A 136,017-nucleotide genomic window follows, 5' to 3' on the forward strand; every position below is an offset into this window, starting at 1 on the left:
AGAGGCACTTACCCCTGGAGGCGTCCCCAAAGTGTCACCACAGTGACGCAGCGTGAGTTCCCTCAAAAGTGAACTGTAACAATGTATCTTAAAAGGTAACACGATGTAGCCTTGCTCTCACTTGAAATGTGTCCCCACATTTAGTCCTTAAATTTGAGAGTATTGGACCTGGAAAGTCCTTGAAAGGTCCTTGAATTTGAAGTTAACTAAGGTGTGGGAACCCTGTGCTTAGCATATTAGAGCCTAACTTAAAAGCTTTCTAAATTTATATTGCAAACCTGGGTTCCCAACATTGTTTTCACTTGATATGGAGCAAAACATTCAGTATTTCCACATAGTGGTGTCCAGTGGAACATTGTAATACATGTCCAGATATTAAACCAAAATACAAGCTTAACAGTTTTAACCATTTGAATATCAAACAGGAGACTGTGTTGATTGTCACATTAAACGTCTCTCTTGTTTTGACTGTGATGAGTTAGCAGTGTGTATAGGTCATCTGTAAAGCATTTATGAATAATCTTCTAATGACCATCTGCTGCAAAACCAGATTTTCAGTTTTTCACACTGCTTGTTTTGTCTCCCCCTTTAGTAACTAAATGAGCTTTAATGACAGAAAAGACAATGCAAACAAACCTGAGGTGGCAAACAAACCCTTATAAGTACAAATAAATTGATTATAAAGGTGAAGTCTAAACCCTAAGGGCCAGATTTACTAAACAGGGCAAATTAGCGTGAGAACACAACTTCAAAAAAGCTCAGAATGGAGTGGTAATATAAGCGGGTTATTTACTAAAAGGCGCAAATTACAGTGCATTAAATAACAATACACTACAGACGACTTACATAATGACCAACACAATCTACTAAGAGCAGCACAAATTAGTTTAGGGTCACAAATAGGCAGAGCTGATGCTCAGGTGGGTGATCTACTAACACCTGATGTGCTTGAGTTCAGCACCATGGACATCACAGATGAAAATTTGGGGTGTGAAATCCCAGCTAATGAAGCCATAGTACAGTAAAAACAACCGGAGGACAAAAAATTTGCAAGTAGTTTAGAAACACCTGAGGCCTCATTCATAAAATGCTCAATGAAACCACCTAACAGATCATACGATCATTTATCAAAAATGCAGAAAACGCGTGTACCCCTTTCTTTCAGATGTGAAATCTATAAATCGCAAAAGATCTTGAACTTGTGCGCAGCTGAGCAGTTTCAGATCTCTGCCTTTAAACGATGTCTAATTAATGTCATAGACATAAAAAGAGCGCTTGTCAATGCTTAAACCCTTTCAAGCAGTTTGTGTAACAACTTCTCCTAGACTCAAAAAACATAACATGGCTTGGCAAACAATATTTTTGAATAAAATGTTTTGAATAATCTTAGTTAATCGCAGTGCATGAATCATTTGAATAATCTCATCCCATAAATTTGACTTCTGAAAGCGCTAATTATACATTGCGCGTCTTTAAGAAGTCCAGACAGTCGTTATTTAATGCCATAACGATGGTTTGAGCTGGTGCAAGCTTTTAGTAAATCTGGCCCTAGAGGTACATTCACATTATAAGCGACCTTTTTCGCTGTGTGTCGCTCGGCTCTTTCAAAAGTGATGTTTCTAAATCTGGTTGTCATAAACAAATGAGTAAAGTCCACTCCAGTAACTGACTAGAGACGGATGACGTGAACTCCACTGCTTCATTCTCATTGGTAGTCGCTCCCGAAAGTCACTTATAATTTGCATAAAGTTAAATATTTCCAAGTTAAATATAGCATGACCATCCATTTATCTGATAAATAAACTATGTATGAAATGTTTTACAAAAACATGGCACACTTCATGTGAACATGCGTTCTGGTGGACTTACAGTCGCGCTGCATATATGCATGTCCAGTAAGTCCACAGGACCGCAGGGTGTCACATTTGTCATTTTGGGTTTCAGAAGGATGCTCATGGACGCCCAATTTTCGGTTGGTATTTGCACTTTCCCTGAACGAAAGTGCAAATTTGGCAGCATACTTTTTCACAACAGTGAAGGTAGTGTTACATAACGAAAGTGTGGACTTTTAGGAAGACTATTTTTGGGATGGGGCATTATTTTTGCAACTTAGGTGAGGGAAGTGGCAGAGTTGAATTATGCACTTTACCTCAAATACCTTTTTATCTTTTTAAATGAGCAAAACGTCAGCATGGGCAACCCCCCAAGACTTTTACTGATAGCACTCATCTGACAGCTGTAGAGAGCAGATCTGTTTTGTTGACAGTGAGTAAAGGTGCTAGAAAAGAGAGATCTAATGGAGATGCTCTGGTTATGATGAAAGTGGGTGTAATAGGATTAGCACAGCTTAGCCGTCGAGTTGTGATGTGAATACTACAGCACATTGCAGTTTCACGACAGCTTCAGAGGTTTGCTTGACCTCCCCCCCACTAACAAATTAGAAACACAGGAAAATAAATGACACCACATAACAACGCACCTGGCACAACCTCAGACAAAATAGTGACAGCAGGATTTGTGAAATAAATGATAATCTAAATAGATGTTAAGAAACAGCATGAAAAATAGATGTCAGTCCTACAGTATCTGTATTATACAATTGCCTCTTTCTGTGTTCTATATTGAACACAGAGGGCAGAGAAAGTGTTTAAAAACAGCATAACCTGCCAATTAAATATGTCATTCAGTCGGGATGCATACAGTCATCAACCAATAATACTATAATCAATGTATTCAAATATTGCACACAATTTATTGGTGTACATTAGTGCAAAGAAAACATGACTGTATTTTATATTAACCTTTAAAACACATTTCCAGGGCGGCACAGGGGCTCATTGTGTAGCACTGTTGCCTCACAGCAAGAAGGCTCCCCGTTCAAGCCCCGGCTAGATCATGTGGCCTTTCTGTGTGGAGTTTGCATGTTTCTAGGAATGGCTCTAAGAATAAACAGAAAAACATAAAACACCTTTTCTATTTGCAAAAAGTCATCAAGCACTTTTATTTTTCAACCACTCTCCTCCAAACACTCTGGCATCTGTTCATTATCCAATAAATTACAGAATTCCAGATGGATGAAATCATTTCCAAATTCGTTATTGTCCCTTGATATTACGTTTTGTTCGGAAATGTGCCATATTAATGAAAATAAAAAGTCTGAGGAAGTTTGTGTTGACTGTTATCTAATCTGCAATCCGTGACCCAACATCAATTATATACTGAAATCCTCAAATATATAATCTAAATTATATGGACGTCACATGGCAGTCAGCTGTAAGGTCATGCTTTCTGTCAGGTCAGGGCTATTGTGTCCTATCCTATTTGTCTGATTTTGGTGTGCTTTTCTCTTCCTGTCGCGAAGCCTGCTAGTCACAGCTGGTTTATGTTGGTCTGATCGTACAATGTAAGGTATTTAGTAAAAACCACTACAAACGTAAACAAACAAATGTAAAAAATATGTACCCCAGCTGTTATTGGGGCAGTACCCTTTCCAAGCTTTGCAGTACCTCAGAGTTACCAAATGTATACATACATGTAACTTATGGTACATATTGGGACCTTTTTAAAAGGCACTGCCTGTCGACAACTGGGGTACATATTTTTGACCATTTTTTATAGCTGTGTATAATTTAGTGTCAGGCGATTGAATTTTTTAGTAATGAACAAAGTAATGAATTTGTGATGTATGCAGGTTAAGCCATTTAACAACAACTGTCCTTCATCTCTCAGTCTAATGTCAAACTTAAAACTGTTGTTGTTGAGCAACCCTACCTTCTTTAACCTTAAACAGATTCTGACTAACACTTTCCTGGCTCTGAAGAAACACCTCTCTGAAAGGACACATTCATGGATATGTCAGCGAGGGCTCATTTTCCATAAGTTACAGTTGGTTTACAGGAACGGTAGCAGGGGAACAGTCTTTCTTTGAGAGGGGCTCAAAAATAATGCGCTGGAGAACCGCAATTAAATATATTTTGTAATCTAAATCGAGAGTTCAGTGATGCATCACATCCATCTACTGCATTCAGCTTTTGTGGGGATGAAACTCAAGCCCACAGGCTGTGATAATGCCATCCCGGCTCTCGTACCCAAAAAAAAAGGGCCCTCCACGCACGGCAGAGAGGACGGGTGACGCAGACTTGGTGAAGAAGATACGATGTGATGTACATCATTGTACACCAGTGCGTAATCATGCTGTTATCTATGGATGAAACATCACAAGCCAATGCCTATTCTTATCCGAGAGAGAGAGAGAGAGGAACAGAGAGAGATGGTGAGGTTTGAGAAAGTGAGTCATGCTCATAGGATTTAGCGGATATTTTGGTTTGACTTGTTTTGTTGGGACGTCAAAATGCAGTGCGTAATGAATGTCACATCACGTACAAATGTTTTTTTTTTTTAACTTTAGCTGGGTTTTCACAGGCAGGGTCATGTGCAATACTTAACACAAAAAGTCCCATTTATTATTTATTAAATGTTGGCGGCCCAGTTCCTAATAAAGGGGTCTCTGACCTTGCTCAGAGTGAGCTACCGTCTTTTAGCTCCATCCCCAATCAAACAGAGCTGAAGTAGCTTATCAAGGGGCACATTCAAGTTTTGTTAAGTTATAAGGTAAGGTTAAATCGGGCAACATTAAGGTGAATGTCGTTGTGTCCATGATGTCCTTTTGTGTTTTTATTAAAGTTACCTACAGTATCTCAAAGAAGTTATGTTATGTGAAAGTCCCACCAGGGAAGTCACACCATGCAGACAATATGTTTTGTTCTGTTTTTTTTATATTAAAGGATTAGTCAATTTTCTTAAAAAAAATCAAGATAATTTACTCACCACCATGTCATCCAAAATGTTGATGTCTTTCTATGTTCAGTCGAGAAGAAATTATGTTTTCTGAGGAAAACATTCCAGGATTTTTCTCATTTTAATGGACTTTAATGGACCCCAACACTTAACAGTTTTAATGCAGTTTAAAACTGCAGTTTCAAAGGACTCTAAACGATCCCAAACGAGTCATAAGGGTCTTATCTAGAAAAATGATTGTCATTTTTGGCAATACAAATATCCACTTTTAAACCACAACTTCTCGTCTTCCTCTGGTCCTGTGACGCGCCAGCTCAACCTCACGTAATTGCATAATGCTGTGGAAAGGTCACGTGTTACATATTTGAAACGCACATTTGCGGACTATTTGAAACAATAAACTGACACAAAGACATTAATTAGTATCATTCCACATACAACAATGTCGGATTGGTCCTCTTTCTCCACACTTGTAAACACTGGGGCGTAGTTTCGCATACGTCAGCCGTGACCTCTTGACGTGAGGTTGCTCTGGCGCGTCACAGCACTGGAAGATGACGAGAAGTTGTCTTATAAAATTGCATATTTTTTATTTTTCTTGCCAAAAATGACAATCGTTTCACTAGATAAGACCCTTATGCCTCCTTTGGGAGTCCATTGAGCAATGTTAATCTGCATTAAAACTGTTAAGTGTTGGGGTCTATTAAAGTCCATCAAAATGAGAAAAATCCTGGAATGTTTCCCTCAAAAAACACAATTTCTGAACAAAGAAAGACATCAACATTTTGGATGAAATGGTGGTGAGTTAATTGTCAGGATTCTTTTTAAGAAAATGGACTAATCCTTTAAGAGTTGATACATGGACATGGTTGAAGTTCCCTTCTTAGAGCTGTTCATTGTGGATAGCATGGCAACCTCCACCATGAAGTGTTTGCTTATATGTGAAGTAGTGAAAAGTCTCACGTGCATGTTAAATACTGGCACCTTTAAAGAGAGAGCGAGAAAAAGAGAGTGAGGGAGAGAGAGATAGGAAGTAGAAAAAGCTCTTGACCCCTGGCTAACGTCAAAGAGGATTTCAACGTTTACATCTTTTGAACTTCTATTTCAAAGTGTTATTATGCAAAGACAGCACCAACCCCCTCTAAAAGCATGTATTTTTGGAAGAAGATGAAACTCCAATGATATGCCTAATATATACACGACATTTTCGGTCCTTCCAATGAAAACATTTCTGTTACTGAGATGAACAGGGACTGTCTATGTTAACAAGCTAAATCCACAATAACACTACCAGTTAAATCAGCCTCTTAAAACAAGAATGTTCTTAAACTCTCAAAAAACCACTGTACGGTTTTGCAGTATGACACATCACTACAGTCCAAAGCACTATTCGGACGGGATTAGTTTTCCAAACAACGTTTGAGTTTCAACGTGTCCCCCAGGACATCTGTGATTTTATGTACCGATTCGGACGGGATTAAAATAATGCAGGCTATTCCAGAGATGGGAGTGTCTGTTTCTTCATTTGGGCGTTGCAGAAGAGCACGTGCTCTGGATACGCGTGTTTGTAATGTTTAATATTTTGCTTTAAATGTAAAATTATGACAGAACATGTAATTTATCAATTCAATTTGAACAAATCAAAATAAAATATACAAATCCTACTAAAGTACGTTAGCCTACGTGTTTTATATAAATGTCTAATAAACCCAAAGAAATGAAGAAATAATGATTAATAACTATTTATTATCTTTATTAATTAACATTACCATTCCGGAGTTGAACAACTTTGAACGGAGTTTCTTATAACTTTAATGATATTACAGTGGCCAGTCTTAACAGTGTTTGATATTCAGCTCGTCTTGATTTAATTATTTTATTTTGCCGAATGCGTTAAAACATCCATATCTGAATGAAGAGGACTCAGGAAATACAATATACGCGCATAAGTAAGACCTTACGGCAGATCACGTTGGCCAAAACACGAAATAAACCGCGTTTTCAAAAGATATTGCGGGCAAACACAGACATTTGCATCCGGACGGGATTAAATTTCTCAGAGGACCTCTGAGTTCGGTGAAAAACAGGTAAATTGCTCTGGAATTCTTACGGAGGTCATCAGAGAAAAACACAGACATGGCCGATTCGGACGGGATTAAAAACACAGAGGACCTCTGAGAAGCACGATTTTCCCAGAGGTCCCCCTGTAAAACTAATCCCGTCCGAATAGGGCTCAAGTCAAAATAAAGTTGTTTTTATTATAAAAATCCTCTTTAGCAGTCAACGCTAAACCTTTATTGCTTACAGATGCCACTGGCCCTGTAAACTCATTCAAGTTGTGTAAAAGTTCTGGCGTTGGTTTTTAAATGGGCCTTACGTATCGTAACAAAACTGAGTTTAGTCTTTGAGAAACACTGAGCCGAAGAGTCTGCGTCTGGAGATCATAAAAGAGTTTGTATCTGGAGCCCCACATGAGACGTTTCCACTCCGCATGGGAAACACATACAGTATGAGCTAATGTATAATTAGATGTTACTATTTTGACCGTGTTCTGCCCTAGGAGCCTGGGTCCGCTGTTTGAACTCTGTGTGCCAGAAAATTTAAGGCCCGTATGCATGGCTTTGTATTTAAATTATTGTGTTTAGAACTGATGTGGTAAATGGTACAACAACAGGCTGGATAAACGTAGTAAAAGCGACTATTTGAATTAGTATGTCATGTAAGAGTTCCTAAAACACTAGGGTTACACGAATGGATTACATTTGAAATTTTCTCCGATTGAAAACAACTTAATTTCTCAAGGTTTCAAAACAAGTTTTTCATGCTATGTTTTAGGACCGGCCTGTCTTACTAGCAAATGGAACTAACAGCTTTTCTGTAGTGGGAGACATGAGAGGAACATTTATGTGTTTTCGTTCTTTTTATTTTCTTCCAAAACTCCCGTGCACCCATAGAGTCCAGAAACCCTTTGGCACAACATCAAAGTTGAGCACGTGTCTGATTCACTTCCTCTGTCTTTATCTCTCGGGGCGTTTGGCACATGGGCCAGCGATCTGAACCGTGTCCAGTAATCAGATATAGCCCCCTTTCACTTGTTGCTGTAAAACAAAACAATAAAAAGCGTGCAGATTTGGCTCGGATAAAGTGAATGAAATAAAAGCCATGATACTGTGAGACATTAGAGCGAGTGGAGCAAAAGAAAGATACAGGGCTAAAATATGCTGATGTAGGCAAAAACACAGACCCACCGTGAGGAGAACTGACCAGTGAATTATAATGACTTTACCAGATTCTTAAAAAGTCATTTTATAGAGACTTTTTACTTATGTATAAGCAACTTTTAGCTGATGCAATATTTTAGAGTTGAGGGTAACTAAAAACCATCTACATTTTCATTAATTTTTAATGACTTTTTAAGAGAATAGTTTCTCCAAAAATTCATAGATAATATGTTATAATTTACATATGAAGAGTTCAGATGCATATGTTTAGATTCAGTCATTTCATTTTATGGCAATGGAAAGGTTATAAGTCAGTAACTGAAGTGCCCTTACAAATGTCACTTTAGTCATTTCATTGGTATTTAACAAATTTGACTGTCTTTCGCTGCAAAACCCTCTTAGTGCATGCAAGCTTTTTTGTAAAAACTTTCACTTCTAAAAAAATGCCTTTGTACAAGACATAGTAAACAGTTGCAAAATCACTAAAGATGCAACTAGAAACATTGCAAATGATGAAAGTCAAAATTCAAAAGGTGAAAATAAAGAAACTGAACCACACATACATTAGGGGGCTTTGATGCATGTGAATGCCACTTTCGGGCTGTATTCAGCTCCAAGTACTCACAAGGAACCCAAGTTGAATGTGATCCACAATCGTTTCAAATTCATCTTCTGTGCACTTTATGGACTTTGCCAGTGCTTTAGTTTTTTTTTTTTTTTTGCTGACTCGACTCCTATATTGAAGGGGTTTTATATTCAGCAGTCAACAGACGACCTTGTAAAAAATAATAAATCCTTTTATAAATTTGTGGATTATCTGTGCGAAAGGTAGATATGTGAGTAAAATTTTCAGCATAGTTAAAGATAGAAAGAGCTTGAAAAAAACCTTAAAATGACACTAAGACCATGTCCATGGGTTCAAGAATAACAACATACTGGCCATTTGAAACTAGAAAGTCATCACTTTATTTTGTGCCATTGTTTTCCATTTTGCAGGTGTTAAAACTCCCGTTGTCGTTCAAATTAATTGAAATTTCGTTCACTTGTACTGTAGTTTAGCAATTAAACTAAATGTCTATTACAATTTCAAGAATGTTTTTCCTCTGCACATTGCCTGAGGAAATCCGAAGGTGCTTGAACCAAACTGACAGCCGTGACACAGCGGAGATTGTCACGTACCTACAAAAGGATATTGGATAAAGCTTGCGTCTGACCTGTAGCTGTCATTCTGGCTTGGTGGGATGTCAGCCAGCGAGTCTTCTGATTCTGACCTTGTTCTTTTACTACTCAGATTCTAATACAAGGAGGGCATATTAAGTGTTCATTGTATTTTCATTTTAACCGAGCAGCTATGGTTGCGCGTTTCAGACCACACTGACTGACAGTCAGCGGCAAAAGCGACGCATGCGCTATTAACTTGTAAACGCAAGGGTGTATGGGTAATGTAGTCTCTGCTCTCGGTGGGACGAATTAGGAAGTGTACATTGTGAAGCGCAGCCAAAGGATTAAATTAAACCTCTGATTTTTAAACAGATGTGCAAATGATCGTTCCGGTACGCTAAAAGCACGTTCTGGGCGCACGGAGAGGTGGTGGTACGCTCAAGAGCTATATTTAGAAGTGCCGGTACTGAGTACCGGCGCGTTCCGGCCCACTTAAAGCACTGGACTTTGCTGAAAAATGTCATGTTGTTTAGTGGATTCTGCTAACAAATGAGAATTTCTGATCCTGAGGCCGGGATTAAAGAACACCAATTATCTGATTCATAATTTTACATGTCCTTTGGTGTGTAAGTGTCTATAAGTACATGTTAACGATATGCAAAAGGTACAAACCCTATTTTTTTCCAATTATCGTTTCCAACGTAAATCTCTTTTCTTGGACCACAACAAACACATGGATTGTAGGCAACAGTTTACTTCCTTGGATTGGTGATATAGAGAAGACCGACATTATCATAATTCCTCCCGCTTCGGACTCACAGCCTGTAAGTTAACACCTGTTAGCATATGACCGAATCTTTCAAATGTGATGAAGAGCGTCACATTTCCGGCTGAAGTCAGAGGTATTCAGGCCAATCACAACGTACAGATTAGATGGCCAATCTTTAACACAGCGCTTTTCAAATCTATGAGTTTTGTACATGAACCAGTGCATCTCAGGAAGAGAGGGAAATCTGGGGCTGCAAAAATTTACGTTATGTGGAAAATAATATGTTTTTTTTACCATAAACCACGTGAACACATTGTATTATACCAAATACACAAAATAATGTTGTTTTTAAACAATGAAATAGGTGCACTTTAAGTGGATTTAACGTAAAAGTATTTGGTGCGTTTAGCGGCTTTTGCATCTGAGCTCTTCAAATGTTGGGTCATGTTTAACATCAATGACATCTGATCATGTGACAAGCAAAAATCATCTGTGTTTTGCGTTAAAATAAGTTTATCAGTAAATAATCAGTCATTTCAGTCTGTTTCCAGCTTTTAATGTTGTTTTTAGTAATTTGAAGCCCAACAGATATGATCACTATAAACATAATGCTGCATGGAAAAGAGCCACGCTACAGATTCTTGTCAATGTCTTCTCTTATGTTCTACAATACAGCGTAATGTTTGGAACAAAATGTGCCCGTTTTAGATTTAATAAAAGTTCAGAACATGTGTGTTTCATGACCATGAGAATTCAAGTTTTACATCCTTAGCTTGGGCTGTGTACAGTATATAAAAAGAATGTCTTGTGATATGTTATTTGACAGTGAATTGTGGTAAATGCTCTCTTTCAGGGCAAATGTGGTTTGTTTCTTCTACAAAGGCTTTGTTTTGTTGGTCCTATGGGAGGATCCTGCGGGACTGGTAAACATTTGCGACTGCGGGCAGTGTAAACTTTGAGACAGCAAATGTTCATGCGAGCGAAACACAGAAAGGAGGGTATGTGAAAGAACCACGGACAGTAGATCTTATAGACATTGTTTTATTTCAAGTGATATTTGACAAGCAATCATCGACTCAACATATAAAAACATCTGCACCATTTCTCATATCAAGCTTATGTCACGGCGCATTAAAATAAATACTTTCAAGAGGAAATAATACAGACATAATACGTAAAATCCAAACCAGATGAACGAAACGGTCGAGCAAATGCCACGGAGATAAAACATAAAAAGTTCCAGAAAATGTCAATGTACAGGCTCTCCGACTCATTTCCGAAAACGTTGTAGAAAACATCTGCAGTACTTTGCAAAATACAGAATCTCAGCAAAACAAAAACGCCTTTTTTCCAGGTTTTCTCAAAATCATTGCAAAATATTAGCTGGTATCGTAGCAGGATTAAACGTGAAGAATGTGCTTTTGCATTTTTTTTATTAGTATTATTCACATATAGAGTAAGTATCAACAAAGTCCTCCACTGGTCTGGTCTGGAGCAATGGCAGCCATATTGCACAAGGCTCATCTTCCTCAGGCACATGGAAGAACTCTCCTATCGTTCACATGCTGCTTTTGCAGGCACGGATGACCATGGTTACCAGACACCCTCGCACCTGAGGTAACGACGCGCTTCGGGGCGACCGTGGCGAGTGCCTGCATCTTTGTACAGTATCCGTCAGCTGCCAGTGATCGGCATCGTAAGATGAAGAACGGAAAGCGTACCGAGCACGCCAGTCCAGAGTTCACATTCAAAGCACCCTCCCCATTATGACAGTTTATGCTCACATTTTTTTCACATATTAAAAAAATTTGGTTCCTTTCATCCAACGTGGCGTAATGCGTTCTCAACACATGCTGGATAAAAATACAGAATATGGTAAAAAAAAGTGGTCCACGTTTTAGATTATGTGAATGCAATCCAATCTTGAATGTAAACAATCTCGCATGGCTTTCGATCCCGAGTGCACGAGTTGAGCTGAACAAGCTTTCGTTTTCGCAGAAACCCTGCAGTCGGTCCCAAATGGAAGGTGGGAGTCCTGTCTAGCTTACAACACAGAGTTAGCTACATTTACTTCACAGCCATTGTTAGTTTACTTAGAACAAGTTAAACAGGAAAGCTAGGTTCTGTTGACTCCCACCGTTGAGAGAACCAACAGCGGACAAAAATGTGTACACAAAAGGGTACAAACACTGTTTGTGTATGTATGCATGTTGAACACCGGCATAGATGTACCGCCTGCTGTTGTGTTTTAGACCTCGAATATTTAACATTCTCAAAGTGCAAAGGTTATGAATAGCCTTTCACAGTCCACTTCAATGTTTAAAATGAGTCACAATTGAAAAATAACATTTAAATTAAAATAAATGTTCTAGGCACTACTGAATGTCCAAAGGCGTTGTTGTAAATTGAGGAAGAGAGTGTTACAAAGCAAATTCAAACTGATGAGTTTGCAGGTCAAACACTTCCACGTTTAAATATAGGTCCCTAAAGCCAGTCAAATAACCAGACGGATGAGTCAGTACGGTTTTTGAAAGGAAAAATTAGGGTCCATAGGGAGACAAATATATTTGACGACCAATGCAAGCCTCATGCCATGATTTTTTGCGGGATCTCTATGGAAGCTTTGAGGAAGATGGCGTTGTCACGGATGTAGTTCCTCTTCTTGATTTCCTCATGCGAGATAAACTTCGGGTAGCCGAATCCCAACGTGCTCTCGTCCAGCGAGTTCCGGCTACTCGACGGTTTCTGAAAGTTCTTCCAGTTGGGATCCGGATTAAAGGTTTCCGTGATATGCTGAGGTTTAGACAGCGACGGGTCACTCTGGTCCATGATCGAGAAGGTCACCTTGTAGGAGAAGGGCCATTCCAGCAGGCTGTCGTACTCGCCGGGCAGCACGCGGATGTAGATGGAAAGATGCGATCCCTCGCCGCTGCCGTTTCCGTTTAAGAAAGCCGATACTTGCAGCTTGTAGCCGTAGCGGTGCGTGTAGAAGGGAGGGCTGAAGAATTCGTGGTTGTTGCGAAGTTTTGCCTCCTGGAGCTTGCGCGAGTAGTCGGTCAGCTTCCAGATGAGAACGCCGTCGTGACTGACCGACAGCTCCTCCATTTCCCGTCTCAACTCAACGATTTCTTGCCGCTGACGGCCTACCAGGCTGCACATCATTGTTAGGTGCGACTTTGTGCTGTCCTCGAGATGTCGACCAATGGCCATTTTCGGGCACTGTAAACCAGAACGCAGAACAGTGATGTAAGGATAAGCATTTATATATGAAATATTCAGTGTCAAAGTTGTTGTCTGTGCCATCTGCAAACTGTATAAAAGTTTTAAAACAAGCTGCTTTTATCCTAAAAGCTTAATGACATCAAAGCAGACAGCACACAGCTTCGCCCTCAAAAACTATATCAAAGTATATTTCTACTGACACAGACACAAATTTTACAGGTGTGGAGGAGGGAAAGTTGATCAAAGGAGCATGTATATGCTGTAAGTTTAATGAAAGTAACTCACTCTGTGTTTACAGCCGGCTTCTTTGAAGGGGCAGAGGATCAGAGCGCTGCCGCAGCTCTCCTTCACGTGATTGGCCAGATCTTCCCGGGCAATGTTCGGCGTCCCGCATTGATTGGGGCATTGCACGGGGAAGCGAGGGCAGTGGTACTGATGGTTCTGGGGGAGGAAATGAAACAGTCAGCATTGACGTGAATCTGTAGGTTGTGTTGTGATATTTCTGCTGCAGTTGTGGAGCGATGACAGCTTGCCGAAATGAGGCGTGAGAACATATTTATGAAATCATCATGACATGCAGCTCAGCTGGTGAAGTGTGACATTACACATATAGACTATAAAAAAAAGCATTACTGGTGTCTGGATTTTCAGTAAAATAGAAAGATGATACATTTTCTTTATAGTCTTACTTTATAATCTTAGTTGCATAGTCAATTAAGGTAATAAATCTATTTATTTATTTTTAACTCACCTCACCGGCAAATAGTTTTATAATTGTTTATTTGTTTGTCTAATGCATAAATATACGCACATCTTTATGCTTAAAAATTAATAAATAATAGGGATGCACCGATACCGATACTGGTATCGGGCTCGATACTACATTTTCTAAAGTACTCGTTAAAAGTCCCCCGATACCAGGGATCGATACCACGGTCTGAGAAATGTCTATGTTTGAGCGGCGTGTAAGGGGTTAATGCCTCTTGTGTTGTCCAAAGAGGCAGAGTTTACAACAAACTGGAAAACTAGTCCCTTGTTTTTTTGTTAAATTATATGACTAAAGCTGTTACCTGTCAATTTAAATCATGTTTTTTTATTAAGTACTCGTTATCGGTATCGGCAAGTACTGAAATGCAAGTACTCTTACTCGTACTCGTATTCCAAAAAAGTGGTATCGGTGCATCCCTAATAAATAAGTAAATAAATTCCTAATAGCGTGACAAAAATAAACTTGATTCATTTAGCTATTTTCTACGGAAGAGTATTAGGGACAAGCAACAAAAAACGAATTAAGTTTGAAATCAATATGATGCAAAGTACAACATGGTTTTTGAGGAAAAGTCGAAATCAGTAAAATGACGAAAATATTGTCGTTATATTATGAGAATAAAGTCAAAATAATGAAACAAAAGTATTGCAAATCAACATAACAATCCTAAATCTTCTGCCATTGTACTTAAGAACTAAACTATCTGATATAAAGGTGTTTAGATCTTTCTACTTGAAAATACCAATACTGGTTACCAGTGGTGGCCGGTGACTTCTTTGATCATGGGTGCTCGATGCGAAGTTTGTCACAACATCTATGTAGCCCGTCATGTGTATGGTTCGTCATTTCAAAATATGTGTTCTGCGCGTCAAGGGATCCTATGTTCATCATGTGTCTTGTCAAAATAATTGCCTGCTGCATTTACTGTTAAGCGAGTTTATTGCATGTATTTTGTGAACGTGAGCGTCTGTTTTATCATAAACAGTTTTTGACGTGTGTGCAGCAGGCACTTATTTTGACAAAACACGTGATCCACATGGTTCACATGTTACAACAAACACATATTTTGAATTTGCACCCCTCAGAAGAACAGTCACGAGCCACCACTGCTGGTTTACAATAGTCACTTTGTAATGCGTAGAATCAAATGTTTTTAATACATTTTTAAAACATGAAAGGCCTAAAATAAGAAATGATGTACAAAGGCGGCATACAAAATGTGAATACTCCCTTGTATGTAGCAGTGTGTGTGTTTCTAGCTAAGCATCAGTGTTTTCTGGTTATGTTACCTTTATGTGTTTAAAAACAGGTGTTATAAAAAGCTCGGCCAGGCCAAGCTGTGGCTGACTGGCCCAAACCCAGGATCTAGCATGAAAGGCAGAGTTTATATTCACAGTTCTTCTGCCATCCCACCATGTGCTGCCTCAAAACCCCTTTAATTCACCACTGAGCACCTCTGTTCCATTAACACCTGGCCACTGGAACATCCAACAAACAAACATTATCTATTTGTGCCATTACACAGACACAAGCATCAGTGTTGAAGGAAGTAACAGTGGTTAATGATTTAAAGGCTGCTGGGCAGTTACTCTATAGAGATCCCTTTCTATGAAATAAGTCCCTCTTTCAATTTAGTGATATTTAGTAGGGGTGCACAGGGCACAAACTAACGCAGGGTTAGTTGTAACATGGACCATTTTTGCACTGCCAAAAGACGATCTCCCGCGAATTTATGAAAAGGAATAATGTTTTACCATAGAGTTATTGACGAACGAAGGTTTTGGTGGCATGTATGTACATTTTTTCATCATATGTTTTTTTTTCGGTTACTGAGTTGGGTGTGTAAGACACCAAATCCAATGCTATGTCATCTTAATCAGTGTCTTGTTGACTAAAACATACAGGTAGCATAAATTTGAAATATGTCTGCAGCTCTTAGCAAGTTTTTTGGTGGGCTTGAAAATATATACGCTGTGTTACAACTAACCCCTCAGCACTTTTGATATGAAAACCGCTAACATTAGCGTAATTCTTGCCGTTGTTTTAAATAGGCTACACACGAATGATTGCTGGCTGCCAACAAAATAAATGTGCCTGTCTTATCATTGTAGTGTTACAACTACCCCCCTGCCCGTTACAATTAACCCCACCTATGGGGAAAGTTGTAACGTTTGCACTTCTTTCATGTTTGGTGTAATTGTCCAAGAACGGTAAGTACTAGAAACAAACTTCAAATGTTCATTTGTAGCAGAGATGTGTGTGTTGCTTATGATAAAATATAATTAATCAAACTTAAATATTTTTTGAATGATTGAGCCAAAACCAAAAAGTGTTTATAAAACAGTGATGAGAACTTTGCCAATAATTCCAGTTATGCTGCTCTGTTATGCTACTGACCTGGATGGTGTCATAGACGAACTCTTTGCCACAGTATTTGCAGGGTTGGGTGCGTTTGGGGCATTCGCTCATTGTGTGTTGGGACAGGAGTCTTCTCATCATTCTTGCTCCACACTTGTTCTCGCAGTAGACGCTCTCCTGTGGACAGATGCCCTGGTGGTTCTAAAGGAAACAAACAGACGTGAGGATGTTAAGATGAGGAAGTAAACAGCATCTGCATTTCCTAAAGAAAAACAAGTGCTTGCGAAGCAAAGACGTGTCAGTTTACGTTTTAAATAAAAATTTGCATTGGAGCCGCTATACTGCATTGGAGCCACTATACTGTTGTCATGACACCCAGCATCTTTTTACTTTCGGCATTTAATACACAATGTGACCATCTTTAATAGTTAAAAGGCAGCTAAAGGTCGTTTCATGAGTTCGCATTAACATGTAATCAAGAGGGAATGAGATAAAGCATATTTGGCGTGCTTTCCGAGGAGAGGGCTCCGAGCTCGGAATTTTAGCCCGAACCCAAAGTACTTCCCTCTCTTTAATTGTGATAAATGAATCTAGATAAGAGTGAGGTGATGGGGTGGAGGAGGGATGCTGCAAAAAATCTGTCACGGGACAGAGGTGAGGGACTGCTATTTATAGGCACCTCTTTGCACTGATTGGTTGGATCACATGACCATGCTCCTCCCGAACTTAGTTAAATAAACTTTATTAAATAGATTAAAGAAAGGACCAATCACATTTCAGTATGGAAATATATTTTGAAAAATTGAATGGAGTTTGAAGTGGTTCAGGATGAGTTAATTTCACAAGTTTAATATGTAGGATTGAGTGCCACAAAAACCCCAAACCAGACTGTCTGAAAAATATCAATACAACATGCAAGAACTGTTATAAAACATCAAACTTGCTTGCATTGCTGTTTAAATAAATAGTTCTTTAATTATAGACTTTAACAATTTCGTGCAATTTTGCAGTCCACCCATCAAACACAAAGAAAGAGTCCAATAAAAAACATTAAACAAGGCAAAATATTTCATTTATAGACTGCGGGTTTAATATTAGAAGTGTAAAAATAGGAGTCGCACTAACAACCGCGGCTCCAGTGATACTACAACATCTAGCTGCCAATTTGCTAAATACGAATTCTTGGAATTCACACATTGTGTGAATTACACCACAGTGAGAAACACACAAGCCTCTTCTGCTATGTGCAAAAAAAAATGCAAATGTCAAGCTAACAAACCGATATGCCCAAAAAGCTGAAATGCCAAAGGGGTCAGTGTACCTCAAAGGCCTCTCCTGTGAACTCGCTGCCACAGAACTCACACTTGACCTTGCGTTTGGGGCAGTCGTGCTGCAGATGCTCGGGCAGATCTCGGCGCGTCAGCTTGACGGCGCAGCGGTTCGGGCATGGGATGACGTTGAAGGCGCAGGTGGAGAAGTGGCTCTGGAAAGATACAGACGAAATAAGAGATTGTAGGATGTAGAGAATGCACAGATCAAATGTACGAATGCTGACTGCTTTGGATAACAGTAAATGTTGAAATATAAATTACCTGTAACTGTTTCATCTGGCCGGTCCAGCGGCAGCCTTCTTCACTGTGAATACAACGGATGGGCAGCGCCAGTATCTGCTGTTCAAGCTCAGGGTCAGGGTAGATCTACAACACACCATTACATCAAGGACACATTAATCAAACCTGTCTGCTCTCTTCAAACACACACACACACACACACACGCTCATACATTAACAGATGAAGGACAGGGCAGAGGCCTGGAATTAATCGGTCACTCATTAGGTATGACACAGCACACGCCTGTGGCTTGTGTCACGGTTAAAGGGATTGTTTGTTGATATAACAACTAACGTCACAATGCTCATAGGGATGGGCACAAGTACTCAGAAATGATACGATAACTGCGTGACTCGATTTTTCACAACCTGAAAAGATAATCAAGAATCAGCTGTGTCGTAATTTTTAGCACTACTTTATATTCTGACAGACAGCGATTTCGCAACTATTTGACTTTCAGCCCGGACGGGTCGGACAGAGCTCAAGGGTGGACACAGCTAGATGGGCGCAAGAGATAACAACGTAATCTCATGACAATTAGTGCATATTTTACGAGGTGGCTAATTCGTATTAATTCATACGACCACACCTGTACGTGTTAAACGATTTTCTTTCGCACGTGTGACATGGGTTAGGGGAGGGGTTTCATTATTGTTTTTATAATAACCAGATTTTTTGTATTATTCACTTTATTCAAATGTTTATAAAATTAGCCCAATGAGTTTAGGCTGGATGTTGTTCTACACTGTAAAAGGTAAAAAAAAAAATTGAATCGGTAACGCCTAAAATAAGAAAAATTTTAAATACCAATTGATATATATATATATATATATATATATATATATATATATATATATATATATATATATATATATATAATATAATATATATATATATACACGGTTTCATCGGACGAACTTTACTTCCGGTTTCAGTTTTTTATGGTCTGACTAGTTGCTAAACTGAACTCTTAAAAAAAAACTTGTTGAAAATAACAAATGTTTTGGTTTTCTAGGTAATCTACATGTTGTTTATTTTGCTTGTTATATAAATTAACTATGTTTAAAGTATTTTGTTGTTATATATTCTTAGTGGAGTTTACCGGAAGTTACGCGTTGACCACAAAAGCCGTTTGTTTATGTTGCTATTGCTGAAACCGTTTATACTGTACTGTATATGTTACCAATTGAAGTACGTTTTTTAAGCTTTCACTTTCGCATGATGAGTCATCAAAACCTTTTGTTTGTTTTCCTAGAAGGTAAAGATTGTAATAATTTTAAACGTGTGTATCTACTTACATTTTCAATATTTACAAACAGATAGGCATTTGCATGTATTCAAAGCGGTGTCTTTAATGTTTTAAACTGCGGTTATCAAACTACATAATGGTGATGCAACACCATGAAAAGCACACAGTGTGGAAAAAACTATTCTTAAAAGACGCAAAAAATAAAAGTTTGTCTTATAGATATCCAATCATATTTCTGTATGATTAAATTCATTTTCATTTAGATGGATGACCTCATCGTAACTCTGTAAATGTGTTTATGTGCCCATTGGTGTGCATGTGTGTATACGCTACACCAAGAGGCTATTGCATTTTTCCCTTCATCAAGTTGATGAGACCATGTCTCATCCAATCAGCCCAAATCCCTTGCCTTTAGGATTTACAAACACACACAGATCTGCTGTGTGTTAGGATGGCACGTCAGACAGCAATGTAGACGCTGCTGTTCGCCACCCATGTAGTCCCATATGGAGCCATCAACTACCCCCCAACCACACACACACACACACACACATTTATTTCATTTGCAAGCTCTCCCAACTGTGCATTACACAGCGACAGAATTTTGGAAAGATGTACATAAACATACGTACATAAAAAATAAAAAGCAAACAAGCAAGAAAACACTACTATTATTATTATAAGCTTACTGACAAAATAAATAAATCAAATCTTATTTGTTGGTCACTTTGCATAAATGAATATATGAAGAGTTCAGACGCAAAACCCTTTAAGTATGTCTGACATGTTTTCTAGTAAATAAGAATTTTGTATCAGGCTCTTATGTTAAGGTTATTTCACTTTAAAGGCCATGAAGAGGTTATAAGTCAGTAATTTAAATGCTTTATTTTCACAAATGTAATTTCATTCTGGTATTTCATTGGTAGTATTTTACTGCAAAACACTCTGAGGCATAAAACAATAGCACTGATATATGTTAAGATGTGCTGGTACAACATGTTTTTAAATTAAGTCAGCTCAAACATGCATTTTAGTCTGAGACTTGGATAAGCCCTGTCTGGGAAACCGCCCCTCTTAAGTGCGTGCAAAAATCTCCACTTCTTTGTGTGAAAATGCACAGGTTCTGGGTTTACCGTGTCTGATTATAGCTTCTGACATAAACTTTACATCACTTCACAGTTTTACAAGACCAAATTATGTGTAATGAACAACAGACGATGAAAGATGCGTAGTATGTGGGCAACTGTAAAGGTTTTTAAAATGACTACTTGTGTAATAATGTGTCTCATGTGCATCTGAACTCCAGTTTTCTAGGATGAGTAGAGTTATCCCCCCCGACTCCATGCAAATCACCGCTTCAGCGGATTACTGCGCTAAAGCTCTTTGCAACACACAACAGGTTTAACTTCCTCCACGTGCCCCTCTAGAAGTGCGTGTCAAGTGCGCCACATGAGAAGATGACTCAGGCGTTACAATGGTTTGGTTGAAAAACGCTCAGTAAGAGGGAATTTTATAGCAGCTTTTATATCACGCCTGCCGTCGTGGCTGTTGTTAAACTCAAGGTCTGTTCATCGCCGCTGGTGGATTCTGCGTTTCATAATCTCGCTCTCTAGGGAACAACATGAATAAAGCCTATATGATGAACGCCAACTCTGGCATTTCTCCAGCCCAACATGAATTATTATCCTAAATGCAAAAATAAAATTAGGCAATACTTAAACTAAAAAAGTCCACATTTCGGGTTATTTATTGCTTTAATAAGTTTCTTTAAAAAAGTACTCAGATAAGGAATTATGCTCTGAATCATCTTTGTCCTTCCCTTATTCCTCTTTAATTCCTTTCGACATTCCCGAGGACATTAGTGACCCGTAGTAGTTCATTAGCACGATTTCTGAAGTGGTTTGAGAAGCATGGATATGGGCTAAGTGCCTGCGGCAGTACCAGTCCCTTGACACACTCACGTGGGCCTGGGATTGTTGACACATTAGCATTTTGTACACTTGAGTAAAGTTGTAACCTCTCTGAGAATAAACCTAAAGAGCCTTCAACTCCACTCCACTGAATGTTATGGGAACGTCAACCACTGCAAGAGATTGAATTGTAATCCGTTTTTCAACAGAATGCATGAGAGATTAGCATTGACTGTATTACCTTGGCATAATCCAGTGGTAGCTGGTCCTCCGGGCACTTGAAGACCCCCTCACTGTAAACAAAAGTAAAAGAGGATACGTTGTTATCATTGCTAAACACAAAAATACTGGTGCAAACGCAATTGTAAACATTCAAAATCATCCCAATCCTCCAGAGTTGCCTACCGCAGCTTTAATGTTGTGTTTACACCAGCCGCGGTAGGGGCGGCAAAAACGCGCTATTCGCGCGTAGTTGGACGCTTGAACATTTGAGTTCACTCGCTTCATCCGCGCGTGAAAGCCGCGCATGAAATTCTAGTCATTCGAGAAATTCACGCGGAAATCTGCATCATGGGAGGGGCTTCTGCTACTCTGTGGAGACTCCGCCACTCTGCTCGGTTCCTGTAATCATGTCACTACTACAGCAAGGTCGTGATTGGTTAACGCGGCGAAGTTCAGATTTTTCAACTCGCGTGTTTCCTGCGGCAATGCCCAATTCATCCGTGCCTACCGCGCCGCAAGATAATAATCCGCGTGTAATCGCGTCTTTGAATTGACTTAACTTGTAAATCACCTGCGCTTGCCGCATCTACCGCGGCTGGTGTAAACGCAACATTACAAACAAATGTTATGGTACAATATAGTTTAGGGCTGTGTATCAGCAAGAATCTTGCAATATGATATGCATCACGGTCTATTGTGATATTTCATATTTTAGAAATATAATAGGATATAATTGTTGCATTACTTTGAAGCCTAAGGTGTTATGGGACAATTCACATTTAATTCCAGAAAGTTATCAGAGGTCTGAACGATGTTGGCGTGTGTAAATAATGAGAACATTTAAATTTTTGCACAAACTAACCCTTTAACCCTAAAGTATGAGCAACAGTGATTCATGCCTTTAGCATACAACACTAAATATGAACTTCCTGTCTTTTATTACTAGGATAAAGGTTAATTATGTACCACCACAATGTCTTTCTCTCTGCCTTGTTTAGCTTTGTGAGCGGTTCATAACCAAAGGCATTGTGGTGGTAAAAAAAAATATTCATTCGCGACTCATTAGAAGGACACTGGCAGAAACATGGGCTGTCCAGAGCCCCGGTGTCACCATAAAATATTCACTGTGGTAAATAATAGAAGTCACTGCAGTGACAGGAGTATGGGGGAGGTTTGTTGTGTGTGTGTGTCCTACTGTACACCAATGCTATTTACATAGAGAACCTTTCCAAAGAACCATCTGTAAAAGTGCACCCAAGAGACGTGTTAATACAGCCCATCTACTGGCAGATATACAGAAGCTCTCTGGACAACACAAAGTCTTGAATGTGACGAGTATAATGTGTACATACAATGATGGCATATCTATGAGGAATAAAGCAACAACGATAGCAGTTGTCATTATCTATGGTAAAAGGGTCATAAAAACGCACTTCTCACCAGAGGGCAAAGAGACGTTTCTCAGTATCACGAGAGCTTGTAATTGGAAAACAAGGCAATAACGGATGGACTTTCCCTCAACTCAAAATGCAAATAACCTGATGTTAACAGCGAAGCCACAAGTGAGTCCAAACTCCCCCTTGAAGGGGCCCTTAATGTAAAGAGACGAAAAACATCACATGACATGAGCCACCACAGGACACGGCAGACAAGCGTGGAAAAAGCCTCCGAGCCCCCGGGCACACAGGAGCCAGATGGAGATTTGGGGACTTTAACACCCGGGGAGGACCTCCAGCCATTGAGGTTACTGTGGCAGTGGGTCTGCAATTAACACAACAGGCTTTAACAAAAAAGTCAATGAATTACCCTTCAGAGACAGACCTATAGTAGTCAGCAGAGCCGCATCACATTATTAGTCCATCAATACAGTTCCTTCGGGACCAATCAGCTTTTAATATTGAGCTCTGATTTATAATCGAGTGATGCCCCCTTCAAACAAAAGTGAATTAAAGCAGAAAAACAGATAGAAAAGGACGATACATCTCAATCTCATATCTTACCATGTAAATATACAGTACAGTAAGTTTAACAAAGGGAGGCTTGTTAGAAACTGTCAGACCAATTGTTTTCATTTTTGTATTTATCCAAGTAGACTCATTTGTTGAGACTCATGCTTTAATGATGTATTAGCATTAACATGAGGTCAACATAAGCAAAGGCATTCCCCCTTTGAAAATGTCTTCGATGCTCAGACAAGAACGGCATGAAAGGGACACTTCAAAACCCTTCATGTTTGGACCCATCTCTATTCTATTTTGCTTGAAGAGGCTTGAAAAGCCTTGGATGAGAGAAGCTTTCCCTTTGCTTTTATGTAACATCAGTTCTGATTGGAGAAATCTGAACTAATTTGGACTAGTTCACCCCAAAATTAATCATTTACACCCAAAAATAATTATTTTACACTTTCTAAACCAATCCCAGTAATTCACACTTAATTGTACGTTTACAACGCCGACAGCAAGAGCGTCAAAGTGGCTGGAAGTCATTCATTTTCAATGAGAGCCAGCGGCGAGCTCTGGCGGCGTATCTTGGACGATGTGAGCGTAGAGGAGAGTTGAAATCAGGTCAACTTTATGGTAATGAGCTATGACGCCGTTAGGCGGTAACCAATCAGGAGGCGAAAACTAATGTAAGACCTCCCCTTGAGAGGATTCGAGAGAATGCATTCGAGCGTCAGAGCGTCACAAATCTTTTTCTCTAGCGTTTTGAGACGCTCTCGCGGGTGGCGGTGTGATCATACAGTAACGCCATGTTTGACAACAAAGACACCATTGGTTCTCTTTCTTGTTGACCTTACTGGAATTTGACAGTATCACTACATGCTTTCATTTGATTAAAAAGTACAGAGTGCTATTTGAAAAGGTTATTAGTCAGTAATTGAAATGCCAAATTTGACTGTCTTTTGCAGCAAAACCCTCTAAGTACATGCAGATATTCTCCACTTGTAAAAAAGTCTCACTTCACTGTTCTTTCTGAACAAAAGGATAAACATTCGGTCAACATACTAATATATTTGGTAAACCTCCTTTAACTTTGTATAAAAAATCTATAAGTCCCATGTCCACCGTATTATTTGTGCCGAAAGCATTTGGTAAATATCATTATCTTATTTTTGACAGAAGTGGCGTTTAGCAGCTTTTGCATCTAAACTCTACAAATAATAATTATGAAAATTATTCCATTTAAACTTTTGTGTAAACTATTCCTTTAAAAGTACTTATTTATTATTAAATAGACACCCCAAAATGTAAACACTTGACTGCCCAGCATACAATCTGTGTCCAATGACTGATCACACACAATCAACGGGTCAAACAAAAGTCCCATTAAAAGCAGAATCTCACTTTCCTCCAACAAGCAGACAAAAATGACAGCTGCGAGGGTCCATGTGCTGTAACAGCAGGACAGACAAGAATGCCCGCAGGCCAATTGCATACAGTATTAATGCCTATCCCCCTTCACCTAACACAAAGTCCTCTGATCTGATCCCCTGACATTCAATTTGGTCATCTTCGACCTCCTGTGGGCATTCTGAGGGCAGTTACGTAGTTTTAGAGTGTGACCAGGGAGCGTGTACACTTCTTTCCGCCTCATCGATGTCACTTGATTGCTTCCCAAGCTTCTTAAAATTCTCTGGCGTGACCTCGGGTCAGATTAGCGAGTCATCCGTTTGCAAAGTGAAATAGATGAGGACAGGCGTCACAACACTGCACTCGAAATATGCACGCGTCCTTTGACAAGCAGGCCAGCAGGGAAGCGGCCAATCAGTGTAGAGAAAGCTCAACAAATGGTCTGGGAGTAATGCTGAATGCCTTCTTTATGGATTTATGTATCAAATTTGTATGGGGGTGTACAGCTAATGATTCAAAAGACATGAAAAGTACGTGCTCTCGAGGACAGTGGCAGCTAAAAGAACATCTGCCCTTGAAAACGGCACTGCATTTTTTATTTGTGTATACTATAAAGAAATCCACAGCGCCTCTTGCGGGATACTTGTATTATATTATGAATCACATTTTTGAATAGATTATGTCTATCTAATAACTGCATGCATTCAGAAAACCCTCTGCATTAAAGCCTAATGGTTGGCACAGCTGTGTCGCCTGTGTAGGAGATATGGGTTCGACACCAGCCTGTGATGCATTCAGGCTAGATAACCGTAGATCAGATTGCCTCGCCCACCTAACAGTAAGGATCACAAACCTCCGCAGGGAGTCTCAGGTCAGCACAACACCGTGACTCTTGTTAGATTGTGAGGGCTTGACCGTCATAAATCTACCATGCCTGCTGGTTTAACACTGCAAGGGCAGAGCGCTTAACCTCAGCACTTAACTGTTCCTTACTCACCACTACCTACTTACACCCATCTGATTTATAACAGCCAAGTGATAAATCTCGACCTTAACATAAAAACATCTCAGATGTGTTTTAACATACACGCAGTGTAAATCCTGTGCAAGGTAATGCTGAATCGCTGCAAGTCAGATGTGTGTGGTGGTCCTTGGCAAGACCCTGGAATCACGATGGTGGGCAACGAACTGTTAAGATGTAATCATGCGCGTTTGGACTGCCACAAGATGCATCGTGGGTCACACGGGTTCATACTTATGCAAAAGCCTCTCTACGCTTTTCTTATCACTCTCTGCTGACATCACCAAGCAACCATCTGTGATCTTGTATACACACTCGAAGGTTAGAAAAAATATCAACATTTTTGGAGATGTCATAATTACTAGCATAGATAAAGTTATAATTATTGTTCATTCAATATAATTACATCATGTGGGTGGTGCTCATTTGTGCAAAATTCACAACCACAATACTAGGCTATAAAGGGTGGTAGCCAGGTTTTTTAGGTTGCTTTTTTGGCCACTGCTGTGTGGTTGCAAGGGTGCTGCTAGGGTGTTATAATGACTACACTGTAAAAAAAATGCTTAAAACTTGGTTAAGTCAATTAAACCTACTATTTTAAGTTTTGACTTGTGATAAATTTACATTATAAAAACAAGTTGAAATTAATTTGTTAAGTTAAAGTAACAAAAATATATCCAGGAGAAAATCTTGGTTCGCTTCTTGCTGAAAGGACCTCCGTTTAAGAGTCCTCTTTGGTTGGGTTCAAGCGTGTATCTAATAAATAAGGATCCAAAGGCACTTCTTTCGGTTCATCAGAGCATGTCAGTTATGTTGATTTGACCATTTTTTACGGTGTAGGTGGTTGCTTACTAGGGTCTGCTGGACAGAAGTCATAAATTCGATCATTTGGAAAGATATGGCTCGGAAAAGTACAAAATATTACATGAACGTCTTCAGAAAGACGTAATGTTCTACTATTTAAATTTAACCTAATGGTATGACTACTTTTCATCTGTGGTGAAAGTATGTGACAGAAAAGGCAGAGCAGGTCTGAATTTTTAATAAGAGTTTTTTGATGTCAAGAGCTTTGCAATATACGTCTTCATCCATCAGCATTTATGAGGAGGCCTAGAGGAGACACTCATCATTAAACAGTAAAGGTAAAAGACATTGGACATCACCTGTTATGAATCATCAAAGAGCGAAGAGAATTTCATAAAAGTAACCTAACAGAAAAACAACCACTCGTTCTCTACTGATACTGCAAGCACCAACATGTTGGGATCCGGTTTGTATCCATCGATAGAGGCCATCAGCATGTTTTTATCATGTCGGTACTAACAACAAGAGTAATTGAACCTAAGTGTAAATTCATTTAATCCTCGCACACCAGGCTAAGTGAGGTTTTCCACCTTGTTTAACCGAAACCACTGTCATTTTTATTTGGATCTACCTTAAATTACCATCCAAACTGTGTTTAAGGTTACTAAAGCATTATAAATGTAAATCAGTTAGCAGAAGCTTGCGTAATTTTTATTTAAATGTGAATTAACATTCTTTCACATCAAATTATCAAATGTGTTAGAAAGCACCCAGGTTTGGCAAAGAAACTGAGAGGCTGTTTACACTTGGCATTAACATGCGTTTTCGTCGATCGGATCACAAGTGTTCAAAATGTTTTGAGCTCGTCCACTTTTGACCACTTTCAACCACATTCAGAGGTAGTCGAAACCACTTTTGATCGGATCGCTTTGGAGTTGCGGAACGTACATGTGGTTGAATGTGTTCGAACAGCCACACGCGACCGCCTTCTCTCCGCCCATTTATCTAATCTGAGGTTTTAAACACAAGTTTTACGTCTTTTTTTGACTTCTGGCGTGAACATACGGTGAACAGTGCTATTTTTAGCCTTTCATTGATAAAACTGATCAATGGCTGATCTCCGTTTTGTTTTGAAAGCGTGTGAAAGTTGTGCGATCCTATTTCATCATTTGCGCAGAAAATTCAGAGAACGCTCTTACATAAACACGTACAAAACTCTGTGCAGCATGTTTACTTGCTAAACAAGCAGCGGACTCCGACATAATATTAGTTTGCGTCCATATAAACTCATAATTACTCCCGCTCGCGTTTGAATGACAGCATAGAGACTCGCCCACCGTCTGAACAGACCACCCCCTCACAGTATTCAGGAAAGAAGCGGTCGAAAGTGGACAAAAGAGACGGATTTAAATACCAGGTGTAAACGTAATGTGTCTCTCTCGTCCACTTGTGATCCGATCGATGATACCAAGTGTAAACAGCCCCTGAGGCCACTCCTATAGTTTCTTAACCTTAAAAGGGGGTTTCCAGTGCAGTAGCTCACCCCATTTTTGGTTGAGTACAGATGCTTGTGGGAGGCAAAGGGAAATCAATTCCATTTCATTAACTCATCTGTACCGAACTGAGAGCCTACCATTACTCTTGATGGAGAAGGCACATGTTCAACCCCCCTGCCGCCATCACACTGAAACCTAGCCCACTAGATGTATTCAGTTCAGACCAGGCCCACCATCAACACCTACACCTGGTATAACCATCTATCTCACCCATCCAATATGGCTATCATAGTAATATTGTCAATGTTATATTAATTACATCATACATTTAAGCTGCAGTCTGGAACAGACAATTTTTTACTTCAAAATGACCTAAACGATACCTAAACTTCTATTTTCAATTTTAAAATGACTTAACCTAACCCTTACCTTTACCTTAACTTCATTAGTCCACACATATGCATTAAAAACACACACATACATGGTGGTAAGGCAGTGGTTATCAAACTGGGGTTGCGGGATGGTGCACCAGTTTTATGACATTTTATAAAAAATTTATTTCATTTAACATGTTTTGTTTAATTCAAATTTTAAGTTTGAGATATTTTTATGTCATACATTTTCTTTGGGGGGCACAAAGGGTTGCACCCTACATAAGGATGGGCACACGGCAAAAAGTTTGAGAACCACTGTGGTAAAGAAACTAAGGGATGGCGCAGGCTGCAAAACGTGTTTATAAACTGAGAAGAACTGGATACAGAATCAATGTACAGTATAATGCAAGTATAATGGTTCCTGGTGAGCTTCGATGGCGCCTTGAAATCAAATCAGTATTGGAATGATTTCAAATATGAATGCTCTAAGTGGTTAAAATGAGTTTCTACATTGGATTTGGCACACATGTGAGGAGGAGACGCTGGTCTGCGTGGAGGTGCTAAAAGCTGCAGTAAAATGCATATGTGAACGCCTTCTCTTTGACTGAATGTCATCCTTTCTTTAGCTCGCCTACATATGCACACAAAACTGGCATGAATGGAAAAGCAAGTCGTCCTTTGACAGGCCGATTTTGAAGTTTAATTACAGACAGCAGGTCTAAATTTGTGCGCCTATGTAAAGGGCAGTTATTTGCAGAATGGTTACGTTCATCCATGTGAAGGCACATGAGGGGCGGCACCATCGCCATAGGAATCCTGAGGAATGTAGGCGCACGACGGAGCTGATCTGCATGCTCTTGGTGCTGACAGCTTTATTAAAAGCGACGCTGTCCATGCGCACCAGGGCGCTTTGATCTGTCTTGGTGATCCCACTCTTTAATGTTGATAAAGGGCATCACAGTGCTAACTATCACGATGAGGCAAGACGGCCCACCGAGAATCTGAAAGGGGTCAGAAAATTCTGACACTTAAAATAAGAGAAGATATTAAAGACATTTTAAATGTGCTACACTAATCCAGGGTATTCAGAGGATGAACAGATAGCACATTTGATCCATCTCAAAGATAGTTTTAAACTATCCCATGATTTTAAGGGATAGGTGAGCCAAAAATGTTTTACTCACCCTGTCATTTGAACCCTCAATGTCTTTCATTTTTCTTCACAACCCAAATGCAGATTATTTTAATTTTGCCTCTCTTTCAGCGCACATACTTTTCATGGATGAACGTTTTTTTTAGGATGTTTACTTTAAATAATGTGAAACAACTGAAAATGTGATATTCACAACAAGACAGGATATAAATCGATTGCAGTTATTTTTAACACTCTGGGTCATTTTGAAGCTGAAGAGTTTTCTGGTTAATATAGGAGTGTATGGTGACCAAGGTGTTCACCATCCACTTCTATAGTAACCAGAAAACCCACCAACACTTTAAAAAAATCTGTGTTTGGGTTCTGAAGAACAAAGAAAGACATTGGGGGTTCAAACAACATGACAGGGAGTAAATAATGATAAGGTTTACATTTTTAGGTGAACTATCCCTTTAAGATAGTAGAGGACACATGACTATGCCTGTGTCCGAAATCGCATACTATGACGGTAGGTACTAAATTACTTGAAGTCATCAACTGTTAAAACCGTATGTACTATATAGTATGAATATGGATAGTATAAATGAATTCGGGTGTACTACAAGCTCCATGTTGATACAAGTTAGTCGTTAACTGGAATGATGTCAAACAAGCTCAATTTAACCACAAGGGACAACGGTTTAATAAAAGTATTTGCATTTAAAGGGGCTCACGGGATAGTAAAGGGCCTATTGAATGAACACTTCGGGAAGTAGTAGTAGTACTGCTTTTGGCCTCCTATATAGTACGGAAGTCGGCATTTCAGATGCAGCGAGTGTCTTAAGACATGGCTGGCCCTTAACTATACAGCTGACACGACTCTACTTGAGTTTTTTTATAATCCTATATTATGAAATTCTTTAACTTGCATTATGGAGATGTGTGATATTTCAACCCACTTTATTTCACTCTTATGTAACTCAATGTAAAACACATACTTTTGGCAACCAGGCACAACAAAGCTGACCTTTGCTGCTAGCAAACGAATTTACAGGACTGTGGTAAGCTTAAAGAAACCACACATATATAGCCTAAAGCTACAGACATTGTGTTGTAATACAAAAAGCAAAGCCTGATGACATATTTAATGTGATAAATGCTAATATACATAGCATTCAATAAAAAAAAGAAATCCCATTTGGAAGCCCATCACATCTGTCACACTTAAGGGGTTGATTAAAGTTTCAAACGCGGATGAGAAAGACAAAAGCTGATGTGAAATATAAAGCTGCTTAGCAGTAGGAGTTCAGTGATGGGAAAGTATAAGGACTGTAGGATTAGCCATTTCCCAGCTTATCTTTTTAGCTTCTCACCCCTTGCTATTACTGTGTAGGAGACGTTCAAAAAGGTCTCAGTTTTAAAGATGGCTACAGGCCTAGCTCTCAGAGGCGCACACTGAGATGATTACATAATTCATTATAATGAGAAGATCTAAGAACAAGCTCATAATGACTCTCTGATAATCTTGAAGCTTGATAAATTCAATCTTCAGAGAAAAGTAAGTCAAAGGCTTTCAGTAAGTTCCAAACTTTGGATGCATGATACAGAGCTTATGGGCTTTACCTTATTAGGTCTAAAGGAGACCCGAGGCTGACATGAATTGGAGATATGATCTTATAAATTGCCGTCGACAAATGCAAGGGTGAATATCATATGTTCCTGATCGATTGCTTTTAGCACACTCGTCCTGTGTGCTTTTGAGTAAGGCAGCAGTTTATACAGTAAATAAGGCATGTACCGTAAATGCAAGTAATGTGATTACAGTTCGTGTTATCTTACAATCACTTCAAACCCTATCAGACAGGCAGGCTTCTCTACTGAAATAAAGTTGGCGAGATGAAACGGACGCCTTGAGTCTCGAAAGACACCAATTAGCTACCGACTAATCCAACGGACTAGCGACTGAAAAAGGATGGCTTTCTCCATCATGAGCTTAAGGGCTGTGCGATATTGAAGGAAAAACAAGATATATGCTAAATGATGCAATATTATATGCAATACTATATTTATTTTTCCAAAATCAATTTAAGTTGTATTAAAATATATTTTTTATGTAAACAAACAAAAATAAATGTATAAAATGTCACCACTATCATGCACACGCACGCATATCCCTAACATCCATGTACCAGATGCTTTATTATCTGCATTGCCTAAAACTTACATTTTAACTTGACCATACGTTAACTGTCCAAGTATTAAAATTAAATCTAATTTATTCCAAGCCATTGGGATACGCAGATCCCAATATCCACCTTTGCCGTATTCCGATATATGGCACATGCCTTATGCCATTCTAATGAAACATACAGATAATCCCGATAAAAACATATCAGGCAGAGATGTCCTTTATTGTCCTGCACGTGTAGTCACTTTTTAAAGTCGGGTAAGCATTTTGTGGTAAATGTTAATTTCAAACCTGCCCCTATCCCCAAAAGGATCTTGACGCTCTTTTGATAGCCCCGGCTCACACAAACGCAACCAAGGCAGCTACTATGGTGGTATTTGCTGTGCCAGCCGGCCAAGATTATGATGTCTCCCCTTCATTAGTAGACGCGCCCCTTACTGCTGATTGGCTACAAGTGTGTTTTGGTACTTGGCACAACATACTTTTCCAAAGCTTTTCTCTGAATTTTTCAAAGCATTCTGGAATACTTGATTCTGATTGGTCAATCATGGCTGCAGTGTGCATTTAAATATTTCCGTATAATGATAATTAAACAGGTAAAATAAATAATGTGATTCCACAGAATTAAAAGAGGTATTATCATTTATGAGGATAAGTAAGATAATTTCATTGGGTGAAAAAGAAATCGTGTTTATAGCAAATAGATATTTCAATACCCATTAATCCCTTTGTACACACTGGGCCATAGAAGGCTGTACAAGTAGACAAAGCAAGAGCAAATATTTATCTATTTCGATATCTATTAAGGGCATCTAATATATTTATCTTGTCGTCAGCTTTTCATAACGGTTTGTATTTCCCTCATTAAGAGCAAATAAAGACACACAACCCCTTTGTCGCCTCGTAAGCGAATGTATTCAAGCTTCAGCACAAAAGCTTTTTATTGATACTGATCTTCAATAAATACGGCTTAAATAAACTCTAAATGAACTTTATGAGTCTCCAGCGCAGACAAAACTTAAGCTGTGGCTCAACACTGACACGCAAGACTGACAAAGCACTTCATTGTACATATACAGTACCAGGTGCTGCAAGAATAAACTCATTTTTATGTCGTGTGGAAAGCCAGATTTAGCTCCAATCCACAGACGCTCCAGGAAAAACCTCAACCACACCCGATAGCGCAGCTCCACCTTCTAATTATACTGTCCATTTCCACGTGTGACTGAAAGGCATTCAAAAACAGCGGGCGAGAACATCCACTCGTGGACCTGAAGATAGGACAGCGATGTGCCACATTAAGGATTGCACTGCAGTTGAGTCATCCCTGTAAAGAAACTGAAAAGTGGGTGGTGCGCTTTGTGAAAGTTTAAGACTTTACTCTCATTATCGGCTGTTGTGCAGCTGGCTGAGTCACCGAGCGCTGGTGGATACCAACTACGCACCTTATACGCCATGAGTCATTCGGAGAAAACACCTTCCCGAATTTTCTCCGCCCTTCTACGAGTTCCCTGACTTCAATACTTTTAAAACCAAAGTAAATCATTACGGGGGAGGATTATGTAATTTAAAATGTGATTTTTGTTTCACTATAAAAGTAACGCACAGAGGATGGCTTATCTGTGATACTGTGTAAACGAGCCAGAGGTGCATTGCTTGCCAGCGGTGCTATATTGCCTCTGCACAAACTTCAGGTGGCCATGGTAACGGGATGAAGGTGAGGCTGTATATGATAGGGAGAGGTGTGTGTGTAAAGGAGGGGCAAGTGTGTTGGGAAGCTAAATGTTTTATGTAGCTGATAAGAACATGATAAAACTCTTGTGCTCACTATCAGCCTACAACATAGGCACACACACATTTTACCTCTCAAAATTCATAGAGAGGCTTTTGTTATAAAACACCCTCTGCCATTTCAAGATCAAGAAATGCATTGCTAAGTTCAAACAGGTAGCTCTTAAACATCTCATTCATCTCTAGCAAGAACTTGTGGAAGTGTCTTTTCTTTCACAAGATCCGTTTTGAACCGGGTTAGGACGGGGAAGTCTGAGTTTGTGTTGTTTTGACACATCTGAGAATCAGAGCCAGATGAGGATAACAGGCCACGCTGGACCTGAAAGGGCGTCTTTGAGCCGTTACGCCGAGCGGATCTGCATGGGGTTGGCAGGAAGGAAGCGATCACAGGGCCTCTTTCACAGAGAGGAACCAATGGCTGTGACCTTCAATCCGGTGTGCCTCCGGAATTGACAGTCAATAAGGCCAAATAAGTGTCCACTTTAACCGAAGAGCTTAAGTGTTCTGCCAACACCTGTTAGGTTCTATAAGAGAGCCTTTCACTAAGACAGGTGCCTTCGGAGCGCGAACGCGCCTTCCTCAAGATCTGGCCACCCCAGCTGCTCCCCTCACCAGTGGATTCTTCAAATGCCTGCCTGTCAGGCACACAACGGATAATGTTTTCACACCCGGCGTGCTCCCTCAGCTGTCTGAGCTCCCTTCAGACCCCATGAAAATACAATCGGTTTTGATTAAACCATGTTACAACGAATAAGATATGGAGTTACAAACCCAAAAATTAACACAAAGTGTAACAACCAATTTATCTTTATAAATATAATCTCTGATCTCTGAAACTCCTAAGAAGCAAACATATTCTTATGAATAGGGCTGGTAGGGGTGGGCGGAATGACCAAAAATGTATTCCACGGAATGAGTCATTTTATTTCACGGAACGGAATATTTGACGGAATACATGTTTTTCAGTTTATATTGTTTTTTGATAATAAAAATGTACAGAAATACACCACTCACTATAGCTTTTAACTAAATGCTCACCACAGTTTTAAAATATGAGAAATTTAAAGTTAATAATGTTAAAGTGAAAATGCCCAGAAGATAACAACAGATAAGTCTTGATTGGACAGAATCTTGTTTTTAATTGAGTTATTAATTTTATAGATTATTGAAGCTATAGTATGGCTTCATTGTATTTTTTATTGATTCATACATTACATTAAACATATGCAATATGTAAAATGAACAGGTATAAATATATGCAAAAACCTACAGACAGGATAAATACCTACAGTATATGAGAGACGAAGCTCTATAAATGTGACAGGTGCTATGATGTGATGATCATAAAGTTTGTTTTAAGATCTTGACGCCCTTTACTGTCTATTATACCTTAACATTTGCATTTCTTTCTCGTCTTTCCGATCAAATATGTTTGTATAAGCAAATGGCGCATCAAACTACGTCGCTCCAGCAGCGCAGATCACTGATATAAATGCGAGTTTTATCTTAGCTTGCTTAAAGTTCAGAAAAACAACTATTAGCATTATGTGCGAGAAGAACTCTTTATTTCGCGTCGCAGCTCCTTGCGCTTGCCTAGAGAGACCTCTGCACGCGAGAGACCGGCCGGCTGCTGCATGAGGAGATAGAGAGAGCGCGCACGCGCGCGAGAGAGAGAAAGAGAGAGCACGAGAGCGAGCAAGACAAGAGTCTCGCTGCGTGACCCGCGGTGGATTCACTGGCACTTATTATAAAAATTACACAAATAACTCGTTCATTTTTTATAAGTGAACTATTTTACATGTTTCTCCGTCACACTCAGTCTAACATGCTGGAGGGCAGAGTTAGCCACGCCCACTTGCATTCCGCGGAATAGACAGAATAGAAAAATCTGTTACGTCTGACATTTTATTCCGCGGTAACGGAATATACCGTCATACCGCCCAGCCCTAAGGGCTGGTTAAAAAATGTAGATTTAATCAATTTACAATTTATTGATTCTGGAAATCCCTGAATTGATTCCTAATGTGCATGCTTTACTTCAGAGGCAAGGCTTGAAATAAGGAGTGCCCGATGGCCCGGCTAGCGTAAACAACAGAACTGTGGCCAGCTTCTCAGGCCAGTGCTACATTCATGAAAGTTTATAATTTGTACATATTTTTAGCCTTGCCAATTGAAGTATTATAGCAAAGACGATGCAAAACAGATCTCAATGCACTACTCTTGCGCTGTTTGAGCTGTTTTTGCACGGAAAGCCGCATCTTAAAGGGGCATACCATGAAAATGTGACTTTTTCCATGTTTAAGTGCTATAATTGGGTCCCGGGTGCTTTTATCAACACAGAAAATGTGAATAAGATCAACACAGTAACTTAGTTTTGGTAAACTGTTCTCCACAAGCATATGAAAAAATAGGTGATTAAAATGTAGCTCCCCTAGTGATGTCAGAAGGGGATAATACCACCCCTTAATCTGCACTATCCAACCACAGCACTGCCATTTAGTACAGAGATCAGCTCATCATGTAGCTGCACACACCTACAATGTGACAATTTTAACATGTTATAATAAATTATCTATATGGTATTTTGAGCTTAAACTTCACATATGTGCTCTGGGGACACCAAAGATTTATTCGACATCTTAAAAAAGTCTTGTGAAATGTCCCCTTCAAGGCTTCAGACAAAGTGCATATGCTGGGTTCATGTGTCCTTGTGCTTAAACTGACATATTTACATCAAATAAAAAAAAGTTTATCCTTGGAAACATATGTGTAACAGTATTGGATCCATGCATTACATGTGGGTCTTAAAGTGACAGCACACCAAATAAATTCCACTTATAGATTTTGCATTGAACTTGAATCAAAAACCATACAAAAAAAAGAAAAGAATCGAGGCCAAATTGGTCACAACATCCAGCCCTACTTATGAAATATACATCATACATTCTTAAAAATATAGGAACTAGAAAGTGTTCCTCGCCATAATGTCATATAAGAACCATTTTGTTTTTTCCCCTCAAAGAACCTTATGGTTAGAACCATTTCTCAAATTTTTTCCACTACAAAAAAACTTTTGGGACCATTTTTAAAAGTGTAAATATACTACAACTTGCATTGTTTTGGTACCTGCATAAGCAAGTTTTTTGTCACACACAACTCTGGCATACACATTTTAATGCATGCCTGTTCTTGACATATGCCAGCTGATAAAACTAGGTGCCTGATAAATCGGAGTTAAAGCAACCTGGCCTCAGCATGCAAGCGTGAGTGACAAAGAGCTTTACTGCATAACTAAAATAGTTCCCTTGGGTGCAGATAGAAAAGGGAGGAAGATATGATTATAACCATTTATCTTTAGGTACAGTATAAGCATGTTTGGGCGAGTCCTGAATCCCCACTAACTTTTGAATACATCGTTCATGAACTTCTTTTGTACCGCATGGTGGTATCTATGAGGGTCCGAGACAGAGAAGCACCACAGTAATTCACAGAGGAATGCTGAACGGCGTTAGAAAATCCAGTCAGGAATGTTAAGAGCTCGGCCACTTTTTGTGTCACCCTCATTGAAGAAGCTCTTAATAACACCCTATACTATGATAATTAAAACAACAGAGCCCTGATGCAAAACATTCAAATGAAACAAAACCAAGAGCTGTTCTCATAACAGCCCCCACCCTATGTCAGCAGGGAACGCTCCTTCACAGCTGTGTGGAAAGGATGAAGAACTTTTACTCTATAATGTCCCGTTCACAGCTGGAGCTACAGTAGGGCTTACAAATTTTGCAACAACATTGCCAAGTCTTCTCTCAGTGATATCATTCACAGAAGATATGATCTCAGTTTTTCAGAGCAAAATAAAGTTGTTCAGCTGAGAAAACAATTCTTCACCAATTTATATATGCAAATATTACAACTCCTCGATGCATTCGATTTTTTGTAACCTTGACTCCGGTGAAACCTTAATTTTACAAGTCAACAGACACGCCTCTAGGCATTTCGAAGATCATGCATTAACATGACTTTGACAGGCAGGCGAGTTATGTTTTCCTTACCTATTTATTTGACAGGACAAACAAGAGTTTTAACACGTCTTGTTTGCTCGGCAGTAGTTGCAGAAACATATTTATCGATTAGGACTGTATCCCCCCGAGGCGGTTTCATTTGTTGGACCGCTATCTAAAAGCTGTGCTCACGCTGGGAGATCAAAAGCTGAACTCAGCCGATACAGAGTTTATTTCATGAAGACAATCAATAGTACACAGATGCCAACTATTCTCCACTATGCATTGGCAAACACACAACTGTGTGTGTGCTATCTGTGAGCTCTGAATGGTATCTAATATGCATATATAGTTTGGACCATTATTTCCCATGACTTAGATGCTCTATGCCACCTGTTAGATAATGTGTTGGTCTTTCATGAACTGAAACAGGAAGCATTCATCGGCCTCAATGGCATGAGTTTTGAGGGAGACACTGATACCCAGCTGTCGGACCCATCCTGGCTTCCTCTCAGCACTGGGCACCAATGCTTCCTCTAAAGCACCCATTCCTCATAGAACCACTCACTGTCTGTGACGGGCCAAACAAGCTCCTTTACTCTCTCAATAGACAGAAGGCAATTCATTTGGGCTTTAAGCTAAAGAAGATATTGTTCACACAGATGGGCCTGGCTGAAAAGAAGGCAATCTTTCTAGACCCACTTTGCATGTCACCAGTTACCCTGCTCTACCCCATTTATTGGTTTATTTATTAAAGCCATTAAAGCATCTATGGCTATATTTATGGCGAGAACTGGTTAATCTATATGTAAGTAAAGTTGATCTACACACAAGTTGGGGGAAGCGCAATTTGGCATCTCCAGTTCACCTAATCTGAATGTCTGTGGGAGGAAACCAGAGTATCCGGAGTAAACCCACGCTTACACAGGGAGAACAAGCAAACTTAACACAGAAAGGGTCTTTCCGACTCAGCTGGAGGACCTTCTTGCTGTGAAGCTATGCTCTACCATGTTTAAACCCATCCTTGGGTTGTTGAGTCTTAAAAGTGCACATTGCAGATCGCAAGAACGCAGGAGGACCTAGAAGAGGGTAGGGCTGCACAATCCTGGTAATCTTTGAAAATTATGGGACTATATGGAAATTGTGTCACACATATTCACGAGTTACATATTGTAGACGCAAATACATTTGTATATGATAAAATCACAAGTCCCTTTAATTCACACAAATTCCTGTGGAGTTTACATCTTGGAATATTTCCAAAATCCCATCCCCCATAATCCCCCAGCTTTGCAGCACTACTTGAAAGAATACTTAGAAAGCAACTGATGTGTATATTTACTTGTCTAACTGGCCTAATCCTTTATCTCATAACGTGTTCAGATGCGTTAACCCATATTGTGAGAACTTCTTTTGTGCAATGGCAATGAACCAAATGCCCTTGGCGAAAGCTTTGCCTATTCTGAATCAGTGACACGATCACGTGACCCAATAGATCGTCGGAGCGATAAGCCTTGAGGATCGGCCCCTCCTGACCCTCTCGGCTCTGATTAGGCTTTCTGAGATAACCGCCTTCCGCTCACATTCCTCCTTCAGCGGAAACACACTCCATTTACAATGCAAATAAACCAAGTCAAAGCCTTGCGGGACGCAGTTACATGAAATTAGTAGAAAATTAGTCAGATGATTCAGGTCTTAATTTGATCTTGTGAGTTTCAGGAGGGTGAGTCTAAAGGTGTGCTTATAGCGTGACACTAAAAATCGCTAGAGGCACTTTTACAGTTTTGGCTAAAACGCAGGAGATGCTGATTCATAGTTAAGTTTTGTTGTGCAAGAGCATAGCACATGTAAATCCACACGCATATGGCAAAAATTCCCAATGCAATGGCAGGTCTGAACAAAACAGTTGAATGTCAAAACGGTTGGAATACCTCTGCATGTGTACTGTACACAACAAATGGTAAAAAAAAGGCTGCGGTTAACATGCAATGTCAACACAACCCAAACTAATCATTATGATCATGCAGACCTTTTTATTGTTCTCTTAACACCATCATTTTTATGTCTCAAGGTTTAAAATCAACTCCAAATGTTGCTGTTAAAATCAGCATTACTATAAATGAAAAATAAGGAAAGGATCAAGTGATGGTCAACGGGTTATTAATTGCACAATAAACCCAGACAGGATGATCCGCTCTTGTATCATGCTAGGGAGGTTTATTTTGCAATGATGACCAATTGCCTTCACATTTCCTCCACGCTGCATGCACGGCTACTTCGAAAATACATGAATAAATGGACATGAAATGTTGATCCGAGATAACAATTTTACACTATTTAATAAGAAGAACACTGTGACCCCATATCTGACCCCAGAATGCTGATAACAACCAATCAGAGGAGTGTATTTGATCAAGCTGTTACAATGAACACCAAGTCAACACTTAACATTGAATCTAGTGTTTAAAATCAATTCAACATAATGTGTACGAAGGGTTTATTATAGTATTACTGCAAAGCACACCAATAAATCAATGAAATCTTGTATTTACAGAGATTTGCTTTGACTTAGTTTTGTACCTAGGCTAAATGTTTGAAGGCACAGTAACATAAATAGTTTCGTTGACGAAGCTACACCTAAATGTTGAAATAAGTTACTCATTAGCAGCCGGACAAAAGTTGGCCACGGATGTTGGTTACTTTGAAAGAACAGTACATCACATTTTCTCTGACAAACTAATGACCTGATGACTCATAACTTGCGTTGTCTGGCTTCATATATAGCATGTCTTTTATACCTTTTTTTCTTGTGGAATTGAAACAAGCTTCTGAAAAAAAAACTTTTTTAAACGTAGGCGTGAGAGAAATATGTTTACTTTAAGCAAGTTCAGAGAATATAAAGACAGAGCCTCAGGCAAAATGCATCATCTGTTTTTCTTTTCCTGTTTCTGGGGAGCTTACTCTAGTTCTTATAAATGTTTCTATCACAGCATTGTGTGACCATAGTGGACCTGCATTCACTGGTGTATGAGATAGATGCAAGCTTGCCAAGAGACCTCTTATCTTTCCTGAAGCATCAGCTGAGGTTCAGTGTTTATATTCCACAACATGCAGACAGGAAAACGACAAAACCTGTTTAGATACGTGGAAAACGTCGATATGATCTTCGTCGTCCTGTTTTAGAACTGCGGGAAAGTTACGCTCAGCAATCACATTGGGCCTTTGTCCCTGCTTGTGGCGTTAGCAAAACATAGCAATATTATTTTAGTGCTCAACGTTAAGGATGGCATAATGTAGTCTTTTCATATTAAGGTATGTCTTTATCATAGTAAATCATACATTCAATGGTCTTGCAGCTACAAGTTGTTAAAATGACTGTAACACAATTTATTAGTTTATGAACAAGCAGCCAAGCGTTCAGTATACTGTAATCAATAAAGGAATCCCCAGTAATCCCACGTGAGCCCCCCAAACCAGACTCTCACCCCACCCAAAAGCCCTGCATAGAGCCGCCTGTCAAAATGACAGACAAGGACAGAGCTGAGGGTCTCTAATGCCTGAATATACACAACATACAAACACAGAATGTAAAGGCTATAACATTAAAGAAGACCTTCTGTCTTTCAGATGAATGTATATTCACTGTCAGGAAAAAAAGCTACAAAACTGTACCTTTTTTGTCGCTGGGGTGGTACCACAAGGTACCGTTTTGTACCTTTACAGGTATATAAACATAATACAATGTTGTACCTTTTGGGGTATATTACTGTTCCTTAAGGATCTATTTTGTACCTTTTAAGTAACTGTTTTCTACCCCTAAAATTTAACTGGTACAAAATTGTTACTTAAGGTAACACAATATGTCCTAATATTGTACCCCATAAGGTACAACATTTCAATGTGTTTTATACCCATAAAGGTACAAAAAGGTACCTTTTAGGGCAGTGGTTCTCAAACCTTTTTAGTGTGCGGCCCCCCTTGTGTACGGTGCATTCCTTTGCGGCCCCCCAAAGAAAATTTAAGGAAAATTTGTTACAAGCATACAAAGCAGTGCTGTTGGTTAGTAGCCTCATTTTTTTTTGTTTTAATTACACAAACTAATGATACATTTATGTATTTTATAAAATGTCATAAAACTGGGGCCACCTTGGCACCATCTTGTGGCCCCCCTGAGGGCCCTGGCCCCCAGGTTGAGAACCACTGTTTTAGGGTACCACCCCAGCGACAGAAAAAGGAACAACTTTGTACCTTTTTTTCTGACAGTAGGCCATCCCAAAACCTAATAGAAATTAAAGAAACATGTTGACAGTTAATAGTTTTTTTTTATCATAAAAGGCATTTGGAGGTTTCTCCACCAGAATTTCATTGTTCAGGTACAGTGACAATAAAGATTTTATCTAATAGATTGGAAGCAAAGCATTATTTGGTATTTTTTTACATTTTAAATATTAAGGGCCTCTCCAAATATGCTCACTAAAGTAGTTAAAATCTAACCTTTGACAAATCAAACTGAAAATACTACAAATATTGATATTTTCCACAATTACCGTAAGTTTGTTACTGAAATACCTCACTAACGCTAACACGACGATTAAAGCTATTGTTAAAAGAATAGTACAAAATATGCTAACTCTAAATTTAGAGACTAGCGGAGTCAATACCCAGCTATAACGGTAAAGATACGCGATTGTGGTAACTTTCAGAACGACACCCCTCACACCCCCCTGTTGACCACCGATAAATCATCGACCGCGAATCAGAATCAATTTAAAAGGCTCGTGCATTCAAAATATGAAACTGTAACACTTGAGCTTTGAAAAAACATAACGCTTTGTGCGTTGGTGTGGATGCAAATATAATTATCTTTATAATTATCGCATGAATAATTATACTGTATGAGTTACTTTTATAATGTTACAGTCCAGAGTTTATACGCAATAAATTATAAATGATAAGTGTATTAATTTCTTCCACGTTCTGTGTGTGTTTACATCCCAACAACATTACCGAAACTGAGTTGATTTGCACGCAATTTCCATAACCCACACAACACTCCCAGTGTCCTATTGGCTGCCAGATGAACACAAGGCCCGCGGGCGGCAATAAAACCGTCAACTGTACCGCAGATAATTGACAGTCATGTGTTGAAACAGTAAGTGCCGAAACAGTTTATCAATCTAACGCACTGTAGCGTTTAAAACCCCCGTCCCACGGCTATAAATCACAAAGTCTGCTTCTGTTTATCCTATGCATTTAACCGCTGCTTTGTCGCGCGTCATTCCTCACGCTCCATACAGTACATATGTCGTTATGATTCCTCACCTGAGAAATTCCTGTAGACAGGTGTCGCAAAATCTGTGTCCACATGTGGAAACCTGGACTGGTTCCCTCATCGCTTTGCTACACAGAGGGCACTGAAAGCGCCGTTTGGGTTTCTCCAGGAACTTGTAATCAAACCCCGGCATTGCTGTTTTTAACAAAAAGCGTCTATGGCAACTGGCGTTTCGTTTCCTTTAGGACAACGCTTGGTTGCGCGCTGTCACTGTCTCAGTCCTGTAAAGCTGCGGATGAAAACTGATATTCACTTGGCGACGATACGCAAGGTATTGTTCCGTCTCGGCTTTCTTCTCTGGAGCGAGTCGGCTCGATCCAGCATCGAGATGACAGCCCGAACCCCGCGATGTGTTTATATAATGAGTCCGTCAACGCAACGCCACTGCCGTGCGAATAAACCGACACGAAGAGCTCAATGAGAAACAGTCACAGTCTGTCGAGATAACACTGACAGCCTGGAGACAAAGCTCGATTCCCATCTGTTTGGGTATATAACGCCCCGCCCATTTTACACGAGGGCGGAGCCTAATTTAAATCTCTCTCACTGCCCACGGAGATTAGAAAGGGAAGGTTATTTACAGTTATTTACAGTAATGCTGTCTGTGAGTATTATAATGTAACTGGGTAAGTGTTATTCGAACCCAATGTAGGCTACGTTAATGCATTTAGTTAACATACATATGTATTATGTTCTATTTATTTTCTAAATGAATGAATTTAAAATAAAAAGTGAACAGAGAATGAAATGCTTAAGCCCAAAATATATTTATTTTCCTTTGTTAAATAATAATTAATAATATTTACTAATGCAAGTGTGCATACAAAGACAATTATCCGAATGGAAACAAAAGGTTGCATGAGTTTGTAAGGAAAATGAATTATTAGTAAGAGAAATGACTCCCTCTATTGGCGAGCAACATACATAGCAATCTTACACGGTACGTCAAATAAAAAACACAAACCGTGTCATTTATGTAATATTAATAGTTCAGTTTTATTAAACATACTGTCTCTAAGCTGGCTTTGCTGACCGTAGTTAAATATGCATTGCATGAACCATAGGCATGAACAAACGCGGTCACTGGACACAGACACTTGATGAGCATCACGCATTGCACATGAATTACATCATAGCATGACGTATCCATGAGCTTTGTGTGTTGCGTGCCATGTTGATGGTATTCATTTGAGAATAAACATGACGCTGCTTTTTATGCATTATATATGATATACATAAATATTTATTATTGTTACAGCTATAATAATAGAAACACTTAATGAATATATTATTTAGGTGATTCCCAGAAGGTTCCAGTTATTCATTTCCAATGGTTTCTTTTGTTTTATTTTTTATGTATTTATTTATTGACAACTGACTGTCAAAATGTCTAGTAATATATTTATGCTTTTTTACATAAAAATTGTGTTTGTTTTCCACAGTTATGTGCAACTTTTGCAGCTCTTTTTATCTTCATATTATCATTTTTTCCGTTTTACTTCCACATTTTAAGGTCACAGAATTATTTTTCCATCCCTTTCTCTTCTTGTAAACACTTGGCTAATACTTTGACTTATATACATTGCTACTTAATGTGCCGGTCTTCAGTCTATTGGTCTGTACAAAAAGAGGCACTTCTATTGAAACTTAATGATATTTCACTTTACAAATACTGCATATTTTGCACTTCTTCAATGAACAATCCTCTAGTCCTTCCTTATAGATAAGACCATAACCATCTTCTGTTCAGTGCGTTGAGTTACTTCAGTCATGTTACTTTGGAACAGGCTCTTCAAAAAATGCTGAGGAAATGAAAAATATCATCTTGTTAGTCTTGACTAAAAATCCAATCCAAAATTGTCCAATACACAAATGATAAGTTATCAAAAAAACTTGGTTTTACTTAAAATCCAGAAAAACGTTTTGTATAGAAGTCGTTGCTTTTTAAGGGTCAACAAAAACAGCAAACATTTCAACCCAGAATTATCAAATGATAAGATGATATCTGTAAATTGATTATTGCTGCACATTACGTTTTATAGCCAAGAGTGTGTTTCCATGGCAACAGGCCACTGACGTGACAGTGAAAGGGTGGCTCTCGTCGAGCTGCACAGCCTTCGGTTTCCCAGAATCCTCTTCTTTTCGGCCGAGTCGACCGCGTGCCCCTTTACCCCAGGTGTACACCTCCCCCTCTACAGGATGAAGAAGCAGAAAATTAACACAGAATTCTGAAAACCATTTACACAGAACAAGGCTGAATGACATCTTTGTCCATCTTTTTCCCTGGATGTCAGGTCCTGTGAGAATCATGAATGAACAAAGACAACATGAAACAATAAAGGTCTTGAGAGTCTTAAGCCTGCGGGACACAGTCGGGGTTGCGTGCTTGATGACCTCTACCCGCATGTCATGCTAATTTACCTACCTGCCCCCACTATAACACACACTGTGACTTAAAAGATATTGGCATCAGAACAGCCTTGTCTATAACATAATGTTAAAAATAATAAACTGTTGTATACAGTGGTGGCCGGTGACTTCTTCTTTTGGAGGGCACTCGATGCGAAGTTCGTCACAACATGTATATAGGCCATCATGTGTGTGTGTCTTTTATCATAAACGGTTTTGACATGTGTGCAGCAGGCACTTATTTTGACAAAACACGTGATGCACATGGTTCACAGGATGCAACAAACACATATTTTGAAAAGCAAGCAACACACATGACACTCCGAACACTTATTTTGAATTAGCGCACCTCGTATGAGCAGTCACGAGCCGCCACTGGTTGTATAGATTTTTTAATAGACATCTCCAAACTGCATGGGCGGCATTGCTGTTATTGTTATAGCTAAAAACTGTATTGCATTACTGATGAGTAAATTTCCTAAAAAAACTGTTCGGATTATATTTCAGTCCAAAACTAAAAGAAGGAAATTAAAACTTGTCTTGCACTTAAAGGATTAGTCCATTTTCTTAAAAAAAAAATTCCAGATAATTTATTCACCACTATGTCATACAAAATGTTGATGTCTTTCTTTGTTCAGTCGAGAAGAATTATGATTTTTAAGGAAAACATTCCAGGATTAAACTAATTTTAATGGACTTTAAAAGAACCAAACACTTAATACTTAACAGTTTTTCTCAACAGAGTTTCAAAGGACTCTAAACCATCCCAAATGAGGCATAAGGGTCTTATCTAGCGAAACGATTGTCATTTTTGGCAAGAAAAATAAAAAATATGCACTTTTAAACCACAACTTCTCGTCTATCTCCGGTCCTGTGATGCGCCAGCGCGACCTCACGCAAAACGTCATCACGTCAAGAGGTCACGTATGATGTATGCGAAACTACGCCTCAGTGTTTACAAGTGTGGAGAAAGAGGACCGTTTCGACGTTGTTGTATGTCGAATGATACTAATTAATGTCTTTGTGTCAGTTTATTGTTTAAAATGGTCCGCAAATGTGCTTTTCATATATGTAACACTTGACCTTTCTACATCATTACGCAATTACGTGAGGTCGAGCTGGCTCGTCACACAGCCGGATGAAGAAGAGAAGTTGTGGTTTAAAGTGCATTTTCCTGGAATGTTTTCCTCAAGAGACATAATTTCTACACGACTGAACAAAAACAAAGAAAGACATCAACATTTTGGATGACATGGTGGTGAGTACATTATCTGGATTTTTTCAAGAAAATTGACTAATCCTTTAAAGAAAAAGAAGAACCATAAATGTTTGACATTGTGAATTTATCTCGATATAAATCAAACAAAATTCTCCCTAAATTCTCCTTACTGCAATGCACCCTTATTTTGTTTTTAGTTACCTGCACCGATTGCCAGAGTAAAGGCGTCCCCACACGCTGCCATGGTGATCCCCTGCAGTCCTGGGACTTTATATGGCACTCGAGTGGCTCTGCGGGAACTGCAGCCAAGCTGGCCATGCTGGTTACTGCCAAAGGTGAAACAGTGACCCTTCTCTGTATACACAGTACATGATCACAGATCAGATGATCATTTCCCAAACAAATCTGACCAAAAATAAAAATTTTGAGCATTAATGTAGCTAAAGCATTAGCATACCTGTGACTGCGGCAGAATGTGCTGTTCCAATGTCGACGTAAACAATCTTCTCAACGTTTAGAGGAGCTGATCGGACAGCCTGGAACATATGAACCTCCTCCACCTGACAGTGAGATGCGGGCTCTTCTGTGCCCGAGACCTCGTCCAAACCCAGTTTGTTAAATCTGTAAAGAGATGGTTCATTATGTACTTCTCTGTACATTAGTTGTAGCGCCCCAGGATAACAGTATTGCTCTTTAACAAGAATACGATTTTTTTAACATTAGTAAGAGGTGTCAACATTGTATCGACATTGTATTGCCATATAATTACAGAGTACAGAGCTCACTCTGAAATGAATGTGGATAGCATAGCGTAGGTAAATTGAAAGTTCATTAAGTTCATATTGGGTTTAACTGTACATTGTTGTTATAGGACATGACTCAGTTTTGTAAAATATGGATGTGATGTTGGTCACTTCCTGTGATGAAATAACTTTATCCTCCACAGTCCTTTCAGACACTAAACCAAGAATGAGGAGTGTTTACTCCCTAAACTGGTTTGGCAATCTAAGAAAAAACGGCCAAACATTAGCGAAACAACTAAGCGATTTAAATGAAGAATAAAAATGAACTTCTTGTACTCTTTATAAAGAATAAGAGTTATTAAGCACGTTTTTTGAGTACCTGTTGTTCCCACAGGCCAGAATCTGATGCTGTGTGCTTATGACCATTGAACAGTCCACTCCACACAGCACTCGATGGGCTTCAAAATCAGCTGGCAAACTCACCTGCTGGGGTGAGTGGTGACAGTCCTGAGTGCCCAAACCCAGCCGACCTGTCAGACAGAGAGATATGAGGAGAGAGTGAGTGTGACAGAGAGAGAATGACAGAGCAGAAAATTGCAGGTCTGCCTGGAGGCAATTCTGTCTACAAAACTACAAAGAGAAACCTAATGAACCACAGCATTCGACTGACAAATGAATGACGCTGCTCATTTACCATTGTCTCCTCTCCCCCAGGAGAAAACCTCTCGCTCATTGGTAACAGCCAGTACATGAGATGCTCCACAGGACACCTGAACCAACTCGTAACCCAGAAGAGCTTCCACTATCTTGGGCTAAATTCACATGACAAATCATATAAATACAAAATGCATTATTGAGTTTTGTCAAATAATTTGTACAAATCCCATAGCCACAATGTGTATGCTCTACAATGTTTTTAGCGCATTATTATGTATTATCAATGGAGGTTGCTACTGGCCCAAGTCTGTCTCGATCTTGTACTTGAATATTTGTTTTTAGAAATATAATAGCACAACTTCCTATATCATGCACAATGGTTACTTGTTCTGCACTGTTGATACCATCATGTCTGTATTATAAACAGTAGAGGACAAGTGCATGTAATGCTAAAGGGTTAAAGAGCTTCTTCAAATACTTAAACCTAAGCAACAGCATTGGTGACACTTGCCTTAAATATACCAATACGATAAAAAAAACAGATTTACCTGTGTCACATCATTGAAATTGCCATGGCCGAGACACCCATTGCTTCCGCTCCCAAACGTCATGATTATTCCCCTGTCTGCAACATGAAAACAAGAAGATTACAGAAGCTATTGCTGATGAACATAAGATGCACAGAGAGCAGGTTTAATCTAAACACAGGATTAAACTGCAATCATTTCTCCATCAAGTGTTGCATGAGAAAAGCATGAAGTGAAGCCCTATGCAGTGTGTGCCGGTGACACAGGACTAATGATGCCCTGCCGAGATGAATGCTAACAACATATCCTTCACTTTAGAGCAGACAAATGTATACCGCTGTGCCTACAATGCCAGGAGACAAGAGATTAGCCTGGGCTGTGTGAGCAAATGGTGCTTAATGAGTTCTGTAAGAAGGGCTTTTACAAACGGGAGCTTACATCCTCTTTATATCCTTTGTCAATATTAACAAAAATGTTAACAAATATATATTATTTGCTTAATTTTTAGCATAAAGTCTGGTCAACTTTGCAGCTTATTTTGGAAAAAAACACCAACTTAAAGGGGAAGAGACCATTTGACGTATACTGGAAGTAGCTACCAAAGTTATATAGACTTTATAAGTGCGGGTAAACCAAAAATCTATGATACTACAAAAAATCGAATAATTCTGCATCAGAATTTCAATCCATCCATAATAAGTAACGTGATGACTCATTAACTCGAAAAACAATGTAGACTGCTCAATTATGGTTTCCGATATCTATTGTATTTTACTTGTTATTAAAGGATAATACCACAGTTTTTTAATATTTTACTATGTTCTTACCTCTACTTAGATGAATTAATACATACCTATCTTTTATCAATGCATGCACTTAATCTTTGTACAGCGCGTTGTGAATTTGTTAGCATTTAGCCTAGCCCCATTCATTCCTTAGGATCCAAACAGGGATGAATTTAGAAGCCACCAAACACTTCCATATTTTCCTTATTTAAAGAGTGTTACATGAGTAGTTACACAAGTATGGTGGCACAAAATAAAACGTGGCGATTTTTAAAGCGGATAAAAAATTAGAACTATATTGTATGGTGGAAGAGCACTCAGTTTGCCGCACTTCGACCTCGGCGCAGTAACATCATCACTCCTGACTACTGCCGAGGTCCAAGTGCTGCAAACTAGGTTATGATGTTATGAAGTGTTATGAAGAAAATGCTCAGCAATGGTGTTGAATGATGAAAATTGCACATGGTTTGTCTTAAAGCATGTTAAAGGCGGTTTCATCGGACGCACGTGCGGTGATGCAATTACGTATCTGGTCGGAACTTGCTTCGGGCCTCTTTTTTTTAATGGTCTGATTAGTTACTAGAGTAAACTCCTGAAACAAATACCCCATCGAAAATAACAATTCCTATGTAATTTAGGTGTTGTTTATTTTGCTTTTTATATAAATAAACTAAAAGGACTTTGTTGTTATTGATTCTTAGCAGAGTTTACCAGAAGTTATGTGTGTTCCACAAAAGCCGTTTGTTTATGTTGTTATTGCTGAAACGGTCTAACTCCATATAAACAACAATAAAAACTTGAGTTTTACCACAGGGGGACAAAAAACACAAAACTTTAACGCTTTTAAAAACTTGATGTCACAAAATTGGAAACTTTGGCAAATCCAGTGATGAATTTATCCTTCTATCCTATTTTAGCACTCTTTGTAGCAGCCTGCACAACATATTAGCAACTGTGCACTCTTGCCATCTGATGGCAAGCACTTGTAATTTTTTGACTGCAATATCCATCAGAAAATATACGTATGGACTACGGCTGAGATTACTGACAATTCTGGATGGTAAGAGGCTGTATACCTGTCAAGCAGGTGGTGAAAAGATCACCACATGATACAGATTTGATGGTGACACCAGACTGACCCTCCAGGAAGCGGGATATGAACTGCGCCTGCATCTGCTCAACAGCACCAGGCAAAGCAGGCTCACCAGATCCGACGGAGGGGGCCTGCATTATAAAAAAGACCACTGTTATGCTCACATGACTCTGAGATGCTTTTGCACAGAAAAATGTGTTTGACTGCACTGAATATAATTTATATTGAACTCATATCACAGAAAAAAATTTCAACCTCCCAAGTGATGAGCCTCCCAGATTTAGTTACGCCCATTTTTTGGGTACGACCCAGGGAGACTTGGATAACCTCTGTGTTTAACATGGGCAGACGCAGAGGAGGGGAGATACCACTGCCCCAGGTGTACACTGCAGACAAAGGCAATGGATGCATCATCTTTGTTGAAGTTAAACTGGAAAGCCCACCTAGTGAAGGGAAAATATTGCACAAATTTAAACAGAAAAGGCTTGTACAGACAGTCAATGAACAGAGCAAGACTCACTTATTATTTAATTAAAAAATTGTATCTCACCTCTGGTTCTGTTACCGGTTCCCCGTGCACCAGGTCTTCCATGAGAACCTGCCTGTACACTAGACAGGGGCTTTTCGATTCTAATTAAAATAAAAAAAAAACTGAAAATTAAATTCACTAAAATAAAAACGATAGTAAACACTATAAAATAATCTTACCTGCGCATTTTGACATTGCCTATATCAGTGTAGAGATTGAGCAATGGCCTGATGCAAATGGGATGGGCCATTATCTCATTGAGTTGGGGCCGCTTGGATGGATCCAAATTCAGCATGTTGAGGATTAACTGCCTTAACTCTGGGCTATAACGATCTGAAATGGGGGCAAAGGTGCCACTCATGATCTTTAGCACCAAGGCTGGCAGATTCTGAAAACAAAGTTACTTAGCTTGTCATTCAATGTTAAAGTAGGAAACAAAGGATTTCTGATTTGTTTACCAGTCTACTTTAGTTTTATTTGTCAAACTGAAAGTGAGCACATTGCGGAATAAAATATATGAAGAGCTCCGATACAAAGGGCACTAAAACCCAACCTCAGTCAAAAATGAGATTACGTTTTGGCCAGTGGCAGCGGTGACTTTTCTTCCAAGGGGTGCAAATTCAAAATATGTGTTTGTTGTGTCTGTTCGTTGCGTCATGTGAACCGATGTTCATCATGTGTCATGTCAAAACACGTGCCTGCCACATATGTGTCGAAAGGGTTTATTATAGATGATGATCATGTTCACTAAATACTCGCAAGACAAAAACTTAATTATACATGAGATTAAAGCGTGAGCGTCTCTTTTATCATAAACCCCTTATAAGCATCTGCAGCAGGCACCTCTTTTGACATGAATAGGTTTGGTTTACATGACGAAAACATATTTTTATATGATGAGCCACAAACATGACGGAAATAAATACAGCTTTTAAATAGTGCGCCCTTGAAAAAGAAGTCACCGGCTGCCACTGGTTTTGGCACATACTAAACTTTCATCAAAAACTTTGGCTCCAAACCCGATTTATCTCGGCCTCTGACTTTTCAGAAATACCACTTTGTTGGCAGAATATGTTAAAGCAACAACAATTTTCTCAAAGTACACGACAGGTGCGTTACAAGAAGAATTTGATGAACAATGGTGCGCACAAGTCACTGTGCAAGAGATTTTGACCCGGTTAAAGGAGGCTTACTGAATATATCAGGATACTGACCACATTTTTTAGCGTTTTGCCTTTATTTAAAAAGGACGGTGAAAAGTGACTGAAGATTTTTGCATGTACTTAAAGGGTTTTGCAGCGAAAGACTTATTAAAGTGACATAGGGGTAGGCGATAAATCACCTGCGATTCTCATGCGTATCTCATTAGTAAAGCCAATTTCGTGATTAGTAGTAAATTGCCATGACCTGCTTTCAGATGGAGCTGCATTTACTACACAGAGCCATATTTCACCGAGATGCTCGGCAAAATCGCATAGATTATCAGCGGCGATAAGTCCACGAATATGAACACGATTTTGCCTAGCCTCTCTGTGAAGTATGGCTCTGTGTAGTAAGTGACATTTGAGAAAATAAGACATTTCAATTACTAAAAAACCTCTTCATTGCCATTAAAGTGAAATTTCTCAACCTAACCATAAGAACCTAATAGAAATGCTAATTTACATGTTAGAGGGTTTTACATCCGAGCTCTTCATTATGCCCTCGGTTATACTGCATGCATTTTTATGCATTAATCAGCGTAAAATATAAATGCATACTGCAGAAATAATGCGTAATAAATACTATTCCACAGTCATATAACATTTTACAGAAATAATGTGCTTTAAGGATTTAAAATCAAGAGAGACAACTAAATAAATAATAATGTATCTTACTGCTGCTTCAAAAGCTCTCTTGAGACTAGCAAGCTCATAAAGAACACAGCCTAGGGCCCAAATGTCACTCTTCTGGTTGTATGGCTTTCCTTCACATAGTTCCGGAGATATATAACATGGTGTACCCACAACCTGCCATAAAAAGAAGAACTTGAATAGTAACTACATTACTCAAATGTAAACCTCATGCACAAACAATAATGTCTGGTACTTACAGTGTAAGCTTTGCTCTTGCTCACAAGAATTTTTGAGATTCCAAAGTCACCTATTTTGACTATCATCTGGTGCTTGTCTAGTAGGATGTTCTGGGTTTTGAGGTCCCGATGTAGGATGAGTTTATTGTGCACGTGGTAAAGAGCAAGTAAGATCTGTACAAAGAAATGTAATATGGTGTCCTCATCTAACAGGGAGTTGCAACGCTTCTGTATGTAATCTGCCAGGGTTCCCCCTACAATAAAGAGACAAAGGATCACATACTCTCCACATACAAAATATATACGTAAATATGTAGGTAGGGGTGTGACGAGACACCTACTCCACGAGACAAGACACGAGATTAGGTTCACGAGAACGAGACAAGATTTTCACACTCTTTAAAAAATCCTAATTGATAAAATAGATGAATGGGAAACTGAAATCATATGTCGCACGAGATCTCATCACACCCTTATAAATTTGATCAATTATTATCCTGCTGTTTCAAACCCCAACTTATAATTTAAAGTAAGTCTGACAAAGTATGTCATAAACATTTCTGGGTCATATTTTACCCTAAATGAAAGGAATGCCTATATGAATATATAAATGCCAATATATGTATGTACTTAAATACTTATTTTACTTAAAGACAATGAATCCTATTTTAAATATAAAGTTTTCCTGTAGCTCCCTGGTAGAGCAAAAGGTTATCAGCACAAAAGGATTTGGGTTCAATTCCCACAGATTTAAACACACTGACTGATAAATATGTAGCATATACCTTGAATGAACTATAATTCGCTTTGAATAAAAATGTCTGCAAAATGAGTCATTGTAAATTAAAGGCAATATAAGAAATACTACCATGATGTGTAAATTACAGTATCATTACTTCAGTAATCAAACATAAATGTCATGCAAATCTATCTTGGTTTTCAGGGGAAATATGACAAGTTCATCATGAAATTCACTCGAAGGCATTACATGTTTTGCAATAGTCAAAACACAGTGATTAAATTTCTTTGCCTGGAGCGTATTCCATTGCGATCATCAGTGCCTTGTCCTCGAGGAAGTTTTCGTAATACTCGATTATGTTGGGGTGGTTGAGTAACTTGAGAACCTGGCATTCGTTCTGAGCTGCGAGACGTTCATCACGAGTCATCTGCTCTACTGGGATTTCCTTCAAGATCACCAGTGCATCATCATTGCGTCTGCGACAAAGATGCACTATACTGTAACAGATAAGGAAGGGATGTAAGTTAACAATTAGACATTTTCTTTAATGTAGGCAAACTACACGGTGAAAAGCAGCACAGCAATACAGGATGTGGACATTGTTTCAGTCAGTGGGATCAAATGATAATCTTCAAAAAAATCAAATATCTGTAAAAAAAATGCAGCATGAAGTTAAAACAACTTGGTTTTGCAAATCAATTCAACCTACTTTTTTAAAGTTTTGACCTGTGATAAGTTGACATAACATATAAAAACAAGTTTTCATTTAATTTGTGAAGTAAAATATATATGTATAATATAAAATCTAAAAATATTTATTGATTTGCCATCATTTTTTACAATGTGGATATTTTGCGATCTTTAGCTGAATTTGCATTGTATTGGAAAAAAATTTGCGTGTAAAGTACTTGAGTAACTGTCCTTACATTATATTGTTATAGTAAATTATATATATATATATATATATATATATATATATATATATATATATATATATATATATATATATATATATATATATATATATATATATATATATATATATATAACATTCATTAGGTACAAATTCAATGTTTCACTGCATATATAAAATTGTCACTTTTGTATTCATTTTATTATTTTTATATTGTTACTATTAAAAAAAAAAAAATTCTGCACTAGCCATTTTTTACCAAAAGCACTGAATTTTAATGATTAAATATATCCACTTAAAATATTGTAAATTTAAAAACTAAATAGGATAGCTGACTCAAAAATAAATAAAACATGTCAAAATTTACTCACTCTCGTGTTGTTACAAACCAGTACAAATTTCTTTGTTCGAAATCAGAAGCCCCATTGACTTCCACAGTAGGGAAATGTAAAACTATGGAAGTCAATGGAGCTTCTGATCGGTTTAGTAGCATTCCTCACAATATCTTCCTTTGTGTTAATCAGAACAAATACATTTATACAGGTTTGTAACAACATGGGAGTAAGTACATTTTGACAAAATTATAATTTTTCGGTGCACTATCCCTTTAAGAAAAAACTTTCAAGTGCATTTTAACCAAACGTCTTTTACGTGAGGAAAATAGTGTGACACTCTTCATATTTGGAAAATGACAGTAAGTGCACATTTCTCATTATTCTTTACTTATGAACACTAAATTTTAGCATCTTTGAGACTGCTTTCATATTATGAAAACCCAATAGGTTTCACATACACATTCCGCGACAATTTTACTAAGGAATTTAAAAAGCACAACAGGACCTAAAACTTTTTACTCTTTAAAAAAAAAAAATAACATTTCAAACTTCCATTGTTAATAATAAATCATGACACGGGGTATATAATGGATGTAACGGTATAACTCTGATGGTATGCGGAAACACTACGTTGCTCTTTTAGGATGATCCGCTAACTTTTATTATGAGCGCAACGGATTTAAAGTGTTGACACGACTCTCTCTCTCTCTCAAGTTAACCACTAAACTTTTATCAGCTTTATTACACGTGCCTTCAAAAGCATCAAAGCCAGTTTTGCAAACCCTATAATCGTAGTTGATTTACCCGAACGCTCCTCTCCCGACCACTTTTATCTTCTCGTACTTCTCCATCTTTGCTGGCTTGTAAACTCAGCCCGTCACTATAGGCAACACTTCCTGTACCCCTACAGAGCTCACGAGCGGACAAAATGCACCAAACTTTCACCCCACGAACCCGCAATCTGCTCATTAAACTCAATGGTGAATAAACAGAGCACTTAATCTGAATTAGCGTTAGTGTTTAGAGTAAAACAGTCTTTTTACAGTTGACATATAGTGTGCACTAAGAGTACTTAACTTGTAGTTACTTTTTATGTTTAGCTTGCCGAAAGCAGCAGGCTCCTCCTTGAGGGTCAATAGTCAATTTTGAAAGCTGTTCCTCAAAGCTTAAAGATGCAAATCCTCTCATTCGTTTCTGCTCAGTTAACCAAGCATTATGTGTTGCCCTTAAGATCTCAAAGGTTAAACAGATCGACAATACAGGTAACCCAAGCTTTAAACACTATAGTTTAGATTGATTATGGTGTCACTTAAGGTGTAATAAATTGGAATCTGTGAAAAGATTGTAGGAGAGATTGGTGATGTGATTGTATCGTCTGAGATGATGTTCCTGTCAAACATGTTTTAGGCATTTCTTTAATTATACCTTTGCAGTCATTAGAAGTGATAGGATGTCACAGAGGAGGGCAACAATGCGTCCATTGTTTTAAAATGACCGAATACCATTCAGTCACGTGATATTGGTTTCAGGCCCAGTTCATGATTTTACTGGATTAATTAATAAGGTGTTATAATCAGTGAAATGTAAAATTAGTCTTACATATTTAGTTTACTCCAAATTGGGCCAGTATTGGTACTTAATGATTTCTGCTTGACTTCTCAGCGTAAGGATCATTATAAAAAATTATATTATTAATTAATATTTAGAAGTTAGAAGTAAGTACACCCTATGCCATCTAATAAAGAAGTGGGTAGGGTATACTCCATGCGTATAGGTATACTCTGCCCTTTACCACTGTTACTTCCTCTGTCGACCATTTATATGTTTAATGAGCTGAAAGCATATAAAAGGTGCTGTGTAATTATCATCACTGCTTGAAGAATGACGTGCAGATGAATATACAAGAAAGAAAAGCAACAATGTCTTTGTTTCGTCAGTGTTGTTCCACCAAACATTGTTATGATTGCAAGTAGTTGTGGTGAGAATGAATACAGCACATTCCTTATCACTGACTCTCACATTCTGAGAAGATCTAGTACACTTTGAACAATTCAAACTTGATTTAGGACGTGATTTATGAGATAAACCAAATATGCAACCGAGCTGGTTCTGGAAAAGTTTGAAAAAGCAGAGTTTCATCAGTGAAGTGTCAAAGAAATGTTATATATATATATATATATTATGAATTACTTTATGGCTAATAATTTTGTTGTGGGATTACCTGGCACATAGGGAAGAACTTGAAAATATACAGATTAGTGTGAAGTAGAGCTACATGTCATCCTCAAATAAAAAATACTGTCAAATTAGAAGACATCCAGCTGTATTAGATCTTAACAACCTTTCAGAGAGTATGAAGTCATAAATTTACAACTAATTCTTGATTTTCTTTGAATAAGATAATTCGGGTTTAAATATACACTGTTAAAAGTGAAAGCTGTATTAACTTTAAAAATTACTTTAATTGGTAACACCTAAAGGTAGATTTTTTTCAACTTAATTTTTCTTACTTTAAGTGAAAATTTTTAGCTAAATAAGCTTACATTTCCTTAGGTGTTAACAATAAAAGTAAGTTAAACTCTCTCTTTTTAAGTGAAACTTTTAAGTTGACAAAATTATAATTTTTATAAAGTGTTACCAATTGAAGTAATTTGTTTAAGTAGATCCTGCTTTCACTTTTTACAGTGTAAGTGACTGCATTTACATAAAGCTTTATAAGATTTATTCAAAGTCTTCACTACATTAAGTCCTCCATTCTGAACAGAAATAGTGTTAAGGGTGAATTCATATTTAAATTTTCAGCCATTTTAATATCAAAAAGTTTTCCAATATACCTGAATATCAGTGATACTTTACTGAATGCTAACATCTATTTGTAACATGATTATATTACACTGTCAGAAAAAATGGTCAGAAACCTTTTACAAATATGTACCAGGTACAAATATGTAAACTTGTATACAAAGAACTATACTATACATTTGGTACCAATATGTACCTTTGAGGTACTAATATGAACTGTTCAGGTGCAAATTAAGGTGTAAGCTTTGAAAGGTACTTCCCCAGTGACAGCAAGGGGACATTTTTGACATTTTTTCCGTCAGTGTATGAATCTGATGTGTTCATGTTGGTCTACTGATGTAACAGATTTATTTTAAAACATATAAAAATACTGTGTTTTAATAGAAGCATTAAATGATGTGAAATGACTTAATGGTTGAAAAGGCAGTGATTCATATGGAAAAGTCATAGATTTTATGAACCTGGAGATAACCTGTGGAAATTCCCAGAGCTATCCTATTTATACTTTTTTTTTTTGACATTACAACACACTCACTGACATGATAATTTATAACACACAGACATCATATATCATTCAAGCTAAAATAAATCATAGATTAAGAAGCAGATTCCAGATTTTGCAATAGTTGAGTTTTCTTTTTTTTACTGCATATTCAATCAAATTTGTGCTTCTGTGACAGTACATATTTTTTGCCTTATGATGTTGTTTGTCTGTATCTTTCTGAGTGAATCATAAGATATTATGTTGGCTCTTATATAGCATGAATTCAAGTGTGAGTCACCTGGTGTGAGCGCAGTTGACTGGCATTTCCTTAACTTTGTGTTAAGTTCCTAAGCACTCATTACTTTCAGCTCAACCTCGCCTTGATGTGTTAAAAGACTAGGATTTAAAACACCTACGCCTACACACAGTGACAACAAAGAATCAAAGAATGACATGCTTGAGATATTGTGCATTGTTAGTTTGTGCAATGTATTATCTCGTGTTAATATATAAACCATGTTAAGTAGTGTTCACTGATAATCTGATGCTCTTCTTTTGACCCTGTTTAAAGTGACTGGTCAATTAATCTGGTATGTGGGCTCAGGGGTTTCTCGTTGTCTGAGCTGCCCTCTAGTGGCAGATATGAAAAGCATTTGTTTAACCTCTTTACTGTCACCCACCCCTTTTAAATGTGTGGGGGGAATTTGATGTGCACCTTCAAATTAATATAACTCTGGCATTTTTTTGTCTAGAAGCCTAATCTTGGTCTTGTTTTAAAGAAGACAATTTAAGGTTTTTCACTGAAGTGTCTGGATATGAAAATATTAAACAGAAAACATTTTATGGCAGTTTAAATTTATTTTAATAAATAAAAATAATTTCATAACATATTCATTTTATAAATAAAACTATAAAAATGTAAATATTTCAAAAAAGAAATAATGCAAAAATGAAGCCATAAGTCTCAAGTAGTTGTGATTCAAATTTCAAGGTAAAATCACAAAAAATGAGGTGTGTGTCACTTTTTTTTGTCGTTTTACCAACAAAGGCCACTAGGTGTCAACGGTTTGCTGGATACTCTTGCTGCAAATTAATAAATTACTGTCACTGCATTATTAATACTGCTAAATCGTTTTGAAATATGAAAACTACACTCTTGGAGCTTTCCAATGATATATAGTTTGTCAACATTTTTGAAGATTTATAATATGATATTAGAATTATGAATATATAAAATTAATATGCATTCCTATGGGGGGTGGGGTCATGTAACTAAAAACTGTCACTACATTATTTCTATCATCAGATGATCTTGAAATATGAAAACTACATTCTGAGAGCTTTCCAGTGATATATAGTTTATCAAGATTTTTTAGGTTTAGAGCAGGGGTTTAGTGTTAGAAATATGTAAAATCAAATTTGGCCTACATGTGGGCCCGTGACATTTTAGAAACTGAGTCTCACTACGTCATAATTCTCCCAAAATGGTGAGGATAAATGAAAACTACACTCTTAGAGCTTTCAAATGATATATAGTTTGTCAGGATTGGATAAGAATTCACATGGAAAACACTGAAGTAAACGTAGGCGCCCCGCTTGCGAGACAGTGACATTTAGCAGGATAAAAATGTTTTGAGGCGCACTCTCTTCATAAATGAATAAATTACTCTCCCTACATAATTTATTTTATAAAACACTGCTGAAATGTGTATTCTAGAGGCTTAGACCTTTCCAACAATATATAGTTTGTTGTGATAGATTAAAATGTACATCCAAAATATTGAAGTAAACTCAGGTGTCCCGTATACGGGACGGCGACAGTTAAAGGTTTAAATCATAAAATGGTCACATTTACCAAGAATATACGTTTCAGTTATTTCATAAACATAAATATTTAAAACGTACAACAATGAAATGAACACAAAACGGTGTAGTAGAGTAAAATAACAACTTTTAATGGCATTAGGCAAACACCTTTGATCAATTTTTGAGGAACTTGTATAAGGCATTTGTTAGTCTTTTATTTTGGTTATAAAGCTTGATAAAGCTATAATTTATTTACTAAACATTGATTCAAAAAGACAATCTGGAGATTTTGATAACAATGTTGCAGATTTAATTTTGTTTCAACTATTAAACGTTAATAGTAATATGGCGCCCTCATATGGCTGAAGAGAAATGTTGTGGACACAAACTAAGCTGGCAATGAAAGCAAAAGCTAATTTTAACAACGTTTTATTTTAATTAGATATATTTTCGTTGTAAGATCTTTTCAAATTTACATGGAAAAACTTTTGAACAAGCTATTTTGAAAAATAGTGTGTGCTGTGAAACAGATTCTCGAACATACAAGGCTTGTTCGACTTCATGCGGCTCCGCAAGAACCGACAGCCGGATGACTTCAAAGTACCGCGATAATGATTCAAGAAATTCTGGTTTATATTTAATGTCACGTGACCCCATATGTGAAGTCCAGGCTAAAGTCTCATAATCTGTGAGATCTGGAGCATCAACGTTTGAATCAATCATTCATTTCAATATTTGACATGACCATACTCAGTCAATATTAAAGATACCAAGGTTATATTTTACTAAATGTTCTTTAAATTGTGTTAAATTATTTTAAGTTGAAAACAGTAAATCACGATTGCATAGGACTACTGCAGAAGTAGTGCTCAAAATGGGTTTCTGGACGGGAGGGCATATTGTACAATATTTGCATGTATTGCTTCCTCAGATTAGATTAAACCTTTAAAATATGAGGTGTATGACACAAAATGGGAAAGACTAAAGTTGGTTAATGTGTTTGCAAGATTGTTTGGCAAAAAAGACAAACTACAACATATCAGGGATGTAGGGTTTTATTTTTATTAGCACTTAGCAGAGCAAATTGTTCACAGGACAGAAATTAACTACATCAATTATTATTATTATTTCGTTTTTTACTTCAGTAAAATATTCTCCTGGGCCCGGAATCACTTTAAACGTGTTGTGTGCCAACCGTCTATAAGTCTTTCATACATTTTTAATAATACATTTGAATAAAGATGTCATTTTCCAAAGCAAGGACAACAGTTTCCTCTAACGCTAGGGGGCTGTAGGGAGCCTTTGCTATCCGCCTTTCCTAAGATTGCTGGAGAAATCCATCTGTATGCAGTTCCCGTCGCTTCCGTGGGTCGCAGTATCCTGCAGTTTTCTTCAGAAATTTAGGAACTGTACGCGATGGATGAATGCTAAAAACATCGTTTCTTTTTAACTTTTCCTATGTGTTTCTTCTCTATGCATTGATAAAAGCACTTTAAACGCTATCAGGTCTCAGGAAAGCAGCGCTTTACAACCACATCATCTTTTCGTGACGAGGTAAGCACGCGTTTGTTTTTGTAGCAACACCGATACTGTTTTAATAACAGTGTTATAAACTGTCGTGGTAACTAGGAAGAATGGATTGAAGGTCTAAAATGTTTACGTACATTACGCATTCACAAAAAAAACTTTATACTGAAACTCTGTAACGTTAAGTTGTCTCTAGCGGATGCAAATCATACAAGATGAAAACATACGAAAGACAAATAAAGAGACATCACAAAGTCAAACGAGTTAAAAATCCCAAAGTAGCGGATTTTCTTTGTTCTCAGGTTTACGGATTAACGAAGTACAGACAGATTAGTGAATCTTTATCCATACTGTGGCTCAGTCATATTTAAGATAAACAATAACTAACCTATTCAAAATGATGTCACATCTGACATAAGTTAAATTTTTAACTAAATGTGAAGGCCATATTTGTGTTTTATATGAGTTTACTCTGTCAGCACTTCTGAACAGAGCATCAGATTACCTTTAAATCAGTGGATCTCAACTTTTTTTACTCCATTGTCTAACACCAATATTTAAAGGCCCAATCTCACAATTTCTACCCAATAAAATGCTCTAGATCTTGACATAACTTGAAAAATGAAGATTTGTTATATAAATAACTAAACGTTATACTTAGGTAATCGCAGGATTACATAAAGCCACAAGGCTTCATGAGAACACCCATTACTCATTTCTCCCATTTACAAATTTTTCTCAGAGTTACAAAACTCCAAGCAGTGATGCATAACTTTTTGTATCTCCTGCAGAAACCCCATCATGAGCGTGCTGCCCCCCGTGAGAAAAGACCGAATAATCGGACAGCTTCCTAAGGTAAAGGGTTTACATACAATGCATTGATGTGTAAATTATCCACTGTTCTCCACTGGACCATTTCCTGTCCTGTTTATGCCTCCTGCTAGAGGTACTCAATTTAGATGTTCACTTCTGTTGTAGTGCTTCAACAGAGGTGCCGCTTTGCACACGGAAAATGAATTTCACAGCAAGGTTAAGACGGCTTGTCAACAACAGAGAACAGGGACAGTGGGGTGAGATAAAGACTCAGCCACTCACATTGTGTTGTGCCGAATCACTTTTCATCGGATAGACGTTTCACATTTTAACCAGTGACTGGATGGAGTTTGCAGCATTACTTTATCTGTTGCTCTTTTTCTTGTTTGACCAGCAGGTTTAAAATCTCCAAAGTCATTGTAGTTGGCGATCTGGCTGTAGGGAAAACCTGTTTAATTAATAGGTGAGTTCAAGTTTAATGTTTTACATGTGCATAGGAGTCAATAATGCTGTAAGAAACAAAATAAGTAATAATAACAATAGCTGTCAGGGTTATGTACTGTACGCTAAAAAAGTAAATACAATATATACACGATAAACATCCAAAAAGATGCACAGTGAAAAACAGTGTTACTTTAAAGGAATATTCAATTTTCAACGGAGTGTCAAAGGACTCTAAATGATCCCAAACGAGGCATAAGGGTCTTATCTAGCAAAACGATTGTCATTTTTGACAATAAAAATAACAAATATACACGTTTAAAGCACAACTTCTCGTTTAAATCCAGTCGTGATGCGGCAAACGTGACCCCACGCAATACGTCCTGACGTCAAGAGGTCACAGAAGACGAATGCGAAACTCCGCCCCAGTGTTTACAATTGTTGAGAACGAGGACCGTTCCTACGTTGTTGTATGTCAACTGATACTAATTAATGTCTTTGTGTCAGTTTATTGTTTACAATGGTCCGCAAATGTGCGTTTTATATATGTAACACGTGACCTCCCTACGTCACTACACATTTACGTTAGGTCACGCTGGACCGGATTTAGACGAGAAGTTGTGCTTTAAAAGTGTATATTTGTTATTTTTTATTGTCAAAAATGACAATCGTTTTGCTAGATAAGACCCTTATGCCTCGTTTGGGATTGTTTATAGTCCTTTGAAACTCCGTTGAAAAAAACTGTTAAGTGTTGAGTTAAGTGTTAATTGTTGGTGTCTATTAAAGTCCATTAAAATGAGAAAAATCCTGCAATGTTTTCCTCAAAAAACATAATTTCTTCTCGACTGAACAAAGAAAGACATCAACATTTTGGATGACATGGTGGTGAATAAATTGTCTGGATTTTTCTTTTAAGAAAATGGAATATTCCTTTAATATGAGAATTTTAGCATATAATCACACTGATGGTCATTGTTTCCACAGATTTTGTAAAAATGTGTTTGACAAGAATTACAAGGCCACCATTGGAGTGGACTTTGAGATGGAGAGGTTTGAAGTTCTGGGGGTCCCGTTCAGCCTCCAGTTGTGAGTATGACCAACATTTAAACATACATCTTTTTAACTCTTTTCCCGCCAAGTTATCTCGTCAATTAAAACGAAACGCTTCCCTGCCATAAGCTTCCCTGGAGTTTTTACGGTAATCTATAATTGGACTATTATCCACTAGGTGGCGCTTTTACAAGTGAAGATTTTGGTTCCAAAACGCAATAAATCCATTTTGTCTAATTTCGGTAAAAAAAAAATTTTTTATACAAAGAAAGTGACAAGATGAAAACCACTATTTTCTGTTACAAACTTTCACATAGCATCTTTAGGTTATAATAACATAAAAAATTCAAATCCATAATTTGATTTTCAAATATTTATTATAAAAACTGATTATATTTTTCCGCAAAATGCAATAAATCCATGACCAGTTTTTTTCCAAAATGCTATAAATCTATTGAATCAATAGCCTATATAAATGTGAAGTCATCTTTGCCATGCTATATTCATTTAGTTGACTAGTGGTATACACTGATTAAAAAATAAATAAACATTAATGGCATTAATCAAAACACTTACTTTGTCATATTGAGAACACTTTCATTGCTGCTGTCATCCTTGGGACGTCGTCACTTTTTTGACAGCAATCAGCTGTAAAATGTTTTGGCCCTGCTTGATTTTCGTTGACTTGGAGTAAAATAATAAAACGTTTTTCATAAGATCCCCTGGAGTCAATGTGTTAGCATGGCAGAAGCTTGATGCTGTCGTGTGAGAACAAGCAACAGCCAGCTTTTTTTGTGATTGGTTGAGCAGATTTATTGCATTTTGCAGAAAAGGAGGACTGGTGTTTGTTGCGGTTTAGAAAAAAAGGGAGAAAAGATGACAGAATAACACAGCGGATATTGGATTAACTTTTTAATATTGACCAGATACAATACTGATTTTGGCGGAAGCTATTTTTTTTAATAGCATTAATCACGTTTTGGAACCAAACTCTTCAACTTATATAAAATTGAAGCATCAACTAATCTAACAATATAGAAAACTCTGTGTATGTTTGGATCATCGTTCTGAATCTGATCTCTAACAAAAGCCCTTTACAAAAATGCAATTATTTAAGTTTTGCTAAAATGTAGGTGTTTTTGAGGAAGCCTACCCATATTTGAGCGGTAATAAAAAGAGACAGGATAAAACTTTATCTTTTCATTTTGTTTGTTTAAAGGCAGAGGGTCTGTTCTTTTATTTGATATAGTTGAATGTTTATATATAGAAGAAAATTTCCCTGGAAGGCATTTTGTAGAACTTTTATGAAAATTACAAACAATGCTAGCGGAAAACTTTCTTCAAAAAGGCTGGCGGGGAATGAGTTAATTTGTAATTTTCACAGTTTTTTTAAGTAATATTTGTTTTATGTTCCAGGTGGGACACTGCAGGTCAGGAGAGGTTTAAATGCATTGCCTCTACGTACTACAGAGGAGCTCAGGGTAAGGAACTCAATAAAATCAATATCTCCTAGTACCGTGCTGTTGTATTTCATATAATCTTTTTTTATTAATGTAACAATGTGTTTGCACCTTTTTATATATATAATTTTGTTTCTTCATTTGCTGTTACCAGCGGTTATCATTGTGTTTGATCTGACTGATGTGGCATCACTAGAGCACACAAGGTAAATGACATCACAGCTCCCCTTTTATCCATTTTTCTGGTTTAACAATTACAAAAGAAATCTATGGTTAAAGGACAAGTTCGGTATTTTACACTTAAAGCTCTGTTTTCAGATTGTTTATGATGAAATAGAACGGTTTTGACTGAAATTTCGACATATGCGGCTGCCCCGAGAATTTTTGGGGGTTTGTGTTTCACCTCCCACCTCTACAATGGGTTTAATGGTGCACTGGAACAATCCTTTCTAAAATGCATTAAACTTTCGTTTACAAAGACGTGAAACTCACCGAGTGGTCAGGGGTGTTCATTGATGTTCTCACACAAAAATCGCTGCAAAAGATGCATTCCAACAGGTTTTATCGTAGTTTTGTCCAACTCCATTGACTTGTACAGGTATTAGATGTGCTGTGAGTTATGGTATTACTCCACGCCGGGAACTTTGTTTCTATTCTTGTAATTGGCAAAGGCGGATTAGCGCAACCACCTGGGCTGGAGTGTCTATTATTCAAGCTCTAAGCGGAAGAATGTATGGGTGTGAGGCGTTTGGAAAAATAGGTCCACAAGTTTACAAGAATGCTAAAACAGCTGTTGGAAAGCATCTTTTGCAGCGATTTTTGTGTGAGCATATCAGTGAACACCCCTGACCACTCTGTGAGTTTCACGTCTTTGTAAACAAAAGTTCAATGCATTTTAGGAAGGATTGTTCCAGTGCACCATTAAACCCATTGTAGAGGTGTGAGGTGAAACACAAACATCCGAATATTCTCAGGGCAGCCGAAAATGTCGAAATTTCAGCCAAAACCGTTCTATTTCACCATAAACAATCTGAAAACAGGGCTTCAAGTGTAAAATACCAAACTTGTCCTTTAACACAGTGATATATTATCCTGTCTTTCAGGCAATGGTTGGAGGATGCAATGAAAGAGAACGACCCTACAAGTGTATTACTCTTCCTGGTTGGCACAAAGAAAGATCTGAGTGTGAGTGGCAGTTTTTGTTGTAAATCATTTCAAAATCTTTAAGGGAAATTAAATAAAAATTCCTACATTTATCATCTGTGTTCTCTTTGTGTATGTTTGTTACACCAATCAGTCATCTGCCCAGTATGATCTAATCGAACAGGATGCAATGAAACTGGCTGATCAGATGAAAGCAGAGTACTGGGCTGTATCTTCTTTAACTGGTGAGTTGTTACTGGACCCGTGAACTTTATGAGTGATGTAGTGTTTTTTCTTTCTTTATTTATTTCTTTTCTTCTTCACACCATTCCAGCATCTATGGCTATATTCATGGAAAGAAGAACCGGTTAATCCATACACAAGTTAATCCACACAAGTTAATCCATACACTACTCGAATTTTAAATTTAAGTTTGCGACTTCTCTACTCGAGTTTTACGTTTTTAAACAGCTTTAAAATGTTTAAGTTTCTTAAATTTCTTTTTTTACATTTAACTTATTTTAAATATTTTTTAAATTGTGTAATTTCTTTGTTATACTTTGACTTTTTTGTAGCACTTTGAGATTTTCTTTAAAATGTGAAGTGCTTTATAAATAAAATGCATTTACAGGTTGGGGCAATTTCCAATTCCGAGTGTTATAATATTTATATGAATTGTATTGTTACTGTAACAATATTATTGTACATATTAAATATTTTCGGTTTACATTTTAGCTTTAATATTTCTTACCTGAAAGATTACCAGTATTTGGCAAACCTAAGTCACAAATATAATTTTTTGTCTTATTACATTGTTTAATGTAACTTTTTTCTGATGGTAGGTGAGAATGTGAGAGAGTTTTTCTTTCGAGTGGCATCTTTAACGTTTGAGGCGAACGTTATGGCTGAACTGGAAAAAAGTGGCTCCAGACGTATTGGGGAAGTTGTTAGTAAGTAGAGAGCTGGACATCTCAAAACACTGGAGAAACAAAAGATAATGATCTGATTTCTTTATTGTCTCATATGCCTATCAATAATGAAGCTGTTATTTAATACAGTAGTTGTTAAAATACAGACAGTCATTTTTTTTTACAAAATAAACAGAGATAGGATGATCACCTTAGATGGAGTTTAATATGTGAAATAAATTGTCATCAATTAACATGATCAATTTTATATTCTATATATTAAAATAATGTAATGAGGAGCTGGGTTAAACTAAAAATTATGAATCAAACATTTTCTGCACTTTGATGATGAATTGTGTACATAAAGAGATTTATTTATTATTACTATCATTGCATTTATATTAAACCTGTACATTTCTTTTTCTGCAGAAATCAACAGTAACCCAAACAACTTATATACAACGTCCAAGAAGAAGCAGTCCAACTGTTGTCAGTAAAGAGTGATCATGTGGAAATACTAAAAATGCACTGATCCATAACGGTACCAAAGCAAATCATGCATATCTACATGCACAGGGAGAAACATGGTAGACATATTTCAACTAAAGGAACATACAGTGAACAGTTTGGTTTATTTTGATTAAGGTGGGGCCGATTCACTGCTGGATGAATGAAAACACATTCACATTCTTCAGCATTTTCTTTATCCAAGTGGTCTATGCACATTTTTGTTTTTGCATTAAGTGTATTTTCCTTTTATTAGTGATTTACAAATATATTTTCTGTATTTTGCATTTTTGCCTAGTTTACATTCAACAGCGATTTTAAAAGGTACACATGAGGATTATGCGTGAATTGCACAAAAAATAACAAACATATTTTTCTATATCATATAAATCATATTGTTAAAAAGGGTAATAAAAGTATTCCTTCACCATACATTCCTTCATAAAATATGCTGTAAGAACATTATATAAGTATTAGAAGTTTACAAAGCTGCATGAATAATTTCTTGTGCTTGACATTTTTATTCTAAATAAAATGCTTTCACAATTTTTATCCATTAATTTTAAAACCAGACCTCGCATAATACTGGCATCATTATTATTTTAATACTGTGTAATAAAATGTTTATTATATTTCCCCAGTATATCCTAGCATCATTAACCTTTATTCTAAGAGTAATGAATTAAGTAATCTGATAGTGACCTCTAGTGGACATTTCTGTGTTCAACGTATGACTAGATTTATAACATTAAAGGGATAGTTCACCTAAAAATGAAAATTCTGTCATCATTTACACACTCTCATGTTGTTACAAACCTGCATAAATGTAGTTGTTTTGATGAACACAAAGGAAGATAGGAAGATATAAGAAGTGTTTGTAACCAAATCATTTGTGGACCTTACTTCCATAGTATTCTTACAGGTTTATAACAACATGCGAGTGAGTAATGACAGAATTTTCACTTTGGGTGAACTATCCCTTTAAGGGTCAGTTTCCCAGATAGGGCTTAAAGGGCGATTTATAGTCGTGCGTAGGTCCTACGGCGTAGCCGCAACGGCGTAGGTTCCGCGTCGGTTTTCATTTATGCTTTTGCGTCGCCGTCCGCGTCGACGTGCAAACACACGCGAAACCGCTGGTTGGCAGTAACCACAGTAGCAGCAGAAGTCGTAACAGAAGAAGAAGCTAAGCAAGTTAACCCACAAACGAAGAATAAATAGCAACTTGTTGTGTATAATTTGAGAAGACCAGCAATGATGGAAGTAAATAAACAACGACTTATGTTGCAGTTTGAGTTAAATCACTCCTCAACTTGGCTCATCTTTGTTTTCACCATCGCAAACGGAAATACCTATGACGCAGTTTTTTTTACCTGACGGGAGGGGTTCTGGTGGACCAATCACAGCGCTTGCGGTCCGTGTAGAGCCGACGCGCTGTTAGAAATTTTGTGAGGTGCGCGTCAGGCTACGCACAGGCTACGGATAGCCTACGCCGGACCTACGCACGACTATAAATCGCCCTTTATACTATTCCCAGACTAACTTAAATGTTAGTGTTGTCTTGATCAAAAACATCTTGCTCTGACATATCTAAACATATATCAGTGTCGTTGTTTTGTCTCAAGACACCAGTATTGTTTTTTGTAAGGTATGTCCTAATATAACCAAGGCATAGTCCTGGATTAATTTAAACCCTGGGGGGAAACTGCCCCTAAGCATTTACATGAATTTTTTAATAAAATTTTTATGCAAGGGTTAAGACACAATCATATTTTAAACCATAACTTTAAGCTTCCAAACAACATCAAACTTTTAACCAAACAACTTGTACACTTAAAAGCAGGAGCTGATTTTGAAAAATGCTAACTTTAGCCTACAAGCTAAAATAAAACATCTGAAAGCCCATTCGTGTCTCACTTACCAGTGAGAAAACTTTGCAGTACAAAGTGAGTAACTACCAAAACAACGAACATAAACAACTGTTTTAATCTATCGGAAATAGATACAGCACATTTTCGGTTGTGTAGACGTAGTTTTTTGAAAACATAAATATTGTTTTGCTTAATTGTAAAAGAACACAAACTACACAATGTTTCATCAAAATTGAATATTTTAATCCATCTAAATAATATCACCTATCTTTTCAAAAGAAAAACTGCAACAACACTTTCAGTGCCTTTACCTCCTGCAGCTGTTTTCACTTTAAAGCAGTAAAGTTACCGATGTTGATTCTTATGTTTTTTCCTTTTTTTTTCTTTTTATTATTTCTTTCATTTGTGGCTCCTGTGCCGGTTGTCAATTAAGCAGAAACTTTGTTTTCCACTGTGTACAGAGTGGATTTAAGCACGCTGATGACGTATGATGTCTGCATGATCAGGGCATGCAAAAAAGAAGAGAAGCAAAAATTGCAACTATTGCATTTGGTCCGAGTTCAATGATTTGTTGAACATTATTTGGTCATAGGCCTTTCACAGATGACATATTTATACAAATATATTTAGACGACTTAACGTAATGATTGCTATCAGGATGTGAGGAGACTTTTTTGGATCAAATCAGCTACCCTGCCTTTAAGTCTCAACCACCAAATAATTTCTTTTTTTTATTTCAGAATGACTGATTTTCCCTGAATTTCACTTTACATTACTGTTGTGAAAAAGACTCCATGTATTGATTGTCTATCTGAGCCTGAAGCTCTTTTGGAATGCAATGGGAATACTTATAGTTTTCCTTTAGCCACTTCCCACCCTCACTGTTCTCAATGGCCACAGCTGCAATGCCTATAAAGAACAGAGAAATGATACGTCTCTTTTAAAAATTATCATTAAAGACTATTGATTATTAATTATTCCCAATAGATATTTATTTTAAGTTTACATAATCTTTTAACTAAAGCAAGCTAGCTGTTCAAATGCATAAACTATGCATCCTCTTGTGTCAATAGCCTTACAGTAAAAAGAATGTGAAAAAAAGATTTTGGGTGCACTGTAAAAAAGTTGGTTCAACTTAAAAAAAGGAAGTTACTTGGTTGCCTTGAAATTTTGAGTTAATTCAACTTAAAAATATTAGTTGACTACCAACTTTTTTGAGTTAACTAAACATTATTTTAAAAGTTGAATTAACAAAAATTTTGAAGACCACCAGGTTACTTTAAGTTGAACCAACAAATCTTTTTGTACAGTGTGGAGAGGGGGAGCGGATAGTTGGCACCTTGCTTTAGTGCCCCCTTTCCACAAGAAAGAACCGGGTGCTTTCTTAGTTTAAAGTTGGATTGACTGGTGAGCCTTTTAAGAACCAGTTAGCCTTTCCATGGGCTTAGCGAGCCACAAACACACCACACTCTAAAAATGTCTGGGTTATTTTTGCCCCCTAACGGATAAATATTGGACAGAACACACCGCTGGGTTAAAATTGACCCAATGCATGGTTGCATAACACAACCCAACATTAGGGTTAATTTTAACCCAGCATGTGTTCTGTCCAACATTTACCCATTATCGGTCAAAAATAACCCTTTTTAAGTCATTTTTTGAGTGCATCAACAATGTCGGATGTTGCATTATTATTAAAGGGGTCAAATTGTCAGATTGCATGTTTTCCTTTGTTTTTAGAGTGTTAAATGATGTCTGTGCACATAAAGGATCTGTAAAGTTGCAAAAATTAAAGTTTCAAATCCAAAGAGATATTGTTTTTAAACGTGAAGCCTCATCCACGCCCACCTAAAACGGCTCGTTTAACACGCCCATGCAGTTAGACGTCATACTGGTTTGAACATTTTCATAACACCGCCCTCATATATACGCAAAGATAGAGGGTGTAACTTTCAATCACGCTGTAGTATTGTTGTTTCCGCCATGTCGAGCAGACGCTGTGTTTCGTGGCAAAACTACTTTGGTTGGCATTCCAACAGAGTAAACATTAAGAAACCAGTGGTTAGGTTTTATTTACAACACTGTTTCAGAACAGTACAGCCCAAATGTTCGATTGTGTGTGCACATTTTAAGGAGGATTACTTTCTAAACATCGCGGAGTACAACCGCTGGATGTACACAAAGGCTTCGTCTAAACAGTGGACCAATTGTAACTTTGCAACTACACTGACATCCTGTAAGTATCCGATGTTTTCATACTTAATAAATTTCCTCACTGACGATTCCAAGACGAGTTTGGTGCAGAGACGCGCCTGTGTTTTAATGCATTTCCTAATGATGATCCAAACGCGAGATTTGAGAAGTGCAGATTAGTGCTTGTTTGTTGTTTCTACGTTCACAAATGCAAACATGGTTTATGTTTTAGTATCCTTACCTTACCATCTGTTACGTTCTGCTCACATCGCGCTGGTAAAGTTGATAGATTAGCTTAGCCATCCGTGTTTTCTGGGTCAGATTCAGGCTCGTGTTGATAAGGTAGTAGTAAATACGATAGTATCTTGTGGCTTCACTATTATTTTGGGAGCTCATCTTCCAAAACTTGTCTAGGAGCGTCATATTTCCGATTATGTTACTGAGGTATTCGGCCAATCACAATGCACTGGATAGCTGGCCAATCAGTTCACACCCGTTGACACCGCGCTTTCTCACAACGATGAGCTTTGTACCAAACGACCTGTTTCAGATGGGCGGGACTTAGAGGTGCTTAAAAATGTATGGTATGTGGAAAATAATATTTTTTTTAACCATAAACCATACGAACACATTGTATTACACCAAATACACAAAGTAATGTGCTTTTTAGCCCTATAATATGACCCCTTTAATGGTCAATTGCTTTGCGTACCTACCAACATTTGCATCCAAACGTGGCAAATCCACGTGAAACTTGACATAATTTTTATAAATGGAGGTTGCAATCGAGATTAATGGTGCAGGCATAACATATTTTATCATTTACACAGAACAACTTTAGCCTTAGCATGTAGCTATAGCTACCCTCCTAGTATCATGTCAAAGTAACCCCGCCCCCAGCACAAACAACGCTTAAGTCTAGACCAGCAATGGAGCCGGTGCTTTAGGTGTTAAAAAGAAAGAATGATTTAAAAATTAGGCTCTAGCTCAAACTGCTTTGGTGGAAAAGTGTCATAAAGGTGTTTTACACTTGCCTACAATAATAGCTCCCTGTTTCTCCAACAGTTTGATGGCTGCTTGCATAGTTCCTCCAGTCTCAATCCACTGGTCTACTATAAGGACCCGATGACCTGTAATGCATCATAGCATGTCACAGGTTGCAAACACAAAGTTTGCAAAGTTCATATAGAGGTGGCTTCCCGGACAGAGATTAGTTTAAGCCAGGACTAGGCCTCAGTTTAATAAGGAAATATAACTAGTTTTAACAAACATGCCTTACTAAAAACATTACTTGTCTGCATTTTGAGACAAAACTAAGGGCATTGATGTATTTTAAGATATGGCCGTGCAATTTTTTTCGGTTTGGACAGCTCTTAAATTTATTTTAGTGTAGGAGTACTCTAATCCCTGTCCAGGAAACCGCCCCATTATGTTTTAATAGTATCAGATAAACAATTAATGAAAAAATCTCATAATCCATAAGTACCTGGCTTTAACACATCAAGACGAACTTCCATATACTTCTCACGTCCGGAGTAATCCGTGTACTTTTGAGTGTCTGTTTGAACACATAGGTGTCCTGATTTCCGAATCGCAAGAAATCCCTTTTCTAATGTGGTTGCTACAGCTGACCCTGAAAACATGCAGGAACTAGTTAAAATAACTGGAAAGCGATGTTTCTTTATTAATTGATATCTTTAGATCTTAAACATTAAATTAGTAAAGGCATTCATTTTCTAAATACTGTCATTGTTTGAAAGCATGGGTGCTGACACAATATTGTTTGCTGAGCAGCCTGTTAATTAGGTATCATAATGTACGCAGTTAGCATAGTTTTTAAAATATATTTAATTACTGTAAACACAAAACATTAACTAGCATGAGCTTACAATAAGTAACATATTTTTGCAGCATATTCATCTTTGTTAAAGTAACACTACAGTTGTTCAATGTTTGATCATGTTAGTTCATGGTGCATTAAGTTAACAGATACAGAACTCTTTATTTAAAAAAATGTAGCAAATGCTTAAATTAACATTGAATAAATGTAATAAGCGCTGTAAAAATATTGTCCATTGCTTGTTCATTTCTAATATAGTAAACTGATGTTTACAAATACAACCTTATTTAAATCTTTATTTATATACATTACAGACTTTGACCTCTGACATTAAAACCTCCCTTGGCAGAGGGGTCCTCAAATATATCATGCTCTATATTTAACATCTATGGCCATGAGTTATATTTACTTTCCTACTAATATCTAAACTATCTCTTAAGTATAGTATAGTACCCAGGATGAAGCCCATGGCATCTATTCCAGCCACCAGGTCAATGGTTTCATTTTTGAATGGTTTGAGAAGGTCCTTCACACAATCTGACAGTGCCTAGATCAGTCAGGGAGCAATACATTTAAACTGTTAGCAAAGATGAAATCAAACTAATAGATAATAAATATACTAGTCAACATTTAAAGTCAAAAGGATCAAAAAAGTTGATCACAATTGTCCCAAGACAAAAACGGGGATTGGGTATTGGTTTTAAGACAACTTTTACGAAAGGTTTTGATCCACTTCAAATGTTGACTAGTGTATTATAGCCACACGGTGTCACAATCTATCAGGCTTTAATATATCTTTAAGACAGATATTATATAACTGGCATGCTTTGACAATGACTCAAAAAGTTGCATAACCTACCTGGGAGTTGCAGTAGAGTCTTGAGGGGTCAAGCCAGGCAAACGTTGGTCCTTTTGTATTTGGGGCCATAAGTGACAAGTACCAGCCATCTTTTCTGTTCTGGGGAACAGTAAAAACATTCATTTTTCGAGAAACAGATAGGGTTGAAAAGCTCCCCTCTGTAACCACATGCATGTGGTGTCGAGTTTATGTGGTCCAAAGGGGGCGTCTCTCTCTCTCTCTCTCTCTCTCTCTCTCTCTCTCTCTCAGTTCCATGTCAACATGACCAAATCGAGTCCAGTAGGACAGTGTTTGTGTTGACTGAACAGAATCAAAATTTATTAGTTAAAGGAGCGGTGAATCAAATACTCAATTTTAACTTGATACTTTGTTATATAAGAGGTCATCATACTTAAATGAACATCCTGCAAGTTTCAGAACTGAAAACGTCCGTGCTACTGAAATATAACAGTTTTTGGCACCAAGCCAGTAAAACAAGCCAGTGTGGAATTCGGAAAAGTATGACGTCAAAGTAGAATTGAAGCACCTCCCCATAGCCAAATACAAGGACCACTTTTGTAGCCCCGCCCACAGCTTCGCGTGCAGTGTTGTATAGTACTAGAAAGCAATACTTGAGTAAAAGTACAAGTATTGTACTAGAAAAAGACTTTGGTAGAAGTGAAAGTTGTCTTTTAAAATATTACTCAAGTAAAAGTCTTAAAGTATCCGATATATACTGTACTTAAGTATCAAAAGTAATTTTCTGATATTTAATGTACTTAAGTATTTGAAGTAAAAGTAAAAAGTTTTTTTTTTAAAGCAAGCGGTTAGAACTTTGATTGTGAACTTTATTGTGGCTTTCTTATATTAAAGCATATTCAGGGTTCCCATTATCTTAATCTCAATCATCAAATAAAAATCTGTTTTTCCAGGACTTCTCAGGCACAATTCTCTTAAGTTCAAAGAGCAAACAGCATATTTTTAGAGCTGACATCAAATAAAAAAGCAGAAATTTCACTTTTGTATGAACGTAAAAATGAAAAATAAATAATAACTCATTTCTTTCAAAACATGAGCATATTTTTGAAAAAAGTGGAGTACTCCTTTAAGTTAGCTGCTCTACTAAGAAAAAAATGCCAACTCGTTGTTTGGCAATGAAAGCACTGACTTTGATCAACAATGCAAGCGTACATTCACAATGTATAACATTAGCACACCATTATCCTATAACCACTGAGTTTTGAGTTAATTAACATAAAAGGAAATCTCAAGTTTGACAAAACGTATAATGCTTTTGAAGACGTGAATACAGTCCTTAACACTTTCTTTCAAACCTGAAACGTTGACGATAACGTTGACGTTTATTAAACATGTGCGCCTGGCCATCACATTAGACAGATAATTATCTGATACGGCTTATGATAATTAATGTTGAATCACATTGACATTGTGGCTTTACTTAATAACTATTATTTTAACGTACCTTGATGTGATTCTTCAGGTTGGACGGGGAGTTTTTAAATGACAAAATGTAAGTGATTTTCGGTAGGCATAAGAGGCACTTTATTCGGTAATCGGGAATCTTTAATTCGAATGTATAAAAACATTTCTTACAAATACGTCCACGGGTGTATAACGTTAGCTTTCTCACCCTGTTCATCATCGGGGTGGTCCTCCAGTAGGTGCTTTCATTGCAGTTACAGTTGCTTCCTCCTCCTTTAGCAACACTACGCTAAAATAGAGTGTGCGTGAAATAGACGCTGCGTCCCAAACCGTATACTTCCATACTATATAGTAGCCAAAAAGCACTACTTCTCGTATTCTTTGCCTACTATATAGGATGGAAGTAGGCGGTTTGGGACACAGAGAGAGTGTGCGGAGCGTGCGTAATGCAATCTAGAAGCACTGATTCGCCAAAACCTCCCTTGAGGTCGAACACATTTCTTCTGATTTTATTTTGTAGTAACGAGTAACGAATATGCTTAGTGGAAATGTATCGGAGTAAAAGTATATATTTTATCTAGAAAATGTAGTGGAGTAAAAGTGAAAGTTGACATAAATTTAAATAGCGAAGTAAAGTACAGATACGTGAAATTTCTACTTAAGTACAGTAACGAAGTATTTTTACTTCGTTACATTACAACACTGTTCGCGTGACACACGTGTGTCTCAACAATAAGTAAACATGTATTTAAAGATTGCCAAATGTAACCAAAATGACTTTTAAATACATTTTTTCTGAGAGACTTTTATTTTGACGTGGTGATCTGAAGTAACCATGGAAACGCATTTTCGGTTGTGGAAGAACGGTCTATGGGAAAAACACAGACGCTGGATAACGGAGTCTCAACATTAGTAATGCGTGGATAAAGTTTGCTTTTGAAGAAGTTCCAGCTCGAGTGGGGAGTGTTTGTTTACTTTGTGTACACGGATTCATTTGTAAAGAAGTCGATGCTGGATTTGCAGAGAGACTGTGATTAAAAGCACCACTTATATTGGATCTGACAACAATGACACAGCAGTAAACAGTAAGTTTATTTAAGTTACTGCGTTTCGCTATTCCTTTGTTAGAAGAGATCGCTTGATATGTCTGTTTTAACATCCGTGTCTAAACACGTATGTTTGACTGTTTTAATGTACTAAAAACATTAACGATTATTAAAGATACACCACTTAACAACACGACTGTAATTTAACGGTAGAAATATACAGTGTTATTGATAAAGAAGGATTTATCAGCTGCAGTTTAGATTCTGATGCCCGCTTACTGTGTTGTATACGGTAATTTAGGTGAGTTGCGTTTGAGAGGTCCAACACTCAACAAAGCTTTTTTATCATATAACTGTGGTATGTAACTTTACGTGTATCTAAGAGCAACCTCACAAGCACAATAGAAATATACAAAGTTATTGATAAGGATTTATCAGCCGCAGTTTAGATTCTGATGCGCGCTTACTGTGTTGTATACGGTACTTTAGTCACGTCCAGTTTAAATTTATGTTTCTACTTTACTATACGTATTGTCATTTATGTGTATCATCTTTAGCACCCAGAATCTTTTGTGGCTCAAACATATATGTGTTCGGCTGCTATTTTTACACATTAATGTTTTTAAAACATTTGCCCACATGTATTGACGGGTAATGAAGCTGTCCAATCATAGCAGTGGGTGTTTACATCCAGGTCTTCAGTGCGGCCCGCCCCTTCAAACGAACCATTTCTCCAGACAGCCACTAATCCATGTTACAAAATAGCCTATTACTTATTGTTTTTGATGTTTTTGAATGTAAAAACCACGCGAACATCATAAGTAGATATCAGACAACAGTATAAAACAATAAAATCAATAAATTCACCGCCCCTTTAATACTGGGGTACTGAATGAATGCAGTTTCTAACTTTGAGAACGGCAACCTAAAGCAATAATAATGAGAAAAGGTCATTTGGATTGTAATGAAATTAATTTCGTTTCTGTTCAGTCAACACAAACACTGCCCTACTGGACTCAAAACAATTTAAAAGTGTATAACTTATTTTGATGAGTCGATGAAATGTAAAAGCATTGTCACTGGAGTGACTGTGATGAAGAAACATGGACGAAGATGAGGCATTAAAACAGGCTTTAACATTTTTAGGAACATGCAGAAGTAAGATAATAAGTAATAAATAATATAGTGAATTGTATTGTGTATACATAAAATGCACTATAATAATATTTATATGCCACAAAAGATATTCATAATGAGTACATATTTAAAATCATATATAAAATCTAAGATTATTTTTCAGGCTATTGTGTAGTACAGACAAAACATTTGAGACATCATGAAATATAAATATCGGACTTGATTAAATGCGGTAAAATGGATTTTCTAAATGTATTAATTAATTAATTATATCTGTTTTGTAATCACACACTTCTAAGCCGATCCTTAAAATTATAATTTTGACAGAAATCATTGTTTTTTAGGATAATGTTATTTCTTATTTAGAGTCACTTTCATGTTGGAACAGACATACCCCAAATAAGCAAGTTTTGGGTTAATCAACCCAGGGTTCGGTGTTAATCTGATGGTAAGTTAACCGTATACATATACACCCCAGAGAACAATGAGAAAAAGCAGATTGATAATCTTAAATGAAGTGACCGCAAGAACCGACAGCCACATGACGTCAAAGTTCCGCGAGAGCGATTTTAAAGCAAACTCCTCCGAATTAGGCTTGTTTGAGATGCAGCTTGCCTCGCCTGAAATATAGGCGAGAGTAGCCGGCTGCAGTGAGGGGAGGAGTGAAAAAAGTGGAGGCAAGCCGGACGCTTCATGAATCTCGCAGTGTTGTTGACTGCAAACGTCAGCAATGGAAGAGATCGCGTTCGCGTATTTTATCGCGGATTAAATAGATGCAACTGAAATACCAACAAATGCATTTACATTAAGATGTTTATAAGGAGAATCACAAAGCTGAACTGTTCATTATTGGAAAAGGCTTCTTAGTAAATGTTGGGATGTAATCTAAGTCTAGACGTAATACAAATTCGTTTCTGTGTGAAATATATACAGCACACTGTACAAATAATACAACACCATTACAAAAGTTTAAAGGAATTTATTAATAATATCAATGTCATAAGTCACGAACAAGTTGAATAAATATAAAAACTACTACAGGAAGTGGAGTTTTTAGAATTAAAAAGTCATCAGCTGACATTCCCGGGCAAATCAGCATTAAGCTGTGTCGTCAGCAAGTCTTTTCCCATCGTGCTTTTCGTCAACGCAGTCGGTGGAGAGCAACTGCGCTCGGCTGTAGAATCCGACGAGCCCGCCTCTCCATCGCGAGAGTTATTTTGTACACGTCAGCGTGACATCAGAGCAAGTCGGACGTAAGTCGGACACTTTTCTAACCGGAATGCATCTTGCGCTGATCACCGGTGATCGATTCTGCGCAGAATTTGCTCATCTCAAACAAGCCTAGTAATTCATGAAATTATCGCTCTCGCGGTACTTTGACGTCATCCAGCTGTGGATTCGTGTGGCGCCGCATGAAGTCGAACAAGACTAATGATGCTGATCTCTGGCGGGTGAGGATTAGCCTGGCTCCGCCCTCCTACGTGCTTCCGCTTATTTTTCATTTCGCTTCAGCAGTACGTCTGGTATTTCTCTATAGAGTTTCGTTTTCTCCTGCAAAAATCTGCAGGACCAATCAGCGAACAGATGGGGGTGGCTAAGAACAATGACGTTGAGGTCGTGCGTCAGTTTGAGTTGTAGTTCAGTAATGGCAGCGGAGAAAGACGTGAGAAAAGCTATTCGGTCCGTTGTTGCAAAACTGCCGAATATACACAAGTTAAAGCCGGAGCAAGAACCAGGTTTGCTAACTTTTGTTTGTTTGATTATTCTGACTTGTTGTTTCCAGGCGGTTTCGGTGCATGATATACGTCACGACCACATGTTAGCGATTGGCTTTGGCAGATCCTGAGTGACTCTGGGCATATCCAATAGTTTTAAACTTCAACAATGGACCCTCCTTAACGGAAGTAATGGTTTGCTATGGAGCGTGGCCAGACTCTCTGTACAAATGAAATGAATGTACGAGAGTCTGGTTATACCAGGCTAGGTGAGGATGACTGTAGACATGAAACAGGTGAGGGATTGAGGAGCATGCTGGGAAATGTAGTCCGGAGGGAGGCGAATCGTGAATAGCCTTCATGGGAAATTTAACAACTGTACAAACTGGAAGTGTGCACATATTGACATGACTTTATAATAATTTTATTAATTCATTTTTTATTTTATAATTCATTTCAATTAGGCATAATATAATGTAATTATATTTTTACAGTGATAGCCTAAGCATTTTGTTGTGGACGGTGGCAATGCGTGTGAACAACAAAATAGTGTCAGGTTTTTAGACCACATCAATACTTTAACAGTGCAATAATATATGGACACCTTTATGCATTGAAACATTTTAACCTTTATACATTTCGTACCCTCCTGTTACAAATTTAATGTAGCCTATTGTTTTTATTTAATGTTTCGTTTTCATACTTTCAATTAGACCTGTATCTCAACTTTGTGTCGTCTAGGGCACAACTTGTCATAGTAAACAAGAAATATTGCGATATAGCAAGCTAATAAAATCTATAAACAACACAATCATTTTTAAAACAAGACTGTATAAATTATACAGTGTGTAATATAATTTCTGAGATAACACGCGGTGATTAATGTACTGGCAAACGTTTTAAAAACCAATAAATTAATAAATACATCGGACAGATGTACTTGTCCACCAAGTCTCATGTTCCCTCTGGTGATTTTACATCACTTTCCTCCCCCACCAATCCGATTTTTTTTTTTTAAAGCCCAATGCGGATCTTAAAACATATAGGCTATACCATATTTATTTTAAATTTGAACTTGCACACTCTCAAATTTCCTACGTATTAGTCTCGTCAGCAAATATATGTCGTAGTCATTTGTTTAAAAAAAAAATACTGAATATCATCTGAACTTGAGAATTTGCATCACACGATTCTTTAATGAGAAGTAAAAAACAAAAAATCTTCGTGCTTTATCGTGCGCAGCATGCGCATTTGAATGTGTCTTTCTTTTTAGTTAAATCAACTATATTTACATATGGACAAACGTGTATTCTCTCCTAAAATTACTCTTTTTTTTATCGTAGTGGCGCCTAAAGTCTACTTGAAAAAGATCCTAAAGTTAGGATCCATGTAACCATAGGACAAGATACGGACACTGACCGATGTGCACAACAAATGTAACTGCATGGAGATCTAGATTCGCTCGCATTGAAAAAGCCCACTGTTCCAAATTAGGTCACTACCCATTCCTTTGTGGCATTAGAAAGCCCAATCTCGTTGGTTTGGGAGAATCACCCCATCTCTTGTTACTATGGAAAGCGCGACAGGAACCTCCCTCTTGCTGCGTCATCAAAGTAAATCTCGAGGTGTTGGAAGCGATGGGGGTTATTTGCGGTCAATGCTCAGATATCCATTACAACGCAGAAGTGTACAGAATGTCAATGCACGTACACAAAACAACATGTTTGATAAAAAAAAATAAAAGTGGTTTATTGAATTGAATTGTATTTTGTGGTTGTGAAATTCTTTGTTTTCTTGACGTAGCCTACTTGTAATTCTTGTGGTTTTTTGTATTGATTTATGCTTCGAATTTTAATGTGTTTTTTCATTGTCTTAAAGTAATATAAAAAAATGTTATATTACGAAACGTACAGCTAGAATGCTGGATCGTTAATATAGACAAACCAAACCAAACCAAACCACTGGTTTAAATTAACATTGAAAATGTTGCATTTTTAAAGAGTGTAAATATATATTTAACAATATATGTTTAAATGATTTTATCTGTACGTAAGTGTATGTATAATATTGTCTGCTAGATTTTTTAAACAAGTATCAAAGATACATTTCTGTTCTTTGAAATCTGAACGGACATTAAAGTTAAATCATCATCAAATGTGTGAAATAGTAGTGATTTCTCTTCCAATGACTCATTTCACTAAAGTTCATTTTGATCTCTTCCTGGATAATTTGCAACTCTTGCAAATAAGTGGAGAATGAATTTGCGTCTTGCAAATGTAGCCTGGGATAGCCGATGCGCAGGGAAAGATTCATGTATAAAGGCGCCATTGGAAATCATTCCACATTGTTCACGCGCCACGAGACGACAGGAGGAGAGAACAGATGTACTATTGGAGTTCATTCGTGGAGGAGAGGGTTAATTAAATGACAAACCCCTCCCATTATTGACCGACAACATATTAATACCCACAGCAGACTTTGAAAGAAGCCGGTGCTGCTTGGAGAGGCTGAGGTGCTGTCTGAGACTTCGTGGTGCTGAAAGTGCCGCCCGCCGCGATGTGGTCCGTGCTTTTTGTCTTTCTGTCCTACGTAGACAGAAACTTCGTCAAAGGGGAATTGTTGACCTCTTTGGATGCTGAAAAGGAAAGCAAAGAGTTGTTTTACATGCTGAACAACACCATGTGCGCAAAAGGTTCAATGGCAGGTGACCATCATCTCCATCAGGTCACCGATGGGGTGGAAGAGGTTCGCTCGTTACACGACTCTCAAGGACGTTTGCTGGACTGCTCTGTCATCCAAAATCAAATGCAAGTGAAATCCTTCATGCACGTATGCAGACTCGGTTTAAGAGAGCAAAAGGTGAACTCTGATTTGAAGCCGAGTTTGACCGGGTTGTCGGAAGCCAAAGCGAATTGTAACAAGTTGAAGACGAAAGGCGACAGAAACGTGATCGTGACAACAAAACCAAAAGAGTCGGATGCTGAAAACAACAATGACAAGCTACGTCGATCGAAACGAGGTTTCACTTATCCGGGTACACTTTGGTGTGGTGCGGGAAACATTGCGGACCATTATGACCAACTGGGTGAGTTGCATTAGCTTACGTATAATTTGATTCCGTTTTGTAAATGCCCACAATGAATTAGAGGTTATTAAACTGCTACTGAATTTTGTGCAGGTGAATTCGCGGAAACAGACAAATGCTGTCGCGTGCACGATCACTGCCCCTACGTCATTCATGCGTTCTCCTCCAACTATGGATACACCAATTTTAAATGGCACTCCCTCAGCCACTGCGACTGTGACAATCAGTAAGTTTCATATACACATCTTAAAATAAAGCTTCCTAGCAGGTTCTTGGTCGAGCTGTAAAAGTGACTGGTTCCCTTGAACTTTAGGGATGTTCAACTTGGCTTTACAATGTCATTACATTTATCTTGAATAGTGATGAGCTGCTGTAAATAAAATAACGTTGAATTTTAAGCTTAAGTTATTTCAACTTTATTTTATTTGATAAGTTACAGCACTAATCAAAATAAAATTGTAAGTTGAAATGCCACGTAAAGCAAAGTCGATTATACTTAAAATTTAAGGCAACCATTCATTTTTACAGTACCTTTAACATCTGTTGCACTAAAGCAGGTGTCTTCAACCCTGTTCCTGGTGAGCTACCTTCCTGCAGACTTCAGGTCCAACCCAGCTCCAACGCACCTGTCTGTAATTATAAAGCAACCCTGAACACATTGATAAAGCGGGTAGCTTACCAGGAAAAGGGTCGGAGACCCTCTTTAGTGAATTTTTTTTTCAAAGATTATAAAAAGTGATGATTTTAACAACCTTTGACTGAATGGTTCTTTAGGGCACCAAAAATGTTTCATTTGTGGCATACACTAGAAAATAAGGTGTTTCGTGATGCCATAGAAAAACCTTTTTTGGCTGAATGGATTCACAAGGAACCTTTACCATCAGCAGAACCTTTCTGTTTAGGAAAAAGTTCTTTGTAGTAAAAAATATGAAATAAAAGTTATGAAAGAAATGATTCTAATAAGCACCTTTGACTAAATGGTTCTTTGAGGAATCATAAATAGATCTACTATGGCATTACAGTGAAGAATCTTTTAAGCACCTTTATTTGTAAGAATCCTTAATAGCACTTTTATTTTGTAGTGTAGGAGTTGTGGTCCAGATATACAAGTGTGATAAATGACAGACATGCCCTGCGGTATGATGGGCTGCATTTAATCTAAAAACTACTTTATACTACATATTTCTCATTCTTGTATAATTGCTATAGCCTGCCTGTTGTGATGTTAATTAAGGCTGACATGGAAAACTCATTTGTCAGACTGCAGGGTGAAAGGACAAGTTTAAAAGTATATTAAATGATGAACAGCTACTGTACTTAAGACATACACTTCCAAAAATATGCCTTTAAATCAATAACTAGTTATTAATGTTAACTGTAAACTAAAAAAAAATAAATGTGCATGTTTAACTGATAATATATACAGTTGCGGTTCATTTGTTGATCCTTAATTAATATTTATGAATACAGCTATTAATGAATTTTAACCAGGAAATATGTGTACCTGTGTATCAAACAGGTTGAAAGAATGCCTGAGACAAGTCAATCACACCTCTTCCCGAGTGGTTGGACAAGCCTTCTTTAATGTAATTGAAGTGCCCTGTTTTGAGTTCACTTATGAAGAGCAGTGTGTGGAGCGCCACTGGTATGGGATGTAAGTATTAAAATGTAAAATATTGAAGCTAAATGTAAATCTGTCCTGCTACAGTGGCGTAATAAATGTGCTTTTACTTTTCGATCTATCAAAGGTGTAAAAGGTACGACAAAGTTCCCGTTGCAGTGATCAAAGAGTCCATTCCCTACGACTTCGGGGGCATTGATGTCATTGATGTATTAACTATAGCTCCTCCCAAATCGAAAGAGTCAGAGGAAGAAAAGCATGACGAGACTCAAACGACCCAATCGACATTTTCCAAATCGAAGACCGCCACCCCTGAAGAGCCCTCGCTCACGAACGTGGTGACGGCCGCAGAGGATTTCATCAAAGTTCTCGCCACGGTCTCCACCTCGCAAAGCTCATCCACAGACACAGAAAAAGGAGAAACGCAGACGTCAGAAAGAAAGAAGAAGAAGAATTCGGGCAAAAAGAAAAAAGAGAACAAAAAGAGAAGGGGAAAGGGTAAAGGCAGAAAGAAAAACCAAAAACTTGAAGCCGTGCTGAAGGTCGATGAAGGAACATCAGCTCCACCTCCTGCAAGTCAAGTGCAAGATGAGGTCAAAGGTAAAAATAATTTTGATGCGAACATCAAAAAATTAAGCACAACGGAGAACAATTTCATGAACGGTGAGCTTGACGCTGTAGGTAATAAGATGATGAGAGATGATCCTCAGAGGACGGTTAATGACAGTCAGGAGGTTGTGTCCACTTCAGCAAGTACAAAGAAAGATCAAGAGATACAGCAAGGACAAGAAAACAACACATACATCACACCTACATCTCACACTGTCCCAACTACTCGTGCTAAGCCCGTAATACCAAAGCTGAGACATAGAAATGAAAAGAAAAAGACAAGGAAAACTACAGAAGCCACCCATGCACACCCGAAGGAAGTAGCGAATTCAACAGATGGCGTAAACCTCGCAACAACAGAGAGTCCCATTATTGAGGTAAGAAAAGAGATGCCACACGGCACAGAGCACAATGAAGAAAGGAGACCTATAGTCACCACATCCAATCCACAAAATACACCCATTGTGAGAACCAAAAGGCCAAATTCAAGGCAGCGAGAAGGAAGAAAGAGAATGAAGAAAATCTTCAAAGCTTCCTCTACAGAAGAACCCCATCAAGATCTCACCTCAAGAGATTCCCTACTGGATCCCGGTACAAATGGGGTGACAGTAGGGCTACCAGAGAGATTAGGCTTGGACCGGCTCGAAAACCTTACATCATCAAGTGCACCTCCAAAAAACAAAAAAAGTTCAAAGGGCGCCAAGGGAAGAAGAACATTTATAGAGGAACACTCCAAATCTTCCAACGACAGGCGTGTAGTCAAAATCTGTTATGAAGTTGTTTTGCCTGCTGAAACGGATACAACGCCACTCCCTACTTTGACTCAGGAGGACACCGTAGTTCAGTCAGCTGACCTTAAGATGAGTACAACTCCAACATTACCTCTCGCACAGACTAACACTCCATCGATGGTGACGCGCGGTCCTAAAACCCTAAAGGGGAAGAAAACCAAGGAGCGAGGAACCAGGAACAAACGAGGAAAAGCTAAGAGAGAATGATATTCGATAAGCTCTGCATGGTGGTCAGTTATGCCACATGATATGGAGTGAAGTTGTTTTAATACGCAGCATGTTTTTAACTACTCTGTTATTTTAGATCCACTGATGGTAGATTGACTGTCAGGTCAATTTTATCAAGCATCTGTTTCTCAACACGATTTCTGAATAAAGTAAATAAAAGCAGTGTGGGTTCTCCAATGGCTGAGTTGTTTAAAAACATTCCTATGCTTAACCGTATGGGGTTTTGTTTTTATTAAACCATGTGGAGGTGTTTTGTGTACTTATGGGTAACCTGAGATATTATGACATGAAACCTGTCTGAATACCTGCAGTTTACTGTATGATGGCATTTATTCTAGCAGCGAGACTTTGGTTCTGCTATATTGCTAGAGGTCTTAAGAGTGAAATAGGGTCACATTCTTCATAAAGGATAATCTGGTTTAAGTGCCTCACACAACCCCATCCATTAAATGAGTATTGTAACACTCAAATCTCATATCAGCTGACCCTCACATGCTTGTGCTGGAAATTGCATGGAAATAAAAAATCCTTGTTGCACTTCCATTTTGAAATTATATAAATAAACTTGAATTAGCTTAAGTTATTTCAACTTAAGTTTTTATAATTTATTTAGCAACTCCTTTCTAGTAAAAACATTGAAATGAATTGTAATTTTAAGTTGATTAAACTTAATAATTTAAGTGCAGAGTGCAAATGGGGGCTGTACCTTTTCGAAAAGTACACCTTTGTACCTACAGAGGGCATTTTAGTATATCAAAGGGACATACTGGTGCTTTTTAAAGGGTACCATCCCAGTGACAGCTTTTGTTCCTTTTTTCTGACAGTGCAAGTGAGCATACATTTAAACTACAAGAAATTTGCATAAGACTGATGAAATGGTGTACAATTATGCAAAAAAAGTAGTTGGTTTGAACATTTATAATTATTCAATGGTCCGGATAATTATTTTAATGCAGGGCTTATAAGTATAGGGTTTGGGGCAAAACCCATACATACTTATTTAACACTTTATTTTAAATATGCAGGCCACAAATATATTTAAAAACCTTCAGTTTTCGTGTCATTTAAAAAGATTTTAGTTGTTTTCCTAACTGCGATTAAGACCCATGAACAAAAATTGGAGAGAGTAAAAATGGACTTTGAAAAAAATAACCTTGATATCTTTAATATTGACTGAGTAAGGCCATGACAAAAACTCGAATCAATGTGAAATTAATGATTGAAATCCAACTTTGATGCTCCTGATATCATTATTAGATAATACTTTACCCTGGATTTCACAGATAGGGTCACATATTATGATATAAAATATTATATTTCGTATGTATATATGTGTATATATATATATATATATATATATATAAATAAATACGAAATATTATCTAATAATGAGATTAGGAGCATCAAAGTTAGCATCAAATCATCATAAATAACATTGTGTAATATTATAACCTCTACAACAATGTGTTGGTTAAACTTAAAGGAGGCTAATTTCTATTATTCTCCATTGTTAAATTATTCAAATGACAGATCACCCGAGTTTATTCATATTACGGTGTGAACAGAACATCACACCATATGACATCACACCTAACTTCCTTCTCTGTGACCCCCGCTGTACTCAGCAGATCTAGAATGAGCACACGAAAACAATGTCAAGCCTCATAGTTCTCTGTTTCCCAGACATGGAATAATAATCTAACATTCATTGGGTGTAGACGTTATGAAATAATATACATTCCAAAACAGTACAAAAGGATCACTTTCAAAGAATAAAAGACAATTCATGATTGATTTTGCAGCGTTCTGTGCTGCTGTGTTCATGGAAATGGGGTTAAGAGGGCGGATCACTGTTCCCATGAGAGTGAGAGCTTTTGCTGAGTAACTGCACGTTTGTGTCCACATACAGACAAAAGCGAGGGGTTGCCCAAAGACAGACTGCGCATAAAGACAGAATTAATGAGCTGGAGATAATTATAGGAAAAGTGGCTAGATTAACATCTGTTAGGTATTTCCTAAACAACTTAACGGTTTGCAGAACTAAACATCTACGGCAGACTTATTTAATGTTATTAAATCTTTTAAAATGTAAGAGTCACTGGTGAGATTCTGATTTATTACCCTTGTGTTTTACATTGGCATACAGCTACATTAAAACAATGGGCACTTCATGCTACTCTTTCTTGTAAAGAGAATTTACTCTCTGGTCTGAACTCTTCTAGTTGCTAGGGAATTTTCCTCAAGATGCCAATCATGCATGAGAAAACATGGAGCCCTAGCGGATGTCAGATCTTACCATAAATTAATGCAATGCAAAACTTAATTGAAGGATGGAGACTTGTACCATTAACACACTTGACACTAACTAACTGTCCCTAGCTAACCTTTGCTGGACACCAGTGATAGATATGCACTTTTTCATTATGGGCAAGATTTTTCAATAGGGACTTTGTTGACATTTATGCGGCAGTTTTTTTTTTACAAACAAGCTACACCTGTATGGTCTAGAGCATCCGTTTATTAGAAGTAATTCAATTTACAATTCAATTTATTTTACTAACATCTCAGACTTAACAGCATTGATATTGCATAAATCAATAGTAATAATTTTATATGAAAGAAATAGCAGAGAGTGCTGCAGTGGTCTTCTTGAATCAGTGGTGCTCTTTGGATAATAAGAGGTAATTAAAGTACTGAAAACGCAAATCTCCAAGGCACTCGAGTAAAACCCTTTAATTCACTGGGATACATATAAATTTAAGTGTAGAGAAAAAAAGAGTATTTATTTTAATATCAAAATACTCTCCTGTTATAAAAAAGTACACAGAGGATAAATATATATTTCAGCAAAACATGAAAATTACCCCATAATTTACTCATCCTCAAGCCATCCAAGACAAAATGTGTTCGTCTGAATGATGAAGGACATATGCAAGTTATTTTAGTTAATGTCCTTGCTCTTCCAAGCTTTGAACATGACTTTTAAGCCCTAAGAAGTGCATCCATCCTTCACAGGTAATCCACATGGGTCCATGGTTAATAAAGGCTTTCAGAGGGAAATCCATGCGATTTTGTAGGAAAAATATCTAGCTTCCATTAACAACTAATGCACATTCACCAGAGAATTTCAGTGTAGGACGTAGCGTAAGATGCATAGTGATAATAGCAAACGTGGAGAACAAAACAGTGCCAGTCAGGAATAAAAATGCACTTTGGGCTTGAAAGTCATGGACACTGTTTTCTCCCGTTATAAAGCTTGGAAGAGCCAGGACATTTTCTGAAATAACTCAAATTGTGCTCTTCTGAAAGATGATGGACATATGTAGCTCAGATTGAGGAATGAGCGTCGTAACTATTATATGTGGGTGGGACAAGACCCACCCACTTTTTAGGCCACTGTTGCCTCACAGCAAGAAGATTCCCGGTTCGAGCCCCGGCTAGGGCAGGTGGCCTTTCTGTGTGGAGTTTCTGCATGTTCTCCCTGTGTCAGCGTGGGTTTACTCCGGGTACTCCGGTTTCCTCCCACAGGCCAAAAACACGCAAGTTAGGTAAATTGGAGATACCAAATTGTCCCTCCCCCAACTTGTGTATAAATCAACTTGTCTGAATAAACTTGTGTATGTATTACCTGGTTCTCGCCATAAATATAGCCATAGATGCTGGAATGGTGTTACAAAATAAAGGAAGAAGAAGAAAACGCACCAGAACCGCAACCAGAATTTTGGCCCCACCCACATTTTTTGGCTTTTGACGTCCATTGATTGAGGGTGAGTAAATCTTTTTTTTTTCTTTAGTATCGCTTTAAACTATTTAAAGATTACATCAGATGTTACAAGTAAAAACAGTTGTATCTCTTTCAGTGACATTTTGCCTAGAACACATTCATTTCTAAACCTGTTGGACACGTTGGAGATTCCTGGCCAAACATTTCAGAAATATTTTGTAGATGAACTGTTAAGTTAGGAATACATCTGTTCCACAGGCATCACCTGAAGTTCTCCAACCTACAAAAAAAAGAGAAAAACTAAATAATTGTTAAAATTTCAATAAAAATCACTCAAAAGTAGGGTTTGCAAAGCCCAGAAATATCCGAAGTTAAGGAAATTAAACTTATTTGTTAAATTTGGGTCATTTATACAAACTGTTTCCCTTTCAAAGTACATTAGCTTCCACATCTGACTCATCTTCACCTGTGTGCCACAATTCCCATATATTCTGTGTAATTTCCACATACATTTTCCACAATTCCTAGAATTTTGCAACCCTACTCAGAATTACTCTATAATGACTCTATACAGTAAATACAAATAAAGACACAACAGAGATTTGATTCTGTAATTTTTTTCTGTCATAAACCGACATTTGATTTATGTCATAAATAGACTAAATCCATATTCTCCGGTGATGAGGAACATATACCTGAACATGAGCGGGAGCACTTAAAGCATACACCACTGCATTGGCTATATCTTCTGCCTGTAGACACTACAAAAATACAAGATTTAAAAATGAGACCTATATGTTTCACATTTATATAACTTATATATTGAATGTTTTCTATTCTATACCTTTATGTATTTATAAGCAGCAACAGCAATTTCTGGCATGTGACTGTAAAGGCGAGGGGTGAACATAGTCTCCACTAAACCAGGAGATATACTCTGTTGAAGAACAAGCATTCATAGTGCCATCATAGTGTATTTATACATCAATCATCATATTATAGCAATTAAAGTCATCATTTGAATCAGATCCTAGCAAGTTATTAGTTGTGGTTATTTCCTAATATTGTCGCTCTTACGGTGGCACGTATGTGGCTCTTGGTTTCCTGTAACTCTTGTCGCAAACCTTCTGTTAGTGCAGTCACAGCGTATTTGGTTGCCGTGTAGAAGTGTATGTCAGCTCTGGGCATGACCCGGTGTCCACACAAACTAAAACACAGTAAAATACATTAAAATGACACAGACATGAATGTGATCGAAGAGCTCTGTCAGATAAAAATCTCCTGTACCTGTTGATGTTAATGATATGACCATCATCAACATTTCTTTCTTTCATGGACTGGTAAGCCTCACGGGTGCACACTGACAACCCGATCACATTCACCTGCAAAATGTGATGTTTGTGATTTCATATGTATTTTTTTTTTATTTGTATGTATTATTTATTTATGTGTGTCACACTTACATCTAACATAGTCTTCCAGCTGCTGGTTTTGCCATTTAATAGAGGTTCTGGAAAAGCCAAGCCTGCGTTATTGATGCACACGTCGACCCCATGATGTTGAGCTTTGATCCAGGTGAACATGGATATGATTTCCTCCTCTACAGACAGATCACATTTGTATGGAAGCAGAGTGCCACTGAATCCACTTTTGACACATTCTGATGCTATTTCCTAGGAAAAAAAATATACACTTTATGAAGGTGTCAGGGTCCTGTCAGAATCTTGTCTTGAATTATATCTAGTCTTTGTGGCAGGGTTCTGACAGTACCATGTTTTATGTGGGAGATGCATGGTTTTAGTATTGGTTTATTCTGACCACGCATTTCCCGGGTCTCATCACTTTTCTCCGATCCCTTACTTGTGATTTTTTTCAGGTGTATGTTATTAAGTTCTCCCTATTTAATGTCCTTGTATTTGCGGTCCTGTACACGTGCGCTTTGTTTTCCTATTGGTTCCTGTTTGTTTCATGTGAGTTTATATCAATCAAGGGTATTCATGCTAAGTGTTAACGTTGTCTTGTTTTTTTGTGCAGTTTAGTGTATGTATATTGTGTCAAGTTTAGTGTCAGTTTAGTGTTGTGTTCATCCTGTCCTGTTTTGCCCCCTCGTGGGATTTTTTTTTTTTTTTTAAGTTTCTGTGTTCATCTGCTGTCTGTGCTTGGGTTCATCTGTATCAAATTCTCACATAAGGGTTACAAAGAAAAAAACTTACAGCTAAGGGATTACAATAAAGTGAGTCATTGTGAAGAGGGAAGTAAACAGAAGTGCATCCAGTACGTACAAATAAGTTACAGAATTGCTTAAGAGTTGCATATGCTAGAATCGGAAGGGGTTAAAGGAAGAGTAAGCATTTTTTTAAAGTTGAGATTTTAAAGTGTTTTCAAAACTATCTCTACTTAACAAAATTAATTAATTCAGTGTTATATAAAGTTCCCCATGTCCCCAGACACGGATAAATGTCATCACGTTCAATACTGAACTACACGCAGCTCCGTGACTGGCCACACCAGAAAGTAACAACAACATTGCACATACACTGCCCCCTAGTGGCGTTTACATGCCCAACACGTTTCCCCCTCTGAAAATTTAGGAATAGTCACATTTCATGAGGAAGTTACATCCTGTTCTGGCCGGTTGCACAAGCTAGACGTGTGTAAAGCACTTTTTTTTAAAAAGCTTACATTTACAAGTACGCCGTCTTGTAAATGTATGCATTATTTATTATTTTAATTTTGCCTTAGAAACAAGTACTCACGCCTACCTTTGACTAGACGTAAAGATTTAGTCTCGGACGTACGCTATACGCCTAATTGGTGCAACAGGTGTAAATTCTAGGACATAAAGCACATTTTACGTCCAGACTAGTCTTACGACCGGGTGTAAGCCCAATTGGTGAAAGAAGTTGCTTTTCTCTTTATTTCTGTATATTATATGATATTGATGCTACGAATATCAATCTTAATGTTCTGTCCTGTATTTGAATGTCATGGGTAGGCTTTATTTTAAACAACATGATCTCACAAAGTTCCGTGGGATAGTCACAGAATTTTTTGCTCATTTTTCCGTGGCATTTTCACCGATCTCCGCATTTTCCCACAGACTTTCTTTTCCGTGGCATTCTCACGGATTGGTTACTCAACTGCTTTTTCCTATTTTCAAACCATTGTCGCTTCGGTTTAGGGTTAGATTTGGTGTTTGCGTTAGTATGTCACTTTAAGTATTGTTTTATATTATTTTTTTTCTGATGTATTCTTTTATGTTTTCTAAACTTTAAACAATTGTCTCCTGGCATTGGGGTTAGAGTTGGGTTTGGGTAGGGATGTCATTTTATGTAAATCTAACCCTAAACCGTAGCGAAAATGGTAAGAAAATAGGACAAAGCAGTTGAGTAACCAATCCGCGAGAATGCCACGAAAAAGAAAGTCCGGAAAAATACGGAGATCCGTGAGAATGCCACGGAAAAATGAGCAAAACTAAATCACTAGAATTTGCTCAGTGTCCTCGTGCTATTAGCATGGTTCAACGCAGCTATATTTGATGTATACGCAAAAAACTAAGTCCTCCTGTTTCTTTCAGTCCCGTTACCAAAATGACTCCATCCTCCATTAGGAAACCATGTTAAAAAAATAAACTAGTTACCTGAGATTGACAATTTTTTTTGAAATTATGACAAGTTACAACATGCAAATGCTACTGTTTAGGTGGAATGTCACCTGTTTACTTTCACCTGTTACCTTTGTCACCTGAGACAAGACGTTTAGATGTCACGGAAACACACTGTGGTTTAATCATTTGTGAATATAATGTCATATATGTTATTACAAAAACAATAATATTTGTTTTAGTGTAATATTAAACTGTGTATGTCAATATTATTTGCAGCATCCGTGTTCCCGTCTGTTATAAGTTGAAATGTAAACAAATACATTAATGTTAAGCAATTGTGCTCTTATCTTATCTTAACTATTTCAATGGGTGTGTCTTGTGCTACTAGTTACAACACTGTAAAAATTCTTTAATTCATAATTTTTTTTAAAGTCATTTCAACTTTAAAAGATATTTTACAGTGTACTGAACATTGTTGGTTTTATTAACAGAACTATAACATATCAAAAGTGTAATAACTGAGGAAAACGCTTGGAATGCCTTTCATAAAGTACACTGTCCTTATTCAGGAACATCATCAATAGGCCTACACAATCTGTTTCTTGCCTGCAAGCGGTACAATTTTTAAAGTACCATTTCTCAGAAAAAAATTATTTTAAAAGATAATGTTTGAGAAAATTTGATTTTTGCTATGGTCAGTAACTCACAAGTGTGGGCTATCAATACCAGGTGGAGTTTTGAACAAATGTAAAACGGATTCGGTATAATTTCACTTTGAACATAGGGAGCGCATTGTTGACCCTGTCAGCAGGGAAGAACGTAAGACACAAGTGGGCAGGGGCGTAGCAGCCATTTTAAAAGTGGGGGGGACAGTAAAGCTGCTGTTCATAATAATACATTCCAAAATAGAATACCAATTGGCATTTTACAGCACCTAGTGGCAATTTTGGGAACATGCCATGATAGCTTACATGAACCTATATTTGTGAAATCATACTCACAATTTAAAAATACTGCAGGACTTTGAAACCAATGTGAGACCATCTATAGCCTACTTTATTTTTATGAAATAAAGATATTTTATGATAGTTACAATATTTCAGTTACACTACATTTGTATTTTGATGAATATACAGATTACATCTACACTAATTTTATACAACATACATTTTATGAAAATATAGCAATAAAACCTAAATCAATGTATTTACAAGTTTTTAATATTTTCAAGATGGAAGTAAGTTATTTAATCATACATGGCCCTGGGAAGTGGGGGTGCTGTGGGTGCTGTAGCACCCACTGTTGGCGAGAGGGAGATTTTTTTTAAGTAAAAATATTTTGCACAATTTATATATTACTTATGAATATTTTAGGAGATTATTTTTGACACACGTATGTTAGGATTTTAATTTCATTACTGTCTGTGCCTACCCATCTCCGTGGCCTCATCCGAGCGCACTTTCTCCGCCTTGCGTCTTTTGAAGACATGGGTAAGCAGCACCATGACCCAGAATAGACTCACACACCTTTGGCTAATGCATGCCCACACAGGAATTCTGAACTCCCTGGGCATTCGTCCCCTAGCTCATGAGAGACTTTGGACTCTATTATACAACCGGCGCAATGCGCGACGCGAGTGTCTTTTGCTATAGTAAAGAGCGCGTTGATATTATGCGCATACAGTATTAACGGGATGACAACGCGGGTTTGCTTATCACATACATGAATGCGAAGAAGCACAAAAACGCTTTTTAATATGAAAAATTAAAGGATTAAAATGTAAAAGATTATTATTGAGTCTCTTGGACATAAATGATGACCGATTATGAGACGTTAGAAGGCGTAAATAGCTGCTTCATCTAAGTAAATAAATGCTTTACTTTAAACGAATGCATCTTTTTTTTTTATTTAAATGCTACCCCACGAATTTATTGTATATAATGACTATGTACCTGTGGATATGGTGAGATGAGAACGTTTGTAAATTCTTTATCTCTTGTTTGTAACAAATAAAGAATTTTTAGAGTACAAACCTTATATAAAGCCTAATATATTCTAAAAATGTAATTATACACAATGTATTTATTTTATAAAAGTATACAATATCAGAACTAAACCCATTATTATTTTTGTTCCATTTATGAATTGTAAGTTAAAAAAGACAGTAATAGTATTATTTAGTAAAAAAAAAGATCTATATAAAAATATACTAGGTATGTTACTGTGAGAATATTTTACCACTGTTAATCGACGTGTGATTTAAAAACGAAAGTAAAATATTTTCGTCCGCATGGATATTAAAAATTGTGAAGTTTAATTATTATTATGTTGTTATAATATTATATGTTGTATTAAAATATGTTCTATGTATGTATATCTGAAGTTATAATGAAAGTAATTTTCCCTGGGATTATTCAAAGTATTTCTGCTTCTGATTAATAGCGCATATATTTATCTGATAACTGATGATGTCTGTATGTTTCAGACCCTGGCTGTGTGCACTGAAGTGTATATGACAATAAAGTATTAAAACTCAATGTATTTATTTTTAAAATGTATTTAAAATAGGCCTATAGGCTCATAGGTTTTTTGTTAAAAAAAAATTTATTTCACAGCACCCCCTGTTCAAAACATCAAAACTTCCAAACTTTTTACAATTAAACTAGATTATCTTTAATCCTGTTGCTCCATTACTTTAAACTTTGTTTTAAATCTCTGATTAACTTTAATGTTTGATGAGTTCAAATAGATTTTCTACAATTAAATATGTGGCTAAATCATCAGAAACAGACACCGCGAGCGTGGTGGCACTATTCAAAGATGCGTTTATTATAACGTCTCAACAGAGTGAGTTTGACGGCTTAAAAATATTACTTAACACTATCAGTGACAGCTCCCGATGCTCGTATGCGCTTCTCCTCTGTCATGCGCGCTCCAGTCAGAAACTGAGAGCAGTGAATAAACGGACACACGGCGGTGCTTCATGACAAATGCGTCGCGTCGGAACATCTTGTTCATTCATTATATCACAATAACTGAGCTTCGCAATATTTCCTGCCACATTGCTTCGTTAATCAATACAATTGATTGTTTTAATGATTGTCAAATGTTTTTATTTGAATAAGATCTTTAGATTACCGATGTATAGTGATTTATAATATAGGCTACAAAAAAATATATTACATTTGCCTGCATAAACTGTTTATTTTCTTTATGAATGACAACGTCAACATTTGTTGCTGTTTAATTACACCGGCAGATTCATCAGCGCAGATGATGGGTTTAACATAAATAAGTTTTAATCTATATTATAAGGTTTGTAAGCTGTGTTTAAATGTAAGTGGTGCAACACAACTCGAATTAAAATTAAACTGAGATAAACAAACCATATTTTAGCTCTAAACTCTGCTTATTTTAATCTGTGCAACCCACGCTGAATCCTGCGCAGCGTGAGGAGGTCCGACTCCATAGTGTATTTTAACTACAGTAGGTTAAATCATAACATGAAAACTTTATCTCGTGATTTGTGTCATCACGACATACTGCAACATTATCTAACGTGTGTTTGAAAAAATTATGTAGGCTAATCGTCCTTTGCTTTTTTCTGGGGTGCATTTTATCCCAGACGGCGTAATAGCAAAAGTAAATGAACAAACGAAACTTCACAAGAGCAACAAGAGATTTGAAGCTCATACAGACACGCTCTGTGATTGGCTGAATGTTAGTTCACTCAAATCTAAGTAACAAATCAGAGAACACTGTACATGACGCACTGCGCTGTTGCTCGCCGGAGCTCGCCTCCGTCTCTCATTAAAAATTTATGACTTCTGGCCACTTTGATGCTTGGTGGCCTTGTGAACGCACAGTAAAAGTGGGGGGGTCATGACCCCCCCGTCCCCCCCGGTTGCTACGCCCCTGCAAGTGGGTCAACACAACAGAACAAGATAGATGTTTGTGTTATACACTTGTTTTTAGTAAATATTCAAATCGTTCATATGTGACTGCAAACTTGTTTTGTCATTTATCTTTGTAAAAAATTATGACATTTTTATCAAACGTTTCAAAAGCAACATGACAGTACAAACTTGAATTGTTTAAAAGAAAACATTTTTAACAGTTTGAACACTATGAAAATAATGATATCAATTTTCAACACAACAGTATTAGCAGCGGGACAAAAGTAACTGTCTGTGAAGAGCGTGCCAAGGATGCTGTCATGGAATGCAAAAAGCCTCGGAGGAAATCGCCCCCGGTTCTCCCCTGATATATAATCTAACATATTCACGTTACCTCTATTTGTTCGACGTTTCTGGCACAACCAACCACTTTCATGCCATGCTGCACAAGAGATTTGGCTACTGCAGCTCCGATTCCCACTGAGGCACCAGTAACAACAGCAACTCTGTCCTTCCAGCGATCCATCATTACTCTCAAACAAGAGGGCAGAGAGTTTGACTTTGCTTGTATGTAGTCCGACTCCTCCCTCTGTCTGACAATAATAGCCAGCCAATAGGAACACACTTAAAATCAGGCATGACTTTTACATTTTACGAAATAACTCACATGACAATTCATAATTCATCATCGTGTCATCTGACTTAAGTTCTTCAACGCTAACTAATAGCTTCGTATTAAAATGCTTTAATGTCTTTAATGATGAAGCTCCAAAAAGCATTCAACATAAATCTAATATTAAACTAATCCAAATGACACCAGTGTGTTAATAACTGTCATCTGAAGCAAAACATTTGTGAGAGAATATATTTATTTGAGCTTATTTATAAACATTAAATGCTTTTAGTTCTCAATTCAACAGGTGTCATTTTAATTTATGTACACTTCAAACAGAAAATCATGTTTACATTCCCATTTTTTAAGGCACAGATTGTCATGATTCTGCCCTTTTGTCATAGTTTAACTTTAGAGTCTAGAGGCAGGATCATGACAGACCAATGTTTAGTGTGCCAGCACGTGTTTTTTAGGCTGCGTGCTTGCGTGTCTCGTTTCGTGTCTCCGCCCCCTTATTATCCCGTTTATTACTTATCATTAGTTTATACCCATCACCTGTCTTGCCTCATTAACTTGTTTAGCTTTTCCTATATAATCCTTTCGTGTTCATTGTCATTTGCTGTGTCATTTTGTATTGTTCTTGTGTCAACTGTTCTAGTTAAGTAAAGATCCAGTTAGTCTAGTTTCATGTCTCAAGTTCAGTGTTTAGTCTTTTGTCATTTCGTGCTGTTCATGTGTTTGCTCCCTCGTGGGCTTTTGTTTTGTGTTTGTTAATAAAGTGTTTTCTGTTCCCCTCTGACATCGTCTGCATTTGGGTTCTCTCCTGCAAATTCCTGACACGGATTCAGTCTACTGCAGAGATGTATAGTAACGAAGTAGAACTACTTCACTACTGTACTTAAGTACTAAAAGACAGTATCTGTACTCTACTGAAGTATTATTTTTTTCTCCTACTTCCACTTTTACTTCAGTACATTTTTTCTTTGAGTTTAATACTTTTACTCCAAAAAAATTTTCGTTACTCTCAAATGTTATGAATCATGGTCACATGGTGGTCTGAACCAATTGGAGATAGTAAAGGGCGACCCCTCCCAACCTCTCACTCACAAATATGAGCCAGGGTTGTTGACAAATGTGAAGCGAAGAGAGAACCAAAGTGCGCGAAGACAGAGAGAGAGAGAATGCGCAAGAAAGGGCGAGTGTGCGCGAAAGAAGGAAACCTAAATTCAATGAAACACCTTGTACCTTTACCTATTACCATTTTATCGACTAATATTTCATTAATTCTGAATTCTCTATCGCCATATCAGTTAAATTAATCTGAATTATCTGAACATTCATGTCCTTGTACTCCTGCTACAGCCAAAGGAATTGTGAGTGTCCTTTAGCTTAAACATTTGAAATAATATAAACAATATTATATTCAAACTTTTGACTGTTTTCTTTAATAACTACATTACACAATACTTGTACTTTTACTTTCAGTACTTGAGTAGTATATTTTAAAATAAACTACTTGCAATACTTAAGTACAAAGCATGTTTAATACTTTAGTACTTCCACTTAAGTGCTGTGCTTAAAGAGCACTTCAACTTCTACTCAAGTCACTTTTTTGATAGAGCACTTGTACTTTTACTCAAGTCTGGGTCGCTAGTACTTTATACATCTCTGGTCTACTGCTACTTTTTTGTCAATACACTGTCTGTAATGCAGCATTTTTGTCAAATCAATTTATGCTACTTTTATTAAAAAATAAAGATAAACAATTTCAACTTGTTTTTATAAGTTTTGTCAACAATCACACATAAAAACTTAAAAGATTACATTGAATTGACTTGCAAAACCAAGTTTTTTTTACAGTGTTTAAGCTATCCCATGAACAAAAAAAGAAATAAGCACAGCTCAAAACACAAAAGCATTCCTATATAAAAAAATAAACTGTAAAATTAAACTGTAAATAAAACTATAATTAATAAAACATGAAACTGATTCTTTATTTTGCAAGATGGGTAAATCAATTTTTTATTTTTAAAAAGTAGCCTAAGTATTTATTACATTTTACATTTATCTCCCCAAATACCCTGTAGCCTAGTGTTTAGCCTTGACCGAGGCACCCTACCCTAATGCGTTGCATACTTTACAAGCTTATCACTTTTACTTTTCACTTTCATTGTTTCGAAAATGAGTTTGGTTGCAATTCACAATCTCACCGATAGATGCCGCTAAGAACCCACACTGGACCTTAAAGATCTTTGTTTACAACAACTTCAAGATTCAAAGATTCAAAGCGTTTATTGCCATATACCCAGTAAGGAAAGCAGGTTTCCCTGAGCAATGAAATTCTTACTTTGCCATCCACAAAGAATGCCAGGACTGTACATACATACACAAACCCCAGCTAACACACGACGTAATAGTTACGTAATTTATTGGTCATTTTTGGTCAGCTGGCATTGTAACTGTTACGTCCTAGGGAGGTAATTTCATTACATTACAGTACCAAATCACCATATATAGCACCATTTGTTTTTAGAGTGTAGTCTAGAAATATGCAGCTACACTCTAAAATAAGGTGACCAGACGTCCCCGTTTTCCGGGGACAGTTCCGGTTTTTGGTGTGCTGTCCCCGTCCCCGACTGAAGCTGTCCCCGGAAATGTCCCTGTTTTACAGCATGTCCAAAACAACCAGCAAATACACTGAAAAACCCGATCAATTTAGCGTTTGTAGTACCAGACCGGAGCAATCATGTAATGATTATTTTCACCAGCAGAGGGGGCCGCGCCCGCGAGCTACGTATTACTTGCGCATGCCACTGATTTAGCGATGAAGAATTTACTACGAGACACACGAGAAACCGTCATTATCATCAATCAAGTTATCATAAGATATGAAAACAGTTAAAGTTATAGGGGTTTAAGGTACTAAATACTCATGTTAAATTAAAATAATAAACCAATGAAGTGAACTGATCACAGTATGTTGTAGCATTTATTTTGTGTAGGCTAAATATGTTCTCATTAATGATTCTTTATTTATCATCTTTTGGAGCTCGAGCTAAATAAATTACACAGATTATTAATTTTTCAAGACATGTAACTCAATATCTGATTTAAAAAAAGTATCAAGAGTATTTCTCACATTTACTGAAATCCTTGTTTTATTTTCTCCTATAACATTAAAAATAATTATAAATGTGGACATTTCAAAATGAGACACAACATTAACATTGTTTACAACAAATTAAAACAAGTTTTGCCACTATTACATAACAATCTGTAAACTTTAAATTTGATAATCAATGTATTTAGAAAGACGTGCCATTGTATTTATTTCGGTTATGTCAGTTGTTCTACAGGCCTCATCTGAATGTCACCAATCTAAAGAGGACAAAAGCACACAGTTATAATAAAAGTCATTTTACATAGAAAAGGCATTGCATAAATTATCACTGTGTGGATTTTTACTGTCCAATATTTACCCAGCTTAGGTTAAAAGCAACCCAGTGTGTCAGCTAACCAGTAATGAACCCAACTCACCTGAACATGTGGAGGAGCACTCAGTACATACACAACTGCAGAGGCTACGTCATCAGCTTCCAGGCACTGTGAATGCAACATATTCCAAATATATGGTAAATAATAACCTACAGCGTATCTTATGGAAAAGATGTAGGTTTTATACCTTAAAATCTGTATAGGTTGCAGCAGCCATCTCTGGCTTGTGTTTTAAAAGTCGAAAGGCAAACTCTGTCTCCACAAGACCAGGAGATATACACTGTTAAAAGAGCACAACACCATTACAATGTTTACATACTTCTCTATCAAAAGTCTTTGTAAAAATCTGTTCTTCATTAGGTTTGTCTTACCGTGGCACGTATGTGGGCCTTAGCCTCTCGTAACTCTTGTCTCAAACCTTCTGTGAGAGCAGTCACAGCATATTTGGTAGCAGCGTAGAAGTGAACGTCACTATTGTGCATAACTCTGTGTCCAGACATGCTAAAACACATATTGTAATATATTTAATGCTTGAATGAAATGAATGAAAAATCTAATAAATAATTGCTGTACCTGTTGATGTTAATAATATGACCGTCATCAACATTTCTTTCTTTCATGGACTGGTGAGCCTCACGAGTGCACACTGATAGTCCGATCACATTCACCTGCAAAAATGTAAAATAGTATGACATTTTGAATTGAAGTGTTACCAAAGTTGCTTTAAGGAAAGTCTCAGCACTCAGCTGATCCTATGCAGTGCCTGCAACTATTTTAGTCATGCAAGACCATGGGTCTGCAGCGTTTATGAACAACCCTGTTTACACTGAAGTAGTCTGTATGAAAGGCATAAACGTGGCTGTAGTAATGCGTTTTACAACATAAAACGTAGAACCGGTATGTTTTGTTTGGCAGCAAAATTAGTAATTAAGTTAGTAATTATTTTTCTGATGTTTAATTACACAGAATTTATTATCTGTCATCATTTACTCATCCTCATGTTGTCTGATGAACACATAAGAAGATCACATGGCACTGCGCAGACTGACTGGCATATTACGTCAAAATACTGCGCGAAAGAGTTTTTCCTCGATATTCTGACATTTCTTTCTGATATTAACCTTTCGCAGACAAAAAAGTGCTGCAATTTACTTACATCCAGCATAGCTTTCCAGCCACTGGTTTTGCCAGTTAATATAGAGTCTGGATGAGCCAAGCCAGCGTTATTGATGCACACGTCAACGCCATGATGTTGAACTTTGATAGAGGAAAACATGGCCAAGATTTCTTCTTCTACAGACAGATCACATTTATATGGAATTAAAGTGCCACTGAATCCACTCTTGACACATTCTGATGCTAATTTCTGCAAGACACATAGACATTTCATGAAAATATGTCAGTTTACTTTATTTTAAGTTAAATATACGCTTCATCAACAAATTAAAACCCATTTCTCACAATTTATGCAGCCTCATACACAAACTCGTATTCATCGTAAAATAAATGCATATTTATTTTAAAGCGATCTGTTTGTCAGTTGTGTTATGTGCTTACGTTACCTCTATTTGTTCCACGTTTCTGGCACAACCAACCACTTTCATGCCATGCTGGACAAGAGATTTGGCTATTGCAGCTCCAATTCCCACGGAAGCTCCGGTAACAAGAGCAACTCTGCCTTTCCAGCGAAACATAACAGCAAAGGTTTACTCGCTTTCGTACAGTTCAGTGTACAATGGCACAGGGTTGCCAGTTCTGCGTGACCAGTTCTTACTGATGCTGCCCAAATCCCTAAACTCAGGCCACTCCCATGCCATACCATAATGGTCAGGGGATCTCTGGATAATCCGTAATTCGTTTGTAATTATAAAACGAAAATACCGTTTATCTGTTTTTTGTTTCAAAACGAAAAACCAAATAACCGTTTTTGTGTCAGAATCAAAAAACGAAAAACCAATTAAAAACTGCCCGTTTTTCATTTTTGGCGATCATTTTATCGTTATTCCTTTGTGAATAAAAAATGAAGAGTGTCTTTGAACTTCAGTCAATTCGTTTTTCGTTTATAACAAGTGGTGCCCGCTGCAGAGCCAAATGGGCGGAGCTGGAGCTCTAGCGAGGCGGGGCACCCCCTGCTGGATCTAGTGGGCGTGGCAGCATCAAGTGCGCAGGCGCAGATAGAGTTTGTTTAAACTAACTGTACAGCCTGTATCAAGTACTCCGGAGTATTGCACGGTAAGAAAACGGTAATTTAAAGATAAACTGAACTTTAATATGTATATAAAATCTTAATCTTACAATTATCGCTGTCTCGACGTGATTTTCGGAATTATGTTGAGTTTCGCGTTAAACACTCGACAGCTAATGTGCTAACATTCTCCCATCCACCACAAGTGATACGTAGTGTTTTTATTGTAGTTTTTATTTTTTGTATTTAAATATTTGTTTAACATGCACAGGTGCACCAGACAATACTTTTGCGAGGACAGGATCTTCTGCTGTCTATATCACTGTGCCTACTGTAAATAACCATTTACACGAGCTCTGAAATCATGCAGTTCAACTAAAAGGTATGTGTGTGTGCATTAAATATTTTACTTATACTGTGTGTGAAAAACATCATGTTTGTTGAACCTTTCTGTTCGTGCATGTCATAGTAATTTCTTCCTTGCATTTAAAACTAAAAACATATTGTTCATTTAATATTTTCTTGTGTTGTGAAACCTTTGGGATGTCTGAATTTAAACTACTTTATTAGCAAGGTGATTCATCACAAAAAAAATTTATATGCAATGCACTGTACAAAACATGTAAACAAGATGCTAATTTATTCTTTCTATGTTTTAGATTTTATCATCATCAAGCATGGTCTCAAGTGCAGACGATCCCACACTTTCACTGCTGTTACTGTACATCAACATTTTAAAATGTGTAAAAATCCAGCCTCTGGACAACCTCCCATTGGCTGCAGCACCACCTTCATCCCCAGCATCAGCATCCCCACCTTTATTTCCCCTCGACATTGGAACATGTCTGTACTGATTTTGAGGTACAGCTTTTTAACTTCTTGCTGCTTGTAAACTTGTTTAAATATCTTTAGTGGAGTATTAAGAAAGAACAAAGTACACAGTTGTCACAAATAACCCACTGAGGGTCAGTTAAGTAAACCAAGTACACATTTTTAACAAAACTGTAAACAAACAGAAAGACTTAACTTAAAAAAAAACAATCCCTAGATGTGACAGCTATATACTGTATTAATTGTATATAGTCTAATTGTATTGTCTATAATTAACAGGGTGCCCCTCTACAGCCAGGAGGAATTGATTGTGGGGTATTTATGTTGATGGTAAGTGTTCTTTTATTTGCTGTACACCTATCTCTGTGTACTAAACACATCGTTTGTTAATATTGTTTTGTTTTTTGTATGCACTCTATGTTATGACTGTGAGAAAACATAAAAAAAATGAACGATTAAGATTTTCTATTGCTATCTTTTGCCAGTCTGACACACCAATAATCATAAAGTGGTGGTGCTCAGTTCATTTAGACATTTCCTCCATACTCAGACAAAGTATGATATTGATAACTATACTTATGATAAAACCTCCATTCTGTGCATATCCAGTATGCAGACAATAAATATATAAATAAAGCAATGCATGCCTAAAAACATTCTAATGTTTGTCTCTTCTTACAGTCAAGTCCCACAACTACTCACCCAGGAAGTAACACATGCAGATAACATGAAATTCACTCCACCTGAGTCAGATGTCATGGAGATCACCCAGACACCAGAAGTAAATGTATGTAGAGGGAATGTTTATGTACTGATTGACTTGTTTAACTTGTTAATGTGTGTATTAACCTTTCCTGTTTCATTAATTTGTTTATGAGCAGCACATCATTTTAAATTATATTATTATTGGAATTCTTATATAGCACACAGGACTCAGCGGTGATGAGAAACATTCAGCTGACCTGTGAGTGGGTAAAGGAGACCACTTGCTGTGAAGATGAGCTGCAAAAGATCTAAAGGATGATGCCCTGTTGGCTATAACAATGTTGGACTTGTTTATAAACACTGTGTTTTATGAGGGTGAAAGGAATGAAGAAGAAATGTCGACTCCCTTCCCTTTTATATTTTAGAGAAGAGCAGGAGATATATGAGACAAAAGAGTTATTCGTGGGTTTTGTTTACACAAAAAACCCTGTCTTGTGAATCTACTAGTGGGGATAGACTAATGTAAATATAGATTTTTGTTTGATTGGTTTTGTAAAATACCATTAAACGTTTGTGTGAACTGTAAAGTGATGTGTTCTTGAAATAAATGTATAATATTTATTATTGTATCTTATTATACCATTAAAGTCTTGTGTTCTTGAAATATTCATGATATTATTTTATATCTTCTTATTATAACATTTTATATAGATTTCTTTTATGTTAGATGCATATTTTGCTAAATTTGGGTTAATAGAAACCAATAAATCCACTTGTAGGACAGTGGAGTGCAACACTTATACACCTGAGTATGTGACTATTAAATTACATTTTTCTTCTACAAAAATGTAGTTGAAGCGAATGCTTCATTAATGTCAAAGCACATTGTATATCCTCTACTGTGGTAAGTCACATGGTTGGTTTTAGACTACTTGTCTGCTTATTCATTAAAAATAGCATAATGCATAGCCTATCACATAAATGTTGAATCTATCCAAAGTTACAGTCAATATTCTATTTAAATTTGCAAAATCATTTTTACAGCATATGCTTTCACATTTACATGCAATAAGGGCAGATTAGGTAACCTAGTCTTATTTATTATTATATTTATTTATTTATTTATTGAATTAATCAGATGATTTGGTAATACAACAAGGTCGTAAACATTAGTAAATGCCTTACATGAAAAAACAATGAACAATATAGCTTTTCAGCAAGTATTATTTCTTGTTAATGTTAGTTAATGTCAATACAGTTATTTAGTTCATGCATTAACTAATGTTAACAGTAACAACGCTTGATTTTATAAATATATTAGTAAATGCTGAAATAAACATGATGAACTAAGATTCATAAATGCTGTAAAAGTTTTGTTATTTGATAGTTCATGTTAGCTAATGCATTAACTAATCTAAACAAATACAACCATGTTGTAAAGTGTTATCGATCATTTAGATTAGTTCACAACCCACACGTTGTGGTGGACACAAATAAAGAGGGGTGAACAGATAGTAAGCTTTCACTGGCAGGACAAAGCAGCACTCCACTCCTTTCTCCATAAAAGGGCATTGTTGTCACTTTTAGATATTTACATCATGGTTTATGGTAAGCCACATCTTTGAATTGTGGCACTACTTTTGTGGAATTGGATGATGTAAATACAAATGTACATCATAATGTACAACGGTACAGTGAAGCAGGGCTCTGCATTGCAACTCTTTCACTTGCATATATGCCCTCAAATTATTTACAAGCATAGTGGGTAAGTGAAGACTAAAACCTACTGTTAATGTTATAATGTTAAGGTTATATTATAATTTTATACATTTACTAGTTCCTGTGGCTTACCACAAACAATGATGTAAATATCTGAAAGTGACAACAAAGCCCTTAATGCATTTACTAATGTTTAATACGACCTTGTTGTATTACCATATCATATGATTAATTCAATAAATAAATATAATAATAATAATAAATAAGACTAGGTTACCTAATCTGTCCCTATTGTATGTAAATGTGAAAGCATATGCTGTAAAAATGATATTGCAAATTTATATGGAATATTGACTGTAACTTTGGATAGATTCAACCTTTATATGATAGGCTATCAAAATATACTATGATCCGGAGTACTTGATACAGGCTGTACATTTAGTTTAAACAAACTCTACCTGCGCCTGCACACTTGATGCTGCCACGCCCACTAGATCCAGCGAGGGGGAGCTGGAGCTTCAGCTCCGCCCATTTGGCTCTGCAGCGAGCACCACTTGCAATAAACGAAAAACGAATTGACTGAAGTTCAAAGACTCTCTTCATTCTTTGTTAAAAAAGGAATAACGATAAAATGATCGCCAAAAACGAAAAACGGGACATTTTTATTTGGTTTTTCGTTTTTTGATTCTGACACAAAAACGGTTATTTGGTTTTTCGTTTTGAAACAAAAAACAGAAAAACTGTATTTTCGTTTTATAATTACAAACGAATTACGGATTATCCAGAGATCCCCTGACCCATAATAGTCATTGTCATGCATTTCACACATTTTCATCTCGATAACCACTAGTAGTAATCAGACACACAGTCTGTTTTTAATATTTTACTTTTTAATTTACATTATTGACAAAAATTAGCTTACACTGTCTACCATGAAGCCAGAGGCGGTGGAATGAGTTTAACATTGGGGGAGACACATATCGGACACCTGACAGATCCGTTTAAACAGAAATACGTCATAAATTAACTACTCTGCAAAACATTCACCAACATACTTTATTCAGGCATGAAAATTTAAGTATAAGTATAAACAGAAGATACTTAATTTGTATAAAGATCAATGTGAAAATTGCTAAAATTATAATAATGATGCTTTTTTAAAAGTTGTTTTCGTTGTCAGATTGTTTTTGTTTGTTTAGTGCTGTTATTGCTGTGTAAGCAGAATTAATAATAATAAATAAAAGAAAGATAAATTAAAAAAAGGAAAATGGTCAAAACTGGAAGTAGATTACAACTGGTTAGGGCTATTTTGTTATTTTTTTGGTGTTGGTATTTGTTTTTTGTTTTTGTCTATGTCATGTCGGTGAGGCCATCAAATTTGTAAATGCTTTAAAATAAGAATGTGGTAGGAGTCTATAAGAATTTAGTTCTTCATCCTACTCCTGTTCTTCTTGTCATGGAATGTATTTTGTTGTGTTTATTGGATTGTTGTTTGTGGCTTCTTGTATTGCATTACCATGAAAAGAAAAATAAATAAATGAAATGAAAGTGCGTCAGGGGTGAAAATGGTGGGTAGGATATTACTGCTAGGTGGGGGCATGGTCCCCAGAAGAAAATGTTTAAAATTCCATATTTTAAAGCATCAATCTGATGTATTTTGAGATGCATTTAGCTGTTTTGCCTCAATCTGATATGCCCCAAAAGCATTTCCAACTTTGCTTGGACATTCTCGTGCATGATTCACAGCCTGTACATGTGTTTGAACTTATTTGTGACCAGTCACGAAAAGTAGGGACACAAGTCGGATCTGGGGCATTTTGAGTTATTCAGAATCTGAAAGTGCAGTCTCTAATCTTTCCAAGGATGTGCAACACATGGAAATCTGATAAGATTTGGAGAAGTTGTGGCCATTTGAATGTAACACATTCAAGAAACAGAAAGCCAAGAAAATAGATATACACTTTTCTCTGCCGGGAGAGACAATAGGGCTCATTAACATCTCATTTAGCTAAGCCACACCCCCTGTAAAGTCGTTTTGAGTTACAGATGTTCTAGCATCATATGTAGTATTTTGTGACAGAAGTCCAGATGACAACATGCAAAAATAAACAGGACTTTTTACCTTTGTGTTGATCACAAGTCAAATCCAGTCCGTTTCAGATGTGTGAATCATCCAATGACCACAAATTTTGTCTACAAATGCGTATAATCCGTGAAATATAGATATATAGTCTATTGTTAACATCAGCTTTCGCATGAACGTCTGGTAATAGAATATAATATACAATCTGAGGACTATGTACATCGTAACATGTAAGGGTATATGAGATTACACTCCGGTAATTTACGTTATGAAACCACCTTCAAAGTTTGCATTTAAAATAGGGAGGTAGTAGAATAGATAATCCAAACAGCGCTGTCGAAAACGTAACGTCCTTTTGGGATGTAACCAACTGCTCGCTCGTTCCTCCATCAGCCAATGACTTCATGGAAAATATTGATAGACAAAACATGTAGCCAATTATATAAAGAATTCAACGATCTCTGTGTAACTTATGTGTTTGACTTCATGCTGCGCCGCAAGCTGCAAGAACTAACAGACAGATGACGTCAAAGTACCGTGAGAGCAAGTCGAAATTAAACTACTTCGGTACTTTGACGTCATCCGACTGCGGCGCCGAATAAAGTCGATCAAGCCAGTGACGCGGCTGACGTACATTTTTGGGTGAACTATCCTTATTAAGTAGTCACAATAGACTGTAAAAAAAGATGGACAATGCCTGTTGCTCCCTTCCATTGGTGAAAAGTGAAGCCCCCAGTGTCCCGATACGGCACTGACATCTTGGGTCTTGACTACCTAAATAACTACCTAAACACAAACTTATTTTAAAAACATTTCAACCGCAAAATGTACGCTTTTAAATATACAAAAACTGCTATCTCAAATATGGAGAGGCTTCTTCGTGACCTCAAATAACAGATTCTGCAATAGGGAATGTGGAGTTGACGTCACGCCGTGTGGCATTATGAGTAATCCACCATATTTGCAGGATCGCCTCCTATCCCGCTGTATTTGAGTTAGTGTGTTGGAGGTTGTTTTTGTATTTTCTGTCGAGATTTTAATAAACTTCGATATGTTTGGTCAGTACTGCTCGATCAAGAACTGCCACAGCAGGTCACACGATCGTTCAGGGAGGAAACTGAACAACGGAATACGTTTTTTCAGCTTTTATTTGGGGGAAGCCGGTGGAGGAGCTGACGAAAAGACGCCGGATCGCGTGGTTTGCCTGCCGCAATCAGGAGAAAAAACTTTTACTTTTCAAAAAAATCCCTGCATCAGCGAGAGTGTGTTGCTGCATTTTCAGTCATTCAGTAATTTGTGATTAATAAAAGCAGAACCACTTAAATTGTCTTGTTTTTATGCTAACACTGTCAAACTAACTTGTAAATGTAAATTATGTAACGTTATTCATTCATTTTCTGATCAACATAACCACAAGAGTTATAAAAATAAATCTTTAGACAATTTTGACGATTATAACAAATATTTTTTATTAAATGCAACTGCTCAAACCCACTGCTTGTGACTTTGAAATAACATAACGTTAGCTGAATATTTAGCATTTTGTTTGTTTTAATAACTTCTGCCAAGAACAGAAGTGCCATTTTATGAACATGTGTTGATTCATTGCACAGAATAAAACGGATTTTTTTTTATAGATTCATTAAGATACGTATACATTGTAAGTAAATGGCATATATCTTTTAGCTGGTTTGCCAACCGTCATAAAACTCCGAAAGAAGAATGTCATCTTAATATGAGCTTGAAGGGATTTATAGCTCTTAAACTCCTGCAAAGTGTATGCACTCAATCCAAAAACAAGGTAATAATAACAGATATGTGAGCGGAGGTAGTGCGTCTGGATCCGTAATCCAGTCATGGGCTGCTAAATCCTATGGATCTGTTGTTTATTTGTCCAAATAAAGTTTTTTGGCAGTAGCACTTAGTTTCTCTCGATAGGGTCCCTTCTCTTTTTCTTTCAAACTCCTAAATTTCTTCGGTTCTTCTTCAAGTTTACCTAGTTTTAGCTTAACACACCCACAATTAAATGGCATAGCGGTCGGCGGTGCCTCTAAACATGGCGCCCACGTCCCATAATGCAACACTGCGGTGACGTACATTAACAATCCCTATAAAACAAAAATCAAACTTTGTTTCTCATTTTCTCGAAAGTTGTGCTGCCGACTTGTCACTGGTTTCCGAGACCGGTCACATTTGTTAAAGTATATGTGTTAGGAATCACACAACACAGGAATCCCAGCGCAGAGGTCTTTAATTCAATAATATATGTATAAGAGAAAAACACTTAATGTCATCAGAGTCTTCAGCAGAATTACGCGCTGGACAGCACACTGCAGCTGGACAACGCAAGGTGTTGAATAGCGCTCGGAGAGTCCACTGACAGAGTACACAAAACCTGACTGTTGCCACACCAGTCGGGAAAACCAGACAGCTGAGAAGGTAAGAATCCAGCAGTGATGGGCGAAGGGTTTGGAAACTGATCCACAATAGAGAGACAGCAGGGCGGGGAATCTAAAGGGGCAAAGGCAGCAGAGAGCACGGTGAATAATCCAAAATATTAAACTAGACACGACAAGAACTAGACAGAGCTAGCGGGCATGAACACACTAAGACGAACTTGCAAAGAACAAAGGAAACGAGGGGAATTTAAATCAAACCGGATGGGCAATAATAAGGATCAGGTGTGGGACGCCGGTGAGAAGAGTCAGAGATAATGATATCATGTGGAAGGCGCGCACGTGTGGAGCTGTCAAAACAAAAACACAACACAAGTGAAACAAAGACAAAGCAGCCAATAAGACCGAAATCATGACAATATGATGTTGAATGGAAACTACAGCTTACAGAATCTATGTAAGATGTTTTTTTTTTGTCACACATAGATTAACATGAAAGGGATAACATTTTTTTAAGCAATAACGTAAGGATCTTAATAAATAGCTAAAAACTCCCACAATGAAAAAAACTGTTACTATAGTAAACTGTATATTGTAGTATATTATAGGAAACACTACACTTTGTTAATGTATTCTATAGCATTATTTAATATGAATAATTCATCTTCAATTAATTTTAAAGTTCAAAATCATACTATAGTATTTAAGAATTTTACTACACCTTCTTATAGCTAGTAATATAGATTTTAAATAGCTTACTAAAGTATACTACAGTATTTTTTCATGTGGGCTAAACTGAACGTTTTTAGGATGAAAAACAGTCAGTAATCCATCCAGTCAATAATTGTCTCTGATGATAACCTTTGGCATCACGTGACGTTGACTGACAGACATGCAGTGAGCAGGCCCGTATTAAGAGGACTTTGGGCTCTGGGGCTATAGCAACACTAAGGGCCCCCTTTCATTAGATTGCCAAGCTAGTCTTCTGCCGCAATACATATTTTTTAATTGTTATTAATCAATGTATTTAATTCATGTTTTTCTTTATCATTATTGATTATTATTATTATTTTTGCACACTTAACAGTCCAGTCTATTTAAAACAGTAACCCTCTACTGCACAGATTTTGGGAACATTTTATTGATAAAACATTTGTACCCCATGTAGTGGATTTACTCCAGATATGAACTCAGAAACATAATTGTTGGCAAAATCAGCAAAAACATTACTCATACTTCATTCATACTTCCTCAATTAACCATGAATAATTTAGGGATAGTTCAATAACATCACCCTTTTCCCAGCCAACATTGCTTGGTGGGGCCAATGTAGGCCCCATATGGGCTTGCAATATGGGCCCCAAGTTGGTGTTGCACCCGGGGTTTCATGTTGGCCCCATCTGACTTAGCCCACATGAACCTTCTGTAGAAACTAAAGCCAATGCGGACTAAACCAAAGCCAAGTAAGGGTGTGGTTGGGTTAAAGAAATTATGAAGTTAATTAAATAATGAAGAGATGAATGAAGTGATGATTGACCATTAATGATAAACACCTGCTGTTAATAAACAGAATCACTAAAGAAAGATGAACAAGAAGAGAATAAAGAGAAAAGACCAGCAGAATCACAACAACTACAAAAAATAAATAAACATTTCTTGGTGGAGCCAATGTAGATAGCAAAATCCCCAGGGTTAAAGTAATGCTGCTCAGTGTTTATTTAGGTTAACACAAATTAAATAGTGTGGAGTTAATCTGTGACTTTTTCTTCTCAATCATCATGTCTATTTGATCTTTTCTGTTTTTGATCTATTTGATTTATTTAAAGTCGCCATCATGCTGATCAGTGTTTGTTTTAGTTGTACTCTTGACTCTTTAAACAAGCTTTTTTGTTTTTTTCTGGATGCTATAACTTTGTGTGTTATATTTGTTATGGCAAAGAAGAGACCATATTGCAATTCTGTTATGGTGGTTAATACGTAATGTTGAACTTTATCATCTAGAAAATGTATTTATTAATTTAGTGTTTGCCCATTTAGCAGATGTATCGTTCTCTCTCAGTAATGTGATACTACAGTATGATATCTGGCACTCTCAAAGCGGTTTGTCATTCTGAAGAGTTTGAAACAATGTTTACTTAAAAATTAACCATGGTGTAATTTAAACACACAAACATCAAGTCTCAGAGTATGAATCTGTCATGACTGGGTACAGGAATCAGGACGCAAGTGCAGGGTTCACCATGAAATAAATAACGTTTAATATAAAATGAACAGAAACAAAACACGAGGAGTAAAACCATAACACAGGAACACGCAGTACATGGAACACAGGAACAGACATGAACGTAATCACAATGACAATGATCCGGCGACAGGTGAGAAACAGACAGCAGTATAAATACACAACACTTAACAGGGAACAGGTGTGATGAATCAGTCCGTGAATGTCCAGGTGACGTAATCGGAGAGACAAACAAAACATGACACGGATCACCGTGACATGACCCCTCCCTCTACGAGTGGCTACCAGACACTCACATAAACAAAACCAACACAAAAGTCTGGTAGCGAGAGTCCAAGGGAGGGGTGGAGGGCTTGGGGACCCTGGCGAAGCCGGCAGCCGCCGGGATGAGACCAACAGGAACGGTAGGCCGGACTGCGCCAGGAGAACCGGAGCGATCGCTCCGAGAACCGAGGCAGACGAATTACCCCCCTCCTGGGAATCGCCGACGATCAGCTGCCCCCGGAAGTCATCTCCCATCCCCTCGCGGAAACGGAGACCCTCTCACGGTAGCCACCCCGGGGAAATGATCGGGCGTGGTCCGTTCCGGATCCCCCTGCGAGCAGGATGGTGGTTCTCCGAGGGACCGTCGACGACGACTCAACCGTTGGGGGACCGCCTGGGCCGATCCTCCTCCCGCATGCTCGCAGGAGCGAGCGATCGCTCACGGTGGTCCCCAAGAGACATCGGGGCTGATGGGGAATGAACCCCGATGTCACTACTCCCCCTCGACGAAACTCCTGGGGGAGCCGCCCTCCGTGAACCCGCTGCGTCCAGTGTGGCCGGATCATTCGGTCATGACTGGGTACAGGAATCAGGACGCAAGTGCAGGGTTCACCATGAAATAAATAACGTTTAATATAAAATGAACAGAAACAAAACACGAGGAGTAAAACCATAACACAGGAACACGCAGTACATGGAACACAGGAACAGACATGAACGTAATGACAATGACAATGATCCGGCGACAGGTGAGAAACAGACAGCAGTATAAATACACAACACTTTACAGGGAACAGGTGTGATGAATCAGTCCGTGAATGTCCAGGTGACGTAATCGGAGAGACAAACAAAACATGACACGGATCACCGTGACAGAATCTCAACAATGGTGACAATGAAAAATGCCAAAATGTTCATGATTTTTTCATGCCGCTGTCCATTCTGGGGCTGCGTCCGAAACCGCATACTGTACAGTAGGTACTGAATAAGATGAAGTACCTACTTACTTAACGTTAAAACAGTAGGTACAGAGATGGGCATAAATACATGGAAATGTATTTCAAATACAAATACAAAATACTGTGTCGAAAAATGTATTTAAATACAAATACAAAATACTGTGAGGAAAAATGTATTTAAATACAAATACAGTATTTTGTATTTTGAAAATACACAAAATACATGTGAAATTGGTGATTCAGTGCAAGTATCCCTATTAGGCTGAAATCTATCTGGGTCTATTTCTGAATGCCAAAAAGCATTTAGATCTGTGCAACTGCTTAGAAACTTTAATTTTATTTTACGTACCTCTGGCTTTCCTCTGCCCTGTAGGAAATAAAAAACTAGAAAAAAAACTTGGTAACACTTTACTTGAAGGGGTGTTCATAAGACTGACATGACACCTTCATAATCATAACATGACACGAAGATTTTATGCACATTTATGACAACTGCCATTAAGTGTCAATTACTCAATTATGTAATTTTTAATGTGAAGATTACATTGTTTGAGATATCTTTATGACAACTTGACACATAAACCAAAACAACACAACTTGTTATAAATCATAAACAATAATTATCAAACTTAAGAAACTACCTAGCTTTGTGGGTTAACATAACATTAAACTGTGATTTAAATGTCATTAAGTGTTAATACTATGTCAAATATTATGAATACTCGGTCAAATAAACATTATGAACTGAAGAATATTCATGATGCTGTTATAAAACTATTTAACAGAGTATTAACACTTAATTACATTTTAATGACAAATTCAATTTATTTCACTGGTAAAAAGTGGTCAGTTATGTTGTCTTGGTTAATGTCAAGTTGTCATAACAAAGACAAAGGAAAGAAATCTTTGCAATAGAAATGACATAATTGAACAAATGACACTTAATGACAGTTGTCATAAACGTCCATAAAATCTCCTTCATATTCATGACACGTGTCATGTCATTATTATGAATGTTTCATGTCAGCCTTATGAACACCCATTCAAGTAAAGTGATGTTTTATAAAAACATCATAAACACTTTTTCATGTGTCGTCGACCCACAACCTAAACAGTTTATATGTGAAGAAATCCACGTATTTACTTCTCACGAGACAAGTGTTTGACAAATTATTCGGAAAACTATTTTTTCTCATTGCTGCTTTTTGATGGTTTTGAGAACAATTACTCACGAGTCGCCCTCTGTCATTTCACAGAATTATACAACGAAGAGCACGTCAAGCATAAAAGTCTTGTAGGTTTACTGAGGAGCCTGCAGGTACAGGTTCACGCCGTAGAGTAGAGCCTTGCGAATTGCAAAAGTGTAAACAAGGCTTCAACTGCACAAAGCTAAAAAGAAATCAACAACTGTGTGAAAGGGCCTTTAAAGGAAAACACCACAGTTTTTCAATATTTTACTATGTTCTTACCTCAACTTAGATGAATGAATACATACATCTTTTTTCAATATGTGCACTTCATCTTTGCACAGCGTGTCATGAATGTGTTAGCATTTAGGCTAGTCCCATTTATTCCTTAGAATCCAAACAGGGAAGAATTTAGAAGCCACCAAACACTTTCATGTTTTCCCCATTCAAAGACCGTTACATATAGTTACAAGAGTAAGTATGGTCGCGCAAAATAAAACGTGATTTTTATGTGAATAAAAAATGAGAACTATATTGTATGGCAGAAGAGCACTTAGTCTGGCGCAGTAACATCATCACTCCTGCAAACTAAGTGCTCTTCCTCCATGCATTGAAAATAGATAGTTATGTATTTATTTGTCTAAATTAAGGTAAGAACATAGTAAAATATTGAAAATGGTGGTTTTCCTTTAAGTCAAAAGTGTAGGCCTATTTGTCAGCGTTCCACACTCTGTCTCAGTCGTGCAACGTGCAAGTGCAACTGCAACGTGCAACTGCCTGCCAATGTCCAAGTGTGAATCTGAATTTCCTTTCGCGACAGTTATAATAACACAAATCCCATCACACCCAATAATTTAATCGTCCTTGCTTTTTTCCCACTCCAACATTTCAATTATTGCCCACTAAAAGATGCACAGATATATTTGCTTACCTGAACTCTGATGTCTGGTCTGAACTAGTTGATGCATGAAAACAGCACCCTGACTGGTTGACTGTCACGGTAGGAAATCCACTGTTTCCTCCGTGTCATGTGTGTGTGTGTGTGTGTTTGTTTGTTCACTCACCCTCTGCCATGTGCTCGTTAGAGCGATCCCCTTCACCTGTGTGTTGATTGTCTCGCTCCAGCTGCTCATCATTACATCACCTCCATAAATACTCACCTGACTTTCTGTTCCCTGCCAGATTCTTTCATTGTGTTTTGGCTCTGTGTTGGTTGGTTGGTTGTCTCGTGTTGTTTGGATTACAGTTTCAGTTGGATGTGTATTGTCGTCGTCTTCGTGTGGATGTTCCCGTGTTCAGCCTGGATTTCACCACTGCTCACCACTCCACCAATGTCGCACTCAATACCTTCATCACCAACTTCCATCGTAGTCTTCGCCACCATTGCCAACAACAACAACACCGGACTGTGTTTACTTCCGCATTGACTCTCATACTCTCTCTGTGTTTATTTTTAATAAACATTGTTCTATTATTCCCCTGCAGTTGTTTCCACTCCTTACGTGTCATTACATTGACTGGCTCAAAGTATTTTGAGTATTTTAAAAATACAAAAATACTCATCTTAAATGTATTTAAATACAAATTACATTTCATTTTTTTCAAAGGCTTTAAAATACAAAATACAAAATACTATTTTGTATTTCAAATACGTATTTTAAATACATGTATTTGAAATACTGCCCATCCCTGAGTAGGTACTATATAGTATGAAACCGGTAGTATGAATCAGATTCAGACGTACTACATCCACCATGTTGCTACATCACGTGACATACGTCGTCATCACGTCATGTCATTTCAGCGCGAAAACGACCGCATTATCGCTACTTTCGCCTTTCTTCTTCGTTGCGTAACTCCGCTCCTGGGGTATCATGGGATAGTGAAGTGTCCATCGTATGCACGCTGCAAAATCTAACCGGAAGAAGTAGGTCATCCGGGTACTTTTCGCATACTGTTTTTCGAATACTATGTATTCGGACATACTACTCGTCTCGCCTACTGCTTTTCGTGTACTATATAGTATGGTAGTAGGCGGTTTCGGACGCAGCATTCGAGTTCTGGATAAGATTTGTAATTTGTTGATACACACAGCAATTACCATCCAAATAGTGCTTAACTCATTAACTTTCACTGCTTGCTTACCTTTTTCGATGTATAAAACACGCAGATCGGGGACGACACTGGGGGGATCTTGTTTTTCTTTTTTTTTGTGAACCACTATCACTTTTTTCATCATTTTTTAACTCCAGCGACCGATTTATATACCTACCTATGTTTTACATGAAAGCATAACGAAAAGAGGCATTTCCCAACGTCGTGGCGCAAATTGTAGAGTTAATTTGTTTGGACGGTGAATTATATCAGTCAGGCATATTTTTCCAATAACTTCTTGTTATTTTCATATTCACAAATCAACCACCTATGACTTGACAATTTCATTTCCTCCAGCCACTCACGGGCCCCCTAATCCCGCGGGCCATGGGGCATCAGCCCCACCTACCCTTATGTTAATTCGGCCCTGCCAGTGAGTTACTTACATCCAGCATAGTTTTCCAGTCACTTGTTTTGCCAGTTAATATAGACTCCAAGTGACCCAAGCCAGCGTTATTGATGTACACATCAACGCCATTCTGTTGAACTTTAATTGTGGAAAACATGGCCAAGATGTCCTCCTCTACAGACACATCACATTTATATTTAAAAATGCCCCTGAATCCGCATCTGACACATTTCGATGCTAACTTCTGCAAAACAAAAAATGATTTAATTATCTTTTAAGTATTATGTAATTACGTCACCAACTCACCATCAACGCATATTAAAAGATTAAAATACATCTACTTATTACTCACAAATTGGTATTATGCGAAAACTTTATATGTTATCATAATTTGCAAATATTTATTTTAAGCGATCTGTTTGTCAGTTGTGTTATGTGCTATTTGTTTGACGTTCCTGACACAACCAACCAAGGGCGTAGGTTTGATTCTGGCATTGGTGGGGACATAAATAAAATGGCCGCATTGCAAAAACTGTTTATCACCGTTTACTTGACATAAACAACAGACAACTCAGTATGCACTTTACTCAGTGACATCTGACTCGCCACCCCCGATGCCATCCCAAATTTAATGTACTATAATAAACAATAACAATTCGTTATGTCCTAGAGCCTAATAAACAGTAACTGTTTAAGTCTTTGTCAAAAAAAAAAAAGAAAATCACATTGTAACATATATGAATCCATATTTACTTTATAACAATGAAGAATATGCAATTAATATTTAATTCTTAATGTAATTTTGTCAAAAAAATCCCAATGTTGAAGTTGGTATGTATATCATGCTGTTTTCTGTTTTTACCATGTTGGGGTTATTTTCTTTCATGGATTAGGGACCCCCTAAATAACCTTGCTACCCCATTTATAAAAGGTTGACAAAAGTTTGCAACTCCTCAGGTTAACATGGGATTGTCGTGTATTGTTAAAAACACTGTCCTTGAATCATTATGTGACACAACTTGTTCCGTATTTTGTGCATGAAACAGTTACAGTTGGTATAATAATACTTTCTTCCTCACTTACCTGTAGCCCGAATAATCACGCGCGTCTTGTTGAGTGAACTTTGGCGCGTTGTACAAAGTGAAACCATCCTATCACACGTAGCGAGTAAAGACAAGTCCATAAAGTGATGTGATTTAAAGCGGCGGGACTCAAGAAATGCTAATCCAATCATATTAGCAATGTGAGTAGAGAGGCGGGACTAAAGAAATGCAAAGCCAATCATAATAGCGATGTGATTTACGGAGGCGGGCATTGCAGAGAACGAAAGCTGTTAACCGTTTGTGTACCACATAGAGCGTCATTTTTACAGAACGGGATTGCAAAAGATTTTTAATCTCATTTAAATGATTCCTGAAAAAATATATAATTAAAAAAGTAAAGTAAAAAATATAAAACACAAGAATAAGACGGACATTAGTGGTTATATATAAATACAGATTAATTGTTTGGTCGAAATTATTGCTAGGGACAATTCAGTCTTCCCTGAATATTGCTAGGGACATGTCCCTAGCGTCCCACCCTAAATCTACGCCCATGCAACCAACCACTTTCATGCCATGCTGGACAAGAGATTGGCTATTGCAGCTCCAATTACCACTAAACATTTGTAATGGACACTGACTCGACGGATCAAAAGTTAGTTGGCATCCATTGTGTATTTATTCTATATAAATATATAGTTTCCACATTGTTAAATGGAAAGGTAGTAATTTTGTTTTAAACTCAGAGCGCACTCCAGTGCTCAGTTTGAGCGCGGACACGTGTACTGCTAACCAGCTGCCGCAGCGTCAGACTCTTGCTCTTTTATACTCTTTATTCACTTCATAGCATGCCATGCATCAGTTATTAGTTAGTTTTATTAGTTTATTAAGATCCACATTAGCCACTGTAACAAGCTGTTCTTCCTGGGGTCTCCTCAAAATTCATTACATGTTTCACTTATGTTTTTACACCATTCACACACCTACACACATAACAATATACAAGACATACATAAGTTCATAGCAGCTCAATGTCAAAGAAAAGACAAACTCAAAAACAGCTAATTTTCTGGTATCATTCTATACTCCAATACACATTCTATATTAACAAACAAAACTAAATCATTGAATTAAACATAAATCTTCATAATAATCAGAGTATACAACTATCAATAATCACTGTGTGAACAAGAGTTTTAACTTCTTTTGAAAGCGTTTTTATTATTTTCCAGCAACAAAAATCCTGGTAATGAGTTCCATGCCACCATAGCTCGATAAAACACTGAGTGCGTTTACATGCACAGAATAAGCGGATAACTATTAAAAATCTGCTTATTATAGAAAACTGTTTTCATGCGTTTACATGCAAATCAATAAGCCGGCTATGCAGTCAACTGCGTTTACATGGGACTTGGAGAATTATCAGTTCTCTCGCAGGCAGTGACGTCACCACCTATAGTACACAATAGTCGATCAAAAAGCCGACGGCATATCTGTCTTAAGCTGTACTGTTGTATCTCTCCTCGTGTCTGCAGAACCTGTAATGTAACATGAGCTTTTATTTTCACAGTTTCTCTACCAACTGCTTTAGTCGAGCGGAGACTTTTATGCGTTACCTTGCGCTTACTTCCGCGTGTGACGTTTATCTTTCATACGCAGAGACATGCGCACATGGACAAAACCGTGAGAAAGCGGGTTAAGGTGTTTACATGCCACGCGAAATCGGCGTAATGAGCAAAAAACTACCTGTGCCGATCGGTTTTTGCTTACGCTGTTTATGGGCTTTCCCCGATTAAAGAAAACCGCTTTACGCGTTTACATGACCCCACATGTTATCAGTTTATTGAGCATAATCGGCGTAAGACTGTGCATGTAAACGCACTCACTGACCGCTGTATTTGGTTCGTTAGACATAAAGGCAACACACGTCGCATCTCATCTGTTTGTCTGGTGCAATACTTGTTTACTTAACGTTGTAATATTTTGCAATGTTGTATTTTTATTAGCAAGTATATTTATTATATATTTTTTGTTGTTCTTCTAGAAACCACAGCGCAACACAATAAATATCTTACTTTCAATTTCTCTTTATCAGAACACTGAGAGGCCCTCTTAAATAGTCTAAGCCCCTCCCCTTGGACTAAACCATTAAACCATTGATGGTAATAAAGAAATTTAAAAAGGCAAAACAAACAAATAGAGATTTAAGAGTGACCAATACATAACTGTTAGAACCAAAAATATACAAAAAATTACTAACATTTGAAACAAAACAAACTAAATTCATTTATTAATGTTTATCAAAGAATCAAACAAACATCAATCTCCCCCTCAGACATGAGACCAATTAATTGTGCCCTCTATTGGCAGGAAATTGTTATTTTAAAATGGTGGCAATTTGTGTGACCGGGTTTCTTCTGTTTGCCATGTGAAAATGTTCCAGTACGTAAGTATGTCTATTTATTTTATGTAAGTGGATGTGTGGGAAAATAAACATTTAACAAGTCAACCGGCCTTGTTTGAATTCTTAACACAGTACATAAATCAACATAATATAATTAATGACTCAGAAAGTGTTAACCACATGGTGGACATGGTGTGGAAAGGAAAAACACTTAAACAATACACAATCATTGCCATACATATCTGGTGTTAGCTGGTGTTTGTTACGACCTCTCTAAGGAAAGATATTTAAAGAAAGAGTCTACGTAACATAACCATAAGAATGAGCAAACGGTATCTCGATCAAATGTTTTTTATTTACTCACTCATAACACGAAGATAACACACACAGCAACCAAAGGAAACTTTAACAAAACCGGACATCAACTAACAATAAAAATTTGAACGAGGCACAAATCAAGAAAAACACTTGTTTGCTGGCTGGCCCACAAGATCTGCTGTGCGTCTTTATCTCCTCCTCGTTGGCATTTTATCTGCAACCTCTCAATCAGCCACTCAAATCATGAACAGGTGCGTCCACCTAATACCAAAAGAGAGAGAGCGCGCGCATACACGCTCCAAGAGATTAGAGAGACACCAAGACAAACAAGGCGGGGACAAAACAAAAGAAACACAAGACACAGAACAAGACCGACCGTAACACTCCCCCACCTAAAAATAAAACACAAGTTTTTGAGTTGAGCGTACATTAAGCCAAACAAACTTTTACAAAAAACACAGAAGACATTATCCACGCGAAAGAGCATCCGCAACAATATAATCGCTACCCTTTTTGTGTTTAATCTCCAAATTGTACTTCTGGGCCATCAGCGCCCAATGCATCAAGAGCTGATTGTGTTAATACATACGCGACAGAAATACCAACGGATTGTGGTCGGTAAAAAACACAACAGGCACAGACGTCTTAGTCACACCGAGATGTCCAGCCCAGGGATGGTCATGTGCCACAGCCAAAACATGCTGTCAGAATTTAGCAGGGACAACAATTTGGTTCACAGTACCCCACTCATCATAGCCATCAGTGAATGAGCGTGCATTCCACTTGCGCATTAAAACATCATTATCCAGACCAAATTTATGCTTACATTTTTGCTGCTCTGCAACGTTAACACTAGCACGACATTTTTCAAGTGTCTGATCAGCATTTTGAGCTTCAACAAGTAATTCGCGAGAAATAGGCAAAAATGCAGCCATTTCTGGTACAGCCACAATTTTAATCTCAAACTTGGGGACGCTTAGTTGTTCATTTACAAGCCTTCCTTTATCAAAAGCATCAGCCAGCAAGGTATCGCTCAAATAGACCTCATCATGCTGACGTGCCTTTACCTGCGCTCTCGTTGATACTGCACTGACGGAAAAAAACATCAGGGAATTTTTGTGCGAGTTGATCAGGGTAATTGTCGACCCATGGCGTATTAGTAACATGTAACACTAGCGTAACCTTACCACCTGCAATGTCATTTCCCATAATAAACTCAACGCTCTTAATACTGTAGGAAAAGAGGAACGAACTGCCACATTGAACCACCCCGACCCTAAGTCAGATGAAAGCCACACTCGATGGAGAGAAACGGGCACAAAACTCATTCCAATTCCTTGTATGATAGTACTCGTTTCACATGCTGTCTCTGTGCAGAAAGGCAGCACATCTGACAACACAAAAGACTGTGAACCCCCTGGTATCGTGCAAAAAAATTTCACCACACGCTGATCCTCGACTTTCCTGGTCAGGGACACGAAACCCTTAAATACAAAAGGTTTAAAACAGTCATCGGCACTATCATCCGGAACAAGAGAAGATTGGGAAGAAATGTTTTTAAGCAAAACCATTCCTCGAGACTGACCCGATGCATCATGTCGCGTTTTTAAAAAAATAGCATGCCCCACTTTATGACAATAGTTACACTCCTTCCTAAACTTCCCTCCTGAAGATTTTACTTTAAGGTCAACTTGGCGAATTTCGGTTTCCTTTGGAGGAGTATTTCAGGATAGCTGCCTGTTGTACAGTAGTCACTTTCTGTTCGTTCAAATAAAGAGCTGTACGTTCTGGAACGGAATTTCTAAACTCTTCAATAAGAAAAAGTTCACGCAAAGAATCATAATCATTAGCCTTAGATGCTGTAATCCACCTGTCAAACAAGGTACTCTTTTCAAGAGCAAATTCAACGTACGTTTGGGAAGCAGATTTTTTTGTCATTTGGAAACGTTGCCTATAGTGCTCTGGCACTAATCGTAAGCAAGCAGAATAGCATTTTTATTGCATCATACTGGACGCTCTCCTCTAACAATAATGATGCACACACCTCCTGCGCTTTCCCCGTGAGCTTACACTGAAGCATCAACAACCATGTTTCGTTTGCCCATTTTAAAGCTAAGGCTATCCGCTCGAAAGCCTAAAAGTACTCTTCAACCTCTTTTTCTCTGAAAGGCGGCACCAATGCAATATTTTTTGCCACGTTAAACTGACTGCCGATGAGGAATCTGATGTAGATGCAGGCACAAAATTAACGGAATCAGTTGAAACAGCCTTTAAGTTGGCATTATTCAAACTAGAATCTACACCCGACCGATTTTCAGATAGGCCAATCTCATTTTGTTGTAATTCTAACTGTCGCAGCCGAATTTTAGCATCTGCCTCAAAACGATACTTCTCCAACTGGTTTTGCAAATCGTCCTTTTGTGCTTGAGGTTTATCTTGAGCCTCCAATTGCAGTCGAGCTATCCATACCTTCACACGAGCCCCTACTAGAGACATTGATGACATCAGTAGAAATTGACAATGGCTCAATTGAAAAAAAAAAGAGACAATGGTGGTCCTACCTCACCAACATTTAGGGGTGTACTTGGAGCTGCAAAAGACTCTCCCCCAACAGCACCTGATAACTCATCCTGCCTTTCGTTAGGGTCAAATAACACCTCTTTGTCAATAAGACCAGCCAGCAAATGTGCTTTTAAAACCTTTTTAATTGATGCCCTAGGAATAGAGTTCTCATAATGCTGAGCAATAATAAATAAATCATCCGTTCGACATTTGTTCAATTTTTCAACACTTGGTTGCTGAATAAAGTCATTAAGATCAAACGTTGCCATTATTCCATAGGAAACAAGCACACTCCGGACCTAACTACCTATCCACAAACTAAATATACCCTATCTAGTCTTCAAAGGGTTACCAGTTGAGAGAAATAAATCTCTCCCCCGGTGTACCTCCAAAAACAACAAACTAAAACAAAAACTCAAAACAATAATCAGTCATCCGATGGAAGGTCCGGCACAAAGCACGAACAGCTGGATAACTCTAAATAACCGGAGTGCACTTACCTTATCCCTACAACGCGATCTAAACCACTTCACATCCCGGAAGAGCCCCCACTCTATGTTACGACCTCTCTTAGGAAAGATATTTAAAGATAGAGTCTACGTAACATAACCATAAGAATGAGCAAACGTTAACTCGATCAAATGTTATTTATTCACTCATAACACGAAGATAACATACACAGCAACCAAAGGAAACAAAACGGGACATCAACTAACAATACAAATTTAAACGTGGCACAAATAAAGAAAAACACTCGTTTTTTGGCTGGCCCACAAGATCTGCTGCGCGTCTTTTTCTCCTCCTCGTTGGTGTTTTATCTGCAACCACTCAATCAGCCCCTCAAATCACGAACAGGTGCGTCCACCTAATAGCGAAAGAGAGACAGCGCGCGCATACAGGCTCCAAGAGATTAGAGAGACGCCATGACAAAAAACACAAGACACAGACCAAGACACAGACCAAGCCACCGACCCTAACAGTGTTACAAAATTGCGCAAAACAAATATGTATTATGTTTGTATGAAACGTGTATGTATAGTGTGTTCTCAGTCCAGTGTCATAATAAAAGCCTCTAGTCACAGTGACCCACTGTGACATTTCCCCCTCCCTCTACAGACACCACCTGTGGTGTCCTCGAGAGAAAGTCTGTGGTGCTATTCTGTGACCCTGATCTTTACAGTACCTCAAAGTCAAACGGCTGCAGGGCCAGAAACCACCTAGTTATGCGAGCATTAGTGTCTCTCATGCGGCCTAACCAGGCCAATGCTCGGTGGTCAGTTTCCAATCAGAATTATCGTCCAATCAAATAATACTTTAAAGACTCCAGGGCCCAATTAACAGCAAGACACTCATTTTCAACAGTAGAATAATTTACCTCTCTGGGCAGAAGTTTCCTACTGATATACAACCGGTTTAAGTTGACCTTCCTCCTCTTGAAGGAGTACAGCACCAATGCCTTTCAATGCTGTGAACGGTTTCCCAAAATCAGGACTCTGAAGAACTGGTTCTTGACAGTGCATTCTTTAGTTCTTTAAATGCCTTTTCACAGTCCTCAGTCCATACTACATTGTTGGGCTGGCTCTTTTTTTTTCAAGTTTGTTAGGGTAATTGCCCTGGCTGAGAAATTTGGAAAAAATTTCCTATACCAGCCAACAAGTCCAAGAAACGCTCTAACCTGCTTCTTTGTCACCGGCCATCCTGCTCCTTTAAGGGCCTCCACCTTCCCCCACCTGAGGTCGGATACCACCGTGGCCCAGTACAAATCCAAGATATTGGGTTTCTGGCTTGGCGAGGGCACATTTATCAGGGCGGATGGTTAGACCTGCAGCCTTGATGCGATTCAACACCACCTTAAGGTGCTTCAGATGCTCTTCCCAGCTTTGGTTGAATATTATACTGTCGTCAAGGTAAGCTGCAGCATAGTCCTCTGTACCATGGAGGATTTTATCCATCATCCTTTGAAATGTGGCTGCGGCCCCATGGAGACCAAAAGGAAGGACTCAGAACTGGTAGTGGCCAAAGGGGGTTCTAAAGGCAGTAAGCTCCTTACACTCTGGTTTCAATGGTACCTGCTAGTACCTTTTGCAGAGAACCAGCGTACTCAGGTACTTCGCCCTTCCCAGTCGTTCCACCAACTCATCCACCTGTGGCATTGGATAAGGATCAAACTTACTATTACTGTTCAGTTTCCTGAAATCTATGCAGAACCAAAGGGTACCATCTTTCTTTGGCACCAGTACTATGGGACTTCTCAATTCACTTGACGATGCCTCAACAACTCCCAGTTGTTTCATGGACTGTAATTCCTCTTTCATAACAGACAGAAGTTTCTCTGGCACCCGATACACAGACTGACGGACCGGTTTAGGGTCTTTGAGGATGATAGAATGGTCGACCAAGTCTGTTCTGCCAGGGGTATCCATGAACAGCCGATCAGGTATACACTCCCATAGCTGATGTCTCTGTTCTTTACTCGGGTGTTGTAAATTCTATTTGCTGTCACCATGACAGGTCGGTAAATACTGTTCTTCCTTTTCACCCTCTATGGCTCTCACCAGCATTGACCAGGTTTTCTCGTGCCAAGGCAGTATTCTGCTGAAGTTTCTCCCTCATTTTCATCACGTACGTGAGGATGTTCATTTTCTTTGGGTTGTTTGTTGCCTCCCAGCTCTCTTTCAGGACATCTAGAGGACCTCTTACTTGGTGGGCATATAGTAATTCAAACGGCGAGAAACCTGTAGAAGCCTGGAGTACTTCATGGTAGGCGAAAAGGATGTATGGCAGCCATTTATCCCAATCTTTGCCAGTCTGAAACAAACTTCTTTAACATATTCTTTAACGTCTGATTGAACCTTTCAACAAGACCATCAGTCTGGGGATGTTATGGGGTAGTTCGTACTCTCTTAACAACTGATAAACCTGATGCAGTGTACGACTCATAAAGTTAGTGCCCTGGTCTGTCAGAACCTCATTTGGTATGCCTACTTGTAAAAAGAATTTCAACAAGGCTGAAGCTATCTGCTATCTGCTTAGCAGTAACATTTCTCAATGGATACGCTTCAGGATATCTTGTGGGATAATCTGAGATTACTAAAATAAACCTGTTTCCTGTCTGGCTTCTCTCAAGTGGTCCAACAACATCCACACCTATCCCCTCAAAAGGTACATCAATTACAGGCAAGGGGATTAGTGGTGCATTGGCAGGAGTCCGATCAGTAGTGAGTTGGCAATCAGGGCATGTCTGGCAGTATTCTTTGATGTCTGTGTACATTCCAGGCCAATAAAATCTTTTAGAGATTCTAAAACATGTCTTTGCGAAACCTAAATGACTTGACCATAGAATGGAATGACCTAACTGCAACACCTCACTTCTTTGTGCCTTAGGTACAACTAGGCGAAGATCTCCCTCCTTAGTTTGTTTATACAGGAGCTCATGTTTCAACCCAAAAGGATCACCAAGTAAAATATCAGTACCCTCCTTTTGCTTAACCTGATCAAAACATGTGGCTAGGGTTGGATCTTCTCTCTGCAGCTGGGCTAGACCATTGGGAATCACAATGTCTAACTCACATAATTCAGGTTCAGCAACCTCCTCGCTAGCCTGTTCTGGGGTATCTATCAACTTTGTTACCCAATCCCTACGCTGTTGTAACCTGTTGTCTTCTGTTGGTCCTGACTCAGTCTCAATATCAGCAGAAGAAAAAGGCAAGGTTTGTAAGGGGTTATCTGGGTCTGGGTTGAGTGTTGTCTGCACTACCTGCTTTAACTGAGCCCTTGTCACTACCCCACAACATTCTGTGTCCTGCAGTAATTCAGACAACACTGGCATATCTGTGCCAAGGAGTATGGGATAGGGAAGAGCCTCAGCAATTCCAGCCTTCATCAAATAAGACTGATTTAAGACCTCAATATACACTTCTGCTGTAGGCAGTGGAGTGCTGTCTCTGTCTATGCAACAAACAGTAACTGTCTCTGTGTCACTCCAGTCTTGTCTGGGCAAATATCTGCTTTGCACTAGTGTATAAGTACAACCAGTATCTATCAAGGCTAAAACTGGTCTACCATTTAACAAGACAGATCTAACCGGCTGTGAGTTGCATTTCATGGGGGCTGACTGAACTGGATGAGGGACATAACACAAACTTGCAGTTTTGGGTTTCTTCAGGGGGCAAAGAGATCTAGTATGTCCTGGCTAAGCACAATGAAAACATACAATATCATCCTATACACTCTGTGCAGTTACATGTGAAATAGTGGCTTTACTTTGTGTGAGTCTGGGTATTCTGTCTTGAGAGTTTGAACAGCCCCCCAATCCCTCAGACTTACCTTTGGACAAAGGGAGTATTCCTGCATAGCAGAAGTGTCCTGTTCCTTTTCGAGCTGTAATATATGCCTCGGCTAGTCTGGCAGCCTCAGCAGCAGTCCTTGGATCACGTTCCTTGACCCAAGTCCTCACGTCTGGGTACAAGACCCGTAGGAACTGTTCCAGAACAAGGGCCTCCATGACATTTTCCTTACTGCTGCTGGAGTAGTGCACCCACTTGCAAAACATGTCTTTTAGTCTGACATAAAGTTCCTGTGGCGACTCGTCTGCAGAGGTATTCAGTTATCGGAACCTCAGTCTATAAGCTTCAAAATTGAATTAATTCTTTTTCAGTATTGCAGTCTTAACAACATCATAGTCTTGTGTATGTGAAAGGTCCATTGCAACAAACGCAGATCTGGCCTTACCAGTTAGCAAAGGTATGAGGTGAATGGCCCAGTCTTCTTTAGGCCACTGGTACACCTCTGCCAGTCTCTCAAATTTCAGCAAATAGTGTTCAATATCATCTAGTCTCGCAAGCCGTGGCTCCCGGTCTATCACCCTTGGGACAGGTTTGCCGCAAACTGCTCCTTGACTGATACGTTCCATGTCAAGTTGCATCTGCAGTACATGGTGACTGAGCACTTTAAAATGTTGTTCTTGTCGAATTGTCCCTCTCTCTTGTCAATCCTCTCTATCTTTTTGATATTCCATAAAGGACTTGAACATCTGCGCCAGAGCAGTAACAGTGGGATCAGCTCCAGCCCCCGAAACCCTTGTAGACTGCGCTCCTTCACATGGATCCTCCTCGTCACTCTGGTCCATATCTGGCCTTGTTCTTTCATCAGGCTGATTTCTTGTCTTTGGTGGCATTGTAATAACAAGAATGTCCACGTCACCTCAGCGGTACAAAAACTTCTGACACCAACTGTAACAGAGACAGGGGTGTGCCAACAGCTATAGAGGGCCCTAATATCCTCAAGCAGTAGCGGCACCTCTGCTCTGGATGTACCGACCAATGGAGGCGGGGGAAAAAATGAAGTGACTTGCTGAAGATGTCAAAAGTTCAGTGTTTATTCCAACAAGTGAAAATCAGAGATATCCAAAGAGTGCAAATTACATTTATTGTGAAAATTCAAAAGTATCAAAAGAAACAAAAATAAAATAAACTGTTCAAAGTTAAATGTACAGACAAAACTTTTGGCTAAGTTAGTGATGGTCGTTTTCGAAGCACTGCTTCATGAGGCTTCGAAACATTTACAAATATTTTGTTTCGAGTTAGTGGTTCGGAGCCTGTTTCAAACTGGCCCAAGTCACGTGATCGTCAACGTTTCGAAACGTTTCAAAAATCCGATGGTTCACCACTAGGGGGAGTTGATCACATGACCAGTGTCTAATATGTTTAGGTGAACTTGGGTCAGTTTTATTATGCAAATTCATAAATCCTTCTGACTAATAAAACTGGCATTTTGTCTACTTTTTGTTCATAGACAGATATAATAACAAAAATGTGCATAATTTAAAGTTAGTTTTAATGATTTGTTTGCCCTAAATAAAACTAAAAACACATAATACACTTTTAACTAAGTCTTAATTAAGTTAAATAATTTTTAAAACATATTTTAATACAAATCTTGCTATTATTTTGTAAAAAAAGTGTAAAATGTTTGGACATATCAGCTTTTACACTATTTTGACCAGCAGGGGTCGCCAACGTGTGGTGTTTTGAACTGCTTCGAAAAACTGAATCAATTTTCGAAGCAATTGGTTCAATTGATTCAAAGCTTCGAAAAGCTTCATTTCTCCCATCACTACGCTAAGTCAATAATTTGACCCAAAAATCAAGCAAATAACTTAAAAAAACCATCTCACTCCTCTCTCTACACAACACTGAGAGGCCCTCTTAAATAGTCTAAGCCCCTCCCACTTGGACTAAACCATTAAACCATTGACGGTAATAAAGAAATGTAAAAAGGCAAAACAAACAAATATAGATTTAACAGTAACCAATACATAACTGTTAGAACCACAAAAATACACAAATGTTCCAACATTTGAAACAAAACAAACTAAATTCATTATTAATGTTTATCAAAGAATCAAACAAACATCAATCTCCCCCTCAGACATGAGACCAATTAATTGTGCCCTCTATTAGTGGGAAATTGTTATTTTAAAATGGTGGCAATTTGTATGACCGGGTTTCTTCTGTTTGCCATGTGAAAATGTTCTAGTACGTAAGTATGTCTATTTATTTTATGTAAGTGGATGTGTGGGAAAATAAACATTTAACATGTCAACCGGCCTTGTTTGAATTCTTAACACAGTACATAAATCAACATAATAAAATGAATGACTCAGAAAGTGTTAACCACATGGTGGACATGGTGTATAAAGAAAAAAAACACAATACACAATCATTGCCATACATATCTGGTGTTAACTGGTGTTACAAAACAGGGCCGTGCAGAGACCATTGGAGGGGCAGGTGCTCAAAGAATAAAAAGGGCACTTTGCTCGCCGACACGCAAGCACACAACTGAAACAAATAATAAAGTAATACAGAATAGAAAGATGTCTAACGTTTTTCTTTATTTTCCTTGCAAATAGAGTGAGACAGAAAAATCTATATAGACTGAGTTTTATATCTATATATTTATGCATTTGGCAGCAGCTTTTATCCAAAACGACTTACAGTGCATTTCATTTAGTGTTTGTGTGTGTCAACACAGTATATGCAGTTTTGAAATTATATGATATTATATATTGCATTGTGACATTAAGATATTATTACGTTTACAGGCTTGTGTTTTTGTTGTCATATTTAAAATATAATTCTATTCTATTCTAATCCTGTTCGAAATTTGTATACAAAGAGAGTAGCCTACATATTTTAGTTTTAAATCGTGTTTGTGTTGTGTTTTTGCACACTTTGATGCCTTGATGACACGGCAATAAAATAATGACATTCATCTCTCCTTTCATTCATTTCATGAAGCCTCTAGTACTTTCTTTATTTTCAGGTAAACTTAAACTGGTTGCAAAGCTGGAGAGTTTTTGACTGAGTTAATAATTTAGCACGAGAATGGCTATATTACCCAACATCAGCTCACATTGTCTTTTATCAAAGGTGAGTCCAGGAATTGTAAATTCAATGTGATACAAAAATTAAGAGTTTTTTTACCGTATTAATCGGATCTTGCTCTTCCAACAAACTCCGCGTGACAAGTGGATGACATTAGAACAGCGCGAGAGCGATTTGAAATCAAACTCCTCCGTATGATTTCCCAAATATTTCTCGCGGTACTTTTTTGTCATGTGCGTTTCGGTTCTTGCATTGCTGCGTGAAGTTGAGCACACCTAAAAACTCGAGACAGCTACCTGTATGAACTTCCGGCAGAGAACGTCCCTGCCTTTGCCTCAACCATTGTTTTTATATGGGAAGAATGTTTTATTTTCAGCGTGAGAAATACAAGGTGTGGCGTGTGAAGGCTGAAATGCGTGAGACTTGAGAGCCCTGTTTGCATCTAACGTTGTAGAGATGTTAATACACACAGACAGCAATAAACAAAAGCTGTGCATGCTCTCCTCACGTTGTTCTTGTAAAATAATAATAATATAACAAGCATACCGCTTCGGTTCAGTGCCGGCTCGAGGGGGATCCTCCCTGTACTGCGCACCGTGTCGTGCACGTGTGGGCGCTGCTAGCGCTGTGAGCTTTCCCTAAAGAGATTGGCCAATAAAAGGTCAATACGTCATCATGTGACTAATTTTATTTGCGCCTAAATTATTTTTTATTAATTTTACTAATAGTTAGATTAGGCAGGCCTTCACAAAAGGGCATTTAATTACAAAAAAATACCTTGACAAAAAGGGCACTTTGGTCATCCAGGGGTAAAGGGGCAGGTGCATGGGCACCCGCCGCCCCCGCCCCCCGCCCCCCCCCCCCCCCCTGCACGTGCCTGTTACAAAATTGCGCAAAACAAATATGTATTATGTTTGTATGAAAAGTGTATGTATATTGTGTTCTCAGTCCAGTGTCATAATAAAAGCCTCTAGTCACAGTGACCCACTGTGACACAGATGTATCGTTCTCTCTCAGTAATGTGATACTACAGTATAATATCTGGCACTCTCACAGCGGTTTGTCATTCTGAAGATTTTGAAACAATGTGTACTTAAAAATTAACCATGGTGTAATTTAAACACACAAACATCAAGTCTCAGAGTATGAATCTCAACAATGGTGACAAAGAAAAAAGCCAAAATGTTGTGCTGTGCATTCTGGGAGTGGGAGTTATAAACCTAAGTTTATAAATAGAGTTGGGGTCACTGATCTATATAAATGACTGGATTGCGCATGACGTCATACTTGTGAAGCCACCGCGCCGCCATGTTGGTATACCCAAACGTTCTATTAAATCAATGGGCGTTTTCAGATTTTAATGATAAAACATCACTTTACTCATCTTCGTTTTTATATGTGAAGTTACCCTGTACATTATTACAACACAAACGTCCTAAGCATGTAAATAGTTATTTATTGAAAGTTGTACATTTTGCGTTTTAATCAGTTATTATATATTAATCTTTATTACAGTATCAGATCAGCAGACATACCGCAGCATACTTAGTATTAATGACAATAAACGTGCTCATTCTGAAATCTAAATAAATAATCATGCTTTGTACTGTATGTGCATGCAATAATTTGCTAGTTTTGTAATTATGTTATCTAAACTTACAAGTTACCTAAACTTATTTAGAGAAATAACGCTGACCGTCACAGTGTAGCTGAATGTCAAACAAAAAAACTTTATTTATACCCGTGTCATTAACAAATGCAACAGACACACTCACCTTAACGGTTTTTTATAAATCCATTATCCTGCCCGATTAAAACATAAACATTGCAAATAACACCAGAATTAACAAATAATTAACGTACACATATCCTAAAAATTAACCTTGTGTAACTGATACGCTGTAAAGGGGGTACATTTTGATCATGATTTTGAATGGAAGTCAATGACGCTCTCTGCCGGTTGGGTATACCAAGATGGCGGCTCGAACTCTGCGCTGGCTTCACCTCACGCAATTACGTCAAGCGTTCTATGCGCAATCCAGTGGAAGGATGGTGAACTTGCATGTTATTAAAAGGCAGGCGGAGAAAAAAACTGTTCTGGGGACACCTTTAGAAATTTCAGCCACAAATATTTATTTTCCCAGTCTTTCTTGTACCCATGGCCATAGCCAGGGTTTGACAAATAGTGAGGTCCAGGGCCAGGGTGTAAAGAGTTAACAAATGCTATCACAGGAGAAAAAAGTGCACTAAAATAAAGTTTAAGTACACTTACTAAATGTACTCATTTTTGCACTTATTTTGTCTTTAGTACTTCATCTAAGTGTAACTGTGCTTTTTTGAGACACTTATTTTAAAACACTAGAAATCTATTTACTGGTACTGTATTCTTTTTTAGGTGCATTGAAGTACCAAAGTAGAACCATACACCTTTTATTAGTATATTTGTAGTGCTTGAATTTTACAAAAAACTTAGTACATTCAAGTATATTTTTTTTTTACCTGGGATCTTAAGTATTCTGTTTGAACCTTTTTGCCATTTTACACTTAAATACACACTCTTTAGTCTTTATACGTTTTGGGGATGGACATTGTTATATTATCCGCTATTTATTATATCACAATTTGTAAACTCTTTACTGTTAGGGTGGATAATTAATTTATTTTCATGCAACAATGCTTATAGCATTATTAATCATTTTAATAAGCGACATTATATAAACAAGAACTTTGTTTAGTGCTCTTATGAATGTTTTTAGCATTACTTTGTTAAATGCTTACTCCTAAACTGAATAAAAAAAACATAGCCTTCTTCATAATGCTTACATATTTGACATTTTCACTGCTCTACATCTTTGTACCAGTGTTATTTTCTACAGATTTAAGTGTAAAAAGCGTTTATTACATACAATCATGATGATTATTGCGCGTGTCTTACCGAATGTATTATCATGTCAGCAATAACCTGCCACGCTGAACGATGCTTGCTGAATGACGGAATTTGATGACTGTTTTGTCGTTGTGTATTGTACGCATTTGTGAGGCTGCTCCACAGCACGCTGTCTTGCAGTGTTGCCAGGTCCTCGGCTTTTTTGTACGTAAATACCGTTTTGGCGCTTAACCGTTTATGGCTTTTGGCTCATGAAGCGATCAAGTTTTTGGTGTTAATAAAGTGTGAAGGTGCCGGTCCCAATATTTTGATCTTTGAAGTAAAGCATTTAGATTTATTATTGGATTTTTCTTGTTCGCTGTTTTTTAGTCAACCTGATCTCACGAATTTCCGTGGCATAGTCACGGAATTTTTTGCTCATTTTTCCGTGGCATTCTCACGGATCTCCTCATATTTCCGTGGCCCTTCCACGGACTTTCTTTTCCGTGGCATTCTCACGGATTGGTTACTCAACTGTTTTGTCCTATTTTCTTACCATTGTCGCTTCGGTTTAGGGTTAGATTTACATAAAATGACATCCCTACCCAAACCCAACTCTAACCCCAACGCCAGGCGACAATTGATTAAAGTTTAGAAAATATAAAAGAATACATAAAAAAAAATAGTATAAACCAATACTTAAAGTGAAATAATAACGCAAACACCAAATCTAACCCTAAACCGAAGCGACAATGGTTTGAAAATAGGAAAAAACAGTTGAGTAACCAATCCGTGAGAATGCCACGGAAAAGAAAGTCCGTGTCAGGGCCACGGAAATATGAGGAGATCCGTGAGAATGCCACGGAAAAATGAG

General features: G+C 37.7%; 7 protein-coding genes across 11 annotated transcripts; 2 read left to right on the forward strand and 5 right to left on the reverse strand.

The window, feature by feature from the left end:
* Positions 1–10,973: 10,973 nt before the first annotated feature.
* Positions 10,974–43,259, reverse strand: traf4a (tnf receptor-associated factor 4a). The gene is made up of 7 exons (XM_065281491.2): positions 42,769–43,259; positions 21,309–21,360; positions 17,890–17,994; positions 17,619–17,780; positions 16,337–16,498; positions 13,456–13,611; positions 10,974–13,167 (listed from the first exon to the last, which is right to left on the reverse strand). The coding sequence occupies exons 1-7, from the start codon at positions 42,909–42,911 to the stop codon at positions 12,535–12,537; spliced, it is 1,413 nt and encodes a 470-aa protein (XP_065137563.1). The 5' UTR covers positions 42,912–43,259; the 3' UTR covers positions 10,974–12,534.
* Positions 43,260–43,539: 280 nt separating this feature from the next.
* On the reverse strand, positions 43,540–62,645 carry nek8 (NIMA-related kinase 8). Of its 3 annotated transcripts, none has more exons than XM_065281493.2 (15): positions 62,513–62,645; positions 53,842–54,047; positions 52,833–53,065; positions 52,618–52,749; positions 50,920–51,128; positions 50,762–50,841; positions 50,467–50,654; positions 50,195–50,342; positions 48,355–48,431; positions 47,844–47,961; positions 47,529–47,679; positions 46,864–47,027; positions 46,608–46,760; positions 44,812–44,970; positions 43,540–44,580 (listed from the first exon to the last, which is right to left on the reverse strand). In XM_065281493.2, the coding sequence occupies exons 2-15, from the start codon at positions 53,975–53,977 to the stop codon at positions 44,552–44,554; spliced, it is 1,977 nt and encodes a 658-aa protein (XP_065137565.1). In that variant the 5' UTR covers positions 53,978–54,047; positions 62,513–62,645; the 3' UTR covers positions 43,540–44,551. The 3 variants fall into 3 exon arrangements, with proteins under 3 accessions (XP_065137565.1, XP_065137564.1, XP_073671722.1); XM_065281492.2 differs by lacking the exon at positions 62,513–62,645 and adding an exon at positions 55,603–55,708; XM_073815621.1 differs by lacking the exon at positions 62,513–62,645 and adding an exon at positions 55,603–55,617 and having other exon boundaries at positions 53,936–54,047.
* On the forward strand, positions 60,913–68,285 carry rab34a (RAB34, member RAS oncogene family a). Of its 2 annotated transcripts, none has more exons than XM_065281494.2 (11): positions 60,913–61,444; positions 62,209–62,272; positions 62,396–62,487; positions 62,625–62,693; positions 63,656–63,757; positions 65,138–65,202; positions 65,336–65,387; positions 66,285–66,366; positions 66,479–66,569; positions 67,167–67,274; positions 67,662–68,285. In XM_065281494.2, exons 2-11 carry the CDS (start codon positions 62,219–62,221, stop codon positions 67,727–67,729), a joined length of 783 nt encoding a protein of 260 aa, XP_065137566.1. In that variant the 5' UTR covers positions 60,913–61,444; positions 62,209–62,218; the 3' UTR covers positions 67,730–68,285. The 2 variants fall into 2 exon arrangements, with proteins under 2 accessions (XP_065137566.1, XP_065137567.1); XM_065281495.2 differs by having other exon boundaries at positions 60,916–61,444; positions 62,628–62,693.
* LOC135771293 (adenine phosphoribosyltransferase) lies at positions 66,375–74,715 on the reverse strand. Of its 2 annotated transcripts, none has more exons than XM_065281497.2 (5): positions 74,500–74,715; positions 74,094–74,187; positions 73,287–73,433; positions 72,835–72,930; positions 66,375–66,667 (listed from the first exon to the last, which is right to left on the reverse strand). In XM_065281497.2, exons 1-5 carry the CDS (start codon positions 74,671–74,673, stop codon positions 66,645–66,647), a joined length of 534 nt encoding a protein of 177 aa, XP_065137569.1. In that variant the 5' UTR covers positions 74,674–74,715; the 3' UTR covers positions 66,375–66,644. The 2 variants fall into 2 exon arrangements, with proteins under 2 accessions (XP_065137569.1, XP_065137568.1); XM_065281496.2 differs by lacking the exon at positions 66,375–66,667 and adding an exon at positions 67,981–70,516 and having other exon boundaries at positions 74,500–74,714.
* A 7,188-nt stretch (positions 74,716–81,903) lies between these two features.
* proca1 (protein interacting with cyclin A1) lies at positions 81,904–86,330 on the forward strand. Its single transcript, XM_065281499.2, has 4 exons — positions 81,904–82,904; positions 82,998–83,130; positions 84,424–84,558; positions 84,653–86,330. The coding sequence occupies exons 1-4, from the start codon at positions 82,376–82,378 to the stop codon at positions 86,130–86,132; spliced, it is 2,277 nt and encodes a 758-aa protein (XP_065137571.1). The 5' UTR covers positions 81,904–82,375; the 3' UTR covers positions 86,133–86,330.
* A 2,323-nt stretch (positions 86,331–88,653) lies between these two features.
* Positions 88,654–97,937, reverse strand: LOC135771299 (dehydrogenase/reductase SDR family member 11-like). Its single transcript, XM_065281501.2, has 7 exons — positions 97,775–97,937; positions 91,341–91,550; positions 91,165–91,259; positions 90,955–91,084; positions 90,722–90,814; positions 90,573–90,638; positions 88,654–90,157 (listed from the first exon to the last, which is right to left on the reverse strand). The coding sequence occupies exons 1-7, from the start codon at positions 97,907–97,909 to the stop codon at positions 90,113–90,115; spliced, it is 774 nt and encodes a 257-aa protein (XP_065137573.1). The 5' UTR covers positions 97,910–97,937; the 3' UTR covers positions 88,654–90,112.
* Positions 97,938–101,111: 3,174 nt separating this feature from the next.
* On the reverse strand, positions 101,112–103,276 carry LOC135771294 (dehydrogenase/reductase SDR family member 11-like). Its single transcript, XM_065281498.2, has 7 exons — positions 103,051–103,276; positions 102,645–102,854; positions 102,062–102,156; positions 101,860–101,989; positions 101,676–101,768; positions 101,531–101,596; positions 101,112–101,371 (listed from the first exon to the last, which is right to left on the reverse strand). Exons 1-7 carry the CDS (start codon positions 103,180–103,182, stop codon positions 101,330–101,332), a joined length of 768 nt encoding a protein of 255 aa, XP_065137570.1. The 5' UTR covers positions 103,183–103,276; the 3' UTR covers positions 101,112–101,329.
* Positions 103,277–136,017: the final 32,741 nt, after the last annotated feature.

The sequence above is a fragment of the Paramisgurnus dabryanus genome, chromosome 8, assembly GCF_030506205.2.
Source record: "Paramisgurnus dabryanus chromosome 8, PD_genome_1.1, whole genome shotgun sequence".
NCBI classification, from domain to species: domain Eukaryota; kingdom Metazoa; phylum Chordata; class Actinopteri; order Cypriniformes; family Cobitidae; genus Paramisgurnus; species Paramisgurnus dabryanus.

Coding starts and splice junctions, on each gene's coding strand:
- LOC135771294 (XM_065281498.2), bottom strand. CDS start 103,182: ATGTTTCGCTGGAAAGGCAGAGTTGCTCTTGTTACCGGAGCTTCCGTG. Junction 102,157..102,644: donor GCTGGAAAGCTATGCTGGAT/GTAAGTAAATTG, acceptor ACATTTTTGCAG/GTGAATGTGATCGGACTATC. Junction 101,990..102,061: donor CATATTATTAACATCAACAG/GTACAGCAATTA, acceptor TATGTGTTTTAG/CATGTCTGGACACAGAGTTA.
- LOC135771293 (XM_065281496.2), bottom strand. CDS start 74,673: ATGCATGTGGTTACAGAGGGGAGCTTTTCAACCCTATCTGTTTCTCGA. Junction 72,931..73,286: donor TCTTGATGTGTTAAAGCCAG/GTACTTATGGAT, acceptor GATGCATTACAG/GTCATCGGGTCCTTATAGTA. Junction 70,517..72,834: donor ACAGGGAGCTATTATTGTAG/GCAAGTGTAAAA, acceptor TGTTCTTTATAG/GCATTGCAGCTGTGGCCATT.
- rab34a (XM_065281494.2), top strand. CDS start 62,219: ATGAGCGTGCTGCCCCCCGTGAGAAAAGACCGAATAATCGGACAGCTT. Junction 62,273..62,395: donor TAATCGGACAGCTTCCTAAG/GTAAAGGGTTTA, acceptor CTTCTGTTGTAG/TGCTTCAACAGAGGTGCCGC. Junction 66,367..66,478: donor GCACAAAGAAAGATCTGAGT/GTGAGTGGCAGT, acceptor TACACCAATCAG/TCATCTGCCCAGTATGATCT.
- traf4a (XM_065281491.2), bottom strand. CDS start 42,911: ATGCCGGGGTTTGATTACAAGTTCCTGGAGAAACCCAAACGGCGCTTT. Junction 17,781..17,889: donor GCCAGATGAAACAGTTACAG/GTAATTTATATT, acceptor GTATCTTTCCAG/AGCCACTTCTCCACCTGCGC. Junction 16,499..17,618: donor TCACAGGAGAGGCCTTTGAG/GTACACTGACCC, acceptor TGTTTCCTTTAG/AACCACCAGGGCATCTGTCC.
- nek8 (XM_065281492.2), bottom strand. CDS start 55,649: ATGGAGAAGTACGAGAAGATAAAAGTGGTCGGGAGAGGAGCGTTCGG. Junction 46,761..46,863: donor ACATTCTGCCGCAGTCACAG/GTATGCTAATGC, acceptor CTGTGTATACAG/AGAAGGGTCACTGTTTCACC. Junction 44,581..44,811: donor CACACTCTTGGCTATAAAAC/GTAATGTGCAGC, acceptor TCATTTCCTCAG/CATTTTTTGAAGAGCCTGTT.
- LOC135771299 (XM_065281501.2), bottom strand. CDS start 97,909: ATGATGGATCGCTGGAAGGACAGAGTTGCTGTTGTTACTGGTGCCTCA. Junction 91,551..97,774: donor GAAACGTCGAACAAATAGAG/GTAACGTGAATA, acceptor TTTTTTTCCTAG/GAAATAGCATCAGAATGTGT. Junction 91,260..91,340: donor GCTGGAAGACTATGTTAGAT/GTAAGTGTGACA, acceptor CACATTTTGCAG/GTGAATGTGATCGGGTTGTC.
- proca1 (XM_065281499.2), top strand. CDS start 82,376: ATGTGGTCCGTGCTTTTTGTCTTTCTGTCCTACGTAGACAGAAACTTC. Junction 82,905..82,997: donor GGACCATTATGACCAACTGG/GTGAGTTGCATT, acceptor AATTTTGTGCAG/GTGAATTCGCGGAAACAGAC. Junction 84,559..84,652: donor GAGCGCCACTGGTATGGGAT/GTAAGTATTAAA, acceptor GATCTATCAAAG/GTGTAAAAGGTACGACAAAG.